This window comes from Oxyura jamaicensis, chromosome 2 (assembly GCF_011077185.1).
Source record: "Oxyura jamaicensis isolate SHBP4307 breed ruddy duck chromosome 2, BPBGC_Ojam_1.0, whole genome shotgun sequence".
Lineage (NCBI taxonomy): Eukaryota > Metazoa > Chordata > Aves > Anseriformes > Anatidae > Oxyura > Oxyura jamaicensis.
In genome coordinates, this window is record NC_048894.1 from 117792671 (window position 1) to 117919377 (window position 126707).

The 126707-nt window shown below is 40.6% G+C and overlaps 4 protein-coding genes and 4 long non-coding RNA genes across 10 annotated transcripts in view; 5 read left to right on the forward strand and 3 right to left on the reverse strand.

Moving 5' to 3' along the window:
- The first annotated feature begins 22791 nt into the window (after positions 1–22791).
- Positions 22792–42882, forward strand: RGS20 (regulator of G protein signaling 20). 2 transcript variants are annotated; one of them, XM_035318163.1, is made up of 5 exons: positions 22792–22943; positions 34148–34296; positions 39424–39510; positions 40308–40542; positions 41840–42882. In XM_035318163.1, the coding sequence occupies exons 1-5, from the start codon at positions 22833–22835 to the stop codon at positions 42026–42028; spliced, it is 771 nt and encodes a 256-aa protein (XP_035174054.1). In that variant the 5' UTR covers positions 22792–22832; the 3' UTR covers positions 42029–42882. The 2 variants fall into 2 exon arrangements, with proteins under 2 accessions (XP_035174054.1, XP_035174055.1); XM_035318164.1 differs by lacking the exon at positions 22792–22943 and adding an exon at positions 24411–24512.
- Positions 42883–48069: 5187 nt separating this feature from the next.
- Positions 48070–76538, reverse strand: TCEA1 (transcription elongation factor A1). The gene is made up of 10 exons (XM_035318162.1): positions 76327–76538; positions 70559–70621; positions 65393–65498; positions 56942–57029; positions 55784–55932; positions 54164–54220; positions 53498–53652; positions 50435–50581; positions 49483–49554; positions 48070–48390 (listed from the first exon to the last, which is right to left on the reverse strand). The coding sequence occupies exons 1-10, from the start codon at positions 76393–76395 to the stop codon at positions 48382–48384; spliced, it is 915 nt and encodes a 304-aa protein (XP_035174053.1). The 5' UTR covers positions 76396–76538; the 3' UTR covers positions 48070–48381.
- Positions 49554–66723, forward strand: LOC118162157. The gene is made up of 3 exons (XR_004748320.1): positions 49554–49777; positions 64887–64892; positions 66713–66723. It is a non-coding gene; the product is annotated as an uncharacterized LOC118162157 (long non-coding RNA).
- On the reverse strand, positions 59845–63849 carry LOC118162156. Its single transcript, XR_004748319.1, has 2 exons — positions 62501–63849; positions 59845–61633 (listed from the first exon to the last, which is right to left on the reverse strand). It is a non-coding gene; the product is annotated as an uncharacterized LOC118162156 (long non-coding RNA).
- A 7503-nt stretch (positions 76539–84041) lies between the features above and the next one.
- LYPLA1 (lysophospholipase 1) lies at positions 84042–95599 on the reverse strand. The gene is made up of 9 exons (XM_035316919.1): positions 95458–95599; positions 95157–95188; positions 91936–92001; positions 90492–90539; positions 88998–89068; positions 88342–88415; positions 87477–87578; positions 86659–86835; positions 84042–85175 (listed from the first exon to the last, which is right to left on the reverse strand). Exons 1-9 carry the CDS (start codon positions 95524–95526, stop codon positions 85122–85124), a joined length of 693 nt encoding a protein of 230 aa, XP_035172810.1. The 5' UTR covers positions 95527–95599; the 3' UTR covers positions 84042–85121.
- A 2664-nt stretch (positions 95600–98263) lies between these two features.
- MRPL15 (mitochondrial ribosomal protein L15) lies at positions 98264–107926 on the forward strand. The gene is made up of 5 exons (XM_035316918.1): positions 98264–98424; positions 101855–102012; positions 105182–105347; positions 105860–105983; positions 107346–107926. Exons 1-5 carry the CDS (start codon positions 98326–98328, stop codon positions 107681–107683), a joined length of 885 nt encoding a protein of 294 aa, XP_035172809.1. The 5' UTR covers positions 98264–98325; the 3' UTR covers positions 107684–107926.
- LOC118161491 lies at positions 102827–104900 on the forward strand. The gene is made up of 2 exons (XR_004748056.1): positions 102827–103701; positions 104246–104900. It is a non-coding gene; the product is annotated as an uncharacterized LOC118161491 (long non-coding RNA).
- A 7171-nt stretch (positions 107927–115097) lies between the features above and the next one.
- LOC118162860 overlaps positions 115098–126707 on the forward strand; it is an 18228-nt gene continuing 6618 nt past the window's right edge. Inside the window, exons 1-2 of one of the 2 annotated variants that reach the window (XR_004748672.1) lie at positions 115098–115408; positions 125112–125327. This is a non-coding gene — a long non-coding RNA (uncharacterized LOC118162860). The remainder of the gene's footprint in view (positions 115409–125111; positions 125328–126707) is intronic. The other variant, XR_004748671.1, reaches the window with a different exon arrangement.

Consider the following 126707-nt stretch of genomic DNA (forward strand, 5'->3'; position numbering starts at 1 on the left):
ATATGCAATCACCGCAGCCTTTTTTTTTAAAAAAAACATCATTTTCTCACTTTCTAACCCTGACACTGCAATAGGGCAAGCTTGCCCTTTCCTCCAGCTAGGAAGTGGGCAGCCGGGCCTAGGTCTCTGCTTCTGGTAGAGAGGGCTAAGAGACAGAATTAGGCCTTACTTTAACCAGTCCCTGTTTTATGAATATTTGTAACTTCTGCCCCATGGCATTCTGCATTTCCTGCTTCTGCTCTTCCTTTTTATACTGTGCTTAACTCTGCTCTTCTTTCTGGTTCTGGCATCAGGCACCTGGAATGAACATAGCTTTTCCACAGTCATTTCAAACCACATTACCAGTGATGATAAATATGGCTCAGCTCATTTTATAAAGAAAGAAGCCAAAGCACAAAGGATTTACAAGACAATCTGAACAAGCCTTGAGGCTCTTAAAATGGGACTTGCAGAATGAAGGCATCAAACACCTATACGGTGACCCTACAGACTACCATTCAGCCTCATCTAACCTGGGGGCACTTCAGGCTTTCCTTCCTTGAAAATTCCTCCATCACCCAGAATGATATTTCTGTTCAAACCCCAGACTTCCCAGCACCTCCTGAGCACACTTCTGGCTTAACACATAACCAAGTACTCTGGCTGAACTGAAGTACAAGTATACATAGGACTGTTCCTTAGCTCTAGTCCCTAATTACAATATTGCTTTAGTACTTTGTAATATACAGTGTTCATGTAAGAAAAATAAAATTATTTCAATTTGGTGCTCAATGTGATCTCTTATTTGGGCAGTACATTAGGTCGTCATATTCAGAGCAGACAATTTTTCTGCTAATTGCCCTATCTACAAGAGTGTAGCACCATCCAATCAGTCTGGCTAAAATAAGAGAAATTGCTATTTGCAGTCAAAGTTTTGATACTACAACAACACGGTCATTTTCCTATAGAAAGGAACTTTGAAAGGATGTGATTTGTCATGTTGACTTTGTCATAAATGGCAGATTCTAGCTTTATTACTCATTTCACAAGCTGTTGAGAGGCTACAGTAAAAAATATTTTACTATAGCTTTTCTCTAACCTTGAAGTGAGGTGTAATGGTTGGATGTAAGCATCTACTGAATTATCAGAAAGAGAAATGCAAAGAGAGGAGAAGTAATTGTAATAGTAATTAATCACATTTTTTTTGTGACAGGTGTTCCAGGGGACATTAACAGAAATAATAAGCAGTAAACAGGACATTTATACCACACAAGTTGAACACACCCTATTAGAGAATGCAAACAACATACGGTTCTTCAATATACCTGTATAAAAATTTACTTAAGTCACATATTGTTCTACACCATGTAAAGGAATAAAAGCAAAACATTAACAAAAAGCCACTCAGCTCTGTAAAAGACAGTCATGTCCCACATCTCTGCTGGAGTTCTTTGTGAGTGTGGAGAAGGTTGGTGCAGTAGACTCCACCTGGCTGATACAATCCACTTGGATTTCCAAGAAGTGTTCAATGAGATGCATTTTCAGATGTTTTAAAAACAAACAACAACAACAACAACAAAACGCTGTTGTGTTAAAAGGAAAGGTCTGTGCATTGATTAATAACTCATGAATGATATGTATACAAATATGTTCAGCTCTGGGGCCCCCAGCATAAGGAGGGCATGGACCTATTAGAACAAGACCAGAGGAGGGCCACGAGGATGTTCAGAGGGCTGGAGCACCTCTCCTATGAAGACAGGATGAGGGAGTTGGGGTTGTTCAGCCTGGAGAAGGGAAGGCTCCAAGGAGACCTTATGGGAGCCTTTCAGTACCTACAGGAAAGCTGGGGAGGGACTCTGTTAGGGACTATAGTGGCAGCACAGCTTCACCTGAAGTTGCTACATTTAGATGACTTCACTGATGTGTGAAACACGGAAAAAAAATACATATCACTGTGCAGGAATAAAAGTCACCAATTGTTTGGATCACAAATAATAATAACAAAAAGTTAAATATTTTGATACTAGGAAAATTAATGCAGATGAGTCATCCTCAGAGGAAGACCAGCTGGATCATGAGAGTATTTTCTTGTTCCTCTTTTATTTCTTGTAATAATAACTATGTATCATTGTCTCTCATATATTCTGCAAATTACAGAAGTGCTTTGCACACTTGCCATTTAACCTTCAGGGCTTCACTACATCTCCTGGCTGTCTGTTGCATGTCTGCACAGCTTTTTAGCACATATAGAAGTGGTTTAGAAAGCTTATCCAACTGAAACATAAGTACAAGATAACGAAGAGTGAATACATTTCTTTAATCCACAAAATACTCTTAACAAATAAAAAATTAAAAATGGCAAAAATTGTAAAGGAGGACATTTTCAAAGTGGTACCTGTACACTAGAAAAGAGAATAGCCTAGAAAAGAGTAGCACAGAGAATAGCCTCACCTTTAAAGAGTTATCATTCCTAAAACAAGCACCTCCTTTGACCTTAGGATGATTCATCCAGGGCTTCAGACCAGGGCTTCTGAGTGCTCAAGCTTCCACTTTTCCAAGGCTTAAAACCATCCTTGCAGGGCAAAGTGCAAAGGAACAGCACACACAGTGCTTTACAGGGAGGGATGAGAGCCATAGGCATGGGCTTCTTGGCATGACTTCTTTCAGCATGATAGGATAAATAGAACTAATTATTTTAAAACTTTAAATAATATCTAGATAATATGCTTTATATTTTCATTTATTTATTTATTTATAATTTTAAATGTGTTATAGGTATAAATTTCAGCTACAGATTAGTCAAAGTCACTTTGTACTTTCAAATGGACTTGGCTTATTCTACAGTTCTGGTTTGTCCCTATTCACATCTCATGGTTTTCCCACTCAATCCATCTCTCCCAGCAGATTTGGTGTTTGCCCCACGTTAAGATGCCATTGTCACAGGCATCAGGGAGGACCTGGGGGAAAGCGGACTCAAGACACTTTTCTCTCCCGTCTAAAACAGGAGGGTTGTCACAGAAAAGGCTAGGTCAGATCAGTAGCTTCTTGGAGGAAGAAGGAAATGCTGAGCTACCCAGTGATGTTGATGGTAAGTCTGGCCAGAGGACAGAAATGAAGGTGGTTACCTAAACCTCAGCAGTAACTCTGCCAAAGTCGGGCTTATTACCAGGGCTTATACAATAGCTTTCTTACTGTGCAATGATTTCTAGTGCAGTTCAGCTTGTTAAGCCAAATGCTGGAAACAGTGCTTTCTCCTTGATGTGTATTTTTCTCCTCAGCACTTACTGGATTCTTCTGAAGAAAGGCAGAGGTGTGACCAAGGCAATTCTCACAGAAGGCACTATAAGGCGCGTGGCATTATACCTACCTTATATCTATAGTGCTGAATTGTCAAAACTTTTGACTCTTGGCAGAAAAAAAAAAAAAAAAAAAAAAAAAAAAAAAAAAAAGTTTAATTAGACATTTTTTCAACTTGAAAAGGATATGGTAAGCTTTCAAAATAGACGGAATATTGGAATATCCCGTCCTACATGTTTGAAATAGAAACTCTTTTGGTTCATCGTTTATCGTAAATTCTCATTTGGAAGTTTCAGCTAATCCTAATAACAATACCAATACAAAATATAAAATTATTGACACTGGAAGTATTTTCAAATGATGAACAAACTAAAAGACTGATGATTTTCAGTGCACACTAGCATGTATGATTTTGACTTTCTTCTCTCTCCAGGCAAAGATATTTTTTTTTAAGGATCCTGAATGCTTTGCCACAGAAGAAACGCTATAACTTGCTTAACTCTCATTAAAGCACATATGTAAGCAGTGTTGCAATTAATATTTGAATGATAACTTCACCATAGCTCTTACTTGTTGTGTGTTTCTCCCATCTGTGTTTTAAAAAGCACAAAAAATAAATCCTGAGCGAATGCTGACAAACAGGAGGCAGTCCTCCACAACAAGGCTAAGATAAATAAACTATTAATAATCTACCTGGAGTCTTAGCCTTTATATTTAGCTTGTCTCTATCCGCAGACGTGTCTGCTGCTAATGTGGTGTTTTCCTCTGGGCTGGAAGGATTACCACTAGACCATCTGTTCGGTCGCTTAGAAAAAACGTGATTGACAAGTGCCACTGACCTACGGCAGACGTCTCCACTTGGTGCTCAGAGTGTAACTATGTGGTGGGTTGCGACTTGCTTTCTGATAGAAAGTGTTTCATGGTTGATACTGCCTATTTCTTTTACATATATTCAACCACTATACACCCTTCTTCCTCCTTTTCAAGTAACTAAAACCTACAAAGCAGTAAATCTAATCTTTAAGCTGGCATGATGCTCAGGGGATGAGGCACCAGAGATATCTGAGGGCAGATAATCCTGTTTGTCTCCAGAACGGTGGAGACCACGGGAGGAACTGGCAAGCTGCAAGAGGCCCTGACATTTGCCCATCGGCATAAGGACGAGCCACCTCTATGTTGTTGTCATTCAGCCCAATGTCTGGGATTTGGTTTTGTTTCATTGTTAAATAAAACCGGTGCTTTTCCAAGGAAGGTCACTGCAAGATTGGATTCAGGAAGGGCCTTTTATTTCCCAATGTGGAGGCAATTTTTGCTGTACTTCAGGACTCACAGCTACCGTGCAGACAACTGTCAAGAAAGGGACACCCTACAAAGTGAAAATGAAGAGGATATTAAAACAGTACAGCAGCTTTTCAAGGTAAGGCCTTTCTCAAGGTTACATCCAGAGCAGGGCAACAAAGGTGGTAGAAGGTCTGGGAGGCATGTCCTATGAGGAGAGGCTGAGGACACTTGGGTTAATTTGGAGAGAAGGAGGCTGAGAGGAGACCTCACGGCTCCCTGAAGCTCCCTGAGGAGGGGAAGCAGAAGGAGGTGCCGGGCTCTGCTCCCTGGGAAGTGGTTATAAGACACATGGGGACGGCACAAAGCTACGGCACGGAAGGGTCAGACTGGGCATGAGGAAAAATGTCTTTATCGTGAGGGTGGCCAAACACTGGACAGGCTTTCTAGTGAGGTGGTTGATGCCCCGTGCCTGTCAGTGTTCAAGAGGCTTTTGGTTAATGCTCGTAATGATACTCTTCAACTTTTGGTTAGGCCTGCAGTGGTCAGGCAGTTCGACTTGATGATCTTCGTAGGTCCCTTCCTGCTGAACTTTTCTAATTCTAAGACAAAATCTGGGGTTACCCAAATGCCCCGAAGGAGGGGGGAAATACTCTATCTGGAAAGAAGCCAAAATAAAGTGTTAATGTGATATATAACAGCCATAGTCTTTTTGTCACCAAGACCTCAGCATTCAGGGAGCTTTCCTCTATTCTCGAACCTCATCCTCCACCCAGTGTTCCTCTGTGTGTTGAAACCAGAAGGACAAAGGAGGTGTTCCACCTTCCCTTTAAGTATCTGCTTTCAAACAACAAATTAAACATCCATCTAGCTCATAAAAATGATTCCTACTTTGTGGAGCTAAACTGTGGTAAAAGGGTGAGGGAAAACATATTGCTTCATGGTGTTTAGATGCTGAAGAGATCTACATTTTTACTGATGCTACCTCAGATGATTTTTATTGGTAGTTAACAAAAGAAGATATCCCAAAGAAATCAAATACAGTCTAATACTAAAACCTACTAGGGCGTTACAGAAAATCTTCTCTAGTTAATCTGTAGAGCTGAAACATTTTCCTTAATTAAAACCAGCTGTCATCTATCCTCTAGATTTTGTCAAAAGCCTGAAAGCTGTCTGAGGGATGAACCAAAATAATTTGTGGTGAGCAGCATGCTCCTATGCAGCTCAGTGGAGCAAGAGAGACAGGCGTAAGATGCTATCTTATTAAAACTTTGATGCAAAAATAGTACACCCTTGTGCATGCAAGGGAAGAAGATGTAATAGCAAACTTGGACACTCTTGGAATAACAAAGCTGGGGGAAGGGGATTCAGAATAACAGCACCAGAGTGGAGAGAAACTAATCAAAGGAGCAGATGTCTTTGGTGAAAGGCAAGAAGGGGGAAGAAGCCATTCCCTATTCCTTAACAGCCCTAGAGCCATTCAAGTTAAAGCAAGAAATGGCTTCTCCATCCCATCTCCTTCACCAGTGCATGTCCGTTTCCTGAAGGCCATTTTGTTTGAATTACACACAGGAATACACTCATCAGAAATCCTAAATGACTTTCAGTTCTTTTACTGAGAGGAAATATTCAGCCTGCTTTGCCCCTCTTAGGAACCTGTTCTTAATAATCAACAAAGTACTTCTCTTCCAAAATTTCATGTCATTCTGCCTAGTTATCTGTCCATTTAGCCCGGTGCCTTCTTGGCCTTCTTGAAAGCAACAGGAGTTCTGTCACAGGCACAACGGTTTCTGAATGTAACCCTTCTTAGTCACAGTTTCTGGAACCCATACACTGAGTTCTCCTCAGCTCGGGTACCAAGTTGTACACCATGTCTCTTGCCTGAAACTGTGTTTTGTTGATGCGTCTCTGAGAACATTGTGGACAGAACTGAGTTAGGGACCTAACAGAGTATGACATATTATTTCACTGCTCTGTAAAGGAGTTTTTCTTCAGAGGGACCTAAATGACACTGCAAGGTTCGGGGTCTTTTACTATCCACAGTTATTTAAACAGCACTGCCAGCTTCTCTTCTTCCACTGTCTGTCTGTCCCATTTACTTTGATTTGTGCTTATATTTCTAAATGCTGCATCTCCACTGGTGTGGCTCTGATATCTGGTACCTTGGACACCCCAGGACCTGCTCTGTAACTGCTTCATGAGCTCGGCTGTGGTAAAATTCCTGTTGTGTGGAAGGTCTTGAATAAGGCTGCATGCTCTGGGGGAACGTCTCCACAACTTCATAAATCATACCAGCAAATTATTAAATCTCCATATGCAACGTGAGCAATGTTACTAGCAGATAACAACTGTTCAAAAGGGCTGTATTAGAAACAGAAATTACAAAACTTACCCATCTAGAAATGTATACAGCCCTAAGGCTGAAGAAGTAAAATAACTGGCAAGCCTTGCTTCATCTAGGAAAGCAATAATTTTCTTTTTTACTGATAGAGAGCCAGAGAACAGAGGGTTGACATCATTTCCCAGGTCTTAGGAAATAAGTTTTAAGTTTGTGAAGTTCAAGACCAGTTTGTCACTTACAGTCCCAGAACAGACAAGATCATATTAGAACTTTTTTTCTTGGTGACACTGAAGCCTCCAGAAAGTTCAGATTCTTTCCGGTACAGTGTTTCTATATGTAACACTGATCACTATGGACAAACTATATCATTAGACCCCTAAATTTGCTTGACCGACAGGGACTTTGATCAGACTGATTGCACAGTCCTCATTAATTTTGGTGTTCCCGTCAGCCTTAGAGGAGGTTTTGAATTTGATGCTTCTGAATCTGAGCAGGGGCTGCTTCTGAGAGCAACTTGCATTGTAATTCAACGTGCCAAACAGTAAAAATCATTGAAATATTAAATAAATTGATCTTAATATATATATATATTAACAGAACACTTGAATTAGACTTTTTTATTCTTGAACATGCTTTCAAAGAGAAACTGAAGATAAATGTTTTTGGAATATGGTAGGCAGAGTTTAAAGGCCTTTTAAATTATCTTCATGACATTTAAATCAACTCAGTGAGTTGTTTATTTCTAAACTCCATTTGCATTGCTGAAAACGCCTTTCCCTCTGACATGTTTACAGCTTGTTTTATAAAAGTGTTAAAAAGCAAAAGTGAATAAACTTTTTTACCAGCATCAATACAACCATGCAGAGACTTATTTAACCCAAAACTAACAGGGACACATTCTTACGTACTCACAATGTACTTTTTGCCAGTTAACAATGCCCAAGAAACATTACACTGAGCAGGAAGATAGTGAGAGGGTACAAATAGGTCACTTAATATTTTCCTAATGACAACATTTGTCTAAAGTCCTGTTACACACAGCTCAGTGCCATCACTTCCTCAGAAGAGAATAAGCCTGTTTGCAGAGATGCCACAGTTTAGTTCATGCCCAGATTACATCTGGATAGCACCCATTTCACTCATGTAATGTAATTATGATGTTTAAGCATACTGGCCACAGATTCAGTTGGTTTTACATGAATAATGCACCTACGGACAATATGTGACTGGGGGAGTGCAGATAGGATGACAGTGTCAGGTCTCTGAGGGCACTAATAAGCCTTAATGGCCCTGACCAGCCTCACCTCGGGCTTCCACCCACATGCATAGGACCAGCACTGCTATTTAAGCTCAACCCTGAGGGCTTATTTATTGTGTAGGAGGAGTGCTGGTCTCCAGCCAAGCTCCAGCCATGTTCTGTGTGGTAATGAAGCCACCTGGTTGAGACCATAAGCCCTGGGTGCCCTTGGCTATCCCTGGTCCATACGTCCTTGCCTGGTGATTGTGGGACCTGATCTTAACCCTGATTTGGAGAATAACTTCTGTTCTGCCATGATATTGGGATATTGCCTTATGGTCTGTACTCGTGGTCAGGCCTGGCCACCATCTCCATGCCTCTCCTGTTTGCCTTGCTCAGGTACTATGGGATGGGCCGTGGCAGGTGAAGCACTTGTCCTGCTGGTTGTGGGATCTCTATGGCTCCTAGGTGAACTTTCCTAGGAAGCAGCTCTATTGTTCTTGCTGCGCACTGACAAGCAACATCTTTTCCAGCTTCTGCTCAAATTGTCTTACCTTTAAGTGCTGTCTTTGGGCTGTTCCCAAGGTGTGGAGCAGAGGAGTGAAGAAAAGCATAGTGTGGAATGAGGTGTGTAGCAGAGAGCAAATTTTAAGCTTCCTTAAATGTCAGCCTGTAGGCTGAGACCATCAACCTCAGGCTGAGGCCTGAGCACCCAGATGAGACCTCAGTTACACCATCACTACCTTTCTGCTTCCCAAGTCCCACCTGTCTGAGTGGTGTGCAATTCCAGGCCGAAACTGAGATGGCACACTGGAGAAGCAACCAGAGGGAAGTACAGTATCCTTTTTCCTTTGTGTAGCTGATCTCAGCTCTGCAGAAATCCTTTGGGTTTGGGGATGTCAAACGTTATTCCACGAACTGCACGTAATGCAGAAATCACTCGTGACCATGCATAGCTCATCTAGATTAGTCAGCAATTGCTATGAATCAATGATTTGTTTGATGAAATATGGATCCATTCACACACAACTCCAGAAAGGTCAAAAATCATAAAAGACATTATTTGTGAAGGACAGCGTGCCAGTTGTGTGATTACACCGTTCTGCAAAGCACTCTAGTGTCTTCAGGTGATAACTGATGTTAATTATTAATTACTGTTAGCAGTCCTGCTGAAGTCAGGTATTGTTGCTATCTTTCATATGAGTAGGAAGATACATGATATTAGTAAATATACTCACCCTCTTCAGTCAATATAATCTCTCCCAAGTAGATTTCCATGGCAGTAGTGTTTATTTGGTGAATTCAATTTTTCACACTTAGTCACAGTAGCATTTGTATGTCTTAAACCTTGTGATTGTGTCACAGGATGTTAGAAGCAAGCCAAACCAATGTATACCAAGAACGCATTCTTGCTGTTCTTTTGAACAGGTGTCATGCCTAGTTAAATAGGCTGAAACACAGTTTAATAGTCACATTTTATTTAATTCTTCTGTTTGAGATGGGCAGGGGATGCTAACTGTATGGCTGTGGATTGAATCACTTGGCAGCTAACGCTCTTCATCTTTGCCAAAACAGTTATTTTTACATAGCAGCTATAACATTTGAGATATGTTTGATGCTCTGTTTTATTCATGGGCGACATTGCTTCAACCAAAGCCAGACTTCTCGGAGAGAAATAGAAGTATTACAGCGTACTGACATCAACAAATTATGAGTGTCTAGTCTTACTGACAACTTCTCTGAGGATACAGTATATTTGTAGGTAGGAAAAAGGGTGCCTATTTTGCTGAATAGTTATAGATTAGAATAAGATAGAGAGGTAAAATAAAATATTATTGGTTTTAAAGGTAAACAAAAAGATTCTCCAGATAGGACAAACTGGAGAACATTATTGCTCTGGAGTTTTCTGTGCTGTTTAATTTTTTTTTTTTTGACATGTATCCTATATAAGAAGGAATTATTTTGTCCCTGATGAGTTTTTAGTGCTACTAAAAAGTACTACTCCTGCACACTTTTAGAGTATCAATCTTTTTGAGACCTGCAGTGTCCAGCTAAATATTGGGATCCATCTCTTAAGCAGATCTATTAGGAGGATTAAGGCCCATCAGACCCCACCCTACACAGGGTCAGGTGGAAACTGGCGATCTCTTGTTTGCATGAGAATTAACCCAAAGGAAAACCTGTTGCATTAATTGCCACCTGCAGAGCTCAGGAAGCACTCCGGCAGTATTTCAGCGTTACTCATACCCCAGCCTATAGCACATATTAGGGTCAGGTCATTCATGTTGTGAAAAAGACTGTAGTAGTGGTTTAGGGGTGAAAATCCTGCCTTTCAAGATATTAATCTGAAGGGGGATATCTTCTAGCTTAACTATAGTATATGTAACTGTGGTAAAGACATTTTGTTTTTGAAGGATTTCCTTTAATCAGGGCAAGAATCTGTGGGTCAGGTAAAGCTCCTACAGTCTTCTGTATTGTGTGAGGGAAGTAAAACAACTTGAAATTAAAAGGTACAGGACTGAGATCCTGCTGCGTGCAGGTGCACTGGTGTCCACTAGAGCCCAAGTTCCAAGTTAGGGACCAGCTACCTGTGTAATGTGTGAACAAAACTGAATACACAGGAAGAGGATTCAAAAAGCCACTCTTCTGGAGAGGTGGCCATCAGCAGAAACACCAAATGACATAGAGATGGGCCTGTCCTTTCATTTGTGAATCACGGACTCAGACACTCACCTGAAATTAGGCCTGACATGGCAGAGGAGTGCTTTCTCATTTGATAGCCCAGCACTTACTGCTGTCACCCGAATTATGGGAAGTCCAGGTTTAAAACCTTCCCCTGAAGTGACTTGAAACCTGTGGAGGTTTTACTTGGGTGGGCAGCCGAGCTCCACCTCAGCTGTTCTCTCACTCCCCCTCCTCAAAGGGAAGGGGGAGAAAATATGATGCAAAAGGATCAAGGGTTGGTATAATTATTGTCACAGGCAAAACAGACTCAGGGTAGATTGATCATAAGATTTATTGCCTATTACTAACAATCTAGAGAAGTGAGAAACAAAGGAAAGAAACCAAAAACGCCTTCCCCCCATCCACCCTCTTCCACCTCCTCCCCCTCAAGTGGCACAGGGGAACCAGGAATGGGGGCTGTGGTCAGTCCCTGACGCTTCATCTCCGCTGCTCCCTCGCGGTCCCTCTCTGCCCCTGCTCTCCGTGGGGTCCCTCCCACGGGATGCCGTCCTTCCCCAACTGAGCCTGCGGGGGCTGCCCACAGGCAGCAGCTTTTCAAGAACTGCTCCCACACGGCTCCGTACCACGGGGTATGTCAGTCAGGAGCAAACTGCTCCAGCACGGGTCCTCCATGGGCTGCAGCTCCAGCCCGGGGCCTGCTCCTGCGGGGGCTCTCCATGGGCCGCAGCCTCCTCCAGGCCACATCCACCTGCTCCACCAGGGGCCTCTCCACGGGCCGCAGGGGAACTGCTGCTGCCTGCCTGGAGCACCTCCTGCCCTCCTGCTGCACTGACCTGGGGGGCTGCAGGGCTGCTTTTCACTCCTTGCTCTCCCAGCTGCTGCTATGCAGCATTGTTTTACCTTTCTTAAATCTGCTCTCACAGAGGTGCAAACAGCATTGCTTATGACTAGGCTCTGGCCAGCGGTGGGACTCTTATCTAACGTGGGGCAGCTTCTGTAAATGCTGTGTAAACCCACTACAAAACCACACACTCTGGAAGAGTAACCTAACTGCTTACTGCAGCGTATCTGTGAGAAGGATAGCAGGTGTCCCTTCCTTTCCTATTGTTGAAGTTATTCTTTGCTGAATCATAATTAAATATTCCTTGTAGGATAGAGTGGGTGGTGATGCTTTATTGTATTTAAAGCATTTAACAAGAAAAGGTCTGAGATTCACTGAGAAATACTTCCATTTTCCTTTTCCTTTTTATCAGGGATTCAGTGAGGCCCAGAACAAAATCCACAGCGAATTCCCCGGCAGGCAGATTGGAAAATCATCCCCCTTGCCCTCCGTCTGTTAGCCAAGTCCAGGCCAGGGAGGGCACTTCTGGAAGCAGAGGCTGGTGCAGAAAGCTTCGAGCAGCCAGGCCACCAGCCTGGGAGATCAGCCCATACAAATTCACAATTAAAGAAGGATCTGGACCTGTATCATCAATAAATACATTAACAACAGCATGGAGGCCTGTGACAGTGACTGGGGAGGTATCTGAAGCAGTGATGCATATACGGTGCCAAATCAGTCCCATTGCTTCCTTTGAAATATGCAGCATAAATGCTTGTTCCTGTGTTTGGGAGTTCCCTCTGCCCCCCTGGGGCAGCTCCCTGTTCAGTGTGTTGGGGCTTTTTGGACAGCATGTTTAGATTCCCAGCTCCGTCCATGTAGGAGGAGGGAGCAGTCCCTGCTGCCAGACTTAGGCCTGCGGGTCCTGCCGGGTGCTGCAAAGGGTGTGCCCTGAAATACCAGCATATAAGACTCATTTCATCACCTGCTTGCTATCCCTCTGCAGCCTTGCAGAGATCTGTCCTGTTTGGCTTGGGGTTTTCTTCTCCCTGTGTTTCCTCTGAATGCCATTGGCATACCAGTATGCTCCAGGCAGCTCAAACCATTACATGTAACGCCTCTGAAAAATAATAATACACTTTAATTTTTAGTATCATATGTGAATGTAAGAACCAGTTAATGTGGCTTATGGATAATTTATTCTATTAGGCAGAAAACGTTGTTTATTAACTACTGGGAGAGTGGTTGAACAGTGGCACAGGTTGCCCAGGGAGGTGCTGGAGCCTCCATCTCAGAGGTATTCAGGCCCTGCTTGGCACTGTCCTGGGAAGCCTGCTCTGGGTGACAGGGGCTGGACCAGACGATCTCCGGAGGCCCCCTTCCAACTTCAGCTATTCTGTGAAACAAAGAGCTCATCACAAGGTCCTTTTTAAACTGTTCTGTAATTGCTAAGTCTAAATGGCATAATAATAGCTTTTTACTTTATAAAAGATTTTTCTTTTGCATCCATAAACAGCATTCTGGGAATAGATATTTGTAATGTTCGGTGTTGTCTATGAGCCAATAATAGCTGTGCAGACAAAAATCAGAGGGCATTCTTTTGTAAAAGTTGTCAAAATAATAATGTACTACACAGTAATGGGAGGAAACCTTGCATATTAACGATGTGTGAATTTTCTAGGCCTCTGAGATAATTTATACTAATTAGCAATCATGTGTTTTTCCAATTTAGTGATTTACATATTTTACCTTTGAAATAACTCTAAAACTTCTTTTTAGCTGTGTATCTTTGAAATGGAAAATGCAGAAGCCTGGGCTGATTAGGATATTACTGTCAGAGAAAGTATTTAATGACTACAAAAAAACAAGGCAAATTGTTTTTGTACCAGTTCCACATTTTTTTTTTTCAGCAAAGCAAACCCAGACCAGCCTGAATGACAAAGTTTGTTTTTATTAATGTAAGATGACTGTCTTTAAGTGGAACGAAATGTCACGCTGGCTAATAAATTACCTGCTCAGCCTAAATCTAAACGAACTAATTCAAGGTATAGGTATGGGTAACGTAGGACTTAAAAATGTACTAATTCAGGATTTCCTTCCACAAGCAAGAATTGATGGTTTAGATAAAGGATCCTGAGGAAAAGCAGCAACCCCTTCTCTCTGGGTTGTTTTGTTTTGTTTTTCAGTTCAAATTTGTCAGAGATTTCTGAGTGGCAGAGGGATCCCTGAGTGCCAGAACAAACTGTGCCTGGGTTACAGGTATCAGCCAGTCCACCTTAATTAGCAAATCCTTCCGGTGACCAGGAGAATCACCTGGGGTGCAGTATTGTCAAAGGCAGTTCTGGGTATGAGCTTGAAAGCACCATCTGACCCTTGCTGCTATGATCAACTACCCCTGAGCCCTTCCTGGCATGGGCTTACTTCACTTGCTTGTTAAAACCTCACTAACACAGACGCCACAGTCTAGGCAGCCTGCTCCTGTGCTTCACACTCCTACCATTAAAAATCCATTTTAAACCTAAATATGCCTGCCTGCAATTTAAATCCATTATTCGTTGTCGTACATGTAGTGAGCATGGAGAGAAATGTATTACTTCCCCTTCCCTGTCTGTATGCAATGCAAACTACCTGGCATGTGTTTCTCGTGAGTGAAGCAAAACCACAAAATTCATGAATCACAAATGTTTTTTCACAGCAGTTTCTTTACACAAAATATATATATATATAAAACATATATATATATTAAAAAAAAAAAAAAATCAGAGGCTCCAGGGGAAGAGAAATGTTCCTTTCAATCCATTTAAAGCTTATGCAGTCCTACATTTAGCTGACGCCTTCCCCGCAATAACAGGAGAGCTTTTTACTCCCATTTAGTTACGTGTCTTTATAAATCATCTTTATCCGGTTAAAAGAAAGATGCAAAAAGAGACGCTAAAATCCTGCTACAGAGACCCTGCTCTCAAAGCCCAGCTCCAGGTTGCTAGGTGAGAGCTGGGTGCATCCTGCTCAGAGAAGGACAAAGTCCCCCGGGTATGCAGGGGGGAGACCTTCACACTTCTCCCAGAGTCCACGCAGGGAACAAAAGCACTCTGTTGATGTACAATACCGGGGACTGTCTGTTTCATCATAAGCATAAAAACAACTCTGAGGCAGGCTGAGTGTTATTTTTCTACCAGTCGCGTCCAAAAGATGTGCTGAATGGTAATGCTTGTGAAATGGAAAGGATCTGTGAACATGCGAAGTGGTGAAGCCTGGCACCCGGGCATCTGCACCTGCCCACAGACCGATTTCAATGTCTGACAAGGCAGTGCCTCTCCCACAGCCCACCTCTGTGCTGGGCACTGCTTCTCGTGAGACTTCGGGGAACTTTGCGTTCTCTGACTTGGAGATCTGCAGGGTTCAGTAAATGAGAAAATGGTTCGTACCGATTCTTTCAGCTTAAGCGTTTTCTTTGGGGGTAATCAGGATAATGAGCAAAAATAGGGGATCAGACTTTGAGATAAAATAAAGAAGGGTCTGGAGGGCAAGACACACGAGGAGAGGCTGAGGTCCCTTGGTTTGCTCAGCCCACACAGAGCAGGCTGAGGGGAGGCCTCATGGCGGCCTGCAGCTCCCTCACGAGGGGAGCAGAGGGGCAGGCGCTGAGCTCTGCTCTCTGGGGACAGCGACAGGATCCGAGGGAACGGCATGGAGCTGGGACAGGGGAGGGTCAGGCTGGGGGTTAGGGAAAGGTTCTGCACCCAGAGGGTGGTCGGGCACTGGGACAGGCTGCCCAGGACAGCGGTCACACCACCGAGCCTGATGGAGTTTAAGAAACATTCGGACAACACTCTCAGACACATGGTCTGAGTTTTGGGTGGTCCTCTGTGGAGTCAGGAGTTGGACTTGATGATTTTTCTAGGTCCCTTCCAACTCAGGTTATTCTATGATTCTATAATTCTAACGTATTTGTTCTTGAATCTTGTTCTGAATAACAAGCAGCATTTATTTTGAATGTTAGAGGGATCATAATATTTTAAAGTATTGTTATTATTATTATTATATTTATTTATTTATTTATTTATTTATTTATTTATTTTTGTATCGCAGTGCTTGATTTTGATAAAAACATGGTCTTCGAATTTTATTGCCAAACGTATTGGTTTAAACACCAGCATTCTCCTGTGGTGGATGTCTCTGGGGAAAGGAATCTCCCCTTAGGGCCTCCTTACCAATCCTGGAGATGAGAATCTCAAATAAGCTTTGGCTCCTTGTAGTTTTTGGTACTTGGAACTTGCATTCAGTCACACAAGGTGCTAAACAAGAGTGCAAAGAGGTGTTTCTCAGTTTACCACATCTTCTGGATGGTTTGGCATGGAACGGCAGGCTAACTCTCTGTCAAAGACCGATGCATTGAGTCACAGCCTTAAATGCCAAGGACTTTTCTTCAAAATAGAATTTCTTAATGTTCTCTGAAATATTTTATTCCAAAAGTTGCTGTAGCCTTCCTCGCTGCACTGTCTATTGTGTGGATACAGGCCCTGTGCAGATGAATGAATGTGCTTCATTTAAGTACAAGAATAGTGTCTGCTTGAATGAGTTACCTGATCAAGAGTAGCATGCTTAGACTACAAAATTGCTTCAGACTCAAAAATCAGTGCTCTCTCGAGTATCTTACTGTGTTGTAAGCAGACATACTTTAACAGAAAGAAAAGCCAGCCTCCAGCCATTCCAAATCACCAGGAGAAATCAGTTAAAGGTGTTACAGATCCGAGAAAAAGTACAGGCTGTTGCAGAAAGGACACTTTGAGGTCCGCTTTGTCTTCTCTGTGTTTGGGCAGGTGGTGGGCTTGAAATGAACTGCAGAAAGGAGGCTGGGAGGGACGTTTTGTCCCACGAGGAGGATGTGGTCTCTAGAAACAGCAGGGTAACAGGGAAACTGCCATGAGTCTGGTCTGCTAATGAGTTGGTTTGAGTGATAGTGCATAAAGGGGGAATATAAAAATGGGTTTGTACCAGTTTCTACCCATCTGGACTTCTGTACTCCCTCTTTAAGACACTTCTGGAATCTGCAGCAAAGTACATTGGGTTTTCAGTCACAAAGAAACGTGGCAGACAACCCTGGTGTGGCCAGGGAAAAAGGACCAGCCTGCAGTGCCGGTTTTTCTCAGCATTAGATGAAAGAAACGTGGTTTCACAGGAAAATAGAAATAAAAATAAAAATAAAAATAAAATACTCTCCCCAAAAGCTCAGAACAGGTTCTCTGCATCTACAGCCTGCAACTCAGTAGCTGTAGTATCAAAGGGGACCTGGGAACTGATAGCATTTGTAAGGCTGTTCCTAAGCCTAAAGCAAGCATGACATTTAGCCAGCAATTTGTGCTGTCTGCAGTCACGGTCTGTGTAATCCAGGCATGCACACCTACTGTGAGATCGCACAGGGCATCTCTGGAAAAGATTAGTAAGAGATTCTACAGGAAAACCCCAGGCCTTTCTTCTCGCTTCCGTAGGAGTATCTACACAACAGGGATAATCTGGCCTCTCCAAATTAGTACTCGTTAACTACCATTGATAGTTTAGTACACTGGGGAAAATATCACCTGGAGCATTCCCATTTCCCAGCTGCTCACAGCTGCTCCTCACCGCCATCCTTACCAGATCTGCTCCTCTTCCTCACATCGTTGTGGAATTACAGTGTAATTACATCACACTGTATTTATAAAAGGAATTGCAGTGTTTTTCAGCCATGGTGTCTTTCCATGTTCTCAGCCACATCCTGTAAGTGGATTATATTTTCTCCCATCAGCCTTTTAACACGGCTGCATAATTCCTCCAGACTTTCTAAGGTCCAAAATCTGATCAAAGGTCAGGGGCACAAGTCCCGGTGGCTTCCTTGGGAATCTCGTCAAGCTGCAACATTACCGTGCAGCCACTTTGGGCAGCCAGGTCCCCAGACTCACTTTGAACTATCCCCAAAACTCAAGCTGTTCAGGAACATTGGTTCCAAATCACTCCATTGATCTTCCTGAATGAGTCATCTCTGGAAAAAGACAAACTACTTTTGTAGATTGATAGACCTTAAAGTTGCAGTCATGTCAGTTTGGGATTTTGCTTTAATTTAACTGTAGTAGTTTACCATCTCCTGTGTAGAAAGGAGTCTGCATACCAATTACATTAATGATTCATACCGATTCTGTATGCCACAGATTATCAGGGGTATTTCTGCATGTCATGGTTAGATATGCATCTCTTGAGTGATGTTGATACTATAAAGATCGTTTTTGCATTGCTAATCCTGAAAAGAGGAAAATATTTTGTCTCCAGATCTAGTTCAGTTGGTTTCCATTACAGGCAAAGAAGGAGACCCCTAACACGAATAGTGCTTTGGCCCATAACGTTGTTAGCCCTCAGCTGATGAGGTTCTCCATTCAAACTGTAGGTGCACAGTGACACCTTCTGGAAGCTCGTAATGAGAGGTACTTGAGCAGCTTCCCTCATTTCAAAACACAAATTTTACATGTAGAAGCTAATCCTTCTCTGGTCAACATTTTGCACAGATTTTTGGCACAGGTTCTGTAATGCCATTGGGACATATAGTAGCAGGACATATTGTCCCGATGGCAGAATTTTCTTCAAAAATCAACCCAAAAGTGTAGGTTTTTTTAATTATTGCAAACAATTCAAATGTTTATGTAAGAAAAAAATAGAGGATAGAATTAGTGATATACATTAACTGTGTGATTAAAAAAATGGTATTACATTCTTAACTATTTATTGACACAGATAAGGAAAGAGGGTCAGACAAAATGTTGTGGGGCATCAATTTGCCAAACAGGAAATGAATGGCACAGATTCTTGCTGCAATCTTGCTTCAGCAAGGATTTCATTTTGATAAGTGTTATACTGTGGTTTCTAATTAGACACTCATTGCCCAGGCTCCTGACTTCCTGGGTAGTCTGCCTGCCAATCTGCCAGGATCTCTGAGTCACGGAGGATTTTAAGCCTGTGAGTTGTGCCACAGACCTCAGTCTGAGGGCTCGCAAACCCCGCGGTGCCTGCATGCATCAGCTGGACGGGGGCCAGAATGGGAAGCAGAGCATTGCTGAGCCGACTGTGATGCCCCAACACCCAGCATTTGGTCCTGTTACTGGAAAACAACTCCTTATTTCTAATATTTAATTCCAGCTCAAAGATTACTTCTCCTTAAGCTTTCTGTTCCTTAGAAGCAACAAAGATGTGATACGTAGGAGTGGAAAAGGAACAGGGCTGTGAGTGGAGACAGCAGAGGCTGATTTCCAGCCTTCCCTAGGTGCTGACTGATTCAGATACTGGGAGACCCACTGAACCCAATAGGTTTGTGATTCACACCGGCTGTGAGTTGACTCTTTGGTTTCCAAAGAGAGTTCCCCTGATGTGTCTGGACAAATCTGTTTCGCCACTATCTAAAATGACAGAGTCACTACAGATTCAGATGTAAACTGCATACAGAGCCACGTCTTCCCATAATGGTCTGTAATTCTGGCAAAAGAGCAGTACTATATAAAAGTAATCATTGTGTAGCAGAAAGAAATAAAAGCTGACAGCTCTGGCAGGACATCCATCTAGGCCCAGCCAACCCTGGCAAAATACATTGCCCTAGAAAAGTACCTTATGGACCTGTAATAATTAGCAAAGTGCTAAGCAGAGCCATAATAGCAAACAGCTCTGGCTGCACCGAGGTCTAAGCCAAGTCCAACCATTACAATGGCTTTTCAAGCATGAGTTAATGCAATTGCCTAACCTAATGCAATCCCAGGTTCTAGCACAAGACCTCGAGGAAAATTAATCCTCCAGCAAAAGCCTAAGAGAAACCCTGTGATTTACATATCTCCTGCTGAATGTTACACTTGGACAGTGTAAATGAAAATAGCCTTGGGAGGAACTTCTCCCCAGTGTGAATTTCACACGTGGGCTTACACAAAATCAGTTCTGCTGGAGAATTAAGGCATTGCTCTTAATGTTTATAAAATATCAAGCACTGACTTGCAGTACCTGCATGTAGGATGGTTCCTCTAAGGACTACTCCGTGCAGCTCTATAGTTTGTTTTACATGTTTGAAGACCATGGTTTATTTTTGCCTCTTGAACCTAAATCTTCTGTTTCAAGTTATCTACTGACAGATCCATTAAGAAAAGCTGCATACACCTGTCAGTAACTGATGTTGAAAGAATGCAAATATTTAAAAGTTGAAGAAAGGATATCACTAGGAATACATTCACTACAAAATATGTTTACTTCAAAGTATCTTTTTAAATTATATATAATTTACATTTTTTGTTCCATTAAGGAACAAAATAAGGCAAATATTAGAATATTGCTGATATTTTTTTAAAAAAAGAAAAAAGAAATAAAAATAAAAAAAGACTACGGAGTTCAACTGAAGTCCCTGGAAAGTCATTTTACTTCTGAAAATGTCTCCTCTCCTCAAAAAGCCTATCTGTTCTCAAAGTGATTTGCAGCAAGAGCACTTTCGTGTTGATGAAAACAGACAAGAATGGCTCCTCGCTTGCTGTTTGAATCGCTCTCTAATTCACTATGAATCGGCTCTATTCAACAGTTCAGAAACTCACTATTTCACAAGCTAAGTGAGCAGGAAACAGTAAAATAGATTAGCACCCATAAAGCCACCAGGATACCTGCTCCCTCACATAAAAATGTGCAAGCCCTCTCCTTGGGCAAGGAGCAGAAGCTGCGGTGCGAGGCCCAGCAATCTGTCCTAACACCTTAAAGCAAAACGAGCCACAAAAAAAAAGTTTTTGACATTATGTCACCCACTGAAGTGTGATTGACAGAATGTTGAAATATAATAATGCTATTAAAGAAGAGATACGCATTCTGTTTTGCCTTTATTATATCATTTTCTTCACATTGTCAATGGAAACAAATTTCTTAAAAAAAATACTGTCTAGGTTTGTGATAACGGAGGTTTCTTCATTCCCACAAATGTTCAGAAAAGTCTAATATATATATATTTAATGCCTTACATGCCAGTAGCTAATACCAGTATTGAAACTGAATTGTGAATTAATATTTACCCGGAAGATTACAAAAAGAGGTGCCACTATGTGGGATTAGGAGGTACTTTTATTAAATCCACAGTTTGTCTGTAAACCAAGAATTGTCCATAGGATATTTTTTGTAACAAACGCAAGGCCCAGGGCCAGTGCTCCCAGCTGGGTTGACAAGGTGTCCGCTTTTCCCTTCCTCTCTGTCCTGGTGAAGGTGAATGAACCTGTACAACGTGGGCAGCAGTGGGGGCTAGAGTACAGCCACAGCCACACACAGGCAGAGCAAGCAACTCGATGGCTGAGGGAATCTTCTTCCCATGAGCATGTGAGAAATACATGCTCAGGTCTGCTGTAAGAAAAGGAAGGGCTGAATCTGTGTATCTCAGCTGTTGAAGTTTCTCATCTTTAAACCTCTTGTCAAAGAAGTCCAAGCACTCACTTATGCTGTCCTGTCTTACGCAGGTGGACATCAGCCTGCAGCCATTAGTCAAGGAGGGGACGATGCCTATTTTTACCAGTTCTGGGAGGAGTTAGGCCTCCAAGCTGCTCAGCAGTTTCAAGATCTAGGTGGCTGTGTACATAGGCACTGATGCACCTGCCCAAAGAGCAGGGTAAGGTTGTCTGCAAACACCAGGTACTGGAACATGCTCAGCTTAGGTGGCTGTGCTTATCTAACACTGTTCATGCTAGGTACAAGAGGCTTTTTACACAATGCAATGTGCCGTCACGATGCACTATTCCTGTTGAAGAAACATCTTTAATACGGTGTTAGGTGACCATGATCCTCCTAAGAGAAACGTGAAGGATGGGGCAAGACCTTGGCTCCCAAAGGGTCGCGCTGTGCCAGCACTTGCTGAAACACTCCTGATAGTTCTCCGAAAGCCAGCTGGGACCAGAGCCTAGAAAGGGCTGCGGTGAGTGCCCTTCGCAGCAGAATGGCTCAGGGCTGGGTTCAGTGGTGTTAGCAGGTGTTTTGATCTGGATCCCAGGACACAGGGAGAACCACCATGGCATACCTACTGGGTCCTTCTTCCCTTTTCCCTGCCAAGGAGCGAGTCAGTATCTTGCAATCCTAACTATCAAGCCTGTCGCGGGCCGCTGGGGACAGTGCCATCACCGTGGGAAGGGCTGTCTTCACACCGGGCAGGCTCCAGCTCCTCTCTGATGCCAGGAGAAGGGCTGTGGGCCAGGAACGGGGAAGATATTCTGGGACGGGCTGAAACGGAGCCCAGCGTCGGAAAAGGCAGAAATCACTGCAAGGGAACAGGGAAAAGCCAGAACCGGAACGGCTCCGCCGAGCTGCGGGGGGAGCGGAGCCTGCAGGACCCTGGAGAGCGGCCGGCCCCGGCTCCAGCTCCCGGGGACGTCCTGGTCTTGTTTTATTTATTTTGTTTATTTTACGTTATTATTTAATTTTATTTTACTTTTTTCCTTTCCTTCCCTTCCCTTTCCTTTCCTTTTCACGGCGGTTGCCGTGATCCCGTCACCCCTCGGATCAGCACCCTGGCGGAGGGGCTCCCCTCGGGGCTGGGCTGCCCAGGACACCCTCCTGCCCCCAGCAACATCAATTTTACGTTATTTTTTCTCTCCCCCCCCCCGCCCCTCCCCGCAGCCCCCGAGCCCACCCATGCCCCCGGCCCCGCTCTCCAGCCCCTTCCCCCGGCCGCAGCCCCCCACCGCCGTGAGCACAGCGCGGGGCCGCCCCTTCCTCCTCCTCCTCCTCCTCCTCCTCCTCCTCCTGCCGCTCCCCCCCCGCAGCGGGGAAGCCGCCCCCCGTCCACGGGTGTCCCCGCGGGGTGTCCCGGGGCGGCGGTCCCCAAACACCGAGGGGGCCGGGCCGGGCCGGGCCGGGCCGTGCCGGGGGGCGAGGCGGGGGAGCGGCCTTACGTGCGCCGGGGGGGCGTGGGGCGGGCGGGGAGCCGCAGCCCTGCGGTGCCTTAAAACGCCGCGGCGGCGCGGGGCCGCTTTTTGGAAACGGCGGCGGGGGGAAGACGGAGCCGCCGCCGCGAGCGCTCCCCGCCGCCCCCCAGCACACGCTGCCCCCGGTGCCGGCCCCATGGCTCCCCCCGCGCCCCTCCCGTCCCCTCCCCGCCGCCGCGGTGCCGGCCTCTCGGCCGCCGCTCCCCACGCAGGGCGCCGCTGAGCCCCACCGGGACCCGCCCCGGCCGCATGCGCGGGGCCGCGGAGCCGCCGGGAGCGGGCGCGGAGCCCCGAGCCGCCTCCGCCGCCGGAGGGGAAGCGGCCAAGGACGCCCCGCGGGGCCCCGCCGCCGCCGACACCGTGAGTAGCGAGCGGGGCGCGGACCCCCCCCTGCAGCCCCGGCCGCCCCCCGCCATGGGGCGCACCGCGCCGCTGCCCCCGGCGGTGCGCAGCGACCCCTGGCGGCCGGGGGCGGCACCGCCTGGCCGGGAGGAGGAGGAGGAGGAGGAGGAAGCAGCGGGGTTTCGGTGTGGGCGCTGCCGGTACCGGGCATCCCTCCCGGGGGTGTTCGAGGAAAGGCTGGACGTGGTGCTCAGGGACGGGGTTCGGTGGGTGGCATGGAGCAGGGGGTGGCTGGACCTGGTGGTCTTGGAGGGCTTTTCCAGCCCCAGTGGTGCTGTGGTGCCATGGAAGGGGGTCAGGGTAGCCCTGTGTCTGCCAGCGGGCATCACGGCCGGTTGGCAGCCTTGCGGTTAACTCACCGCAGCCGCCCCGCTGTGCCTTTCTGCTGCTGTTGGGACAAGGCCACCCCTCGTTGGAGTGCACAAGGCAGGGCCCTGGTTGTGTCCTGGCTAACGGAGAGCATGCCAAGACCAACTGGGTGGTGGCATCGTGGTGACAGACTGCTCTAGGACCATTGGGTGGCTACTTCAGATCTCCAAGAATTTCTTCTCTGCTCACCCCAGTCAGGGCCTGTTTGGATACCTCCCTCTGGGTCTCCAGCAGGTTGACAGGGAAGCACCATCCCTCAGCCTCGCCATTACCACCAGCCTATCCTCCTGAAAGAGCAGCACAGGTTTTTTGGCATGGGTTGAGGTGCTGAACCCAAGCAGCTCAGGGCATTGAGGCTCCTCTCTGCCTCTCCTGGATCCCAGGTGGCAGCTGATGAACCATCAGCGCAGGCCAGTACCAGTACTCAGTCACTTCTGCAAAGTGACCCAGTCTTTTTCTCATGAAGCTGTCCCAAGGAGGCATCAGCCATGGTGAATATTGCAGAGACCTCCTGGTATTCAGAGCAACAGGATATTAGCTAGAGGCTTCTGACCCTTAACTCTCAGTGAGCAGGCATGTTTCAGATGCTTTCATAGCCAGCTGATGCAAAGATGTCCATAGGATGTCGTGGCTGAAGGGTGCTGAGCCTGGTCCTGACCTTACCTCAGCCTTAAATCGGGTTGGTAACGCTTCCCAGGCTCTGTCATCCATCGTGCTGGCGGTGGGCAGGGGCACCCTGAAGGCGCCCGCCCGGCCGGATTCCAGCGTAGTACAACCCGAAGTGCATCGCGACAACCAGGATCAATAGGGACCAGCTTGTGAATCACTATTTAATGCACTCTGGCGTGAGTCATCCTGACTGAAAGCTGCTTTCAGCCCAGGACAATGTCAGTCAGCTCCTACCAGGTTGGGAATGAGTCAGATCTCAGCCCGAGTACAACACGGCGTGAGTCACTGGCTGCTCCATGTGACTCCAGAACCCAGCGCGAGCTGCCGGAGCCGCTGCGTGCTGTGAGTCACTTCGTAGTACAGGGAAATGGGCTTTCTGGAGACCATTCATAATTAAGCACGATGCAACCAAGCGCTCGGTTGGAGATGCTCTGCTCGCTCCCATCAATCTGCTCTGCGCACCGGTTCCACTGTGTGCATAGTAAAGAGGTTTGTAAGATGCTAGGCTGAATGAACTGCTTGGTACGTGTGTGCTTGTTTTAAAGCAAGCTGCATAAAAATAACCAGAAGCAAAGACTTCCTCTGACTTTAAAGGCAGCCCAGGCAGGACTGAAGCAGCGGTACAACTGCCAGCACTGAAGAACTCCCTAGTCCTCTGAGGGTGTTTCCAGCAGCCACAAAAGACGAGGCAAGGGATTCAGAGAGTTGGTGCCCTACAGAGTATATGGGCTTGGTACTGACTTAATTTAATCCCAGTTTACAATGACTTGGGTTGTGAAGGGACAGAGTTGTGTACGTACTTGCTTTTGTGCTGCTCGACAGTCTCAGCACCCACATAAACGGCTAGACCGGAGCGACAGGTTGCTTTTGTTGCTTTTTCTGGCTAAAAGGTCTAAAATTCTCTCATGTCTTTTGCATATCACAGGAGAAGAAAGTGACAACGAATGATCCTGCTAGCTGCATTTCAGAATACTTCTTTCAGTGAAGTCTTACATGTCGAAGTCCAAATGAAAGACATGCTTTACTCTGCAGTAGTACCAGTGGGGAAACAGAAACAGGGCAACACTCTCAAACACACACCCTCCACCCCGTAACTGTCTCTTAACAAGAAAGCCAGGCTTTACTCAGAAAGAGGTTCTAGTGCAGGTGGTGTTTTGCAGAGAGCAGGCTGAGCTTGCAGCCAAACGTGCAGCACCGAAGGAGCAGAGCACATTTAAGCCCTCGGTAGAAAAAGATCTAAGTTACAAGTGGCACGATCTAGGCGCCGTTACCTGTTACTGTGTGGGAGTGACACATTTTCAGCTATTCCTTTTGAAATGTAAAGCAAGGCGTTCATCTGGAGAGATGAACCGAGCTCCTCTGAGCTGCTGCTCCTCTGGAAAAAAAATAAATGAAATAGAACAGGTAAAGGCCCTTGGTTTCTGGACATCTTGTCTAAAACCATCCCAGAGCTGGTGCTTACACTCGGGGAAAGGTACTGCTTTCTCTTGTCTCCCATTCATCCCCTGAAGCCTTTGACAGACTTGGGTGCAACCCATCTGAAGCTGCATTACGTGGCGTGGCTCCTGGGATCCACTCTATGAACGCCCGTCTTGCCTTCTAAATCCTCGGACACCTAAAGCCTCCCATTTCTATTACAAGAGATCAAATCTCCAGTAATATCACATCTCCACAGAGCTCTTACTATTAAGTGGGCAGTCTGAGAACTGCATAAAGCGCGTGCATACGTGTGGGTGAGTTCATTGACATAAATTACAGTTCTCTATTTAAAATAGCACACTGCTCAGTGCAGAAAGCACGTGTCAGATTTGTCAATGAAGAGGAAGAGGCACGAGTGTCAGGCTTCCTGTTCATATTTCAGTTTACAACGCTGCCAGTGAGAGTATGTTGTGGCCCCAGCTATTTCTGAATTAATAAAAAGCAGATTTAGATTTACCTTGAGCTCAACCCCAGCTGCAAGCCTCGATTGACATCAGTGGACAACGACAACTTCTTTCTTCCTACTCTGTCTGCCATTACTGGTCTGAGGAAGGAGCAGCAATTGCAATATTTATGGAACCTCACCTAAAGCTCACTGAAACCCATGAGTGTGCTTCGTTGTTTCAGTGGAGTTTGAATCAGGCCCAGTGTCTACTGAAAAAAAGACTGGACCACAGCCATCCCAACCTGGGCACTCCCACTGGCTGCCAGATATTTTCACAGCATGTGGCTTCACACCCTGTGTACTCGCTGCAAAATCTTCAGGCTGTGGCCGTGCAGATCAGGCCCTGGCACAAGCTAGGGCTTGTGCACCTGCTTAGCTTTAGTGTGTGTAGGGAGGGAACATGATTTATGTTTAACAGAATCCTTGCTCTTCGCTAAGAACACTATTGTGCTTTAGCATAAAATGTGGATAAAAGTATAAAAGTTGTCTACCATCTTTTTTTGGGGGGTGGTATTGTGATTTATTTTTTTACTCTGATCTTTGCAATTTATATTTTAAATATTCCTCCTTTGGGAAGGCTGTCTTCTGGACAGACCACGTTTCTACTGAGAGATGAGCAAATGCTAGAAACGTTAAATACCATTAGAGGTGCTTTTAACCAGAGAAGTAATTTTCATTCCTGACCTTCACGCTCTGCTGTGTTCATAACGTTACATACAGAAATGCCTCCTAACCTGAACAGCAGATAGGCATCCCATGGAGTAGAAAAGGTATGACAGTCATACCCATTTCCAGTACTTCATTAGTGCTCTTAAGGCATACAGGATTGCTTCTCCACTGTTGTCAGAAGTAGGTTTTCAAATACTTGCTTAAGTCTTTGGGAGATTTTGTTGTTGTATTTTTTTTTCTGAATTAATCAGCATTCAGTAATATGCTTTTTTTTCTGTTTTTATGAATCATAGATGCTGTCTAGCTAGATAAGAAGCAAGATTACGGGCCATTATTTTTCTCTATTTTTAGTTCACTGCTTTTTAGGGATATTTTTCTAATGGATGAAGTTTGCTGTTATTAAATAGAGAAGGATCTCTCCCTGGGAGATCTAGAAACTCCACATCTAGTCATCTGTGTGCATGTTACGTTACACTGGCTTACAGCAGTGAACTGACCAGAGACAAGCTGATCTTCTCAACAACTACTGCCCTTCTCAATTAAACACTTGACTAATTGGCACTCCGCCATGGGAGGAATCAGACAGTTCTGTGGATTTCTCCAGGCAGATCCCTGCTGTGCCTAGCCCAGTCTCTGTATGTTTCCCTGTGCTGATTAACATCCTGAATCTGGTCCTTCCAGAGACTCCAAGCCTGCAGAACTGGTCAAACTCCACATCGGTTGCACGTAGTCAGGAGAAACTTGTCCCTCATGTGGAAGCAGTCAGAAGACACTTCCTGCAGATGCACTGATTATGTATGAAACTGTCCTATGTGACTTAGGCAGTTAGGAGATGTGTATGTAGCTTAAGATAATCACTAGGGGTGGATCGTGGATGTGCCAGAGTGGTCCTGAGGAGCAAGGGGCAGCTGGATGCAAGAACTGCACAGTAAAGCACGACCGAGGGAGTCTTACCTGGTCTAGCCAGCAATGCTACAAGGACCTCAGAAGAGTGTTGCCAGCAGGCCAAGGGAGGCAATCCTGCCCCTCCACGCAGCCCTGGTGAGGCCACACCTGGAGCACTGTGTCCAGTTCTGGGCTCCCCAGTACAAGAGGGACATAGAGCTACTGGAGTGAGCCCAGAGGAGGGCTGCGAAGATGATTAGTAGATGGATAGATGATTAGGTGCTCCAGGACTGGAGCACCTGTCATACGAGGACAGGCTGAGAGAGCTGGGCCTGTTTAGCCTGGGGAAGAGAAGGCTGAGGGGAGACCTCATCAATGTGTATAAATATCTGAGGGGAGGGTGGAGAGAGGGTGGAGTCGGTCTCTTTCAGTTGTGCCCAGTGACGGGATGAGAGGCAATGGGCACAAACTGAAGCCCAGGAGGTTCCAGCTCATTATGAGAGGGCACTTCTTTACTGTGAGGGTGACAGAGCACTGGGACAGGTTGCCCAGAGAGGTTGTGGAGTCTCCTTCTCTGGAAATATTCAAAACCCACCTGGATGCCATCCTGCACAATGTGCTCTACGTGTTCCTGCTCAGCAGGGGGGTTGGACTAGATGATCCTCAGAGGCCCCTTCTAACCCTGCTCATTCTACGACCTTTGCAACAGAAACACCGTTTGTTACCTGGACACTGATGAACTGTCCTGTTCCATAGCCTTGATTCCCTGTGCAAGTGTCAGCTCATAAAGATTTTTTAAACTATTATTTTAAATTGCATTTGAAGACTTTTGAACTTGGTACAGGTGGGTCACAGTGCTAAGGTGGGTCACTGCTGCTAAGTTCTGCCAGATGAGACTGGTGACAGAGCTTGAGGATGACACCTCTTACCACAGTGACTTGCTACTAGCAAAATCAGATCCCGCTGACTATCCAAGAGACAGCTATTCCTTCACTATCCCTATGAGCCAGTCTTTTTTTTTTTTCTATGAAATTATGGCTATCCAAGCCTTCACCAAGCAGATACAGGTGTCTTTGACAGTGCCATAGATAAACTAATAGAATTAGACATAGACATACATTTTGTGTTATATCCATCAGTTGGCTAGAACTGTATCCAGATTGGAGTTAAATAATGCGGGAGATAGATGTTAAAGTGCTTTGGTTAAAGGTATCTCATTCCGTAAAGAAATCCAAGTATTTTTAGGTTCCTTTCAAAACGTACGAGATAGCAGCCCACTTCCAGTTTTTAAGCCTTTCTCCCCTGCCTTTATTCTCAAACCCGTTTTCAGCAAGGCACATTTCTGCTCCAGATGGTGGGGGACAGAGAAGGCAGATGCTGATTCTCAAGTGCGAACAGCATCCAGCACAGAGGATTCTCACACAGTTTGCTCTTGTTCATAACACCTTCCCAGAGGCCTGGAAATCTAAGATAAAGGAGGCCCACAGCACAGGGAGTTTAGAGCAGTGAAATTTCCATTATGGTATGAGGACATTACCTACAGGAAGAAAAACAATTCCTGATTGTCTTATTTTTCCCCTTAAACCAGACATCAGAGCATGGATCTGTCATGTAGTACAACAACCTAGTAAGGGCATTTAAGGTAACGGGGAATTAAAAAAGAACAAGAAACTAGTGAGTAGCTGAGGTTTTTGAAATCCAGGCATATTCTGGAATACATCTCTCACAAACTAGGTTGATGAATTTCTCCATAAACTCTCCTCATGGATATTCTCTTCACCTTGAAGAAGTAATATAGCCTTGCCTGAATCTTAAAAAGGCAAAGCACTAGAGCTCTGTGTGACTATCCAAGTGATGTTCAAAATCAACAGGCCAGTAACTTGGACTTGAGCCTATGAGCTGACCATATCTGAGATGAAGATTACAAGATTTCTCTAAGGATAAACCTATCTACTGGTCCTTTCCCATTTCAATGCCATAGTGGCAGCACAACAGTCACCTGTCTGATTTGAGTGGCCTGAAGGCACCAGGTATAGGAGGATGTCCGTACACCTTGTTTTCCTCAGGAATGTACCCTCTTGTTCCACAGCCAAGTAACAGCTCTGGGGAACCCCTCACTCTTGAACACACACATTTATACATGCTTCAGGTCCTGGGCTCCTCAAGCTCCAAAGTCTTCTAGCTGATTGCTACACCTAATGTTTTACTGCCCAACTCTGTAGATGCATTTCTCTGCAAAATCGTGCTGCTGGTTTCAGAAAGCATTGATCATTATTTCAGTTTAAAACAAAATAAGAAAGCAAAGCATTACAATCAGGTTGTGGGGACAAATATAAGCCACCTCTTATGCTACCTATGAAAAGCAGCAGCTGGCAGGGGAGCAATGCACAGGTACCTCTCACCCTGCTTCCTCACTCCACCAGCCTGTGAGTCTGCAAAGCGTGTTCTCTTCCAGGAATGGGAAGGAAAAAGATTTAGCTAAACATAAGTATCAACATATGTCATTCCCTTTAACAACTTGAAAAGTAAGCTATTAGCTCAAAATGCCATTGATGATTGAAACGTCATTAATCACCTACAATGTTGGTCTGGAACATAAGGAAGTCCTCTTGCAGCATGAGTGGTCACACTTCTGTTTTGATTTCAGATAGTTCAGGCCCTTCAGCTGAATACTCTGAGATAAACTTGAGGAGAAAACAAGTCACTGATACTGGCTACTACAGCAGTAGGATCCACAGGTCAATAATTCTTCCAATTAATAATGTTTACTGCAAATCTCTTCACTGATGCAAAGAACACAGACTAGATTTTTTTAAAGTGGTTTTACACCTACTGCATGACCCAGTCAGACCATCTGATATCCCAAATTAACAACTGTAACACTTGATGAACATAAGAACTGTATACTGGGAGGTCTAAAAATAACAACAACAACAACAAAAAAACTCAAAGCCCTCTCCTTTTTGCCATAAATATTTAAAATCTACTGAAGACAAAAACAATGGCCATCATTCCCATAGATACACAAGGCAGTCAAGCAGTTGTTTAAATTGTTGCTAACATGAATTGTAATGTAAAGAAGCAAGTGGTTTTGTAAATTCCTACCAATACTAGTCACTGGAGTTGTTGGGAAAGCTATTGCCCATTCAAGCATACAACACAATTCAAAACAGTGATGCTGGTGACTGTCTGGAGGGGCTCATAGCTGTGGTAGCTGTAGGAAAAAGAAGGAAAGAGTGATAGTGAAATTCTGGATCCAGTAGAGTCAGCAGAAAAAGTACTACAGACATAAGTAAGTCTTTTCTGTCAGTAGCTCACCGCATGACCTCAGAAAAGTTGTAACATCTCTATAACTTTATTCCACTACACCTTCCAAGATCGTTACACTTTTATGCATACAAGTCCATACACAGGTAGTTTCAATGCTTTTTAAAGTGCTTTTATTTGAATGCCTAGATGAATTGCATAATCTCAGCCTTTGCCTCTGTTCCAGCTAAGGAGCAGTTCAATGGGAAATAGGGAGCTCTTGGTAAACTTCCACTTATATCACCACACATGGCTGTAAAATTGCAGCATTTTTGTTCCCCTGGGTTGTTTTTTTTTTTTTTTTTCTTTTTCTTTTTCTTTTTAAAAAAGGCAAAGAAATTCAGAAAACAAGTGCATATCCTGACTATACACATGGAACTGACATAGCTTTGAGCAGGGTCTACATCTTACAGCATGTTCAGGTTCATGTTTGGCAGTACATGGTCTCAGCACAATCACAATTGGAATATATATTTGCAACAAACTGTGCTGCAAGCATTAATTCATTTATTTTTATTTTTAACTTTATTACATGGCCAAAGGGAGGTGGGTCCCAGTGGATTATTATAGATAACAATGTGCTTGACTATATTTTGGCTTAGAACCAAAGCTACATTAAAACAAACAAACAGGAAAGTGGTGCTGGATGGATCACTTACTCACTGCCTGTCCTGTGAACCTGGACCAGCCTGATGTATTTTTTGTCTCACGGGTCTTAACTCTATTTACCAAAGGAGTTTCTTCAGCTTTGTAATAATGTGCTGCACTGCTCAGTTGTCTACCTTGCTACTCAATAAAATCTAGCCTAGATTTTATTTACTCCAAGCTAACCCATTATTTATCCCTGAAAAATTAGAGAGCAATCACAGAATCACAGAATTGCAGGGGTTGGAAGGGACCTCGAAAGACCATCGGGTCCAACCCCCCTGCCAAAGCAGGTTCCTCAGAGCAGGCTGCCCACGCAGGCATCCAGACGGGCCTTGAATATCTCCAGAGAAAGAGACTCCACAACCTCCCTTCTTAGCAATAATAACCTTCTACTGATCAGAAGATCAACATGTTTCTCGATTTGCTTTTCTAGATTAACAACCCTAACTCCTACAATTTCTCCATGTAAGTTGTGCTTTCTGAACACCTTACGTATCCTGCATGCTCTGTCTTTGTTGGCATGTGAAGCCCACAGGTACTCACACAGAGGAGTAGATTACTTTCTGTATCTTAACACAGTATTGCTGCTAATAAATAATACACCAGAGGAAGTCACATCCTATTTAGTTTGTGATCCACCCCAAACCTCTATCATCTGTGCACTACGGCTGTCAACAAGCCTGTACTTCCTGTGGTAGAAAATCATTGAACAGCTCTGTAATAAAAGCTTGGGCTGTCTTTAAGCCAGCAGTCCTCTCTCTTATTTCCTGTTACTCTAACCCAGCTCTGCTATCACGAAAGCATGCTTTATCTGCTAGAAGTATCTTTCAAAACAAGTCTTCATCACGTAAGTGACCAAAAACTACTTGCTTATTCAATGAGAAAGTTGGTCTACATCTGCCAAATAAAAATGAAAGTGCATAACTTGATCAGAAAAAACATGTTGAATTTGTTTTGCTCAGTCCTTCCCTTGCTGTAAGTTGTGTGAGAAGTCATGCAGTGCTGAACGTTCGTAGAAATGTATAGTGCCAGAAAACTTCCCAGTAAGGGGAATGATTCGGAAGTAAACCAAAGAACACAACACTACAGAGCAGCTGCCGGACAGCTACTTCATCAAAGATGTCAAAGGACAGTCAGTTCTGAAGAAGAACCGAGATGGCAACAGTGGATCCAGAAAGATTTGTTTGAATTAAGTCGTAGTGGGACGAGGTGGGAGGAAGAGTGTGTTCCTCCTATTTCCACCATCTATTACCTTTCTGCTTGAAAAAAAGCAAGCAGGAACAAGCTTTTCCACTCAGACCACTGTCAGTTCAGTTGTAAAATGGATTAGAGAGATGACTTCTGAACTATCCACATAAAGCATCTCAAAAGAAAGAGTGGCTGGATTAAGCTATACAGACAGCATATATCTAATTCCAAATTACACTTTTCTAATCATTAATAGCTGTTTACTGTCCAAGGAAGCCTGAAATGCTGTTAGATAAACCCAATACTTTTTATAGTTCATTACTTTCTAACTGAAATACAAAACTGCATTATTTTTAAAAAGAACAGGTATCTGGAAGGAAAGTAATACTTATTATTTTAATATTATAAAACTCCGAAGGAAAGAAATCTGAATTTACAGATGTACTCTGCATTTCACATCTATGTTTCCACATTTTGAAATGAAAAACGTCTTGTTTTTTTTTTTTTGGAAGCTATGTCCTTTTTCTGATTTTCTATTTCTGGTCATTTAGGAATTGCTTGTGAGAACAGGCCTGCGGAGGTACCAAACAGGTTATCATTTCTATCTGCATTGCTCTTATGTTTTATTTGTCCTGCAAAACTGGAGCATCTTCTACTCAGCATGTCATACATTTTTCCCTTGGGAGAGTGGGTGGTTCTCATAAAAAGAAAATAAAAACTATTAAGCTCTATAATAGAAAAACAAATTCAGCAGAAAAAAATACCCAGCATAATTTAGAGCTGCACTCTGCTAAAATAATCCACTTACCTCTGGCACTTCTGAAGCCTGTGACAACGTCTCTGCATCCTCCCTCCAAGTTACAATAGTATTTCCTAAACTTGACTGAACATTTTAGAAAGGAAGGCAACTTTTAACCGTCTGGTGTTCAGCTCATCACATTATCTTTCAAGTGTGGTATTAAATTATCAACACACAAATAACATTTGTAGCAACCAGTTTTAGTTCCCCTATAATCATCACAGCCTCACAAGGTTTAGCAACCTGAAAAAACCTACACGCAAAGGGAGCACTTGATACAGAACGATGGCTAGCTATGTATCCAAGATTCAACCTTGCAAGTCAAAAACCTCAGGAAATCCCTTGCAAGCACTAGGCTTATACGCCAGTGCCCTAAGAGCTGTGGCTCTCCAAGAACAGACACACCCCACTTCCACCAGCATGCTCCTTGGCTTACCATTCTCGTTTATATTCCCATTTACGTGCAGAATTCATTGGCCCCTTGCCTTCCATCACAGCACTTCAATGAAACGTGTGAATTTTCTCAGGGTTCAACACCTAGGAGATTCTATACGGAATAAAAGAAAGCCCAAGCATTTAGCTTCTCGGCTCTTGAAGCTGTGGCTTTCAGTAGTTCTTGGTAAGGCTTTTCTAACAAAAGCAAAATAAATAAATAAATAAATAAATAAACACGTCTTACTCTCCCCTTCTCTTTTTGTCTTGCAGCCCATGGGATCAGAGCGGATGGAGATGCGCAAGCGGCAGATGTCCACGACCCAGGAGACCCCGGGCACTGCACAGGCTCAGCACAGCGCGGGCAATCGAGGGTCCAACGCCTGCTGCTTTTGTTGGTGCTGCTGCTGCAGCTGCTCATGGTACACACTCTTATTCAAGCCTCTGGGGAACAGAGTAGCAGGGGAGGGAGGTAACAACCAGCGTGTAGGACAGCATAAGCCAAACAAACCACCTGAGAAATTCTGCAAGGCTGGGACTGTGAGAGAGATGACTGTGCTCTAGTACTAGACAAAGCCTTCTGCTCTAGTGCAGTTTTTTGCCATTGAAATAATGGATATATATATAAAATCTCTGTAAAGTATCATCAGAAGAGATCAGAGTAAGAAAGCATTTAAAAAGAAAAAGATAATTTAGTCTTTGCCTTAGCCTTTCCTCTAGGCTTTGCAGGTGCACACCGATGCGCATGGAAGCGATGCCCTTTTAATGAAGCTCACTTAACATGTTCAGCTGAAGCTTTAAAAAAGCATCACAACAACAACACAGCAGTAAGAAGAGTATTTTTTCCTGTAGGCATTAAGGGCTCTGTAAAGTACTCTTACATGCCTCCATTTAGAAATCTTTATCATCCTCACTCTGCATACCTTTGTTGGAGAGCATCTAACTCCGATTTGATTTCTACCTATAGAGCCATTCACCCCTACACAAAATTGCCATTCTATTTAACAGGATTTCACACATATACAGATATGTTCCTCTAAAGCATTTCTACACGACTCCAGTTACACCAAAGGGAGTCTCATACACCTTTGACACACAACAAATATATTCTCAGTGTCATTTTATACAGAACCAGAAGCAACACTGATTTTTGAAATCAGTTCTATTTAAAAAATAAATTTAAAAAGGGAGCTAAAAAAAATCGTATATTATGTAAATAGTTATGGTGATGTCTGAAAGTCTGGCTATATCACAGCTCTCCACTCTAAAATGCTTACTCTGCTAATGCTGTGGTACCAAATGGCTTGGATCTCAGCCCTCGGCTCTGAAAAATCCTTGCTTTTTGTTGTCCAAATTAGAACACGAGGTCAGAGCTTGCAACACCTGAACAGTTAAAGGAATAGGACAAGCTTAACCAATCCCTACGTAACTGCATGTGTATCTTGCTATTTTAACTCTTTTGGAAACAGAATGAAAAGCCTATCACACACGCTTTTTCCTTTTTTTTTTTTAATTTCCCAGTAGCTAGTTTTTTCTGATTTTTCTTAGCCTTTTCCTTGAACTGTCAGTTCTTAGCTGGTACATCACATATTAAACAAATACTTCAAAGCTTATACAAGTTCTAAGAATCATCTGACCACGTTTTTGAATAATACTGGTGATGCTCAGACAGTGGCAGTTTTTAAAACATCTTTCACTTGCTTCGCAACACCTTATGCCTTAAAGTTTTACTCTGCCATTACACCTGTTGCCACCACTGTGTAATGGATGGTCTGTTTTATGAAGGACCGGTTCTCCTCAGCCTTGAACTTCACCAGGGCTCCCAGTAAAAACTGAAAGCAATACCAGAATATGTGATAGTTTTGGATTTAGGATTGGGACTTAGGAGCAGCATAGACTGTATTAAAGGGAGTTAGGAGTAGGTGTAAGAATGCATTAGTCAGAAAACTAATAACCAAGTGTCCGATCCTGTTTCTTTGTTTCAGAGACAAGCAGATCTGTTGTCATTAATTAGCGGTGTCAACCCATGGCACCTACAATTCATACAAATTTAACCCTTGGGATTAGAGACTTTAAACACTGCATGCATTATTTAATAAGGATGAGGAATTAGGCAGAACACAATTCCAAAGAATTCCCACTGCGAGCTGCTGAACAGGAAAATTTATCAAGGAAGCAAAGCAAGAGAGGAAAAGGAATCACTTGATTCCTTAAAGTAATGATTTGTTCACTTTCTCATATCAGCTCCTCCAGATCCAGCTGATTCAATTCAAAATTGAAGTAAAGCTTGCCGTACTCAGTTCTGTTTCTGTTTGGGCACATTATTAATCAATGGCTGAGACCATAATTTGCACTGAAATAAATAAAAGTCTTAAACAGCCATAGGAGTTCAGCCAAAACACTGACAGCAAGCTGAGTGCTTCTTATAAACACACTATCCACCACGTAAGCACTTCAGAGCAAGCAAACCTGGCACTGAGGCAAAGGGAAGAAGTCATAAAATAACCTGCCTGGTCAGACAAGGAATCTATTCACCATTACTTCCCCCCTACACATACACCAGCAGTTAGAAGTAAATGCTTTAGAGAAGAGCATGAGCAGTAAGGGAAGAGCAGGCTGATCATTCCTCTGCTATTGGTACTCAGCTTATCAGAAGTTACACAGACCCAGTTCTGCCTTAATGCAAACAGTGAATATCTTGTAGGGCCAAAAAGCTTTGTTTTTTTTGCAAGATGTCAAGTACTCTGGCTCTGATTCTGCAAAGCTTTTCAGCAGGTGCATAGAGGTAAACTAAGGTAATGTTTAGAGAGAGAGAATTAGTGTGCCTGTTCGGGATTGGAGCCTGTTACCTCGCAGAATGGTACCTATGTTAAAGCATCGCTACACAAATACCAGTGTCACCTGAACAACTGTCCAGTGCAATCGCAAGTGGCTCAGGTTGGAGCTGCACATTACACATACAAACATCCTTCCATAAAAGAAAAAAAAAATCTGTCAAGTCAGAGTACATAAAAATTGCATTCCATCTTTTAAATTGTTGCTAAACTGCTTTTTTAATGTCTTACCTGATATTCTTGAGAATGCTCATTATCTGTGCATCTCACTATTCAAACAATTCAGAGAAAGCAATTTACTCAGAGTGTGTTAAATTACCCAAATTTCATGATGCTTAAAATTCCTATTTGCATTTCAGAATCATCTGGGAAACCAATATAAGCTCCAAAACAGAGCAGCTTGTTTTAGCTTTAAAATAATTTGTGATTTCTTTTAGAACAATTGTTTTCTAGTAGCAAGAAATGCAAAACAAACCGTAATTAAGCTATTTTTATTTCCTATTCATAAAGCCTTTCCTCAAAATAGCTCAAGTACTTTGAGCAGAAAAATTATGAATAGGAACAAAAATAACAGTCTGCATGAGTCATGCAGCGGAGTTGCAGAACATCCAATATTCAGCATACTCCTAATAGTAGACTTAGAATGAAGAAATGGTGAAACAAGTCTCTCAGCCAGATTCTCACAGCCTGTGTTCGTACTACAGTTAAAACTCAAGCCTGTAGTCTGTTACTCTTCCAAAACCTGAGAAGATGCAGTATTGCACGTTTAGTCTCTTTGCTATGTTTACCTGTACATTTCTAGGAAGTCAGCCAGCCTGCAAGGGTACTTTGTGAGGCATGGTGTGTTCTTTTAAGGAACCTTAATCTTTTTACCCTTTTGTGCATTATCCTATGAAGACTGTAATCCTTTCCATTGGATCTGATGGCTCCTTCAGTGTAAGAACTCTGACAAGTGCATAAATTCTTGTTTACATGTGTGAGGAATGCATAGTATACCAGTTCTCATAGGGCCAGTAGTGCTGGCCTTTTTAATAAGTACAGTAAAAGTCTGAATCCCATAGACCCAGAGAGCAGAGCACTAACATTCTTTAACTACTTGCTTTCTTTTCTGAAAAAGTGAATTCAAATAGTTCATTGGTTTGAATGTATGGTTCAGATGTTGCAGAGAAATGTTTGCAATAGGTAACAACTTGCTTGCTCTCAAACTTCACAACAGGAAAGTTTTCCTACCTCTTCAGTGCATGCCTTGGCATAGAGAAATAACACCTCTCTCCCCTATTGTCAATCCTCCTTCTTCTCTAACCTTAAAATGTTACAATTCTTCATCCTCCCAAATGGTCCCTGCAGATTATGGACTGCAGATTATGGAGAGAGCAAGAGGAGTAAGCAGTAAATAGTAAGGCTGCAAATCAGACAGAGCCATGAGATAAAAAGGAAGAACGGAAATAAGAATCAGCTGGTTTAACAAAAAGCCTTGCTAGAGATAAATGAGATTCTTAGGGATTAAGACATAAAAACTGTCAGAACATCAACGTTAAAGTAAAATACAAATGAAGAAATTGAGTTTGGTATTTTCTTGTAAGTTGAAACAACTGTATTGCCTTATTTTAACTGAACCATTTGTTTCATATATGTTTTTCCTATAAATTACTGGCTGTAATTTACTGGGACCTTTGCTTCTTGACAAACTCCAAGCAGTTTTACAGATTATACGAATGTGTGTGTGCACACCTGTATTTCTCACTAAACTACGGGAATCTAGAGTACAGTCCCCATGTGCTAAAAGGAAACGTGCATATGCCGAAATTCAGTATCAAAAGAATCATCTGCAACTCTAAAAGGATTTTTTTTTATCAGCTAACTAGTTACTTATATTGACCTTTGAGAAAAGCAGCTGGAGTTGACACCTACCCTTCCATGGGTCATTAAAAATTCTCAGTGATCACTAGTGACTGCAGCACACTTTTGTGTTTTGTTTTTTTTCCTCCTTTAATGCTACAAGCTAATACTCAGTTCCAGTCAAACATAGTCAAAATGGTATTTAGCAGTGATCTATCTGCTGTTTTTCTACAGGCCTTGAATTTGGATGTATATACTAGCATTTACTTAATGCTGCAGTCCATAACCACACAACGTGCCGGTATCTACATGTGATCTCTGAAAGATGCTTACTCTTTCAACAACGCATACAGAAGCATCTACCTTGCTTAGAACTTTAGCTCCAGCTCATAAATTCAGGCTTTCTTGAGTGACATGGTGTCACCACTCTAAACCAGAATCTTGGCATTCATCATGCCTTATGGATATAAAAAATAGCCAGGGTGTAAAAAGAAAAACAAGAAAGTTTGAAGTCTTAACGTGCATAAAACCATTGCACCAAGTGTAACTCATGTAAGAACACTGCATCAAGCACACAGTCAACACAGCATAATAAACCTCAATGGAGTACAGAGATTTTGTAGCTATTAAAGGCTACCTGTGTGTACATATACTTTCTACACAGTGCTATATATGATATGATAATGAACAGTTTTGCTCTAAGTCTACAGATTTACACAACAGAACTAACATTAGAGCATAACTAAGAGTATTGTGGCCACTGTTAGCTTCTGTTCTTAGCTGAATTTTTATTTTTTAAAATATCAGAGGAAAAGCATCTGCTGTATGTTCAATCTTTCCCTTTATAAAACTGACAAATTAATTGCTACCTTACAGTCTTACTGTTAGAAATCAAGAGGAGGAGAGAACAAGGAGGACATCCCATGAACTCCAAGCAGAGGGTATTCCAAACTGTGAAGAAAGGTATGGTCTTTCTAAAGTGTTCTATCAAACTGAAAATGAACCAAACCCAAACCACAGTAAATCAAGTGAATCACCTGACATATGCAACTAACTGCTATTATCCATTTGTCATTTGAGCTGAATTTGCAAGTCATCTGTCTCTTGCCCCCTAAAGAACCAGAGGTCTGATCTGTAATCTTTTACCTTGTTTATATGTGGTGTATAAACAAATCCCAACTTTCACAATACAAGGATAGAAAAAAAAGCATAGTAATCACAGTCTCCTTTTTTTTCTGAAATATTTTTTAATACATCCTTCTCCCGCACTCAGCCTTAAAAAAAAGGAATAAACGCAACGGGGAGTTCAGATCCTCTAAAGAATCAGGCAATTGTCTCTTAAGAGTTAGGCAAACAGGAGCCCCTGTGAAGTTGTAAGACCGTGTCCTTTATAGTATTTGGATTGTTACTTCTCTTTAAATATTTTAATTCGATTTTTAACAATGATTCCACAAGAGCTATTAGGAATTTAAAAAAGCTTAATTGTTGCTGAGGGACTTCTTTACTACAATTACTTAGAGCAGTAAAGTGCAATTTCTGCAAAGTACAGGCAATCATCTGCATCTGGGCTTTTGAGAGGAAAAAGCATCTTATAAATGTATTTACTAGAGTTTACACTTAGGTAGTTGCAGTGCAGAATTCAGAGGCACGTGAGCCTTGCATTTTTGTTCCATCGTGATGGCAGATGCCTCCTGCCAGATGAAAAGCATTTAAGTAACAATCACTCATTTCTCTCTTCTTGCCTTCCTCTCCTCCTTCAGCCCTGCTCCTACTCTTGAAGAAGTAAATGCCTGGGCTCAATCATTTGACAAGTTGATGTTTACGCCAGCCGGCCGAAATGCTTTTCGTGAGTTTCTACGAACAGAATTCAGTGAAGAAAACATGCTTTTCTGGATGGCCTGTGAGGAACTGAAACAAGAGTCCAACAAAAGTGTCATTGAAGAAAAAGCAAGACTAATTTATGAAGATTACATTTCTATCCTTTCTCCAAAAGAGGTATATTACTTTCCCCAATACATTCTTTGATGCTGCTTTGCACAGTTACTGAGCATGTGTTTAAAGCCACAAAAATACCCAGGGATAAATTTTCCTTCCCCCTGCCACCACATTTTGCTGCTAACAAGAAGATCTAGGGCTAAAAGGCAAACCCATCTCACCCAGGTGAGATAGTCAGTACTGCTTTCACTGGCTGTAAGAAAACATTTCCTATGCTACCTTGACATGCTGATGTGAAGGCTTTAGTTTGAGACATAACTAGCATACAGATGAAGATTTTATTCTTGCTTAACTTAAATTTTATTTTTTGGACAAATCAGTGTGGATTTTTTTTTAACTGGGGGGGGGGAGGGGGGGGATTTGGGTCCCCAAAAGCAAAGTTACCACAAAGAAAGTGTTACTTGCACAGCACAAAGTGCTCTTGTGCAAATTGTGCAACTTGCACGATTGCAAAGCACAAAGAGCAGCTGACAAAATAAGGCAGAGAACAAAGCCACTGACTTGAAAATTTTCAAACCTACTTGTATCTTTGCTGCTAACAAGCATGTCAAATTTCAAAGACATCTCGGTTCAGCTTGAATATAATCCTAGAAGTAGGCTGCACTTTTAAACCTTTCTACATCCCTACAAAATTCATACACTTCATTATTTGTGGTGCAAACTGTATGTATAAAAATAATGTTTAAATCCAGACAGTGCTTTCCGGTAATGTTAACATCCTTCTACCTTCTAGTAGTTGCAGGGAAAAAAAATACAGCATAAAAGTGATGCTTGGAATCATTATGTAACTATACTTTGAGTCCACATCAATTCATTCTGCTTTTTAACATAGGAATTTGATTAAGCAACAGCTTCCCAGGTTACAGTTTCCGTCTGCGTCATCCTGCTTACTCCAAATTCAGTCTCTTTCCAACAGCGCTACTTCCCGAGGAAACAAACTGTCACAAAACATTACAGAGCCTCTCTACTACAGAGCAGGATGCTGGGCTGGGAGTAGCCTACCAGTCTCTCAGGTTGTAGTAACAACGGGATTTCAGGCAGTGTTATTCAAAGTAAAGTTGCTCCAGTGAAAAAGTTTCTCCAACCACGTACTCAGAAGGTTACCACTGCCAGATTTCAGCAGTCATTTTTTGTGTAAGCATATTTAACAGTCTTTAGACTCTGGAAGGACACCACCTGAAGCTATTCAAAATACCTGCTTTTTCAAGCCAGTAGAAAAACAACAAACAAACAAAAAAATTAAAATCAGCTATTGTACACAACTATTATTCACATGACTTTTTATTTTAATATGCAGGTCAGTCTGGACTCCAGAGTAAGGGAAGTTATTAACCGAAATATGCTGGAACCCTCACAACACACCTTCGATGACGCACAGCTTCAAATTTATACCTTAATGCACAGAGACTCCTACCCACGGTTTATGAACTCTGCTATTTATAAGGACTTGCTTCGGTCCTTATCTGAAAAATCCATCGAAGCATAGGATTTTTTTCTTAAATGTATTTATTTTAAAACAAATGGGACTCTGGGCTATACCAATCAACAGGGAATTTAGTATTGATCGGATATTTACCTGAAAATAACTCAGGCAAGTTTTACTACAGACTGAATGTTTGAAACCCACACAGGGCTCTGACACAATCAGCTAACTGCAGTTTCTGATCAAATTAAGTATTACTTTGCAAAAGAGAATGAAGAGAAGATGTTAACGTTCAAAAAAAAAGATCCCAGTATTTTTACAATGCAGCATGCAACTCACACACAGATCTCTTGTAATGTACATCTGAAGTACAAATGCCAACTGAGCATGAAGACTAACTTTTAAGTGGAGTGCCAGAATTTTCTTGAAAGCTAAATCAGTTGCCCCCATCCACACTGTGACCAAAGTAAAAACAGTTGTACTGGCAAAATCTGGTTTACACTGAACTGAGTTTCACAACCTATATGAATCGTGCCTGGCACAGGTACACTCCACTTCTCTTGGTATATTTAAGGTGCATACAATGTGATAATGGAAATCAGTATGGCAATCTCAAGTTTATGGAAGCTAACAGTTGAAATAATGATGCCTATAAAACCTTTTGCTGAAAAAATGTTATTTTATTACTAGAGTCTGCTGAAAGCATTTTTAAGTTCATATTGTTCTTGTTTATAAAGTTAAATTATTTAATTAAGAGGAAGAAGAGTCTGGGCATTTAAATTCTCAAATAAAGCACAATTCTCACATATTTATCTTCCTTCTGTAGGGATGTAAAAAGCATTTCACTATTTGTTCCTGAAAGGATGGTGGTATCAGTCATCTTGGTTTTGTACATATTAAATTGTCCTGTTAGCTGACAGAGCTTCTATGGTTTATAAAACAGATACTTGTACATTACATTGAGAAAAGAAGGAAGCTGGCACTATCCTGTTCCACAGCACTATTTCAGGCTGTCCCAAAGAAAAGCAACATCTCCATCTGCTAATAAACTCCATTCATTACAGTATCCCCAAAGCATTGCACTTGATTTCCAATCCTATCTCAAAATTAGTAATCACAGGAAGCACTAGGAAGAAAGTAAGCTGAATCTGCATAATCTGTTTAAAGATCTATTATCCTCGTAAATTCTTTATTTTACATTACTAGATCCACTACAATTCCACTATATTAAATTTTGGAGCTTACAGTGGACTTCCATTAAACTGTAGTTTTACCCGCACATTTATTTAAATGAATCAAATTGGGCAAATTCTAGAATTTGGGCAATTTGGTTCTAGAACCAAATAAGGCAGAATTTAGGAGATCAATTTGTTTCCTTAACACACTAGGCAGGAGACATGGTCTCTCCTTCGTGCATTTGCAGTATCAAACAAATAGGAAGGAGCTTTTTCATTGCGTAGCATCACAGGAGAAGACCTGATACAAGGTAAGTTAACAACAGCTATGAACCGGTTTCTATCATCTTCCAAAACCAAAGCACTATTCAACACACCATTTAAAAATAAAGAGGAAAATAATACACCCCGAGAGCCAACAGCACAAAGTACTTTTGCCCTCTGTAGGGCAACACGGGTTGACTGAGTTGAGAGGAATTCCTTCTGTGTACTACTACTGAAGACACGAATCCTATCACAGAATCATAGAATGCTTGGAAGGGACCCGAAAGGTCATCTTGTTCGAACCCTCCTGCCATGGGCAGGGATGCCACCCACTAGACCAGGTTGCCCTGGGCCTTGTTATTTCCCAGTTAGGGACTGACACTGCTTAATGTATGAACATTGGTCATCTCAACTGACCTTGTAGAAGATACACCCCCAAAGCACTAACAGTACAATCTTGCCTTATGGAAAATATTACATGACAGGCAGTAACTTTAACAAAAGATCAAACAAGACCTGTTGGTAAGGCAGCATTCACGGGAGCCTTCAGTCAAACAGAGGATGCCATAGCTGCTCTTTTAATCAAGTCGGGTGAGACTGCTCTAAACTGACAAAGTAAGTTTAACTAGGTCAAATTCTGCTTGCTGGAAAGATCAGACATACACATCAAAAAAAGTTCAAAGTGTATCATTTCATGAGAAGGATGATATAGTTTCTTTTAACTTATCTCTCTTTCCTGGAAAGATACCTCATTAAGAGCTGGAAGACAGCCTGAACACTCATGCTTTACAGCAGACAATATATTCTATTATCCTGCAAGAAAGAGATACACTGAAATTAAAGGGGAGACAAAACTCTATTGGTTTGGGGAGACAAAACTCTATTGGTTTGGGCAGTTCTATGGCTAACATCAGACCATTAAAAGAAAAAGTAGTGATTTCTAAACTTACTTTCCATGTGCCATAACATCTAAGCAATACTTTTGCATTACAACATCTGATGTTTGCAATGCCCATCCTTCCTTAAAAATCTTCAACATTTTTCCTTTGTTTTAGATTTGAGCTTACACTCAACACCAGTGGCAGAATGCTCGTCCCCAGGTATCCTGAGAGGATCTCTTCAAAAATACAGAACACCTCCACTAAACCACATTATTCTGAGGGTGTTTAATGTCGGATTTAATTGAAGGGGGAAAAAAAAAAGAGCAAAACAAAAACCCACCCACACAGAAGACAGGTTTTTAACTATATTTCATTACTATGTACTTGATAATTATGCGCAAACTTTTCTCAGGGCAAATGTGAATTACATCAAAATGTTACAATGGAGATGCTGTTAGAGGACTTGGAGGAGAAAACAAAGATATTGACACAAGATATTATTTATAATTCATAAAGTAAAAAAGTCCCACAAAGTCAATTTATCCTAGCTTGAAAATAAGCATGGCTGGTTTGCCTTGGCATTTACCTAACCGCAGGATATCATTAAGCTGTAGCAACTTTCCAGTTCACTGGTATTTTCTTCAATGTCTGCTCTTTACAAACCAGTAACTCCCACCGAACACACATACTGTTAAGGACTGCTCTTTCCATGAGCCTGCTAAGTAGTATTAAAATTGTATGGGCTCCTTCAGCCAACGTATTGTGCTTTGCACAGACCTTTGCATTCCGAAGTAATTAGCACAATACAGATAGAAAAAAAAAATGTATAGCCCCAAACAATTCTACTATATAGATTAAAACCGATCACACAAACATCACGCATTCCTCATGATTAAAAAGAATAGCTGAAACAGAAACAGCGATCAGTGATCGTCTATCTCAATGTCATTTTTAAACAAGTTTGTTCTAAACAGTACTTGAGAGCACACACAAGTATTCTGCCTTAAATGGTATCAGTACTATATTAGTAATAAAAAAAATCTATACCAATCCCAAATCTTTTTAAATGTTTTAAAAAAAAAAGTCAAGACTAGCGATGATCTACCAAAAGAGAAGCTAATACATGCATAAAGAGAAGCTAGTACATGCATAAAAATGTACTTAAGGAGGTGGAACTCCTGGGGTTTATTTATATGGATGAATACTAATAATCTGTTTCCAAAGACATGTATTTGAACAGTAATACAACCATTGTACAGAATTTTTTGGAGACGTCATGCTGATGAATTTAAGTTCTACCTCAGCAGGTATAGGTTACAAGTTTCTAAATTGAAACTCATGTATGTCATCACAACACAAGTGGAATCCTGAACTCTGGATTAAAAAAAAAAAAAAAAAAAAGACACTTCCATGGCAATACCTGAGAAGTGCAAAATGGCTTCAAAATGGGATTCACAAAAGCCAAGGTCACTGAGCAACGACTGACCTTCTGTTTAGTGGTAGTCAAAAGAGTCAGGACAAAATAATTTTAAACCCCAACATTGTCCTGTGCGTGTTAACAGAATTACGTATCAGGAGTTGCCTTCCAGCTAAGGATCCAGAAGCTAGAAGTGCTTTCTGAGCAGCAGGAACCTAAAGCCTTTCAAAGAAAAACCTGAAGACGGCACTTCTTAAATGCCTTTTGTCACTCCAATTTTAAGAGGAATAAGCCTGGGAGAAGTGAAGCACCTGTTGCACAGATGTGCATTCAAAGCTCACTGCTGAGCACGTTCATTTTTGGACTCGGGTAAACAAGAAGAGATTTTAGGCACCTATGGTTTCTTTTGGATCTACTTCTTGGACTTCACCCTTCTCCTGCAAGAAAGAAACTGTCCTCTTTACTGCAAAGACCAAGAGTGAAGCTGTGAGGTAACATGAGCTGAAACAAACGTTTTATATGAACTCCTGCTGGATACACCTACAACGAAGAAAGCAGTATTGCAGTTCTAGCTCTTTTAATAAAGTCCAGATGTAATTTGGTAAGTACAGAAAGATAATTACCATATTTTCCTCAAATAGGGATTTTCTTGCATGTCACAGATGTGCATAAAGATTAAAGGACAAGCAGCATGAGGAAGCTTATGCAAACCAATTTGTGCCTGTCCTTTATATATTTTTGAACATATATATTTTGCTTTGAACAGAAACAGAAATTTAGGTCTTGTCACCCAATTGGCAATTCTTTTTAACATAATTTTTTTGGACTTGTTCCTTTAGAAATGCACCCAAACACAGCACTGTCCAAAGCACTGATATTAAACAGCTGTGATTAGTTTGCTGCTCTCTTAAACATTTTTTTTTAAATAATCAATTATGCATCTAAACTTCCGAAGAAGCATTCTTGCCAAAGGACCTTCACATAGGCTGAAAATAAACCCATTCTGCTAATAGAAAAATAAATGTTTTCCAGATTAAGGCTGTGTTATCAAGTAAGTACAATTAAACATGTTTTTATACAAAATTATGGAAGAAACTTTGAAATGCTGAAAAATGTTCTGCCTAAAAGTGTTTAGATCCATAACCAGACTTCGTTTTAAGCATTTTTCCTTTGAACAGAAAAGCCACTTTTTCTTCCTTGAACGAACTGACTGAACAAGTTTGCTCTATGAAGTATTTACCAAACACTTCTTGTCCCGGAAAGATCAGGAGCTGTCACATTATTTCAAACTCGTGTTAAGACTGCCTCCATCATGCAAAAACCACCCCTCAAAATTCGTTTCCTTTACAGTCAAAGGATGTATTCTCCAGGGACTGCATGTACTCTCCCCCCAGCCTTCCCCACATGTTCTGTGTACACTGTCAGGATGGACCTCCTCAGCCCCAGGCTTTGATAAATGAGATAACACAGACCTAGGTATAGCGTGAGATCTCCATCTCTTCTAAAGATGTTGACATGTTTCTGTGGAGAGTGCATTGGAAAGTACTTCTAACCATGCGCACTGTTAAAAAGCAGGCTGTAGCAGAACAGTATTTCTATCATCCCACATATGGAAAAGGTCGTAGCTTTAAAAATTTATTCTTGCCTGCAGGTCTATGATTTACATCAGATATTCAACATCTCAAAATTCAGTTCATGAACAAAATTAATGCCATTCATATGACGTGAATATAATATTAATTTCCCGGCCATTTTATCTTGTCATGAATTGGTCAGCTTGGTGTCAGCAGGACAGGCCAACAAAAATGGCTTTGCTTAAATACAACATCTAAAGCAAAGTTGGTTTTCAAGCACAATAAGGAAAAGTGAACAACCAAATCCGATTTCACTGACTATTTTAAGATATTCCTAGAAATAATACCTACTGATAACATCTAAAATACATGCTTTGGGCAATAAAACAAATTGCATTGATCAAAGCTGGTTGCATAAACAAGCTTAACCAATCATCACAAAAGAGGTTATCACATCCATTAATAAAGCTCCAAAACCCATGACCACAAATTTAGCCCAAGTTAAGAACTAGTATGTACACACCAGAGATTTAGTTAGCAAGCAGGTTCAACGTAATTAAATTTAGTCAGATACCTTGTCTCTTTGCAAAATTAGTGAATACAGCAGCAAGAAGCAAATTCCCGTCTTACAACTGAGCAAATGTGGAGAGGTAAAATACGTATCGGAAGAAGGTGTATGTTTCAGAATATAATATATATATATATAACATATATATATTATATAATATACACACACACACATACAGTAAGTACATCATTCACATAGAAAAAAAAAACAAACTGATTACCAAAATATTTAATTGGTAAAATTTTAATGTCAACTTACTTATAAAAATGAAAAAATATTTTAACATTCACCATTACAATTGAGCAACCTGGCCCTACCGACTATTAGCTATAGGAAGGCATTTAAGGAAATGATGGTTGTGTCAAAACAAAGGCTAACTTCAGGCATGTATGCTGCTTTGAAAAAAAAAAAAAAAAAAGAAAAAAAAAGAAAAGAAAAACAACTCATTTGCAGGAAGCTAGATGCTTAGCCTAGTTTTTAAAGCTAATTACAAAATCCACTTTCATACTGGTCCAGATGTCTTGACAATTTCTTCTTCTAACAGAACTGTCAAAAGAAAAGAAACTTTTTAAATCTTCATACAGCGTATTTCTAAATCCTTGCAAGAAGAAACAGTAATATGACTGTTACATATCCATAGTTAGGATATGGAAATTACTTGTTATAGCATTTGCTTATATAATACAAACATTCCTTCACTCAAGCATTTTATACAGAGACTTCCATAGCTGCCACTTTACAAAGGGTTTTAAGGACAAATGCACTTTTTCTACATGATGCATCAAACAACTTCTAAGCTTCATAAATTATTTAGGTATCTCGGAGCACAGATTTGAACTGTATTCAGTAATAAGATGCATAAAAGAAGATGCATAAAAGATTTATTATGCTGTAATCTTAATGTATGCTGTGCAACATGGTTCTGCAGAGCTGCAGCATTCTTAATATAGAAGACTAACAAAATGAAGATGTCTTGTTTCACATTGCATGCTATCACATCTTAAGTACTGAATTTTAAAGGCTTTCATCCCAATAACATATTTCTCCACTTTATTGGACTACCATTGCTCCTTAGAAGTTTTTTGATTTTTTTTGTTTTATATTCCCATTTCCTGAACTTAAAAAAAATAAAAATTTAAAGCAAATTATCACTGTCCTACACTTAATCTGACACAGGAACAAGGCAAGAGTCATCTCTTTTTTATCCCCGTTCTTTTTAAAGTAAAAAAATAAAAAGGAAAAAAAAGCAACATAAGGTGTAAAAAGGCCTATTCCACCCATCAAACCAGAGATTAAAAATGGTGGGAATATCTTTGGGTGAAGAATGGGAAAACACAGTGACTAACTTGCCACTTTTCTGTATGGCAAAGCATAGTACCTAAATGTCACAAGGTCTAAACCAATATCCTAATTTTTCTAGCCACCCACAGCCAATCACTTCACTTGTGTGTTCTCAACACCTTCAGTCACAGTTTTCCAACCTAACACTATTTCACAATATCAACATATAGCATCATTAATGAATTAAGAAACAACCACAAATCAACAAAAACTCAACTGTCATTTACTGTAAAACAGAAAATTAAGCACAGCCCGGCTGTCTACTATCAGATATGCAGAACAGTCTAATAGTCTTACCTTCCATCTGTTTCCACATTCATTACAGACAACAAATGTTGTCATAGGTTCATCAGCACTGCGTGTTTGAACCTTTGGCAAAGGCAAGAGCCAGAACAGAAAAGGAAAATTAGTATGTTCAACTTTTGTTAGCATGTGTTCAACGCAAAGGTTGAAAATCAAAGTGTAACGTTAAGTAAATACGTTTGGATTAAGAATGTAAGTTAACTTTTTGTACCCACTGAGGACTTTTTGTTTGTTTGTTTGGACTGCAAAGTGATCATAAACCTATGCTTTGACAGATTTAGAAGCACTTGTTCATATAATTCTAGGACAAAAAACTGCAGTAAAGCAGTTCAACTTTACATATATTTACTGATACAAAAACTTAAGAGTCTCCTGATAGAAACACAGCTTTGTTTAAAGCAACTAGCACACAATACTAAATTATAAACATAGCTGATCCTGTGATCAAAATTACACACCCTGCAGCACTGCTAAGCAAATCAAAGCACTTGTTGTGAATGTATTAAAATAGAAAAAGGTTGTAGGAACAACTGAAAATCAGGGCTTAAAATTATTCAAATGGCAGGTTATATACATGTATTCACTCCCTCTGTTAAAAAAAAAAAACATTTATACATTACCACCAGTAAATTAGTTCTCATCCACATAAAATCAGATTATTAAATGTAATCAGAAGAATTAGCAAAAAATCAACATTGCAAAGAAACTGGCATTTCAGGCTATATAAATACTCAGATTTAAATGCAATCTTTAGTAAATTAATACAAAAAACATTCTTAGTGTAAAAACATCTAAGTAGATCCAACTGTCTCCATGTATTCTGTAAATTGTTAGTATTTTGTTAAATCTTCATTTTGTAATTAAAACTTTTTTTCTCTGACAACGTTTAGATGTATAGGACTTTAGCTTTGAAGAAGGAAAATGAACAGTCTCAATAGCCACATACCTGGGTATACGTACAGTTCTTCTTTTTGCACTTGCCACATGTAAACAGATCAGTTTGGGTACCTCCTGTTTTAGCCATCTGGTGCTCTCTGATAGCTTCTTTGGTCAGATTTTTGCGCATTTCTTTCAGCTCGTCACTTGCCATTTCCTGTTACGGACAAATTGCAGAGAGTTTACTAGGAGTTTTTGTTTTAAAGAAATCATTACTAACATGAAAACCATATAATTCTAAATGCACATACCATTTCTTATATAGAATCCATGAATAACTGCTCTATTAAGGGGCAAAGTAATTCTACAAAGCATTGCTTTTACAAAACTTAAGTTGGAACGTTTCAAAGAACACAAGCTACAAAAGGTTTAATATTTTTTTTAATGCAGTTGAAATTCAAACACCTAGAAATAATTATATGCAAACACATTTCTGAAGTTCAGAAGTATAACAGATACAGGGTAGGAGAGGATTTAAAAGGTCTCTTGAGGTAAGGAAAAAGGTCCTCTCCCTAGATTAGATCTTTGCATAACTATCTCATTGACCTACAGATGATAGTGACTGTAGGAAGAATTTACACCATCTTGAATATTTCCATATTTGTACTGAGAAATACAACTCAGCCATAACTTATCACAAGTTACCAGAAGTCCAAAATCTTGGTATTTCTCATTTAACCTTGGAAGTATGCTTCCCAAGCTAAAAATTGTATGCCTCATCAAGTACACACTTCAAAACTGCTAAATTGTACATTCCCTTATTATTGTACACCGCTACAAACCCTCTGTTAGATGTACAATAGGCACATCCCTTGTCGTAATGACAAACCTTGTGTCAAGCCTGGATGCCAGGCAGTAACTCACAGAAAAACAAGAGTCCAAAAATCTGCTACGAAATCAATGCTATCAGGAACACAGGAGGGAAACAGAGAGGAACAGAAGTGTTTTTCCTCATAAAAAACACAATGATCATTTTTCAGACAGACACAGGATCTGGTTTTAGATAAAATGTTTTTCCATCTGAAAAAAGAAAAAAAATCATATTCTAGATTTAATACTTTTCTGTTAGCTTGAGAGCCTGGATTGCCAGAGACCATGTTTCCTTTTCAGAGTGACTTCTACAGAATATGATTCTAAATAAAGGCTCAGACCGGATTTCTAGTTGTGCTGCAGCACTGTCACTGTAGGACAACGTGAACTGTAATCCCTATTACTAATTATCTGTCACCTCATAAGAATTAAATAACACTCAAAGAAACTTGTAACTTATTTTACTCAGACATTTCTTCCTCATTCAAGGCAACGTATCGAAATCATGTAAATATAAATAGACATTAATTTATCATCAGTAACCTATTCCTATTGCAGTCAATAAAGAAACTACAAGTTTAATGGTGATGGTTGATGTATGTCACAGCAAAGCCAGACAATGCTCTTCTACTGCAACATAAATTTGTGGATGCTTTTCCCAAGTTCCTGGCAAAACAGAGATATTAAACCAGCGCCTACACTCAATAGTGGTAGCTCTACTCAAATAGAGGTGTCTCATAACACTGCACAAACAAGCCTCCTTCTTTAATTAATCGCATAACAACTTCTTCTAGTAAGTTTTCCTTGACTTTAAGCATTTTGTTAGGTAAGATTATGTAAAAGTAAACTTTGGTTTGCATAGAACTTCACACATACAGCGAGTTTCAAAATACTAACTGAAGAGCTGACATTCACTGTGTTTGTTGTTGCTGTTGTTGTTTGTTTTTCCCCCTTTTCAAAAAAAGTTCTAATGTGCAGGATCTCAACAATGTATAGTAATCAAAAGTGCACAGCAGAAGTTGTTCCATTTTTCTTCAATTAAGTTTTATTCTACAACCCATCTACATGTGGAATGCAAATCTTGTATCAACACGGCTTCACTTTAGAAATCACCTTTATGATATAATAGGTTATTTTAGCCATTACATTTAAAATCTTAATCCAATAAATTAATTAAAACAAAGAATGGGCACTGCTTAACATGAAATGTATTTTTGTGCATATTTACAAACACAAGCATAGAATAGAAAAACTCAAAATATGCATTTAACTTATGGCTCTTTACACATTCCTTATCAGCCTCCATTTGCCCTGGCCTTGATGTAAAGCTTTATAAAAAGCTATTTTTTTAGATCAAAACTACTCATGATTTTCATTACTTGATTATAAATTTAATTTCTTCTCAGACTCCGTGATATTCCTTTATACCTGATTGTGGCCAGTGTAAGGAGGGTGGGAAGTAACAGAATCCAAGCAGAACTTCAAAACTGAAATCAGATGTTAACCATGCTTTTATTTTCCTTTCCTATAACATCTAATTTTTTACTTCAGACTTCCCAGATTTGTTTTGATTTATAAATATAAAGACAGTGAGCATCTGAACAGGAATTTCTATTGAAGTGTTCAAAATGTTCTTTCAATAACATACATTTAATTTGATTCAAAGGGCAATTCTCCGAGCTTCTCTACCCCATCCTTGATGTTGTCTTTCTATTTACTGCAAAGAGTTTCCTTCAAAATCATTTGAGGTAATCTGTCAAATTTGAGGTAAGCTATAAATCAACACTGAAGATGCCGAAAGGAGAGGGACTGATTTTTACCACAGTGTTATCTCATGCACAGGGGCATAACAGCAGAGATTAGTATTTGAAAAATAAATCGCAAGACAGGCTTACACAGGTGGTGTCACATGACTTGGTTAACAGCTTGAAGTCACTAGCCAGATACATTTATTTAATTCTTCCTGAACTTAAAATATCACTGATACAACATGTAACCTCTCAAGAACTGCCCAATATTCTGTTTCTGATAATTTGCAAAAGACAGCTTACCTGTCTCCTGACTCACAATCAGATGTTTAGGAACCATTTACACGGTTAACATTTTCATTTGCTCTGCACCAGTAAAGCCCTGTATAATTCAAACTGTGAAAGCCACAAACATGCCATAGCCTCTCAAAAGTACAAAGAGCTTGTATTAATTGCTTCTGTGGCCAGGACATAAGTCCAATAGGGAAACAATTCAAGACATATGCTTTACTTACCTCTGCTGTCATTTTGGCAAACTTGTCAGGAGGTATGTTCCCACATAACACATTTTTCCTTAGGTTTGGATTCTTTGCATCCTTGAGATTTGCTATCCTACTTCGTACCCTATTTTTGTATTTCATATCAGTGTTTTTTAATTCCTGAAAAATTGGTGCTTTGGATTTAAGGAACAAAACATTAACAAGTAAAACAGAGCACTATAGAATATTATTTTCTGGGGGCAATCTTTTAAAACCAAGTCCTTCCCCCCACCTCCAAACAACTGTTACTTTCCTGTTCAACAAAGCAAACATTAGTTCATGTCCTGCCAAAGCATAATCGTAATTTAGCACACCATTTGAAAAATGTGAAATTCTCAAAAGTCAGCCATAAACTTAAGTCCAGATCCTCAACCTCATCCTGAGGATGAATTAATTTCTGTATAAAAAGAACAAAAATCATACCAAAAAAAAAAAAAAAAAAACTGCAAGTTTTAAGGTATGTGGTTTAGGCTGTGGTATTTTTTTTAAAATGCTGAATTTCTGAACTGATGTGTTGAACACAGTTTGCTTGGTTTTGTCCTAAGTTAAATAAAATACTCACTATATAGATCAAATAAACTATTCTTTTAAATTATCAATGTTCTCTTATCCTAATGCACCCAGATGCACAACAAAGGATATCTTCTTCAATCTGAGAACCCAGCTCTTCCTCATCAGCACCAATAGCAATGTAATCATCTGAGCAAAACAAAAAATAAAATATTAATTATTAGCACTCTATGATCTCAGCAGTATTTTATATCACTGAGCGCCCATTCGAAACATCAAAATAGAACAAACAATGAAACAACCACAATGAATTTTCTTTATGATACATAAAGTTTAATTTTCTAAAAACTTAATATTTTGACTCTTTATTTTGAAGAAAAATAAGTGAAATGAAGAACAATAAAAGATTAAAAAAGGAGAATAGCCTTATATCTTTCACACACAAAAATTTGTCTAGTTGCAAACACAAGTAGCAATAAAAACCACTTTGCTATACAGAAGAAAAAAAAAAAAAAAGTCTTCTATTAGGCTTGTCATCTACCCATGTCCAAAGTGCATCTGTGCATAAAATAGATTATTATAAAAAGAAAATATTCCTCATCGGGTTTTATCAGTTCTTTCAGTCCACACAACAAAAGCCATCCAATGTTTTGCAAGCATGCAAGAGATGGATTTCATTAGAAATGCTGCCATTAAATAACAAACGATATTATTATTTAAAAATTGCAGAGCTACAAAGGGTCATAAAACATGCAAATTAGAAGAAATAAACCATAGCAATCTTGGTAACATGAAAAGAATTCTTGGAAACCTAGATAAAATTCCAACTTCATATAATTATGAAAACTAAGATGCTATATGCAACTTTCTGGTTACAAATGTTTTTAAAGTCTATGAACTACTGATACAGAGGACTTTGATTACTGATGGAATTTACAAGAATTAAAAGTAAAGAACAGAACAGTGAAAAGAGTAAAAAAGATTACTTCAGAAGTCTGCTCACACTGTGTCAGCTTCCCCTAAGCTAAGAACAGAGAAAGAGGAGGTGGGTCATACGTTCTGGTAGAAGAGAAGGACCCACAAGAAAGAATTCAGGTCATTCTAAGGAGCCCAACTTTTTATTTGCGTATCATTCAATTTGCCAGTTTAAAGACACCCAAGTGTACATGATGGGAAAAGAAAAAAAAAAAACACGACATACACACACAAAAAACCCACAACAGTACAGTCAAGTAATTTATAGATGCCCTTAAGGCATGAAAACTGAACAATGCAGGAATCTTACTGTGATTTTATCAATAAAACTCCAACGTTAAATCAAAACAGAAAGGCAGCCTTCAAAAACTGGAATCTGAAGGTTCACAGGACCTTTGGAGTAAGAAAGGCAGTTGCATATAAAGTGTCACTCTCAGTCGCAGATAAGATGAAAAATAGCAGCTTCCATTAAAAGATTCAAATGAGGCATTACAGAGGAAATAACTTCCTGAAAAGAAGGTCTACTCTAGGTAAGATATCAGTTGAACAGAAGCTACAAAACGTCCCATAGCACCAGCAACCAAAAAGTATTTCAATACATATCCATATTGCCAAGCTTAACCAGTTACTTGCAGCTTGGGTGAACTGGCCTACAGGTATGTACATACAATTGGACATAAAAAATGCAATAAACAAGGGCAGGAGAAGAACAGAGTGGGAAGGACTGAAATGAAAAAGCAAATAGTTAAACTTGGAAATATAGTCTACAAAGCTCACCTCCTGTTCTGAGAGCTGCAGAGAGCATTTCTCTACATTTCACTCGTACAGAATCTGAAGTGCTTGGAGCTCGAGGAAAAGAAGGGATGAAAGAATTTGAGGGAGCACTACCCTCCTCCTTCCTGCTGCTGGAATTGCTACTTGAACTGCTAGAAAAAGACAAAAAGAAAACTAGTATTAAATATTTTTTCCCTTCTTCAGATGACTTTGTTCTAGGGCAAAACACAGATCTTTTGCTACATCCGTTGATGATATTGAAAAAAAAAAGAGAGTAGACAGGTCACTTTCTAAAAGCTATTTATAGCTCTAGAGGCAGTAAAATTTTAAAACGTCTTTAGAATGTTAGCCAGGGTATTTCACACAAGAGAGACAGCAGGTATTCCATTCCATTATGTAGTACGTAAGTTTTAACTCTCAGTTCTCTACATTAACATGAAACCACTTTTTATTCATGCAACTTTGCTTTATAAAACAGTGAAGAAATACCATTCTAATGTTCAGTCTGCAGTGAGTGCACTGCATTCACTCTACTTAGTGTGCTGAAGTGATACTATGGTTTAAGGTCACTTTTGCAAACTGTAAAACAGTTTTCAATTCACATTGGGACAAAAGATTGGAAGTTAAATTCCAATTTGAAAATGGCTCTTGTAAATAGATTCACTATAAACAGGAATACAGAAAAAGTAGACTTGTTGACACTATTTTGCAAATGCTCATTAGCTCCTCAAGTGTCATTTACATGGGCTCATCTTTCTGACAACAGACATTTTGTCTTTATTAAAAAAGGTGTAGAACAAGACTGTTTATTAAACATAAAAGCTAACAGACAAAAGAAGCATTCCAAACCTCTAGTATATGTAATTACCACAAAGTCGTAACTGAAAGTTGTTTAACGGTTCTCAAAGCTCAGTGCTAGGATTGAGAGAAGAAAGTATTTGACAGATAAAACAGATTAAATAAACAAACAATAACTAGTCTGGCCACATCTTGACCTGTGTCTTTTTGTTGTTGTTGTTTTGTTTTTTTAGTATGACAGCAGCTATCTCTAATATGACAAATTTGGGCCAAAGTTTAAATATATATATACAGACTGGTTGATTTTGCAGGTTAAAGCCAATTTATACTGAGTGAAATTATTTGTCTTCAAGAACTAAGTACCTTTCTTCTCTTGCTTCAGGGCTGTTTTGTGAGGAAGATGCAGGCTCCTTTTTCTTTTCTTCAGAATCTTTATCAGTTGAAGGTCCATCTGGGAATACAAAACATGAGAAACTTTTACTCCATAACTGATTTAAAACAGTGGCAGAGTATCTTTGATGGTTTCTTCTGAACCAGTTAGAAATGCTATCAGCTCCCACTCTCTGATTTGACCTTCTTGCTGAAACAGCTTTCTACGCTCAACACCCTCACCAACCCAGCAAATGAAATATATGCTAACACTTAGATACTTCAGGTCAAGACCAGTATGTGCTTAAAATGACAGTGAAGACATGATGAAAATGTAAACTTTTATGATTTATTTTTGCCAATTCTACTGCATGAGATACACAATAACTTCTTAAACAGAGACTTCATTAAGTCTCTGAAGTTCATCTTCCATGTTTTAAATATGAGTTCCTATTAAATGCATGTCATTCTGTTCGATTATGTTCGCAGTTTCACATTCTCTTCAATTAATATTTAAAACACTGAATGAAAGGAACTGTAAGGTAAAAGCTACCTATGGCTGCCAAAAAAATATAAAGATTTTGAAGTTTTACAGATGTGCACACAGTATTTTTGTGATAGCTCTTAGAATATTGTTTAAAAAGATGTAAAGTTACCTTTCCCACACAGGATGCATTTAATGATGATAACATCACAGAAAATAAGAACAGTCTTTTATTAAAAAGGGCAATCACAACATTTATCTTCAGCCTAGTGAACACCTCTTTATTGTAAAGAGCAATTCAGAGTGGCTAAATCAAGCTCCAGCTTTAACTTGCTTTCAGAAAGGTTGACTCTCTCCACTAGTCAGAGAGAAAGATTCATGTCACCCACCTAAAGTTAGATTTTGTTAATTCCTCTCTCTGAGCCCTCATAAATCTGGCATTATATGTCTAACTCTACAGACCGTTAATATTTTGATTACAAACTTCTTTAAAAAGAACTAAAATCAGATCAAAATAGGGAAATCTGATAAGGCTCAGTCATTCCTGCAAAGATACGCCAAACCAGGTATCTACACCTTTGCTTAAGCATCTAAAAGTACCCTCATTTCCAAAGGAACCCCATCCCCATATATCTCGTGGGAACTTAGTGGTATAGATCACAGATTCAGGTCTCTTACTCAAGCACCTTAAGCACACATCTAGTATTCTTCCTCCAGCTGCCTCAAAAAATAGATGCCTACAAAAGAGTAAGGGAACCAGGCAAATACACAAAATACTTCTCCAGAATATTGCCCCAGACTTCAAGACCTTAAAACTTTAAAGATTTCCTCACTAAAAATCACTAAGTAAGCAAATGAGGCTATAAGCTGAATGGACCATAGACGTTTTCTGCTATGACACCCAAGGTGCACAGAGAAAGGAAACAAAACCCATTTTAACATGCATATTGACACGACTACTCTCTATGGCAACAAACACCAAATATACAATTCAAAAAATATTCTATATAGGTATGCTATCTCATTTACCCTCACCTTAAGTACATTATCATTATTGTCAGAGGTTTTAAGATAAACTGACAGATCAGCAGGTATCCTAGGGTAAGCATTCACCCCAAGCCTCAGGACACAGAAGTATTAGAACGAGTCCAGAGGAGGGCCACAAAGGTGACGCTGGAGCACCTCTCCTACAGGGACAGGCTGAGAGAGCTTGGACTGTTCAGCCTGGAGAAAAGAAGGCTCCAGGGAGACCTTATAGCAGCTTTCCACTCCCTGACTATTTGTCAGGGAGTGTAGTGACAGGACAAGGGGGAACAGCTTTAAACTGAAAAAAGGGGAGGTTTAGAGCAGATATAAGGAAGAAATTCTTCACTCAGAGAGTGGTGAGGCACTGGCACAGGCTGCCCAGAGAAGCTGTGGATGCCTCATCCCTGGAGGTTTTCAAGGCCAGGCTGGATGGGGGCTTGGGCAACCTGGTCTGGTGGGAGGTGTCCCTGTCCATGGCAGGGAGGTTGGAACTGGGTGATCTTCAAGGTCCCTTCCAACCCAAACTATGACTATGCTATGGTTCTGTGATTTGTGAACATTTATTGATACACTGATTGCTTCTTTCATTTATGAAGGGCAGAGTATATGTGAGGCACAGTGGTAAAGTAAGAGGGGCTCTTTCTATACCTGCAGACCAGTCTAACCAAGTACGTCTCAAACCAACATCAAACTTCACCAGTCGAGACAACTGGACCATCCTCAACAAATATGCATTCAAAACTGCACTACCTTTAATTACTTAGAGAAGAGTTGACACAGATTTCATAGAAATCTTTTCTTAGAAATCTTTTATTCATTTCTGTTTAGTCCAGCTTCAGTAATCTGAAAATAAAGTTAACAATATTCTCCACTCAGTAGAAATACTCTAAGCCATTCACTCTTATGGCCATATATTGGAAAGTACCAAGGACGGGGGATTCAGTGTCAAGCAGTATTTATTCTTAAATTCACACATGAGCAAGGACACTTTATTTTATTAAATACTGTACTGACAAAAGAATAATATGCAATTAACAGCTTGCTAGACAGCATTTCAACTGTCCTTTGGGGAGAGGACAAAAAAGTTAACCTTGAGAGACTAAAGTCTCTTCTAATTAGCTTATTTTACATTCAATGGTCAGACTCAAGAGCAAAGGGAGAATGACAGCTAGTGGGAACTACGGACAACCACAGAAATTCTAACAAAGAGGGAAAAACAGCCTTTCTGTGTAAGACATTTAAGAATTCAAATGAGAACATGATTCATGTCAGGAAATCTATAGAAGCAGAAAAATATTTAGAGAATTTAAATTATAATTCTATGTTCCTTTAAAGAGGCATGATTATTTTTTTAAACCATTCAGCTATTAAAACTTACCCAAATTTCTTTTTTTCAGAAACAAATTGAAATTGTCATCACTTTTAGGAGTGAAAAGCATAATTTTAGTTTTAGCTGCTGCAGCTTCAAAAGGCCTTAAAAAGTCTTTTCTTTTCCTTGCTTAAGTAACATAAAGTAATTTATAGTAATGCCCAGTTAACAGGAGGTTAGTGAATGGGACTCCAATCTATAAGAATTGAAGGAAGAAGGACCTAGGGAATAACAGGTCTGTCAGTCTGACCTTGGTACCAGGGAAGGTCGTGCAGACCATCTTGTATGCCTTTACACGGCACATATGGGACAACTGTGCCCAGTGATCAGATGCAGCCAGCATGAATTTATGAAAGGCAGGTACTGCTTGACTAACCTGATCTCCTATGACAAAATGACCTTCTTAGTACACGAGGGAAAAGCTGTGGATGTTATTTACCTGAATTTCAGTAAAGTATTTGACAGTATCCCACAGTATTCTGTGAGAAACCAGCTGCTCACGGCTTGGACAGGTATACATATTGCTGGCTGAAGGACTGCCTGGATGGCCAGGCTCAGAGTCATAGTGAAAGGAGTTCAACCCAGACAGCGGCTGGTCACCAGTGGCATCCCCCAGGGCTCAGTATTGGGGCCAGTTTTGTTCAACATTTTTATTGATAATCTGGATGAGTGCACCCTCAGCAAGTCTGCAGACAACAACACGTTAGGCAGGACTGCTTGAGGGTAGGAAGGCTGTGCATCGGGACTGGCCGCATCCAATCACACAATATTCAAAAAGGCTGAATGCCAGGTCCTGCACTTGGGTCATAACAACCCCATGTGGTGGTATAGGCTTGGGGAAGAGTGGCTGGAAAGCTGCCCAGCAGAAAGGGACCTGGGGATGCTGGTCAACAGCCAGCAGTGGTGGCCAAGAAGGCCAATGGCATCCTGGTTCGCATCAGAAATAGTATGGCCAGGAGGTCAAGGGAAGTGATTGTCCCCTTGCACATGGCACCAGTGAGATTGCACCTTGAATACTGTGCTCAGTTCTGGGCCCCTCGCTAAAGGAAGGATATGGAATTGCCTGAGCATGCACAATAAAGTTGGTGAAGGGACTAGAAAACAATAGTTATGAGGAGCTGCTAAGTGAGCTGTAGAAGAAGAGGGTGAGGGGAGATATCATCGCTCTCTACAACTACCTGGAAGGAGGTTGCAGTGAGGCGAGTGTCAGACTCTCTTCTCATGTGACTAGTGATAGGACATGAAGAAATGGCCTCAAGTTATGCCAGGGAGGTTTAGATCGGCTATTAGGGAGAACTTCATGGAGAGGGCGGTCAAGCATTGGAACAGGCTGCTCAGGGAAGCAGTGGAGTCCCCAGTCCTGGAGGTATGTGAGAGATGTTTAAACATGGCGCTGCAGAACGCTGTTTAGTGATGGGACTTGATGACCTTGAAGGTTTTTTCCAACTGAAATGATTCTATAGCTCATACTTGATATGTAAATTAAGAGATGTTCTAAAACTCTTTTTGCACTTGATATCCTATAAAGACACGTACTGTTCTTACCTATAGTAAACACTATTCTTGAACACTCTTAGATTGTAATTTAGGAACTTGTTTTGTCAATAACAATTTTTTTGAACACAATCAGTACGTTTTCAGGTCTCTTGAACAACCTTATCTAATGACAGCATTAACATACCTGTATGATAGTCCTAGACTGTACCAGCTTGTTCCAGCAGAATCAAAACCAGATTTGAAATAACAGAAGATAGTATGCACAAATTCCACTGAGTAATACACTTCTGTGTAGTCTGGCTGGCATTATCTTAAAAACATTAAGCACTTATTAAGTATGACTAAGCAATTTTAGTTTAAGATACATGTATATATATTGAAACCGGCATTTCAAAATGCTCTTGGACCCATTTTTAGTTTGTTTTTGTGTGTTGTTTTTTTTTTTCTTCCCCCTACTGGGAATATACGATCAGACTTGTGCTTACTGAAGAGTATTGTCCAATCATTCTTGATTTTCAGTCCAGATCACAAGCTTACTGAAGTTAAGTTTACTTAGTTAAAGATCTGGACTTTTTTTTTATACTGTATACTCTTAGAATTCAGTAAGTAATTATTTGTGATAGAGGATGTTAAATTCCTTAGAGATTTTTTTAATGAGGATAACTTCATAAATACCCTCATAACCTAAGTGATGATAACCTAAGCCTACACATAGGTATCTGTATAACGTACTCTACTTACTCAACTACTTGGCAAAACAATAACCACTTGCAAATTCCACGTTATGACTTAACAGTATTTCATTCTGAGAACTGAATTTGCTTCTTCATCTAAATTGTGACCAACTAGTCTGTGTGGTTTAACGTTTTTATAACATCTGAAAGCAATCTTTCACTGTAGCTCACACAGTGACTCACTTCAGACAATGCCTGTGAGCCCTCTGCTGGGCAGCTTCTGACCCTGCTGAAAAACCATTTGTAACCTGCCATGGTTCCAGGCGAGCCATAAATATCTGTTAACACTCTGGTGATTCACAACCTTATTTTGATTTCTTCTCTGTTTCCCATGCATCCTTAAAACACAAGTTCCAAAAGCATTCAACTTAGATAGTACATGCACCCTGAGCAGTCAAAGATTCTTTCCTAAATTCAAAATGTCATTTATAAAAATAACTCACAAAGACTTCAGATCTCTGAGTACAATGCTTGGTACGATTAACAGCTGTCCGCTTCTGTTGCCATCTTTGATCCATACCATTTTACATGCACTATAAACAGCACAATCGAAACTGATTTCTCAAGCAGTTCAACATATGGCATTTCGTATTCTTCTGAGAAAGTCAAAACTAATGATAAAACAGAATAAGAGTACTTTGTAAGATTCCCACCCATGCTTCATGCAGCCCAGATACCCTATCTTCCAGAGTTATGACACTAAGTTCTAATGAATACTGAGCAGTGAAATAAGAGGTGAAACATTTAACCTACTATGCTTTATTATATGGTCTACACAGGAGAATTTAACTACATCAGTTTTTAATATAAGCATTGCTGTATTTTCCAAATTTATTTGATTTTATATAATAAATGCACAATCACCACTGTAGCAAACCTAGCACCATAATGTACATAGAGCAGTATCTTCCCCTGTAACAAAAATCAGAGAATGAATAAAGGTCACATTCCCTCTGCCCCAAGAACATACTCAGTTCTGACTGTTGTCAAATATTTGCTATTTACATTCCAGTTCCTCACATTTGACATCACCTGATGAAAGCAGTCTTAAGGCAGATTTCAGAATTATCTTAAAGCAATCTGAATGTAGCAACCATCAAAAGCAGCAGTCCCACCTTTCCCCAGCTGCATGTTACTGCCTCAGTCCCTGTGCAGGAATCAGTAACTGCAAAATGGCTGGATCAAGAATCTGATACAGTTGAGATAAAATCCAGAAGAACAAAATGTTTAGTTTACAACTGGTCAGTTCCCACCTCTGACCCTTCTGTATAGCCACTTGAGCACTAGTCTTAGCATAGGAAAGAACAAGAAGGCACCTCTGCAAAAGGGAGGTCAAGACCACCTCTTTCAGCAGCAGCCTACACTCAGATAGACCTACCATCATCATCAGACATCAGAGTCCTACTCCAGACTTCTAGAGCAAGACCACCCTCAGAGGTTGAGGAATGTGTTTCACATGTGTCCTGTGTTTCACAATGTTTAAACAGCTAAGTATCAGTCAGCTATAGGTAATAATATATTAAAACAAGTTTGACTGACTGACTGAAATTATGTTTAAAATAATGAAACAGAAACCTTTTTCTACTGTCTTAACCAATAAATTGCAATTCCTTTGCTCAAGGAACAATGACACCCAGAACACTTAGCCCCTGCAAAATGCAGTATCTGGGAGAATTCCCAAAAGCTGAGAATTCTGTGGAAAACACTATTTCTTCTGCTTTGTTGCCTAAAATAAGTTGCACTATCAAAAATCTAAAAACCAAAACAACAATACAAAAAAAAAAAAAAAAAAAAAAAAGTGTGACGGGGCTTTTTTTTCTTTTCTTTTTTAAATTGTTTATTACGTATTTCTTACTTAGATGTGTAACTTGAGAGCTAGCTCCCTCAGTCCAGCTGCTGCTTTCAAGTATTTAGAGGAGGTCAAGTTAATATGCAAGTCTGTTGCTACTTTTCCATATCTTACCATTTTTATGCATCACATAGTTGGACTTCAAGATTTAAGTGGAAATTTAATCTGAAGTACATGATTTCTAATTTTTACCAGTGACTTCTGATCAGATCCTTTATAAAGTATGCATTTAATTTATAAAATAAGTCAGTATGATTTTAAAAGTATTTAGGTAATACTCAATATGCTGATAAAATGTAATTACTCCTACTAGCCTAATGAGCGTTATCTAGCATTTTAATGGTAGGTTAAAAAATCTCTGTGGTATAGAAGCTGTTCCTTCTTATTAGGATACCTAAGTTGTAGAAGATTAGTTGAAGATTATGAGAACTGTCACAATTTGTCCGTATTTACATGTATATACTGGCAAATGGATATAAAGTCATTTTTACAACATTTACAAAAGGAATAATAACATATTTGATAAAATACTTCATAATTGCTAAAATGAGGCTGACTGGGATAAAATGAGACTAACAGATTTGACAAAATGAGGCTGACTGAGGCTACCCCTGAAATGGCAGCCAGGTATTTAACATATTTTTCTAGACAGAACATCAAATATTTAGATCAGGAGAAAATAATAAAAAACTGTTCCCTATTTCAAAATTTTAAGCTTCCTAAAGCTTAGTTTATCTAAAATGGGATCCAAATAAATGAAATTGAGTACTACAGTGTTATGAGCAAAAATAACTGAAAGATACAGCTTCAGATTAGTGTGTTTTCAAATACATTAGAATTAAGTGCTACAAGGTATCCTTGAATAACCATCTGTTAACAAAAAAGGTTTTAATAACTGTATTCATTGCTGTGGTGGAAATTAAACAAAAAGTATTAACTCATTAATCAGTAAGTTATTTAAAACTATTAAGGTTTTAGAGAAATATGTACCATCTGTAAGTTATAACAGAATTTTAAAGGTGTTGTTTTTTAAACTGTTTTTTCTCTTCACATGTCACTTTATAACCAAACTTCAAAGTTTCTACATTCACGAGTTTTGCACAAACTCTTCTATCTGTTATATTTGACAAAGGAAATTGTCAAGAAAAGGTTCGTTAGTTTTTAGTACTGCAGCAGAGTCACTCTAGCTCAACAGCAGGCAATGAGACTTCAGAAATGAGTCATGTTGCAGAAGTCGGTTTCCTACTGTTTGTCAGCCCTAATCAAAGTATATTAACTTTGTTTCTGAATACATTTTCACAGTAATGCACTGGTGATAGTCAAAGAGATTTAAAAAAAAAAAATACCTTCACACAAATAGTTTCAATACTTAAGTAGGAACACAAGTATATCTGAAGCAAGGAAGTGGAAGGATTTGCATCAAATCTGCATATAGCTGAAACAGTAAAACAACAACTAAAAAAAATAAAAGTTTGTGTCACCATACCTAACAGTTTCTTCCAAGACTTGATCAGAGATTTTGCTAAAGATGTAACTTCTTCATCTGTGCTTTGCTTGCGTATTGCATTCACTGACATTCCAATTCTGGTAGACTGCAACAGAAATAAAAACATACGCTATGAAGGGTGACATGAAGATAATTAAACAAATTTATATAAAGTTGTATTTGGACATCTTTTTTTTTTTCAAAAAAAAACACAGAACTATTTTTGTTTTTAAGAATATTAGGATGAAATGCTGCAAACCTTTACAGAACTTACTTTAAGAACATCTACATTTTACAATGAAGTACAACAACAGTTACATTTGTATACAAACACGGAAGTTTGGGGGTAAAGAGGAGTCATCAGAAGATTCCTTTTCCCAAATCATTTCCAAAAAAACTCTACAGAACTACTTACCTAAACTAAGTATGGCATTCAAAACATCTAACAAAGTGAAAACCTTATATAAATTTTAATGTTACAAAAATATTTTAGCAAAGGTTCTAACCTCAAAATCTTATTTTTGTTTGAAGCAGTGACTGTATTTATATTTCGGCATGAGCAGAAGTTAGCTAACTGCTTCAGTAACTTCGTATTCTTAGAACTCCCATTTACTGGCTGTGAAAGAAGCTGTAGTATTAGTTGGGAGTGACCATGTTTTAGGTTCCTAGCAATTTTAGCAATATTGAGATTCCTTAAAATCTTAAGCACAGAGGTTTCTGCTTTTAGGTAGAAAAAGTAAGAGCTGCTCACGCTTTCTGAAAATGCCACGCTGGTTACAGGCTTTAAAACTTTGGCACTACTGCCACCTACAGGGTGAAGATGAGATTTATTAACAATCCATTCCTTTTAAGAATTATTTTTTTTCCTTTTAAGAGCTATAATTTATGTCCTCGTGAACATTAGATTTAGATTAACAGCAACAGAAGTTTCACTTCAGAGTATTTCCAGCTAACATGTTAATATAATTATTTCCACACTTTTAGTTTTTGGAAAGGAATAAAGCATTTAACAATACAAATAAGCATTTTACTACGATTTTATATATTTTGATTGATGAGTAAATTTTCTGGATTGTTCTTAAGATGCTCAGCTTTGCTGCATTTACTATTTGGCAGACTCGTTAAATATAATTTATTCTATGTACTTTTGAACTGGTTTGTCATAGATGTCTTATCCTTTAAAGGAAAACAAATCTTTGTGTTACACTAGAAATGGAAATGATTTGTTCCTGTAAATTACTCCTTACAGCCCACACAAAACACCTCTTTGTGCACCACGGATGTGCTAAATGACTGGAAATGTACTGAAATATTCAGCAGCTATTTCAGCAAAGGAAGCATATCAAAATCTCAGGTCTGAGCACCAGTTCTAAACATATTTTAGACTAAAGAAAACAGATGGCTACTCACTTGTATGAAAGATTTTTTCAGGATGGACTCTGCACACTCAGACTAACAGAAAACACCAACTAGATGCAGCAGCTCTTCCTCTCCCTTTCACTTTTCCCCTTCTGTGGTTGAGCACTGAGGACAGGCCAAGGACTTCACTTACAGGTTGACACTTTGCATTTCTTCCTCTACTTTTGACTGTATGCTCTTTTCATGATATGCTTTAGCATCACACATCACACAAAGGCCTAACCAGAGCAGTACTGACCAACTGCCTTGACATGTTAAATATATACTCTGGACATTATGTTCAGACAATAAAAATAACATACATTTGGACATCCATAAAGTACTCGTCATATCTGAATGAGAAAAAAATGTACCTACAAAAAAATAAAAATAATAATAATAAAAAAAAACTTGCCGATAACTGGGTATAACTATGGCCTACTTTTATCACAAGTGGGGAAGACACCAACCTACATATTAAAGTAGCAAAACTCAAGTAAAACTCAAAATTATTTTTTCCTTTGATCACACGAGCAGAACCTATGATAGTAACTGTCTAAACTCTCAGCTTTGTTAAGGTAGTATGGAAACTAACTTCCAAATGACCATACTTCAATTACAAATCAGCTTTAGTCTTCCAGCCTAAGAAACTGTTACTGTGAGAGCCACTTTAAGTGGAAGATTGGTATTTTTGTCTAGTCCAATTTAACCTGTGAAATTGAATTATCTCCGTGCCAGTTTATAAACATGCAGGTATCTTCACGGATCATTCTTCACTTCAAGTTCCCAAATACTTCTCATTTGCTTTTCTTTAAGAGGTTTAGACTCGAGTAAACATCTGTTTTCACCTCCACAGCATTCAACCTGTAGGCCAAACAGCCTTTACATGGTATGAACAACAGTCATCACAAGTAACCTATATGTGAACCCAAAACAAAGCATATAGTGGCAGCTACTCTGCTCTAAAATAGACTAAAGGACCAAGATAAAAGGAACAGAGCTTGGGAAGAAAGGCAACCACTGAAGCAAGCACAGGTGTTACCAACATTAAATTGTATGAAAGTACTAGGACAGAGAATTTGTGAGCACTTGGACCAAAAGAGAGCCAAATTCAGTCCTGGAGAATAACCACCTCCAACCTCCCAGGTCTCCACAACTTGCCAATGTACTGGCAAGTCATTAACAAGGACTATGTATCATGGCTTACTTCTGCACAGGGGTGTGTGCATGTGTGCGCACAATTTCCAGTAAAACCTGTTGGTTAAAATAAAGACTGTCTCTCTTTAGCTGCAGCACTACCCACAATTAGCATCAGAAAAACAACGTCTTTAATACTGTGCAGCTGCTAAACAGATTTGTAATTCTGATCACCACATAAATCACGTGCTACAAAGGCTACTGGCTCCTTGCATAGCTCAGCTCAACAGCTGCTAAGGAAGCACATCGCCTTGTTCACATATAACTTGTTAGATATGACAGATTATTGGATGTAATAACTTCATTTTTCTGTGACAGAAGTCAGGTAAGAAAGACCCATGACACAAGCACAAACCCAAATTACTGACACGTACCTTCCTATTTATTCCTTGCACTTGTAAATTGTCAGAGGATCTCCCCGGCTCAGACTGAACTGCCAGTCATGTCACACGAGGAACTGTCACTCCTTTTATTACAAAGGAATAATGAAACTATCGCATCAGTCAGCAGTGCTTTTCTCAAAGTAGCCCATTTTGAAAACTGCTCAAAAATGGACGTAGAAGTATGATTTTCACTTGTGTCCTGTGCTTCATCAGTCCAAACATATCAATAGATATCTCAGTCTACTCAGAGGAAGTTAGCGCTCCCACTTTCTCACCATCAAGCTCCTTAACGTTAGCACACTAACGACCCTTCATTTCAACTGTTGTTCCAAGTCCTCCACAGTTTAAGCAATTTTGGGAGACCAAAAAAGAAATGTAGAATGGATGTTATGCTTTTATAAAACTCTTTAAAAAAATGTAAATTTCAGTTTAAATAAGATCTTACACAGCCAAAAAGGGATACAGCAATGGATACTTCAGAGAAAAAAAAACTTCTTAACAAAGCTACAGTCAGTCTACTAAGCAAGACTAAAATAGCTCATCCCTTTAGACGTACTACTAGACTTACAGAGAAATCTTCTTTAAAAACTCATATGGTGCCCCTCAATACAGATTAAAAACAACATTTCATTAGAAATATTTTTCCACTTTAAAAGCAGGTACCTGTGATGTGGATGGAAATAAATAAGCTTCTTTCAAATAGAATAAAAAACAGGACAGGATTAGCATGCAATCTATAGAAATTAAGTCAGGGTCACACAAGTGCCCTAGAATAGAGACACTCGAGTTTATACTCACCAAGATTAAGAGTCCCGCTCTATTGATAACACTAGTTAGAAAAGTTTTCATTGAAACTAAAAAAGAATGAGTTATCTACTTGTACATTCTTCAGATCCTTAAGGTTAAAGGGTAAAGATAGCTCTGCTGTTTGTGTACAACCACTCCTAGTCTCATTCATCACACTAAGCAGAAGAGTTTTGCAAAGCAATATTTACACATATATAAAGAATTTATGGAGCACTTACACAGAGATTTTTCATTCAAGGGGGAAATATATATATATATACACACATACACACACATATATATATAACACAAATAGTTTTAATAAGATCTGCACAAATTATCTCAAAAAAAAATAGGGTAGGAGAAGGTGTTTTGTTTCTTTGTCTTAGGAACAAGGTTGGACATAGGGAAAAAAGTTGCAGAGTTGTATCAGCCATGCTCATTCATGCATGAAGGTGAAACTTTCAAATTCCTATTTTTGGTGACAAACGGTATTACTGATAATGTACTGAAATAAATACATTTTACAAAGATATAGGAAAGACTGATGCTGCTACAGATACTTTTATCATTCTAGCTAATTCTTTATCTGTGGCCATTGTCACTTAGCAAAATGATACTTTTCAGTCTTTTGCAATTAAAGTGTCTCCCACAACAAAAATCAGGTCTTCCTCTTTTTTTTTGCTATTGCAAATTTTCATAGAGATAGGTAATATCCAGTTAACTTGAAACAGAAGTTGATCACTGCAGAACTACATGACAAACTCTGAAATTTGACATGTAAATGAAGTCCATTGACTTATTTTTTTGAAAAGCTTACTTGCAAAAGTAATATACTATGTTAGCGATGTAGAGATAAGCAAAATGAGAGCGTATGCATGCAAGTGTGAGACAGCACCAAACCTGCACAGAGGAGCAAAACCGGTACTGTAATTACCTTAAGAACTACACTACTCAGAGCTACACGGATAAAAAAGGAAATGCTCAAATACAACCTACCTGAAGGTATGAACTACTGTTCTCTTCACTTAAAATCCAGCTACAGAACAAACTACATAAAAGGAGGAGCTCTAATCAGGTGCATTCTCCCTTACAGAGAAGGAAATGCATCACATTTCTGTTAATAAGAACCTGAAAGTATAAGTAAGGCAAGTCTATAAGCTTTTCCTTTGGCTGTAACAACATTCACTATTGTCAACTCAAAGATGACCTTTAAGAGTGGAAGTAAAGACTTAAGTGCCCTGAATCAGGCTGATATAAGACTAGTTATCCAAAATAACAGATTCTTTGAGTGGTTTTTTCAAAGGAGTTTATTTTAATTAGTGCAACCTTCCAAATTTGCTGGTTTCACCTTCATTGTTACGGGGTTAATTTTTGCAGCATAACAATAAAAAAATCATACCTGTAATAATTCAAGGGTCATGGGAATATTCTTAAGCTCCTTCAATAAATCAAGAGCTCCAGCCTGAAAAAAGGAAAAAAAAAAAAAAAAAGTCAATTTAGTAGCAATGAGGTATTTTAAAAATAGTATCAACAACATACTCTTATGTGCCTTAAAGGTCCCAGACTGGATTCAAACCATCAGTTCCCAATTTATCCATGGAACAATTCTAGGCCAAGGAATGTTCTGCTTCACAAACTAAAAATTAACTCAGAATTCAAAATATTCACCAAAAGACTAGAGAAGTTTTGCCCCATATAATTCAAATGCAAGTCAGTGCATTCTGTAAACTGCCACTTAAACAACACACATCCTCAACAATAGCAGTCCTCAGGCACATTTCACTTAGCATCAGAAACAAACCATACAGCAATTGTTAGTTTACAACAACCTCACCGGTTTTAGACAAGAATTTGAGTTGGGAAGTTCTGTACACTCCATCAGTAATGCAGCTCATTACAACTAATTTTCTTAATTGTATTTATAGTGGTGTAGAAAAGCTGTAAAATTATGCTGGTTTAAAAATGGTGATCAGATTACACTATTTGACTAAACACAGGTTTAGTGTCCCCCACAGAAAAAGACAACTGTGTTTGCATGCCTACTAACAAATGTCCCAATTAAAAAAAAAAAAAAAAAAAAAAAAAAAGGCAAAGAAAGCAAGTCTTGCTCAACTTTAAGTTTTATTTTCATCTATTGACTTTAAATATTAATTCAATGAAATATACACAGTAGACTGCATAAATTAGTGCAGACAGACAGACAGTAGTCTGGTGTAGTATTTAACCTACACCAGACAGGCCAACATTTTCCAAACTGGAAGCCAGAGCCCATCCTAATATGCCAGAACATCTGAGCTAATGCATTTGTTTATTATACAGCTGCCACGCAGTTTTTTTATTCCTCTTCCACTGCTAAGATAAGGAAAAGTGCAAATTAACACTATAAAAGCAGTAATTTTCCAAATAGATGAGTTTACTTCAGAGATGATAGTGTTAGCTGATCTCCTAAATATTGATGACAATCTACATACACAGCTGCTCTAACAATTTGTTCATTTGTGATGCTGGCTTTACTTAAAAGTTTTCATAAATACAAGCAACAGGCTTGCAAATTTCCTCACTCACTTAAGCAAATCTCTACATCATCCACTCCTTGCTACACATGTTGGCAGAGCACAGCAAACTCAGAGAGGTTAAGAAATGCTTGCTGTTATTCAAGTGCATATGGTTCTGTACCTGTGACCTAAGAACAGCAAGAAGGCAAACAACTTCTCATATCACAGTTCCCTCTGTCCAGACTAACCCCATTACCTTGTTGCCTTTTTTTAATAATAATTAAAAAATCACAGAAGTTTAGAAACCAACTCCACAAAGATTTCCATCTTTCCATTCTTTGGAAATCAATTCCTTTCCTTACCTCTCTCTCAGCTCATCCTATTTTATTTACTTCTCTATGCATTTTACATATTCACAAAGTATGTATTATAACATGCATTTTGCATCTTTTCATTTGTCTTTGATTTTAAATTCTTCCCAACCAACTTCTGACACCTGTTGCAAAGGAACTCATGTAATCTGCTGCTGCACCTGCACGGTCTCCCAACTTAACCACTAAAGATAGCACATAAACCAACCGCCAACAGGCCGAGTAAAACAGAAGTGGCATTTTAGCGTCACATCCAAATAGGCGCACCTTCGGATGCTTTCAAATGTCTACTACAACCTTTGTTTGTTTGTTTGTTTTTAAATGTGTGACAGCAAAGTGTGTGACCATCTAAAACTACAAATTTCAGTATTTCCCACCTCACAGAAACCCATAAACTCATAAAACCAAAGCTTTACTATTTTACTGTCCCAAGGAAAAAGTCTTATTTAACTTTTATTCATGATGTACAAAGCTCCTCCAGTTTTAACTGTGGAATTTTAGCAGCAGTGGTTCAAGACCAGTAAATCTCATGCTGTTTTCAGGTGCTGAACTGAGTTAGTATACTAATCTGTATCTTTCTCTAAACAGTCATAAGCATGTTTTTTTTGTTTGTTTGTTTGTTTTTTTCCTGAGCAAACACAGATTGAAGTGAAACAAGTCAATTAGCTTTACAGTTAAAATAAAAATTAAAAAAAATCAAATTCAAGAAAATTTTCTTAGCCAAACAAATTACCAAAAAAAAAAAAGTCCTTTTGAAAAATATGATCAGGTAACACTTACCTCCAAACCAATTAACTTATTACCAAACTGTACACGGTTTGTGATTGCAAAATAAACTCAGGACATTGTAGTCTGGTACTGCAGTCAGTGTAACAATGATACTGTAATACAAAGTAGGGATTATAGCACTGCTTTTAACTCACCTTGCAGGCAAAATTTCGAATGGAATATATTTCTAGTTGTTTTACCAACTGTAGGTGTCAAAACAACTCTGTTGTTCCCAGCCTAAATATTTTCCAAATCTAACAGCTCGATATATAGGTTAATAGGCCAATCACAAAATGATGCACTCTCCATACAATATCTACCTTTCATGCTATTTTCTGTACTAAATTCTCAAAATCTCCAATGCACTGGTGCTTTTTATGCCTTAACTCTTCTCTAGTCAATTGCATTAGGTGTACTAAGAACCAGATGCCTTATATTTAAATCAAGTCCAAACTGTAGCAGCAACACTATAGACATTTCTATTATTTTATAGAAAGTGAAAGGCAATGCCCCAGCCCCATTCCCGTTGGCTTCCAGTTTACCTGACCTTTCATCTACAGCCTTAATAGATCACTCCTCTCAGCTTCCCCCAGTTGACCAGATCATAGCAGCAGAATGATGTTCTGTATGCATATTTTACAGCTATGCTTCAGGCTACAGAAAACGGAGTACACTTCTGAAGACAACAGACCTATACAGTTACAGGTCTGTTCTACTTAAGGGAGCAAACATTTAATAATGTGGACAATTTTCTTCCCGAAACTTACTCAAGTGTTGCTGTTTTTCTTTAATCCATGGGTGCAACCTTATCTTTCATAACCTTTCATTAAAGTAACTCAGTGAGAGAAGAGTGTACTTACAACAAAAGGTACAGGAAGGCCCAACACCCATTTTAACGAAACCACATTAATTCTGAAGGAGTGGTGACATCTGCTTCCAATACACAATCAATACTTGAAGTAAGAGCGGAAATATGCATCTCATAGTGTGTTAAATACAACGTTGCTTATTTCGTCCTTCAAGAGCCGTATTTATCGCTTCAGTAAATAGTTGTGAAATCTGCACAGCTGCAATTAAAGCTTTAGTCAAGGCAAGTCACCAGGAACCTGACTCAGGAAGGGTGTCTGCACTGACTGCCTTTTCATCTCATCTAAAGAAATGCCAAACAGGGCTCTGTCACAAACCACAGGGACACCTCTTGTATACAATGTTGAGTGTCTCTTGCCAACTGACTCCTGACAACTTCAGAGGGAAAAGGTACCAAAGCTTTTTTTTATTGATGGGTCTCATTAAATCATTCCCAAAGCCATACATCAAATACAGAGAAACACAAATAAGCGTTTCAGATTTTAAAACAGGTGCTTGGCAGCATAAGGAAACTGTCTAAAAATGTCCTGCTCATGTTAAGTAAAAATGGGGAAAGGAACACAAAGTTGTTAGCAACATGACTGTCTAGTGTGTGCTTATGTAAGAACACATTTCTCAACTCAGCTTCGTCTTTGTGAGACAACGAAGTATCTCTATAGAAATTATCTCAGTCACTTTGCTAAAGTTAGCATTTTAACTGCAGAGAAGGATTAAGTGCAATTAGAAGAGAAACACCTTATAACTGACTAAGACCAGCATGAAAAACACAGAGAAAGCCACCGCGTTAAATACCGGTGCACTCCCTCTCCTAACATACAGCTCAGGGTTGCCACCACAGCACTCATGCCTTGGATAAACTGCCAGACCTCAGCTATCTGCCACAGGGGCACCGTGGCACAGCAAGGTTTCCGAGACAAACCCTGCAGGGAGCCGCTGGCGTGCAGCAGCGAGCTCTGTTCATCTGTTCAAAGTCCAAACCACAGCTGGGACCGGCGCCGGAGGTGCTCGGGCACAGAGCTGATACCACTGCCCCGGTGCTGGGTTTCGCTGCATCCGACCTAGGCTGACCCCAGGGAGACTGCGCTGCTCCTACAGCTGTGAGCTGCCTGCACTGGGTTACCCGCACTACAGCACCTGCCTGCGTGACCCCAGCTGCTGCTAAGGATTACAGCCCAGCCCCTAAGCCTCCCACAGCACTGAGAAATGCCCGGTGGTCATTTAGCACCTATGGTATTGCCGCACAGATGCTCCCCAGCACCAGGGGTCGTTCCCGTGTTATCGGGGAGGTGCCATCTTCTTCCTGTTGTCAGAAGTCTTCCAAACAACACTGAATCGGATGTACTTTACCATTCCCAATACTGGGATATTCAAACATTTTGCAGTCTGTCTGTTTTTATCACAAAACCACACAATGCTTGGGATTGGAAGGGACCTTAGAGATCACCCAGCTCCAACCGCCTGCCGTGGACAGGGACACCTCCCACCAGACCAGGTTGCCCAAAGCCCCATCCAGCCTGGCCTTGAACATCTCCAGGGATGTGGCACCCACAGCTTCTCTGGGCAGCCTGTGCCAGTGCCTCACCACCCTCTGCGTGAGGAATTTCCTCCTAATATCTACTCTAAATCTCCCCTCTTTTAGTTTAAAGCCATTCCCCCTTGTCCTATCACTGCACTCCCTGACAGAGTCCCTCCCCAGCTTTCCTGTGGGCTCGCTGGTGGTACTTGAGGTACCTGAGATACATCACAAAAAAGAAGCTCTTCTCCACCTTCAGGGTTGGGAAAGTGAGACAACAAATTCTTTTGTGCTTGCAAGTAGTAGGAAAAAAAGAAAATGAGGAACTGTGAATTGCTACATCCCAGAAAGCCTGTAGACTAGTTTCGTAAGGGCATGAATCGGGACGTGAACACCTTCAGTACGAGAAGGACGAGGACTACAACTCCAACTCCCTGGATCCATTAGCTGCAAGCCACTGTCCCTTCTGTCAGCTGTTATTGAAAGCATTTGGTGCCACTGTTTGCTGTAAGGAAATTGGATCCAGTCAGTGGGAAACAAACAAATTTCAGTGGTTTAATAGAGCTGACATTTCTATTGATAGGTAAGCATTATTAAGAGTATTATTGGTAATTTTTATCATCTTTAAGATGAAAAAAAGTCATTGACATGGCTACTATATGGTACCATAAACAGTTTTACACAGATAAGTTTTGAATTAGAATCAGAGAATCATTAAGGCTGGAAGAGATGTTCAGGATCACCTGGTCCCACCAGCCCCCTGCCACCAATGCCGCCCACAAACCGTGTCCCCAAGCACCACCTCCAGCCTTTCCTTGAACACCCCCAGGGCCGGAGACCCCACCACCTCCCTGGGCAGCCCGTCCCGATGCCTAACTGATGTTTCTGAGAAGAAATAGGCACTGAGTATTTAAGGCACACGTAAAAACTTTATGCATTAAGGCAGTATTTTGTAAGGAAATCAGCGATATGGCAAATCACAGGAGAGCCCCGCGGCCGCGCGATAAGGAGGCGGCAGGCACGCCGTTTCCACGCGTGCCGCCCCGTGTAGCCATAACCGGCCGGTCGCCCCCGGCACGAAGGGGACGAGGCGAGGCCGGGGCCGGGGCCGGGGCCGGGGCCGCCGCCGTGCCCCGCCCGCCCCAAGTCTCACCGCGTTCTTCTTCTGCACCATCTTGTCCATCTTCTTGGCGATGCGGATGATCTCGTCCTCCGTGGTCATGGCGCCCACAGGGCGGGACGCCCGCGGGACGCGGCCGGGCACGGGGTCGGGGTCGGGGTCGGGAGCGGTCCCGGAGCCGGAGCCAAGCCGCGGCGCTGCGTCCCGGCCCGCCCCAGCAGCACCAGCGGCGGGCGCGGCGCCGCCAGGCAGCGCTCGCCGAGCGCCGGCCGCGGGAGCCAGGCAGAGCTGCGGAGCGCCGAGAGAGCCCCTGGCTGTGTGTGGAAAACCTGGGGGGGGACACACAGACAAAAGGCAAAGCGCAGTGAAACGGGCTCCCGGGCTGTGCCGGCCCGGCCCCCGGGTTCACCCCGAGCAGCTCCGCTCAGGGGTAGTTCTCCCTGAACCTTCAGCTCAGCGCCTGCTGGGGAGTTAGCTCAGGCATGAGGCGCCGCACAGCGTGCCCCAGCCGAGTCAGCCATCTTAGGGCTGCCCCGTCCGCGCTGCCTGGCTTCGAAAAGACGGGAAAGTCCTTCCCGGCCACCGAAAAGGCCTCTTAAAAAGGCCGGCTTTTGTTTAACGTGGAGGATTTCAAATTGAAAATTTAGAACAGATTCAGGCTCAAGAATCAGCACAAGCGAGAGGCAGATGGGGAAGAAACTTTTGCATTAACCATCACCCTGCGGCGCATCAGTTCCTTCCGAGTGTTCAAACTAGCCTAAACTTTGTATGTGGTCAAGTGAGATATACAAAGTTTGACAAAGATCTGTAATACGTACTGTCAATTTATATTCATGTCTTTTTTTTTTCTTTTTTTTTTGTAGAAAAAACAGGCAAACAGCATCATTTAACTACTTTCACTGTAAAAATCAAAGTGTTTACTTCAAGAAAGCAGTCAGCATTTCCACACGTTACGTGAAGGTTACAGGCAGATTATCCCCTGCTGAGGTTCAGGAGGGTGCTTGTGCGTGCTTCTGGAACCTATTATTAGTAAACCCTCAGATGCTGTGGGTGCGTTTGTGGGTGAGGGCTGGAGAACACCAGCATTTTGGAGAAAGCGTTAAGATAGGCATTTTCCTTGAACTACCGCTCAGGAGAAGTGTTGCGGCAAAGACTATCACTGCAATTACACGTCATGTACTTTGCAGCAAGACTGCCTTGAATTCCGAAGCCACGTAAAGTTTTAAAGCGCTTCCGCATGGTGCTCAGTGCACCTGCCCGTTGAAGGGTCTAGACATACACAGACATGAAAAGCAGTAATTTGGGAGGTAGATACGATCTTCCTAGACGGTGGATCTAGGCCATGAATTGGACAAGCATACAGAAACCTTGTAACTTTTCCCTTTATTATATGCCCAAGGGAAAAAACAAAGGTGCCATTCCTTTAAAAGATTACCTTTCCTTTCATGTATAGATTTTGGAGAAAAAAATAGCAATGTTCTCAACATTTAAGGGGTTGTGACAGCTCAGGTTTAGCTCATTTTGTCTAGATGCACTGGCCTAGTACTAGTAATAACTAACTCAGGTTAAATTAACTGCTAACTTCAAATGAAAGTTATCATTGTTTTTCTCTCTACCATATCAATGATAAAAGAGCTATCGCTACACTGTATGGTAAACAAGCTTGTTTGTGTTCTACAATACGTGCAAATTAGGTCAGGGATAACACTATCAGAAAACCAAAAATATCAAATATGTCAGTATACTTAGTTCAAATGTATTTAAGTTCTGAAATGAAGTCTTCCCGTATTGATCTATTTTTTAAAAAATACCATTCAATACCTTATTCTTTGGAAATGCAAGGAAAGTTCTAAAATGCAGATTAAATCTTATTAGCATTCAAAATGTATCAGGTAAGGAAATCATAAACGTAAATCAAATGTGATGTAGCACTTACAAGGGGCTGCAGCAGGACTGTAAGGAGAAAGCAAATCATGCATTTAACATCTAAAGTCACGAAAGGAGCATCAGAGAAATATTTCAGTAGGGAAATCAAAGACTAATCAAATGGTAATGCATATCCTTTTCTGCAACCATCTGCATTAAAAAAAATGCAGCTCACATAATTGATTATCATTCTGATTCTGTAGCACATAGTACAAATGAATTGAACCACTGCTAACAAGATTCTGTATATTAGCTGCTCTGTCATCCTTACTGACAGTGATTCTTTATTAAAAAACAGCACTCTCCACGGTTGTTCTTTTAGATGACCCCTAACGAAGCTTTGTACAGCATCAATTTCTTCTACAATTTAATATTTTAACTCCAAAGAACAGGAGAGGGAAAAAGATCAAAAGTTAAAACTATGCAACCTTTCTGTTCAGAGCTTCTTTCTCCTAAATAACCCATTAGAAAGAAGAAATAGCATACCACTTGTTGAACAGCATTTACCTGTTACAGCATGTTTTCACAATTATTTTGTGACATTCTCTAAAAAGTACTGTACATATGCTGCTGCAAAGAGCCAGTCCCTAATTCACTTGCGTTCATCATGTGCTGGACTGCAGGACCTTCCACAACATGAAGATCTAAGAGACAGAGATCATTCTCCTGAGAGGGTGCACCTATGAAACGTTACAGACTTCTGCTAGTCTCTTTTGTTATGAGACAGGCACAGAGGTAAATTAAGGGGGAGGATCACACAGTAGCACACAAAAAGTTTGTAGCGAAGGATCTCTAAACTCCTATTGATGCACTTAAAGCCTTCCATTTTCATGACTAAGATTTCATATGAGAAAAGCTCCTTTAATTTTTAACACATCTATGCAGAATACACAATTCACAGCATTCCAAAAAGTTGTACGTAACCACAGAACATACTGATTGTGCCCCTCCTCTTTCTTTGAACACTTTATGAACAATGACTTCAGTCTATCAAAACAGAATTGCAATCGGTCTGCATCAGCCAACTGACCCTGTTCTTCACAGGGGAAAAAAGATTAGTACAAAATTAACTTCATAACAGGAGCTGTAGCAAGTGGGAGTCCTGATTTTTCGTAACTGTGAGATTTTCCTCCAAACTTTCTGAAACGGCCACATGCACCTTGAGTAGTTATTTCTATTGTTCTTCAACAAGTAGGATTTTTTATTTTCTTGGACTAGCCATAGATTATAATGGCATGACCTGAAGTTAGACCACGTTTCATTTTCAAATTGTGGTGCTTGCAGTAGGTTAACTACATTTCAAAATGCTATTTTCATGTTTTTCCACTTGGAATAAGTATATGAAAATTGAAAATGTTTAAGAAAATGTGTTTTGTTTTTAAATTATTTTATTTTTTAAGGTCACGTTATTAGACTCACAGAGAAAAGTGCTGTTGTCCTCTGTTCTGGAGCAACCTCTACTTACTGTCTGTATAGACTCAAAATACCAAAGTCTTTTTGAGACTCTTCCTCTCCCCCAGCCATTTAAAGTACTATGACAGATAGCAAATTATTTCAAGTATAAACTAATTTAAGGGTTCACTCGTATGCACTACCAGGGAACATTCAAACTCTGACTTTGAGATTCCATCTGTTAACGTAGACAAGCAGCCTTTTAAAAACCTTGATGTGTCCCCAAGGGAAAACTACCTTGTCTACACAAAGAAACTACCTCTCATGTTGATGCCTGAAGTACAGCTGACTACACCTCTGCAAACTGGCTAGGAGTTTTAAGTTTTACAAGTTTTGCAGATTAAAAAGGAGGTTGTTCTTTTCCAGCAACTGGAACTAAAAGAAAATCATTATCTACTGATTTACTTTGTGGATGCCAATTAAATTATGTAAGTACCTCATTTAAATCAGTTTTAATAAGTTTTATCAAAGGCATGTTTCACTCAGGGAGAATAAATAAAACTTGGTATCCCAGAGGCAACTGGTGGTAACATGAGAGACAAGCAAAGAAAAAAAAAAAAGATGTTAGTCTTCAAAGAATCCCATTTACAAGTTAACATGCTGAAAATTTTGTCACTTTCTTCATTTACCACACCAATGGTCTCATACTGTATTGGATGAAGTTTAATACAGTATTACACTGTAATATTACACTGCAACATACTAGTTCTAGGCAACTTTTCTCCTCCCAACTGAATTGCTACTGAAAAGGATGCCATGGCTAAAAGCAAATGGACACTGAAAACTAGTCAGAGTTTTTCAAAAACTTTTTACAAAAACAAATTACTGTGTATTACTGCGTTTTTATTGTTATCAGCTGTATTTATATCCATAAGTTGCCACCGAACATTCACATATAGCACTGCATCTAATATGCATTTCCATACATTAACTTCACTGTACTCCACGCTCACGTGTTGGTATCACTCTATGCAGACAAGCAGACATGTAGTTTCTTTAATCTGCTTGAGGGAGGTCTGCTTTTACCACGTGAAGACCCTATTCCTTCTCATGTTTCTTCAGCTAAACACTTTACAGTATTCCTTCCCAGATCTCCATGTTTTCTCTTGGGAGTGCCTCACACTGCATATACCACTGATCTGCCTCAAATTTCAGTTAGCCTAAGGAGCATGTAACGCCTGACCAGAAAACTGCTTCTTTAACAAGTATATAGAGTATGGTATGTATGCTAAACCTAATGTAACCTACAAGGGTTCCCTGACACTGCAGAATCCCCCGGGAATGGTTTAACAGTACACAGAGAGAAGACTTTGGCTCCTCAGTGTTCTACAACAAGGGTACTGGAAAATATTTTAATTTCTTCTACCTTTCAAAATTACTGCAAATTCCGAGAAATGGAATTTCATTTCCTACATGAAAATTAACCTAGAATATGAAAAAAAAAATAAATTCATGCTTAGCGTTCTTCTCCACAAGATAGATCCCCCCCCCCCCCCAGTAACTATGAACCATCCTTTTGTATTACAGAATCATGCATCCATTACTATGCAATACATTTGCAAGAGGTCTCCAAGTGCCCGTTTCACAGCCCATGAAAGCTCAGCTTCTTTCAGGTATGTACAGAAAAACCCGTTAGTACTTTCCCAAACACTGATTGATATTTATTTCACAATGATAAAAACTGAGAGATTTTGCATCTTCTCTACTACAGAAGTAACTTTCAAAGTTGTGTCCTTATCATAAATAAACTAAGCAAATTACATCTTAAATGTTTATATTAAATATAAATGGCTTATACTTCATAACACAAAGAGCAAGTGTTCAGTATTTCGTTATAAAATTTAAGATATGCAGGCCTTGTATATATGGCTTCATTAACACATACAGATCATTATCAGTCATATCCATTAACATAAACAGTGCCCCTACTTCAAAGATTCATCCTAATATAATGAAGTTCAATATACCCCATTAGAGAGAACGTTTTAATTAACAATTCTAATACCAGTGACAGTGTACAGGTTTTTTTTTTTTTTTTTTTTTTTTTTTACCAATCTACTGTGTTGTAATCGTACACAATAGGAAGAGACCAAATCATACAGCCCTCACCACCGTACACATTTACTTCAGGAATGGCTGGAAGATTTGGCTCACAATACATGATTCAATGTGTTTGCTTCAAAATGGGGAACATCTTCTAACAAGAAGTCAGAATTCTGATGTCACAAAACTGCGGTCAAATTTAAGTTTGAATGTGAAATTAAAATGTATTAGGGAGTTCGATACCCACTGAAACAAACTGATCTGCAAGCAGGACATTTTCACATCAGTGCTTAAACAGGCATTTTTAAGACATCATCCTATTTCAAACAAGTTTAACAATGCAAATAATAATAATTCTTGGAGATTTTCAAGTTGTAGTTTCCGAGAACAAGATCTTCATATTTAGAGCACTGACAGCCCAACTTTTCTATTTTAATAGGTTATTATGAAAATAAACACACTGGGACAAGCTATCATTCAGCCTAAAAACACATGCCAGCAATGACATCATGCACCAATCCCAGCATCAAATCATGTCAGGTAGTAAGTTCAGCTAAGAGATCACACACAGCTTTCCAAGGAGCTGGGAAGTTAAAAAAGACAAGAGCTCAGTATACACACACTGCTATGGGAAGAAACAGGGCAGGCTTCAAATACATCCATGAAGTTTCCTCTAGTTTCTGGGCTCTTTAGAAAACACCATCTACAACATAACATCTCCCCTGCATAAAAAGGACGAGGAAGGACTCTTCTCAGAATAGAAATTCAGAATTAAGTCATGACATTTGCTTACGTTTACTTTGGTAACACAGCTCTTTGTGGATAAAGTAAGCAGCAAAACATCAGTATGAAAAAAAATTTGCTATGCTAGCTGAGTATTTAAACAAAGTTATCATATAAAGCATTTCTAAAAGAACATTTCAAAGCATCATGGAGACAACAGCTGAAGCTGATCTAAGTTTTAAATGCAGAAGTGCTAGAGGTTGACTGCAAGCTGTGAAGACTGTGCATCAAATTGAGGAAAGAGTTAAGCTAACACAGAATAAAGATAAATCCAATCTCATTGGATCTCTTAGAAATATTTATTTTTAAAATAATTGAAACAGAAGAGAAAAAATGTGAAATGAGCAGCCTAAAACAGAAGATGAACAACAGCAGCTGGACATTGTTATCAATTCACAAACAGGACAAGAAAACAAAAAAATCTGAAGGTTACACAGAAGTTTGGAAACAAAACAGTATTTGGGGAATAACTTAGGCAACAGGGGAATAGGGATTGATCTAACAACTAAGTAAGGGGAATAACATACCGCTTGACTATGAAGTTTGCAATTCAGCAGGACTACAAAATTAGCTAATGCAATTTGGGAATGACTCCAAGCTAGGAAATACAGTTTTCTCAACACAACTTTGGCACAACTACAATAAGAATATTATGTTTTTGTTTTGCTTTGTTTTTTTGTTTGTTTTTTCCTGTGAAAGAAATAAACTGAAAGATAAATTGACAAATATATAGAACAGTGACTGAGACTGAAAAAAAAAAAATTCAAAGTTAATAGACTCCTCAGTCACGCAGACAGAATTTCTAGAAGTGTCTCAGTACTGTTCAGAAAAAAAAATCCTTTTCAATTGAGATATTTAATAATTCACAGAAACAGGATTAGAAAAGAAAAACAGCTTCCTAAAAATGAAGTGCAACACATATGAAGAAAAGTAATGAAAACTGAGAACTCAGACCAGGTGAACAAGCCAGATATCTGGCAGCAGCTATGTCAGAGGGATATACATACGTATTTCCTGATTTATACATTTGTACTGGCAGGTTCCTGTGATGTAAATCCAAATATACTGTAATAGGACCACCTGATTAAGCTGGGTGAGTAGAAAGTACCTTATCTACAGGTATGAATCACAATGCTGACAACACAGATGCATCCAAAACAGGAATATTCTTTGCTTGCAAACATATTTCAGTATAGAATATTGTTAAGCAGCTTATTATGTAGTAAAAAGCATAGTGTATTTTTAAAATATCCCTAGGGTGCTGATGGCCTCTAAATGCTACAGAAAAACAACTGTTTCCAGAAAGTGAATTACAGCTCTTAACTACAAAAAGCATGCATTGAATTCTGTAATCCAGTGTGTTCTAGAATTTTATGCTTCTGAAAGAAGAGACATTCTGCATCTTGAAGTTTTTTTTCCCTGTAGTAGGTCTCCATATTCTTAGGCTACATGGATCTAGGGAAATATACACTCACACATTTGAAAATAAAATTCTGTTTTCTTTGTCAGAAAAATCTCAAGTTTCAAAATGAAATAAAAGAAAGTATCAGACAATAACAATTTATACTTATCCCAACTCCACTTGTAGTTCCACAAAAGAGAATCTAAACTAGTCAATGTCTATGTTACAAATGAGATTTCAACAATATACAAAACTAAAAACTACGTGGCTGCATTGTTTTCATTTAGTTACTCCAAAGCAGACAGAAGAATCAGAACTGTATACTGGAATCGCTCATGTAAAATACATCACGTACATTTCTACATAAATGAAAGCTACAATGATTAAAGCATAAGATGCATATTCAATATGAAAATGTGAATTTTTAAATGAAACTCATATTAACCTTATGTACTTCTTCAGAATTCTGTTCCAAGTCAGTATTTGATGTAATTTTATAGTAATCTAAAACAACTGGCAACAAGACAGCAATGAATGATGGTGGAACAAGTACTGAGTCCCTTTGTAATGATATAATTATCAGTATATACTTGTATGTAAAGTTAAAAATTGTGGTGTTTTAAATACAGGATATGCCTCTACTGACTAACAGTCTTTCTAGGAGAACAACCCTTCTATCTGGAGTAAGAATTCATGCTTAACATTTAAAGCTTTGTCCTCAGTAACATTTATTCTACCACCATATGCCCACTGTTACATACTTTCATACAACATTTGTTGTGTACTTTATGCATCCATTACATAAAGAAAATGTTTTAATTTATTTTCAAAGAGTATTAAGAACAAACATGTCTCAAACATACTAAACTGGTCACGTTTATGTTGTTCACTTAAATTTCATCTTTAATTACTTGTACAAACAGTTCAAAATTTTTCAATCGGAAGTCAGACATGTCTTAAAATAGTATGCTCAGTTTACATTCTGTCGTTGTTACCAAGCTGCCTCATTCTTACAATTTCATCAGTGGATGATCAATACTAAAAAGATTATCAATTCTCACACGTGTGAATTATTTAATCCTTGTCCTAAGTATAAATTTGCAACACAGTAGTAACACTGTAGGTACAGAAGTAATGCTTCAAATCAGGCATGTGAAAAGATTAACGCTCTACCACAGTTGATGCTGGTGTATTTTATGTAGAAGGCTTCTCACGTATCATTTCAGTCTACGGGAGGTAGATGTTTGTCTATGAACTGTTTTACATCCATCATCTCCTGTTCAAAGAGAAAGGTATGTATTAGTTGTAGTTCACTACTAATATATGTTCAGCTACACTGAAAAGGTTTCAAAAATTCAGTTATTGTGAGCAGCTGGGCTTGAAATATTGACTATTCAATTAGTTACTTGGTATGTTTTTACTACTTTGCACACAGCAAATCAAAGCAGGTTAACTTCAAGGCACTAGATAAAGCTTTGCTCAGAAGAGGTTAAAGCCAAAGGAAAAGAACAAAGGCCACCTTTTTTCTCTGTGAAGTTGAACAGGCAAGCTATATATTAATCAAGTAATATGAACAGCACCAGACTGAGGATGGACTGGATTTGAATGTAGCTAACTAAGGCTGTAGGTTCATGCATACTTCAAACCTCTGCAAGTTAACAGTGGTGTGAAAACCCAGCAGCATCTCTTCCTAGCCAAACAATTTTACCTTCATATTTCCTTTCTTAAGGAAGGAAAAGCAACACTGTGAAATAGACTGGGAAACCAATCCACATGAGAAATAATTTATTTTTTATTATTATTTTTTATTGAACCAGAGAAGCTCCTTCATAGGAATACACAATATATGACAGTAGCACTTTATGCAAGTTTAGAAAATGCATTAAGTTATGACCCCCCCAAAATTATGAAAAAAACACATCACAAAGTAGTAATTGTCATAAGAAAGAACACATACATTTGCATGACAACTCAATACCGTTACTGCCTAAATGTAATAAAACTGCATGAAAGTCCCAAAGAGATGCAGCAATCCAAATTTACAAAGTTACTGCTGTTGAAAAATTGAAGACCTGTTCGTTGCTGCCTATTCTGTTTTTTGCTCCCACCATTGTGCGGGTTCAGATGCTTCAAGTCACTAAGGCAGCAAAACTTAAGCCAGCAGTTTTTACCATTTTAGCAAATTGAGATGGTTCAAAGAAGTTTCTGATCAGCTCCAGAGCTGGTGTAGGAAGAGAGGGCCACAAGGTCATGAGCAGAGGGAACTAGCCCACCCCTTTCTGGCAGCAGCAAACCATTACATCAGCTCAACTGTTCTCTGAGCCAGAACCATAAACACAGATTTTGAGGCTGCCTCTTTCAAAACTGCAACACCCCCCTCCACGTTCCTCTGATGTCTCCAAAACCATCCACAGAACATGCACTTCTCCCCAGAATGCCAAGTTGTATTGATGCTGTGAGAATTCAATCTGCATTCCAACGTGGTGATTATTTTAGTAAGTGAGCAATAAAAATTAGGGAAAAAAAAGTGTTTTCTAGACCAACCAGCCTAGACCCAAAAATAAAGTCTTCTGATGAAATCCCCACTAGTCATATAAACTTTTCCCTTGGATGTTTTTTTCAGCCAGGCATTAACTTATTCAGTAAGATAAATCAATAGCACCATGCACTTTTAATTAAAAAATAAAAAATTAAACAAAAAATTGTTTGGAGAGAAAAATAAACCACACAACTAAAACATTGTACATTAAGAAAATTACCTCAATACATGAGCTATGCATCATGCCAGAGTAAGTCCTGAAGGTTACATTGGCTGGATTTATCATACTCTTTAGCTTCTCAACAGTAAGAGAACCAAACATTAAAGGAACAAGTGGGTCACAGTCCCCATGGCACTGAAGTACAGGAATCTCCTTGTTGACACCACTGATAGCACCCTGTCCGGTGTGAGATTTAAAGGGAGGAAGAAAAGAAGCAGACAGTAAATGAAGTAAATAAAACTAACTTATTTGAGATAAAACTACCCCAGGGCACTACTCCCTGTGGCATGACACAGTAAGCTGAATTCTCAAGGAAGAACATAATGAATAGTGTGCAAGTTCCCCATGAAATACATTCTATGCCTGACTACCCATTAAATTTAACAACAACAACAACAAAAAAACAAACACAAAAATACACCTGCATATAAAATTTTGGCACTCATTTCAGAACAGTTCTTTAATAAAATGTGATTTCTGGACTAATAAAACAAACTGATACTTTCTTTAAATATCTAGTCTTTAGTAAGACTTGCAGATGGAACTAGTGGCAAATAGAAAATTCATCTTGAGGGAAAATCTTGCCGTATCCTGTACGCTTCCTCTGAATATCATTTTAAGCAGAGGTAGCTACTGAGTTCTTCCTCATTTTCCCAACTTGACAAACTCTAAAACTGCAGTGCCCTATTTTAAAAACTTCTGAGCTATCTAACTGCAGCCAGTACTCAGTAATGATGTCCACTAATTCCCACACAAGACAGTCTTCAGATATACTAATTTCACAAGTGCAGAACACCTTAAGAAAGAAACATAAATACCTGAACAAAGGAAGTTCGTAGAGGAAGCCAACAGCTGAGGGCTACGACACCTGCTAATTTTTGTTGTGTTGTAAGAGCTGTGTACAATGATAAAGCACCTCCCTAAGACAAAAAGATTAGTATTACTATGGTGAAGGTAACACTCCTTTTAATGTTTCTTTCAAGAGCTTCAGTTTCTCCTTTAAAGAACTTTTTCCATTCCAATTTATTCTTCCTTAGAACCAAAACTAAAAGCAATACAAAGTATTATATGAATGTACATATATACAATACACTTATTGTATTTTCCCCCACCTCCAAGTCCACGTGATCAATTCACAAGTAAAACCTAAAATTTACCATAACTAACAGCTGAAAAATAAACTTGAAAGCTAGACACGAAATAAAGCACTACCACTCATGACCACATCATTATTACTTTAGTATTTTAATTCACTTTCACACAGACAGTTGCCATATAGACCCAATTGGTCTACAGGACATTGACCTATGCTGACATTTTACACGTCACAATGGTCGAAATATATTTCTCAAACAAATCCAGACCATGAAATATCTACTAAGCTAAAGTTAAATTAAGAATACTAGCAAGATGTTCAAGAAAAAAGATTTTTAGACAACACCACAGAAGACTTTAAATAGACTATTCATTTTAGTAGCTTTTTCCCACATGTTCACTTTTCAGTGAACAGTAATTATTTGCTTAACATGAACAAATTCATTTTTTCAGGCAAAAAGAAACTGACACCTTAAAATTTCAGAAACACCTAACATCAGCTTTTCAGTTCAAGTTTGGATTTCCCACATTAGGATAGCTAGGTTGTTTCCTTAGAAAAAGACACAGTTCTTTCCAACCATACCTTACCTGAGAAAAGCCTCCCAGAATAATTCGATTAGAAGGAATCCCATTTTTTACTTCTTGATCTATCAGTGCTTTAACTGCAACATAAATAAAGGCCAATAGTTAAAATGCATTCCACTCTGTAGAAAGTCTATGAGAGAGACCATCTCCCTGATGCCAACAGAAAGCTAACGAAAGGAAAATTTCACCTGCTTTGCATTAAAAAATATCAAAAAATCTAGGACACGATAAAAAATTCCAGCCGCTATACAATTTCCAAAGAGGAAAACGTGCAAGAAGTCTTAACAAAAGTTTCCCTGCCAGGGAGATAGTATCCTCTTCTAACTACCCTGCATCACATGTGGAAGACTGTTCTAGCTTGCTATGCTATCTAGAGGCTCTTAAAAATAACAAAAACGCAGCACACTAACTCCCACGTACATTTTATCATCAAGAATTTGAAGTGTATGAAGTGTTTACACTGATGAACTACCTACGCACTCGTGAAGTTAAAAAAAACACGCAGTTACCTAAACTCAAATCAGCAGTAATGCAACACATTTGTGCTACCTTCCCCAATGATTTTGACCTTGTGAATCAGAGGACTGTTTCAGACTAATGATCAGCTTCAGAATACAAAGAAGCACTTTTAAAGACCTAAAAAGCGTTCCTAAACATACCATTCTCTGCTGCCTGCTTGATCCCAGCTTCATCTTCTTGTGAATCTGGAGAAAGTCCAATGATATCAAACCTTATAAAAATATCAACAAGAGCATTACTCAATGGAGCATCCATTCCACTTCCTTAAAACACAAATAGTGAAACTGAGATATTTTCCAAACTCAAATGCTTGTTAGTTGACTTATTTCCTAAGAATCATCCATAGTTCACAATAAATCACTGACAATCTGTGGATGTAGATAAAATGCTAGATCTAGTCAAAGTTGTTCAGTTTTGCTACCTTGTGTAATTTTCTGCAGGTTCAGCAGCTCAATTTTGGTTTTGCTTCAAAAATATCAGCAGTCATTTCAATTTAATAGAATCACTGAATCATCACAGAATGGCTTGGGTTGGAAGGGACCTCAAAGACCAGTTCCAACCCCTCTGCCACCCACTAGATCAGGTTGGTCAGGGCCTCATCTAATCTGGCCTTGAACATCTCCAGGGATGGGGCATCCACAACCTCTCTGGGCAACCTGTGCCAGTGCCTCACCACACTCTGAGTGAAAAAAATCCTCCTAAGCTCTAATCTAAGTCTCCCCTCTTTTAGTTTAAAGCCATTCCCCCTTGTCCTGTCATTATCTGAGTGAGCAAAGACTCGCTCTCCACCATTTTTTTTTTTTTTATAAGTTCCCCTCAGGTACTAAAAGGTCTCAGTGAGGTCATCCAGAGCTTCTCTTCTCCAGGCTGAACATCCCAGCTCTCTCAGCCGTTCTTCAGAGGAGAGGTGCTCCAGCCCCTCGATCATCCTCATAGCCCTCCTCTAGACCTGCTCTAACAGCCCCACATCCTTCTTGTGCTGGGGGCTCCAGACCTGGACACAGCACTCCAGGTGGAGCCTCACAAGGGCAGAGTAGAAGGGGACAATCACCTCCCTTGACCTGTTGGCCACTCCTCTGTTGATGCAGATTTAACAGTTTTGTGTACAATTTTACAGTTTTGTATACAAAATTAGAATACCGATCGGAGAAATATACAAAAACCAAACACAAGTTACTTGAGGAAAAAAAAAAAAAAAAATCAAACAAGGAGTGGTTTAAGACCGTTGAAATCTACCAAAGTTTTTCAGCTTTCTATTGAGAATGAATGTTCTAGATTTTCTCTATGTTCTACTGACACACCAAATATCGCTCACTTAGTAGCAATGGTATTTTCATTCCAAATCTCCTCTACTGTTGACTATTCACACAAAATACAGACTATAGATTATACTTGTAAAATAAAATTGGCTTCGGTTGTTTTCTTAAGACATAAAAGCTAGTCCTGAGGAGTAACCACTACCACACAGGGAATTAAGTGTACTCATGAAAGCCTCTTTATAAAATGGAACTGAACCAAAAAATTTTTGATACTTATATCCAATTAAAACTAGCCATTTAGGTTATTCAAGATTTTTAATTAAGAACAGTGCGTTTAAACCTCAAGAACTGTCTGCTGTTTAACAAAGTACTTACCACGATGGCATAGCCATGTTCATGTTTAAAGAAACTGGCATAACTGGCCTAAAAGTGAGAACGGACAAAAGTGACATAAGGTATACACTGGAATTTGGTAATACAGATGCAGTTAGCTCATTAAACTACGTATCTCTAATTCTTACTTTTAAACCATAATTAACATTAGCTACCCTGTAGGATCTCTTCAAGAAATCTCTCTTGAAATTAGTCACTTCAGGAGTTTATTACTCAGGGTTGACTTATCACCCTCAATGGAGAGGAAGCAAAACGCTGATGTTTTTATATATGCTTTATATATGTATACATACACACGTAAAATCCACACATATATGCCTTTTAGTTATTCCTAAATATTTCTTGCATTTCCACAGACATTCTCAGCGGATTAAGGAACCTTGCACAGCAGCAAATCTACAAAAGCAGCAAAATGCAGCACAACAGGCTGAGTCTGGCCATATTTGCTTCTCTCAACAGCAGAACCTCCTTAAGCAATGCCTGCCTCCACTGCAAGGCTCCTTCCCACCCTTGTGCTGCCGCATGGCATCATCTCAGACAACTTCATGCCAGGGATCAATACCGGCTGTAGTTTTAATCTACGGAAACGGAGGAAAGTAAATTCTGCGGGGTAGACTAAAAGATGACAAAGGGCAAGTGAAGTGAACAGCAGAGACTGCTGGGCCCTTTTGGAACAGCTCAGTAAAGCGTGGTCATGCGGTAAAATAAATAAATAATTCACAGCCCAGTAATCAACTGATACACACCAAAGTATAATTTACCTATCCTCCCTGTCATTCCTGCTCCACATGTCCTAAGACTGTTAGAGCAGAAGACAACCTGAATTTTGTGTTAAAATAAATTCAGTAAATAGACAGATAGATCTTAATGCTTTATTTACTGACTCCTAACCCTGCTCAGAAGTATTTCACTTCTCAAATTGCATTATTTGCTGAAAATATGAATAAGAATATCCTGTTAATCTTTGAAATGTGCTGTACATCACATGCAAATTGCATCTTCTACACACACACTTGAGTTTAAGATTTGCATTTACATAATGCGAAGTATTTCTAAAGGTCAATACAATACAGAAAATTACTCCTTCTTCAGAACAGCTTTTAACAAATGACCGTGGGGGAGGGGTCATTTCACTCAATCCAGTGAAGACAAAGTCAAAAACAATCCTACTTTATACATAAAACTGTCCAAATATTTTTTCAGTCTGAATTAGTAACAGAAGGAAAATGTGAATAAAAATGCAATTTTGTCCTGAAGTAAATAACCCAGCAGTTCCTAAAAATAACAGCGTCAGAATTATTTTAAATATTTTTGTTTAAAAAAGAAAAGTAGAGACATACAAATCCCATTTAACTTCATCATCTGTGCATGCATCTTATGATGTGACTCTACAGAAAAGGTAAAACAATAAAAGTTACAAACTTACGCATGTGGGCAAATGTATTTTACATGGGGGCTTTTGATACCTGCAAGTGCTTCTGACCACCCATGCCTGTTAACAACAAAAAAAACTATGTTAAACATCATTTATGTTTTAGCTTAGCTCTTACTTCTATGTTGCTGCAACAGCACAGAGCAAGTATGAGATACGCTGAAGTAGGTCAGCATTTCTGGAAAAAAATTACACATAGTACAACCTGCTATGGATATATTACTAAATTAAAATGGTTTATTCTGCCTCTGAGTATTTGTTGCTTATATACAACCAGGGACACTATCTAATTTGAATACCAGACCTGTGGCACTGCTGCAGAAATGGCGCTTTGGCACTATGCAGAGCCTGCTCCTCACCTGGCAGGGTTTAACAACTTCGGCACTGCAACATACGAGCACAGGTATGTGCTGCTTCTGGACTCAGTGCTAGCCCGCAGGCTGCTGTGCTGCTGCTGTAGAGCTAGGGCAGCTTTTTTCACAGGCAGCTTTGCCATTTCTGAATCACATCTCTTGGTGTGGGAGAGTAGCAAACTGACATCTAACCTAGCTCCTTATGGAGTCACCTAGCCGAATCAAACATACTAACTTTGGCTTAGCTGGAATGCTCTCAGATTCAGGCAGTCCTGAACAACACTCCAGGTGCCAGGTAGGATTTTCAAATCTCAAGCATGTGCTGCAGGAGGACACAGAGCCTGGGATTTGCACAGGACATGAGCCGTCAAGCTTCTACAAACCAGGAAACTGGAACTCCTAATTTAAATAAAGAGCTCTGCAAGACTCATGCCAGGGCTCATCTAGACTTGAACTATACTGGACCCAAACCTGAATCCACGCAGCTTTCCCAAACATTTAGCAGTACCTGTATTTCCTAATTTCCTGATTTTTCTCATTTTCCAGTATTCCCAACTCACACAGGTAACAGAAAGGTAACAGAAAGTTGAACAGAAAGGTAACAGAAAGTTGATTCTAAGCAGCCCACATCTGTAACAAATTCATCAGTGACATAGCTGAACTAACCTGTCCAACAGCAGACAAGCCATAACATCATCTTTTAGTTTTAGTATCATTCTAAGAAGTCAATGTATGCTACATGAAGGTAAAGAGGTTCCAAACACACAGACAGCGTGGGTATTTGAAGCTCTGGCTGTGCATGTCAACCTTCTTCCTACCAACACTTTTACATATGCTAGTAACAAACAGTGGGTGATTATCTTTCTTGCATGGTATGTTCCAAAAAGCCCAAAATACCAAGTAAGAATCTAAAGGAGATATATGACTGAGAAGAACTAGTTAGATACGAATTTGGGAACTTTTTTCTTTTAGCCAAATAATGAAGATTATTGTGACAAATTTGACAAACTGCATTGTATACACATTTACACCCTTTAGAACAACCCTCCACGTTGCACATTTTCTTCAGATTATAACGAGTATGTACAAATCCTTGTGCCACTTATGTAGAAATGAAAGGACATAACCTCTAACATGTCAGACATCTCAGAGTAAGAAAGTTGGCAAATTTAATTCAGCAATTTAAAAATTCACATGAAAAAATATAGGTCAGTTTAAACTGCAGGAATTTTAAAAATCTTTAACCTGTCTCTTCAAACATTTTTTTTGTCTTTACGTCCTACAGCTTTTTTGAGGGAAAAAAATGTCAGTGTGTTCAAGGCAGCTTTAGCTAATCTAACCTGCAGCGGACTAGAGAAACAACACAGCAAGTCACCCTGTTTTCAGAGAGGTGTTACAACTTCAGGCGTACATTCCGGTACACTCAGAACATCTGCAAGCCTGAGACTGCATGACAGCTTTGCAACTAAAGCAGAAACGTCACATCTGTATGGGGAAAACTACGTTAAGGAGCAAATTTTTCATTTTTCTCCCCTTGCCAGAAACATCAACCCCATTCACAAGGACTCTAATCCAGAAGACCCAGAAGATTCTGCAACCACTTGCCGAACATTTGGTGCCAAGATGCAGGAAGTAACTGCGGCCTTAGCTGCGTCTTCCTACCAGCAGAGAGGAAGAGGGATAATTCAAACACGGTGACGAATTACCAGTCAGCACAATGAGAGCAAACATCTCCGCTTGTAAAATATTGCCAAATGCAAGGACTTAACTCTTTTCAAGTTACTGAGTGTCCAAGTTACATAAGTTTCAGTTCTGACAGTTGACTGCACTTTTTTAATTCTTTAAAAAAAAAGTTTATTTCTTAAATGCAAACACTGTTTCAACCTAGAGGTGACATTGTAATTCTGGGTAATAAAAATGGTATTCTTCAAAAAATACTATGTAGCTTTGTCCATAAAGGAGCACAATAGACACAGCATTTGCAGTAATTATTTCCAGTACCTGGGTGCTTATTCCTTTAAAAACTTATAGAAAAAAAAAAAAAGTTTCAATAGCATGTTAAAAAGTTTCAATAGCATGTTAAGTCAATGGCTTTAATACTAGAGAAGTAGGAATGAATGCATGCTTGTATCCTGCCACACACAAGCTTCAAACAGGAACATTACACCACTCCTAGACTCCTCCCAAGGATTCCCTGCTCTTCTTATTTCCATTCCAACATGGAATTTCCAGGGGCAAGGGAAACAAGGTATTTTATTTCACAGTCTGTTTGTTGCTCAGGGTGGGGGGTTTTATTAGTGGTGGCAGTTTTTGGTATTTTCTTCCAAGAGTGTTAAAACATCAGACAGACAAATCTGTAGGCAGTAGGTGACTATCTAGGAGTTTGCTTAGAGATGTTAAAATTCAGGCTTTCTTGATTTCAGTGTCACATACTGAAGAATTAGTCTGCGAACTAACTGCACCTACTAGCAAACCGGCACTCCACAAGTCTAGAAAAATTTTTTTTAAAAAAATAATAAAAAAAAGAACTTCTAAATTTAGACAAACGCAGGAATGACCAGGAACTACTCTCCGGAAAGAGAAACGTCAGAAACGCACGGGGCTTCTTTTTCCACCAAATTTGAATCCAAAAGCGTCCCATTCAGACCAAACTACGTGTTTGATAAAAGACGGAAGAGAAAGCTTCTGAGGTTCGTTCTGGACATTTACAATAAATGGTTGCCGACGTTGATGTAGCATACGTGAAGTTACAGGTAAAACGATCAAAAAAAAAAAAAAAAAAAAAAAAAAAGTTTAAATCACTTCAAGTCGCACCCAAACGCAACCCCTACCCCGCCCGCGCTACCAGACCGGCATACGCACCCGGTATCCCCCAGTCCGTGAAGAAAAATCACCTGGAAAAGAGAACCAGAGCGGCGTTAGAGCCCTACGGACGAGCGCCCCCCCCTCCCCCATCCGCCATGAGGAAGCCGCCGGGGCCCGGCCCTGCCCGGGCTCCCCGGGCCGCCCGGTCAACCCGGCCGCCCGACCCCGCCGACCTTCCCCGGGGCCGGGAACAAAGCGGGGAAGGACGGAGGGAAAGAGGGAGAGAGGGAGCCAGCCAGCCCAGCCCGCCCGCCCGCCCGCCAGCCCAGCCCGCCCCGCTGCCCCCGCCCGCACTCACGGCGGCCGTCGCCTTCCTGGCGGCCGGGACGATGGCGGGCAGCGGCGCCGACATGTTGTTGCCGCACATGCACGGCGCTGCCGGGCGGCCAGCGGGGCGCCGGCCAGCAGCGGCGAGGCGGGGCGCGGGGCGGGCGCGGTCCGCCCACACCCCCCCACAGCCGGCCGCGGGGACGGCGGGAGGGGGGGGGCGCTGAGGCGCGGCCGTTGGAGGCGCTGAGGGGAAGGGGCGGCCGCTCCCCCCCCCCCAGCCTCCCTCAGCCCTCCCCCAGCCTCAGTTTATGGTTCGATTGCTATAAAAATCGCTTCTCTGATGTTCTAAAGAGCTCGGGGATAAAGGGGAGTCCCGATAATCATCAGTCAGTCAATATAAAATAGGCATGGGAAAGAGCGAAAACACAACTCATTTGTCCCCGTCAGACCAGATGCCTTCATCGCCAAATTAAATCTCCAGGTTTATGGCCAAAGAGTGAGTGGCTCTTACTCATCCTGACACGCATCAGGCTGTTCAGGCACTGCCTGCTGAACTGCGGCATCGTCCCAGTCCATTCCGAACACTTGGACCAACTCTGGATAAGTACGGCGAACACGTTTCTGTCAGAATGAAACACTCGGTTCTTTGTCCTCTACTCCATACATCTTTGTCAGATGCTTCCTCCCAGAAAGTCAATCCGCTCACTGTGTTCTGCAGGCTGGTATCTGGCTAACACAGATGCTATTTTGGCAACTCAGACGGCAGCTGAACGCACGCTATATGCTGTGAAAGTCCCCCCTTCCCATGGGCACACTCCGTAACTGGCAGGGATGGCTTTCTGCTGAGTATATTTTGCTCAACAGTGTTAATATTTTTGTCAGCATGGCTGCATAAAATATATGACAGAAGTCTTTGCACCAACTGTGTAACTTTAAACACATGACCTCTTTTGACATGACTTATATTGCTTTGGTATATAGTACAAATGCCAAGAGGTCCTGTTATTGCCAAAATTGGATTGTTTTAACAGGAGGCTTTTTAGTGTTTTATCTCTGCACTTTATTGTGTGTGTTCCTGCCTCATGCCTTGTGAGCAGTACTATTTAATATCTTTATCAGTGACATAGACAGTGGGATCAAGTGCACCCTCAGGAAGTTTGCCAGTGACACCAAGCTGAGTGGTGCAGCTGATACAACCGAAGGAAGGGACGACATCCAAAGGGACCTGGACAAGCTAGAAAAGCTGGACCATGTGTAATGAGATTCAACAAGTCAAAGTACAGGGTGCTGCACCTGGGTTGAGACGAGCACAGACTGGGAGAAGGATCTCACTGAGAGCAGCCCTGCAGAGAAGGACTTGGGGGTTTTGGTGGACAAAAAGCTCAACATGAGCTCTTGCAGCCCAGAAGGCCAACTGTGTCCTGGGCTGTATCACCAGAGGGGTGGCCAGCAGGGGAGGGAGGTGATTGTGCCCCTCTGCTCTGCCCTTGTGAGGCCCCACCTGGAGTGCTGCGTCCAGGTCTGGAGCCCCCAGCACAAGAAGGATGTGGGGCTGCTGGAGTGGGTCCAGAGGTGGGCCACGAAGATGGTCAGAGGGCTGGAGCACCTCTCCTATGAGAAAAAGGCTGAGAGAGCTGGGGATATTCAGCCTACAGAAGAGAAGGCTCTAGGAAAACCTCATTGCAGCTTTTCAATGCTTAAAGGGGGTTTATAAAAAAGATGGAGAGTGACTTTTTGCTCATCATGTCAGATAATGAATGATAGGATAAGGGGGAATGGTTTTACACTAAAAGAGGTGAGATTTAGATTAGAGCTTAGGAGGAAATTTTTCACTCAGAGTGTGGTGAGGCACTGGCACAGGTTGTCCAGAGAAGCTGTGGATGCCCCATCCCTGGAGATGTTGACCTGATCTAGTGGGTGGCATCCCTGCCCATGGCAGGGTGGTGGAACTAGGTGATCTTTAAGGTCCCTTCCAACCTGAGCCGTTCTATGGTTCTATGGTTCTGTGATGTACCCAGCCCAAATGTATTACAAAAAATGTAGTTCATGCACAAAATATTCTTAAAAGATTAGGAGCTGCACGCTATGTCAGGTGCTTAGCAAGCATGATAAACCTGATGCTTGCTGTAGAGGAGGTGAAAAAAACTGTCTTCCCTTTCCACCTCAGCATGGACTACACTGTCTCTTATTTAGTCAACGTAAATGTCACGAGGCGGCCTGCTGGTGCACCTCCTGCCTAGAAGGTCAGCAGTCAGCTCATAACTGGAGCAAGCTTTCAGCCGGCACAGCTGGAGCGATCTCAGCCTGGTCAGGGCTGCTGCAGACACACAAGCTCCGTGGGGACCCGGCACGCAGGAGCTGCACAACGGCAGGGTGGCCTGCGGGGCACGGGGCAGCCCGCCGGCTGCGGGCAGACGTTCGGGGGACTTCGCTCTTAAAATCCTAAAGGAACCAGTGAAAACATCTGGGTCGTGAATCTTTAGAGCCTTGTGAGTTGGCCGTTTCTTTTAGGGAAAGAGGTGTCTGCACGTGAATGTTTTATACCTAATTTAAGGTCGTGCAAGCTTTATGAGGCACAACACTAGGTATTATAGAAAAAAAATATATGCATTTTTCCCTGCCCTAGTGGCTGACATGCACTGGGACGGTTCCCCATAGCACTGTGTACAGCTGGCTTGCTGACCACCAGGAGAAGCAGCACTCCTCGACCCGACACTTCATAACGCATCCAGCCCCCCCACCCCGCCCTGGGCCGCCATGTCGGGGCCGCGCAGCCCCGGGCGCGCTCCCGCTTCGGGAGGGGAGGAAGTGCGACAGTGCCGCGAGGCGCGCTTTGCGGCTGCTGCCGTAAAGCAGCCCCCCCTCCCGCCAGCGGCGCTGCCGCCCTTGGGCCGGGATGAGCGGCCCCGGCGGGAGCAAGGCCCTGGAGCTGCTGCGGTCGCTGCCCAGGGTCAGCCTGGCCAACCTGAGGCCCAGCCCCGGCTCCAAAAAGAAGGTGGGTGCCTGCGGCGGGCTGGGGGATCCCCTGAGCCTGGGTGCGTGGGGCTGTCCCTGCGGACAACTGGCGGATGGGTGGCCTCAGCTAAACCTGGGGGCAGTTGGAGAGACAGTAGTGGGTGGGAGACGGTAACAAAAGTCACTTGGCAACCGTTCAGTGGGTAAGGAGTTGGCTTGAAGGCTGCACCTAGAGGGTGGTGGTCAATGGCTCTGTGTCCACGTGGAGGCCGGTGGTGAGCGGTGTCCTTCAGGGATCTGTCCTGGGACCAGTGCTGTTTAATATCTTTATCAGTGACACAGACAGCGGGATCGAGTGCACCCTCAGCATGTTTGCAATCACACCAAGCTGAGTGGTGCAGCTGATACAACAGAAGGAGGGGATGCTATCCAAAGGGACCTGGACAGGCTAGAAAAGTGGTCCCACATGAACCTAATGAGGTTGAACAAGTCCAAGTGCAAGGTGCTGCACCTGGGTCAGGGCAATCCCAGAGGTGAGCACAGACTGGGAGAAGACTTTACTGAGAGCAGCCCTGCAGAGAAGGACTTGGGGGTTCTGGTGGACAAAAAGCTCAACATGAGCCAGCAGTGCGTGCTTGCAGCCTAGAAGGCCAACTGCATCCTGGGCTGAATCAGCAGAGGAGTGGCCAGCAGGGTGAGGGAGGTGATTGTGCCCCTCTGCTCTGCCCTTGTGAGGCCCCACCTGGAGTGCTGCGTCCAGGTCTGGGACCCCCAGCACAAGAAGTTTGTGGGGCTGTTAGAGTGGACCCACAGTGCTTTCTAGAAACGTTTGTGGAGCTGATGAGTACTCCTTTGCTTGTAACCCCAAAGAGAGATATGACAAGGCAAGGAAATAGATGTTTTCTCTTGCTGCAGCTGTCAGGGTTCCCTTGTGGAGTTACTTATCTTGACCCAACTTCACCAGGGTCAAGAGGAATGGGAAGAAGAGGTCTTGTACAGAGCTGGCATGGTTATTCCTAAGTATTTTCAGACTGGTTCAGGCCCCAAAACAGTGTTTTCAGGTTTAGCATCCAGAAGTTGTGAGATTTTCTGAATTTGAGGTTTAAAGAAAGTAGAACTAATATTTTCCTTGCAGTATTTTTTCTCAGGATTTTTTGGTTTTCAAGATAGCTGCTGGGGTTAGGAAAACACTTTTTTTTTTTTTTTTTTTAAATCTTCTCTTGGTAGTAGAGATTCTTTGTATACTCATTGGGTCCTTAGCAAGTAACTTGCAACTTCAAATAGGAAATGATTTTTTTTTTTTCCTGTGTTAGCACTAACTATTGGCCTCCAGTTAGAGCTCATACAGGTGACCTCAGCTCTCTTTCTCATGGCACCTGAGAGCTTCAGTCTGTGATTATTCTGCTCCCGTGAGTGGATTTAAGAGCATTTTACTTCACAAACAAGTTGCCAAAACAACCTAAATGTTTGGATTGACTTCACTGACAGTCTGGTCAGTATACCAGTTGCGCTCCAAATATACCAGTTTTGACCCCGAATCATCTGTGTATTTGTGTTAAATGAAGTCACTGCGTACACCGGGGTCTGGGCAGGTTGTGCCCTCCCTTTGCCTCCAAGTGCGGTGAGCCAGATCACAGAACTAAACCTGACAAAAACTAATTAGGCCAAAAGTTGGTTTTCATCCAGTTTAATTCCCTGGTCCGTCCAACGCAGAGACACGCAGCATGAGAGATCCTGCAAGTAAAGCCGCAGCGTGTGGGCGAGGGATGAGACAGCTTCCTCTAGTGGCAGGAGAAGTCTGGTCTAGCGTAAAGTTTCACTTGACCTTTATGCTGCTTAGCATTAACACAGGTGAGCTGTGCATCTTAGATCAGGTGTTTCAAGCATATTCATGCATTTTTTTCTGATGTCTGTCCACATTGGCCTTCTTATTAATATGACGGTGCGCAGTAGGGGATCGGTAACTTTGGAAAACTTGCAGGCACAATAAAAAGCATAAAGCATCAAATTTTGTGTATTTGTGGTGTTAGGCTAATAATAATCAGGTACCGTGATGCACTGAGCAGTTTTCAGACCTTCATTTCACCAAATATTCTGTGCTGCAGCGTAACCCCATAGCAAGACTTGCAGGATACGGGGCGCCTGCAGTTTGGCTGAGTGTTGAACATGAAAACATAAGGTGAAGAAACTGACTGAAGTCACTTTAATTATGACTTGTTTAAATTATTTTTGATCCAGCAGGGACTCAATCAAGGTTATCTTGTAAGCATTACAAATGCTATTTAAAATGTCTTTCTTTATCAATTCAAGTTGAGGAACACATTGGAAAATAGCAAGTGTGTGTATTTTGTTGTGGAGTTATGAGACTTAGTGAGATGGCATTGCTCCTTCCACGTGTGTTCGCAGTCCAGTGAACGTTAGCTTAAATGGGAAAAGCTTTGTGAGGCCAAATGGATCCCTCAAAGTGGTGCACAGGTATGGCCGTGCCTCTTGGAGCTGAGCAGAGATCTCTTATTGTATTCAGCACAGCAGTGAGGAATCTGGAGCTTATGGCTTATCCCCAGCAAAGCATGAAGAAGTCAAAGTGATCCTTAGCGCTGCAAAATCCTCAGTGCATGAAATACAGTCGTCTGACACAGTAGGCTTCTAATAGCTAGGTCAGTGTGCGCTGGCACCGCTTCGTTTAATATCTGGTGCTCCCAGGTGCTCGTTCCCACCATTGTTTACTGCCTGTCTTGTAATGCTACTGATTTTGGCATACCTGTATTGTACTGAGTGGTGCAACTGATCTAAATTCGGGAGGGAGAGGGAAACGGTTTTACCTTTGCCTAGATCTTTGATCCTGTTCACCATTTAGCTATGCAAGTGTTTTTCCTGGCACAAACAGGAGGTGAGTGCAAGAGGATTGCTGGAATGCTGTACTTATGGCTGCAATTCTAATTTAAAGCGCTCAGGAAACTAATTGCTTAGTTTCACAGTCTTAATTTAAGCAGTAATAAAGTTTTGAAATATAATCCTCTCTTCTGATTTGTAGCCAGTGATTGCAGGCTTGCTAAAAAGTCTGAGTCCATGAAAAGAGCTGTATGTATGTGTAGCGTGTGTAGTCTCTTCCCTTGATGTGATTTTTTTTTTCATTGTTAGCATTCAGAAATTTCTGAGCGCTGAGCAACTTTCTTATGAAATAGGAGGAAATATCAAAGGTTAATTCAGAGGAATTATCTAACTTGGAGAGAGCAGGATATTAAGAGGTAGGATTAAGTACTAGTATTTCTTTTGTTGCAATACCTACCTAGAGCTGTGTACAAAAATGACATAAACTGCTTTTCTGAGTATTTTTCCCCTTAGAAAAGAGCTATTTTTTTTTCCCTCCAAGATTCAGCATTTTAAGTTGGTTGTACCTCTGAAATCTTCTGTTTTTATAAATGCTTATCTACAAAGTCGTTGACTACCTGTCATTGTTTGTTTTCAAGGAGAAAAGACGTGGCCGCGGAAAATACGGAGGTAGAAAGTGTGGCAGAGGTCACAAAGGAGAAAGACAAAGAGGAAATCGTCCCCGATTAGGCTTTGAGGGTGGCCAAACTCCATTTTATTTGGCCATACCAAAGTATGGGTTTAATGAGGGACATAGGTAAGTTTCTTCACATTTAAGCAGACTGATTAATTTCTGAATTTCTTAAGCTTTCTCCTGAAGCCGGAATCTATCTAATATGCCAAAACACGGCTAACTGAAGAGGAGATATTCCTCTGTGATCATTAGCTTGCCTGTCAGCACAATCTCTCATTTCTCGTGAGATTTTTTAAAATTTATTTTAACTAATTATTTTTTGTTGTTTTACACCTCTTATTTGCCCTTTTCTTTGCATAATTCTTCGTATGTTGCATGTGCCCATGCCCCTACAGCTGAGCACATTTCTTCTCTGAGCCCACTTCTCCATGCATGTTTTTTTCCCATTCCTCTCATTGGACTGACTGGAAACGGCTCCATTAGTGAACTCCCGTGAAGATGTTAGGCTTGGAAGTGTAATCCAAAGTCTTTCTTTGTTATTTCTCACTTTGCTTTATTCACTTGAAGCTCTGATCTGCTGCCTGCCAAACAAACCTGCTTCTCTTCGTTCCTCTACGTTTTAGCCATGCGAAGCTGCTGTCTTTGTCTGGGCTCCATCTGTTCCACCTAGTATCTTAGCAAACTCTTTAATACCAAATCTGGTGGATGAGCCCGTTAAGTCATCTTTTGCCATTGTTCTCAGGCATCCTGCCTTGGCTGTCACTTCTGTTCCCTTTTCACATTGTGCTTGCTTGTGCCATTGTCCATCTTCCAGCTTTTTAAAATGATTGGCCTAACACGTCTTTTCTCTAGTTGCTATTCTTAGCTGTGGATCTGTGTCAGTGTTTTTATTCATTTTCTTTGCTATACTGACAGATACAATATTCTGTGGTTTTATTTTTTTTAATTGCTTGTTTTTGTTTAAATCTGTTTTTTGTTTTCGAAGATAGCATGCGTGTTGCCTGGGTCACTAACCATCTTGTTGCCTTTACCTATGTTCTCAGCAACTTCTATATCTGTACAATGCTGCTACAGATGCTAGTAACAAAAACATGCCGCACCTAGCAGGCAGTTCGAGAATGAAAGTACTAATGTGTTTTTATTCATAATTTGATAAACTTGCAGTTTAATTTCATGTTTTGTTTGCTGATTTACCTTCAGCAAATACCTGCACATTTTTATATTTTCAATTTATACATGAAGTGTAACTTACAGACCTGTCCTCATTATTAAAGGTTTTCTCTGCAAGTCTTGTTAGTTTTGAAGTGTTTTACACTATATTTCCAAGTACTCTCCCTCTTTACTTAATTTATTATAAGAGTAACCAAGAGGCACTTTTAATACACAGAGGATGTGCTGCAGAATGCAGATGCTGATCTTACGTTAACAGCAGTCACAAGTTTATTCATAAACCACACAATTCCAAGCCTCTGCAGTGAAAAAAAATACGTTTTGCTGCTTTTTAACCAAATCTGGCACACGTGGAAACAACAAATAAAATATTCATAATTTTTTAGTGTTTTCAAAATTCCAATGCAAGCCTACTGTAAATGTTTTTCTAGTGAACATTGTAAGTGCAATCAAGAGACTGTTGTCAGGATAGGAACATAGGAACATGCTGAACAGTGTCTCTACCTGTTTATCTTCACAATATTATTTTCTTCGCATTATTCTTTTTTCTGTCTGCAGTGGTTTTTCTCTACTTTCTGAACTCTTGTTCTGTTAGGAGCTGTCTGACGGGTAGTTTTACTGCTTGGTTGTTTTCTGTTTCGTGTTTGTTGTGGTTTAACCCGGCTGGCAGCTAAACACCACACAGCCGTTCGCTCACCCTCCCCCCTCCCTCTCTGGGATGGGGGAGAGAAATGGGAAAGTGAAGCCTGTGAGTTGAGATAAAGACAGTTTATTAAGATAGAAAATAATAATGATAATAATAATATGTACAAACAAGTGATGCACAATGCAATTGCTCACCACCCGCTGACCGATGCCCAGCCCAACCCCGAGCAGCCGGCCCCCCACCCCGGCTAGCCACCCCTATATATTGTTCAGCATGACATCAGATGGTATGGAATACCCCTTTGGCCAGTTTGGGTCAGCTGTCCTGGGTCTGTCCCCTCCCAGCTTTTGCTGCACCCCCAGCCTGCCCACTGGCAGGACAGAGTGAGGAGCTGAAAAGTCCTTGGCATAGTGTAAGCATTGCTCTGCAGCAATTAAAACATCAGCATGTTATCAGCACTTTTCTCATCCTAATCCAAAACATAGCACCCTACCAGCTACTAGGAGGGAAAAATAACTGTCCTAACTGAAACCAGGACAGTGTTGCTTAGCGTACTATTAACAGAGACAAGCTTTTCACTTTTGCTACTAACCCTCACAGATTTCCAATAGTGGTGGTGAAACTGGTCATTTGAGAAAGTTCTGAGCAGCAGCATAACTGGTATGCAGGAGGCATAGGACCAGGAAGACTACCCAGAGAACTGGTTTGCGCAGTAAAATTAGAACTTCATAAAATGCAACAGCAGCTTCTGCTGAAGGTGATAGCTGCTGACACAATATTCCATTTTCCTTTGGGGATATGGATTAATGTAGATGTTCTTAATATTTCTCTCCCTTGTTGAGAAAGATTCCATTTACTACTTGTTAGATGTCAGGTGCAATGGTAATGAACTAAAAAAAACTTGTTGGATAGAGGCAAGCTGTGCAGGAGCATGTACTGGGCTTGGCTGCTACTCTGACTAAATTTCTATGGAAAGGCAGAGGTACTTTTTGTTTTCATCATGGGTGTTTTTTGTTTGTTTGTTTTTATTCATTTGTTGTCTTTTGGTTGGTTGGATTTGTTTGGTCAGATTTTCCAAATGCATCACTGAGGCTGCCAAGATGGATTCACTTTGAAAGTGATAGTTATTTAGAATCTTGTTGACTTACCAAGAAACGCTGATGCTTCAATTTCTTCATGTCTTGCTGCTTTCTTAGAACAGTCAGCAGGTAGACAGGTATTCTGGAGTAAACAGAGCTCAGCAAAAGGATTAATGCCATATTAAGGGTGAGAACTGAATGCATAATGCAGTCTTGAGCTCTAACTGGGGCTTGTAAGTTTAATGCAAATATGATTTTGGCTTATGGATGACTGTTTCAAGCATTTTCTTGATAGTTTTAGGACTAGGTAGAAAATTGAGTATGTGTTGTATATCATTGACCAGTTCTATTAAAGTTTCATAAATATCTTTGTCCCTTTTTTTTTTTCTCTCCCCAGACTCAGACGTCAATATCAACCACTGAGTCTTCAGAAGCTGCAGTACCTGATTGATCTGGGTAGAGTTGACCCCACACAACCAATTGACTTAACACAGCTTACCAATGCCAGAGGTGTAACAGTACAACCTCTCAAACGAGATTATGGCATCCAGCTGGTGGAGGAGGTATGCATACAAAACAGATCTATTATTGTTTTAGGCAGTGTAAAGCCTTGAGTTTTCATTTTTTCCACGCCAGGCTATCCAAATGTCTTTCTCCTTCCTCTGTTTTTGGAAGCATCTTTGTTTTTCTAAGTTAGTTTTCTGTGGAAATTTTTGTGATATTAAATCCACTAGAGGGCACTGTGTGTTAGCAAAATAATAGGATGGCGTTTCAAGACCAGGGAGACTATACAAAGGTAATAGTTAAGGAAGGTATAATGAGAGGTCAAGAAAGTATTTTAGAACAGAAAGCTAGAATGTACCAAAAGAAATGTCTGAAAATTTTGGACAAGCAAGCGTCTTTACTTGAACCCAAGTGACTGAATGAGAACAATTTGGTTACCGTTCTTGGTGCAGCAAACAGACAAATAATATTTTGCAGGACTTAATGTTTCTTGTAACTTTGCAGAGAGGATTGAATGTATGCCTTAAAATAGTCATTTTAATATTACTCTAATATGTTTTGAAACTTACAGGGTGCTGATATTTTTTCAGCAAAAGTAAATATTGAAGTACAAAGGGCATCTGAATTAGCAATTGCAACCATAGAAAAAAATGGAGGTGTTATTACAACATCGTTCTACGATCCAAGGAGCTTGGGTAAGGATTTCCACTCTTTTCTGTCTGTGAGAAGATGAAGTCATCCAAATCTCTCCGAACAGTACATACTGGACGATCCTCTACTTTCTCTGTTCTGAGGCATTGAGCAACATATATAAATGTTATATATATAACACTGTGCTTTTTTAACTGTTCACCTGTTAATAGTTATTTACCAATCACCCAGTTAAAGAAATGTAAGCAGCTCTGTAGAAAGAGGAACTAATAAAGAGTTGTTTCTTTGAATTTTTGTACTTCAACTTTTCCATGCATTTAATAACCCTAGGAAAATTCAGGGCAAAAAAATGACTTAAATAACAATTGGTTGTTGATATTTTTTATTTAAAATACTTTTCCACTTAAAGTGAGGAAGTAACTAAGCTAGAGAAGGTCAGAATCGTTCCAGTCAAAATGGCTATTGTTTTGAGAACACTTTCACTGAAGAACGTGGCTTTGCTTTGCTTGAGGCTGCATCCTGCCTAATACTCATTCATGCAATTTTTATTGGCCATAATGGAGATTTCATGTGTGAATGAAGCTGAGGACAAGAGGAGTAGACATTTTCCAGTGTGCAAAATACGTTACCCTGGACTGATACAAGTTTTGTTTGTTTGTTTTTTTTCTGATCCAGAAAATGATCTAAATATTGAATTCAAAGGGACTGGAAAGTAACTTGCCAACTGTAGCAAAATTTGAGGAGAGGATACTTTCACAAATGTCTACATAGAATCACAGAATTGGAAGGGACCTTAAAGATCCCTTAGTTCCAAGCCCCCTGCCATGGGCAGGGACACCTCCCACCAGACCAGGGACACCTCCCATCCAGCCTGGCCTTGAACACCTCCAGGGACGGGGCATCCACAGCTTCTCTGGGCAGCCTGTGCCAGTGCCTCACTGCCTTTTGAGTGAATAATTCATTTCCTATATCTAGTCTAAATAGGTGCACATACTATGGATTCTTTATTTAAAATACTTACAGAAACACAAAATTCTATACTTGATGACTGTGTAAATAGCCACTTCTAACCTGGAAGTCCATCTTTGGAATAAGATGCCATCTTCTGGCTTAGTTATTGTATCTTTCCAATGTAGGCATTCTAAATGCATTAGAAATAATGATTCATCTGGATTGTTTCAATTGATCTTTATCAGTTGTCACTAGAGTTGTTTGGTTGGTTAAGTGAAACTTGTAAATAAGTATTTAATTCTGAACAAGAATATTAAGATTTGTTTTTTTGCTTGATATTCTTTAATAAATGAGTTTTATAACTTTTTAGCACAAAATACCCAATAAAAAGTGTAGTGTTTCTAAATGTTGATTGTAAAGCATCATATCTAATTTTGTCTCTTCTCTGCACACAGAAATTTTAATTAAGCCAGTAGTGTTTTTTCTGCGTGGCCAGCCTATTCCAAAGCGGATGCTTCCACCTGAAGATCTAGTTCGTTACTACACGGATGCCAGTAATCGGGGGTATCTGGCAGATCCATCTAAGGTTGCGGAAGCCCGGCTTGAACTTGCCAAGAAATACGGTTATTCTCTACCAGACATAACTAAGGATGAGCTCTTCAAAATGTTAAGCACACGCAAGGATCCCAGGCAGATATTTTTTGGTCTTGCTCCAGGATGGATCGTAAACATGGCAGACAAGAAAATTCTGAAACCAACCGATGAGAGGCTGCTAAAATACTATAGCTCGTGAATTCAGGACTAGAGACAACTGCAGGTGTACAGGAAACATCTGGGTATGAAATAATGGATACAAAATGGTGTTTGTTTTTTTTAAGACTCCTGCTACACCAGACAAAACAAAAATTATTGTTTATGTAATCTACTGATGTAGCTCTCATTTTTTTTATTGTCATAATACTGTCCATAAAAAAATCTTAACGTTTGGAAGCAGTGTAGAGTCTGACATAAATAAAGCATGTGTTCGGGCACTTTCTCTTGCTATGATTTGCCATTTACTTTTTCAGGAAAAAAAATATTCCCGTACTGCATCTGTTTCAGGGGATGATTCCAAAGAGTAGCCTGACTTCATAATTAATTTGTATTCTTCTCCCCTCAAAATCCAAAACATGATTGTACAAAACAATATTAAGTTTTACAAGTGGTGCATAAAATTTTCTACAACATTAATTGGAATGCTGTCTTGAATACCTCTGAGAAGTAATCCATCCCTTTTTTTTTGGATGGGGAAAATTAAGAGAAATTGAAAATATCAAAGTACAGAAGAATTCATTAACCTCTTCAAGTCCACAGCAATGTTTTGCATTTTGCCACTGCCATCAATAGTGAAAGTGTTTGAGAGATCCTTATGTACTTATTGTCTTATACTCATCCTTTCACATGGAATTGAGAAAGACGTGGTGTGCAGTTTAAAATAATTTTATCTAAACTTAGGAGAGCTATCCTTTGTTTTTTAAATCAATGGTTATTTTTATTCAAACAGCACTTAAAACTTATCCAGACACAAAGGTAATGTTGTTAATTAAAATGCATAGCAGAATCCACTGTGAATGAATATCCATGCATCTGATGACTTTAGATCATGATGCACAAAACACACAGTAAGCGTTCAGTTTTCAGCTTGATCTCAGACTGTTTGTGGCAGCAGACAAATGAATTTTGGAGATGTAAAAAATTATCAACAAATTACTTTTATGGGGTATAGTATCAATTTATCAATAGTGTCAATGATCAGTCTGGGTAAATACATTTTCCAACAAGTGTTTGTTTCATCAAGCTGTCTATAGTACTGTATTATTTCTATCCTAGGTTTTATCTGCATGATTAGGATTAGGCATTTGGGATGACAAACCAAGCAGTAAATTGAAAGATGAGTCTACATTCATGTGTCAGAACTTGATCTGACTCCTCACAGGTTAATAAGATGCTTCATGATTACTTGAACTTTTAATGGAAGCTGAATTTGGCTTTAAAATGGGGATAATTTGGATATCAGGATGCAGGAAATGGTCCGGAAGACCAGAACACAAGAATAAGCCTTGCTTTCCAATTTTTTATGTGCCTTTGGAAATGCTGCTTATAGTTTCCTGTAGCTGCCAAACCATCCCATCTCCTCGGGAAAGCTGTCCAAGTGCCAGAATCTGCTTCTCCTGTGTAACACCTGCAATTCACTTGCGTGCCCCAAGAAAAAATAGTGTTTTCTTTCAGAGAGTAACACGAAGCAGATTATTTTTTTCTTGGTGTTAGTCGAACCAACCCAGATAGTTGCTTCAGTCAACAAATGGCATTTACAATTAGTATGAGCATCTGTAACCTAAAGCAATGTAAAATGTCTTCCATCCTCATGCTGATAAAATAAGATGATGGAATCCAGAGATTAGCAATGAAATATAACTAGTTTTTTGACAATTTACTCTTCAACTTCTATTGTCAGTTGTTAAGTGTGCTATGAATAATGGAACCTGACTTGCAGTTTTAAGCATAGGTGAAGCATAGCAAAACAACACCAATACAAAATTGGGTTGTGAATAGCAGGATTTTGGTCTTAGTGGTGTGAATATTTTTTAAGGTGCACAACGCTTTTTTGGCACGTTAAGACCAATGCCCTGTGCCAAAACAAGTATAGGTAGTGTTAACTTGAATGTGAAGTAAATAACTTTCTCACTTTAGATGTATCCTGTTCTGCATCCTGATGATTGTTGGTTTGGAAACTTAAATGACAAGCAATACTCTTTTTTTTTTTTTTGGCCTTTATTTTTTTTCTGTTATTACAATACTACTGCCTCCATTTGGAAGGAGTTGGAGGGGGGGAAGAGTATTTATTGCCTTCCCTTATTTGTGCCATAATGTTTCTGTTTTTATGAATCAATTCACAATTGTGTTATGTGGAGGTGGTGGTACTCAACAGGAAAGCTACTTAACTGGAAGCAAAGAAGGAAGTTAGTCATATTAGTGAAGACCAGAAGACAAAAGTGTTTATGTATCATTGTGTATTTTTGGGAGGAGAAGAGGGGGGAAGGCAACTGTGCTTCCACTCCTGCTCTTTGTATTAAAATGCACAAATTGCTGAAAGCAATTTTTTTTTTTTCTAAATCAACTTCTTTGATACACACACGCGTGCACATGCTGGTTACTGTAGGTTTCTAAATGGTTTTCAGGTGAAAGGGTAGCTTGGATAAAATGATAACAGTGAAAGAAAGAATGAAAACAGGAAACAGATGTCTGGTGACGTCGAGTGATTGGATAGCACTTATTCAGTGAACGACGTCTTAGTCACAAGGCAGCTGTATCCTGGCTCTGATACTATAATGCTCCGAGTACCTTGGAGCCAAAACAGCCACGTTCCACAAAATCCGGTCATTCTGCTTTATAAAGGTGATCTTTTATCATCATATAATTGGAGAGGGCAAAAAGGGCTGTATGTTGCTTTATTTAAAATATGCAATGCTTGTCTTTTTTTTTTTTTTTTTTTTTTTTTTCCTTTCTGTTTACAGTAGCTAGCATTTTATAACAGTTGTTCTGATTTTATTTACTAGTGAAAAAAGTGACAAGGCTATAGAGGATTTCCTGTTCATTTTATCTCGTCAGGAACACAAGTCTCCCAGCAACCAAATACAGAATTAACAAAAGCACGAGTAAGTTATTGACAAGGTTTTTAATAAATCCACAATAAACAACCTCCCAATGGACTGCCGCTTACATGATGGTCAGGCTCTTTGATGCAGGACTGTAAGCCAGCACTGGCATCTAAGGCCAATCTCTTACCTAGGAATTTGTACCATGTTCTCACGTTCATAAGATAAATGATGGGTTTGGCTATCCTGTTCTGATAGTGTTTGTTTGTTTGTTTGTTTTGTGTGTGTGTGTGTGTGTTTTTTTTCATATGCAAGAATATGTTATACAGCAAGAAGCACCGAGTCTGCCGTAACTGGAAAAGCATTATCAAATACCTGAGGAAAAGAAAAATATTTGTGCTGTAAAATACTGAAAGTCATGTTAATTTTAGCAATAGCATCATACTCTTGAATTGTTCCTTGATAAAACTGATCATATATGTGAGACTGAAATCAAAAGAAAGGCCTCTAAACAAGTACAAGTACATGGCTACATAATTAGAAACTGCCTGTTTGTTACGAGGTAGACTCTACAGATAGTAGCTAGTCAGTATTGTATTTGCAGGTGGTTGACTGCAGACTTGAAGGCCAAATAAATGTATTTTCCATTCCATTTATATGTACAACAAAATACATCAAAGAGCTACTGACTTCATTCACTATACTGCATGCTATAGCATTGGTGTTGAACAGCCAAAAGTTGACCAAACCATTCACTGATTTCCAAAAAGTAACAAATAAATAAGTTGGTGGCCCTGATCTGAATCTTCGCTGGCAGAGCGCCAACATTGTTTTGACATACAAGTGTAATTGATGTCAGCGCTCCAGGAAGTCATATAAAAGTGATCAATTATGAAGATAGCTTCCCATTGCTATTTCATTGTTTTCTATTTCATTGCTAAAGTCTAAAGTTTTAAAATGCTGATTCAAAGCTAATTTTGTACTGTTGAGCACTCACAGGTTCTGTAAAAAATGTGTCTCTGTATCTGAGATCAGATGGAAATAGTTTTGTGGAACTCCCCATCTGTATTTCAGTTTATTGTGTTGTGGCTTAAATATGTGAAAAGTTGTACTTGGAAGTCCTGGTGTGCCAGAGTTCTTACCCATCAGAGGAAAGTTACGAACGTTAAGCTCCTTCAGCTCCTAGCCCAAGTGGCCACCTTGGTCTTTTGTAGCAGAAATGTTTGGCATTGTCTAAAGAACTGCCAGTTTCTTGGTGGAAGCCAACTGTCCTCTGATCTATTCTGCCTCCTTCGGCTACGCTCCCTCTGTTGCATCTGCGCCTTTCAGCCGCCTCTTCCCACTTCTCCTGTTGTAGTTGTGGGAACTACAGGGCTCAATCATTCTCACAGTGTCATCCTGTCTGGCCCACTCCAAGTTTGAAAATCTGGTTGTTTTATGTGCCTCTGGAGCAGGAAAAGTGTTGATCATTCCTGCATCTGTTTATACGAGGGGGTTTTTCGTGGCTTGAGTTTCCTGGACTGGTGTTGCTTTTGTTGTTAAAAATGTCAACAGCAAAGTTGTTTACTTGTTAACCTTGTAGATTCCAAGACACATGCTGACCGGTGTGTGGGGCCCTTTCAGCAGTGGATTTGGAGCTTTTTGAGAGTCAGAGAGCACTCCTGGAAGGGTATCTGTGCGCTTAACTCAAAATTACACACACTAGGTGTAAGTCTTCATGGAGAGGCACTTCTGCATTTCAATGCATGAATGCTCAAATCAGTCTTTCCTTGCGGTTTTGGTAACCCAGCCTCTGTAAGGTTCATACTAGTCTCCTGTTAGGATTGCCCTGTCTGGTATCTAATCTTTTAACATGGGCAGATTTGCCGGAAAGTCTGCCGTTTCTTGGTGTTTATATTTTTATTGTTCTCCCCTGGGTGGGTAATGACAACCAGAACAGTTATAAAAATATGTTGGTAAGTTAATTTACAATAAATAGTTCTGTGGGGATTTATTTTTATTTTTATTTTTTTTGTGATGCTAGTATAGTTTGTCTTGCTCCCAGTGTGGAGTACCTAAAATTAGGAAAATAAATTCAATCAGTATCTAAAAAGGAAGATGCTTTTGTTAATTGTTTGAATGTAGCTGTGGTTCAAAGCTTCAAATGTTAGCATCTAAGTCCCCTTTAAAGTTAATATTATGAGATACTTTTTTTTTTTTTTTTTTTTTAATTTTGAAATTAATGCAAGTCTAATTTTATATTGCTCACAAGTGGACGATTGTTTAATTTTGTAGTCAGTAGAAATCTGTCTTGAAATCTTGCTACAGTCAATGGAGCCTGGAGAATCACTACTGTCTGCCTGAAGCAGCCACCTGAGCTGCCAAACTGCTCTCTAGGCTCCACTGTCTGCAACAGCAGTTCTGACATACTGCTCACTTGTATACAGCCAAACCTCAGGTATCTGGAGCTGAATCCCACTCTCTGTGTCTTCAGTGACTCACGATGCTTGAAGTGCGAGCTTGGAAGGTGTCCTTAAGGATCCACATACCACCCGTGTGAGTTGCCTAGCTCAGCATTGGGAACTTCTGAAGCCTGATGATGTATTTTGTCTTTGAAAATAAGCATGCTGATTTAAAAAACAAGTCAGAGGACATTGTAATGCCACAAGAGGTGAAATGCTGGCAGTCATATGATGTGTGTTACCTTGCAGCTATGGGAGACAGCAGCTTTTACGAATTACAGAAACCATTGGCATCCCCTCCTAGAAGTCTCTGACTCTTTCAGGGCTTCCAGTTCCCAGATCTGCAGTGGCATTGCCATTCAAAATTTCCTTATCTTCCTGGCCCCTGCTGCGTAATAGGTTGCTGATGTTTGTGCTACCTCTAATGGATGTGTTTCCTCTGTAAGCAAAGCATGGAAATTAAAGCCTCCTGAACACGTGAATCAGAAAAACTGGGAGAGGAGGATGGTGCCCTTCCGAGGAGTCTGCTTCAGCAAGTGGTGCTTGTAGCTGTCAGAAGTGACAGCCAGTTAGCCACAGGTGGAGTCTCACTGCTCTCTGAGAAGGTGCAGTCCAGTGTGTCTCTTAGGGCCCCCCTATAACTGCTGTGATGAGTTGTGAACTTTGTATAAAACACGTATTTGGGACTGACCCTTGTACAGATTTTGACTTGCCATTTCTTTCTTCTGTTTTCAATGATTTCTGGGTCTCTGGCACCCCAAAGACATTTTTGTTTCTCAGTGTATAGGCAATCATTTATCCCTTCTTTCTCCTTTTTTTTCCCCAGTGTAAATAGCACTAATCACCACAGCAAGCAGTCTGGGTATGGGCCATGCAGTAGACTTGAGACTGCTCCAGTCAAAATATTATTCTACTTGCTTTATGTTGGGCTTGGCTGGCATGACTTTGCTGCTCCCCTGACTTCTAGGACTTCTGAAATGCCTGGTGATACTGTGATTTTTTTTATTATTATTATTTTTATTTATTTTTGTCATTGTTGGCAGGCTCCAGCAACCACAGGTTCATCATTAAGGACAGGTATTTACTAAGGAATGATCATGAAATTAATTACCATAGTGAGGATGGGAACATGCTGCAAAATTCTACAAAATTCAGTTTTTCTGCAATCATTTGTGTGCATCTGAGGGAATCAAAGCACAGGGATGCTATAATTTTGTCTATTAATTGTGGAGAAGCTGCTCTGTCCTAAGAAGAAAACGGAAGACAATGATCTGTCAAGTAATTTTTGCTGCACCTTGTGAAATTGCATGTTTTCCCACTTTAAACTATTGCTCTCGATGAGGTTGGATGACTTTGCTTGCAACATATTAGGAAGCCATGCACAGAACCTGCAATGGTCCCAGATCACTGTGGGCATTGACATGCAGCTATGGCACTCTGGTTGGCCCTGGTAGAAGAAAAGGTCATGTTCACAGGCTTGGAACCATGAGAAACAAGGTATGAAATTCTCCATCTGAAGAGACTGCAAAATCAGAAAATATCCTACAATTCTGCAAGCCCTGCTCAAACTCTGCTGCCTGCTTAATTACCCTTTATTTTTGCTGACTATACTGCTATGGACTGTGAGTGTTCAAGAAATCATTTAAAGAATACATTTGAGGTTTTCTTTGTTGTTCTTACAGTTTTCAGCCCCACAGGAATCTTGTTTCCAAGCATTGTTCCTGTATCCAACAAGGCTAGAAACAAATTTAAGAAGTGGGAGCCAGCATTTTTATGTGATGGCATTATTCCAGGAACTGGTGCTTTAGGATAAACAGTAAATATTGTAGGGCTTGCAAAACAGTTACTGATTCATTGCTTATACCCTGCTGATTTTATTAATTGCCTGAGAGCATAACTCCACTGCTGTATACGCTGTTGACCTCTGGTCACATCTCAGCATGGAAGTAAAATTCAACTCTTGCCTTTTGTTTCCAGCATCCAAATCTCAGGGTAGAAAATAGTGTATGACCTGGTGCATAACCATCCCACACAAACAGCATCCCTTCCCCAAATTACAAGACTGCTACGATGATTTGCAGTACCGAGAGTTGCATCTGCTCACTGGGACAGGGAGAAGGTCCCGTGTCCTTCTGGACAGACAAGGCTGACACCTAGTGACGGGATGGATTTATTCCTAAGGGGATTCACCGAGTCCTGGTTCAGTGACTGTTCAGTCATTTCTAAATCCGGAAGGTTTAAACTTCAAATTGGGTAGTCCATTTGTTTCATCATCACTTTTGGACTTTATTTTCAGTGTTTCTAGTGTACTCTTCTAAAGGTCACGTTAAGGTGGCTTGAAAGCTTGTTAAGTATTGGAGCCATGAAGGTTTTGCATGTGTTCTGAGAGCGGTACCCTGCAGCTGCCCAAAGCAACCGGGAGATGGCTGATAGCAGTCAGTAGTAAGTTCAGAATGGTCCTTCATATGGTCCTCATATGTTTTTTCCTCAGTGAAATCATGGCTGATCTTGGGGTTTGGATTCTTTTTGCTCTTCCTGTTGTAATGAATCCAAAATCAAACGTGATGGGATGTTCCCTGGGTTGCAAAACTTTCTGTCCGCTGATGTCTGCTGACCAAGGATAGCATCTTACAGGGACACCACCACCTGAAAATCACTACCTGTCTCATCTTCACTGCAGGTTCTGCTGGAAATAACTTGAGATCTGTGCCTTAGCAAACTGCATGTTGAAGACAAAGAGTAAAAGCTGCTAAAAGGCACTTCCAGAATGTTCTGAGTTTTTTTTCTTACCTAGATTAAAATTTCAGAAGCATAGCATACTTCTAAGAATTGTGTGCAACCTTTATTAAAAGAAGTAGCCATATTAATTTGGGAAAACAGTCTCCCCCCCCAGTGTGAACCCAGTGTGAAAAGACTTTGGTCTTTTCCTTGTAAGAAAAAGAATTGACTCCAAAAGGAGACTGCAGAAGTTCTCAGTGGTTCCCCACATTAATGGGTTTCACATGAAACCATAAACTGTAGCCCTGAAGAAGCCTTCTTGGAGAAATCCTCGGGACGGGAAGAATTTTTATTTTCTAAATGCCTTTTAAGTGTTTCTTCAAATGTTGGAAATAAATATTTTGGTTGATTCAGCATGACTCTTTGCTTGTAGCACTGTATTTGGCTATGCAGGGAGTTGGAGCTCAATGTTTTTCTGTGGCTGAAAGGAAACTTTGATTCTTCCTGAATGAAATAACTAGGAACTTGCACAAGCCCTGTGTTGTTGAACGGAAAAAGCAGGCTTCTTTTCCTTCAGATAATCTCTTGTATCTGACTCAGAACTTTACAGGCAGCTCAGATTCTGTATCTGTGGTGTGTTTCTAATTATCCCATGAAAAATATAAAGGTTCTGTATGTTAAAATCCACTGAGTTTTCATCCGCTAACTGTTTCTGATAGGATGTATCTCTGGAGAGCGTGCTAACAAATTCCTGAGGCAGAAGTCTCTGCCAAAGGCAGCAGAGTCCGGTCCCTGAGCAATACGAACCTCCAAGCAGTCCAAATGGCATTTGCATTTTTTTTCAGAGGGGAAAGAACAGTGTTATACATGTTTGTTTGGGCAGGTTTGCTGTTTATACTCCTAGTGTCAGGGCACTGTTCATACAATTTGGTGGGCGTCCTAAAACTTTCACCCAGCAGTATGTGCCTGAGCAAAAATTTGGAGTGCTTTTTACTGCTCTTTGCAACTGCCCTTGGTTTCTCTCCAGAAGGAGCTCAAAAACAAAGGAGGCTGAAAGGTAACTCATTTGCACCATCAGCATGAATAATTATTTTTAAAAAATCATGAAAATTGACTCTTAACATAACTTCATTCACACTGAAGACCTCATGAGTTGTGATGAGCTGTGACTCATAGAACAGGTAAAATGTAACTTCAACCCATTATAAGAGTACTAATTCTTGTTTTGGAAGCTAAATATTGGTAACCTTGAATGTTGTCCTTGAGTTTAGAGGAAATGCAGTATTCAGTGAATCCCCCCACCCCCTTTTTTTTTTTTTTGGGGGGGGGGGGGGGGGAGTCTGTTAGCTGATTAGACTAAGCCAGTTGTTTTCTTTATTTCAGGCTGTGAGCACAGGATTCCTGACCCTGTTCAGAGCAGCTTCATGGAGAAGAATAAAGTTCTTCTGTAGCAAAGTAACGTTTTGTGGAGTAAAGGAGGACATCTACCACAGCTGCATCTCCATGGGCAGGTGCAGGTCGTCACACCCTGGCAGTACTCCCCTCAGAGCAGTAGCAAATAGCTAGATCCATACATCTGCTCTGAAATACCATGCAGCATGAAGCTCCAGCAGCATGGGCACAGGAACACATGTCGGTATAGACACAGGAAATCACCCCCTGCGCTCCAAACTATCCCCCAAGCATCCTCTGTGCAGTTACATTCCTCCAGCAGTGCCAGAGCCTGGAGGGGAGGCTGCACAGAGAGCCCTGCAACCCGGGCATGTGATACCATTTCTTCTTCCTGCTGTTGTAACCTGGATGGGGAGAAGCTTGGGTGCCCCCCAGCTAGTTCACTGGGTTAAACCCAATTGCTTCTTGCTGGGCTGGGAGCCGAAGGGGTGGCCTTCCCTGGGTTAAAGCAGCAGCAGGCAGATCTCATGCATGTTTGACATGGAAATCCCCATCCTATTATCTTTCCCGAACTTCAACAAGCTCAGCAGTGGAGGCACTGCTCCCTTTCTGGAGGAAAACTGTATGGTTAAAACTGGGGCAGATTCTGGGAAGGGATAGCTTTTAAAGAGTCAGCTCCCTCTTTTAATATTTTCCAACCAACTGCTGAGATAATATTGTCCTGTGGGGACAGAGACAGTGACTTGCCTGTGCACTGTTTTCCCACCTGTCTAAAGTCTGGAACTGCTGCAAACAGAGGACATTTTGCTCATGCATTATCCTGAGGCCACGCTCACATTTCTCCTCCAACAAAGCTCACCTGCAAGGGCCCCAGTATCAGCTCCACCCTGCAATGGGCAAGACTTACATGTCCTTTTGTCAAATAATGGCAAACCCACCTGAACAATCACAGGCCTACCTCTGCCTGCTAATATGATGAACTAACATCATACCAAAGAAGAGCTCCATGAGTGTCTTTTTGTGTAGTTGAGCAATTTGTTCAAATTATTATCAACAGAAACACACTTACTAAAAGACAGAGGGGTCAAAAAGAGAAAATAAAGATCTCATATGGATGAAAAAAGTTGTTATGACATGGAAAGAAGTTTAGAGGCTTTTTATTATTCCTGGAAAATGTCTTCTAACTTCACACATTTCCACCTCTTCAGTGCCATCCTTTCTAGGAAGCTAAAGCCTCTGACCATGTGAGAGATATGTCTGTGGGTCCTGTGGGGCATAAGTTTTCTGTCTCACAACACAGTTCAGTTCTGACTAGCCCTCGCATGCTAATTTGTTTGAATCAATTAGATTACACATCTTTGTTGTTTTTCATTTATTTATTTATTTTTCTACATCCAACCTGAAAACAAATCCACAACAGGGTCCCTTATTTACTATGACAATATCATTGTTTGTTACACCTTGACTGATGATTAAAATTTTGTTTTGGTAAAACCACAGCGCACATAAACCACTGATTTTGTCAAGGTTTGGCCTGGAGAACGTAAATACACCACCCTTGTATATAAACTTTACGGAGTTTCAAGGTAAAACTTTGACCTGGGTAGCCTACAATAGTTCTGGAAGACAGGCAGAGGTCCATTGGTCACAATGCTTGGGAGGCACAGATAAAGCAAGAGCTGGCAGTGTCTACAGAGCCACTTGTTCGATGGGCAGCAATGCTCTCAGCTGCAGATCCACCCACAAAAGAAAGGAAATAGCTTCGGTAGCTAATACCAGATGCCCCATCCCTGGAGGTGTTCAAGGCTAGGCTGGATGGGGCTTTGGCCAACCTCTTGAGCAGTTCTGGTTCTGCCTGACAGAGGAGTGGAGGTGTCAAAGAGAGGGAGCTCCGCCAAGCTCTGTGAAGACAAACAGCCAGATAGGAGCAGAGGCCATCATGCCCCTACTGATATTCAGGCTGAAATGTGAATTCTTCTCATCAGACACCAGCAAACATAGCCCCAGGCTTAAGCTAGAGAAGCTGGTCTGCAGCAAGGCTGCTGCCCGGAAGCCAGGTATCTCCCATCCCCAGTGCTGTTTGAAAGATGCACACAAACATAATGAATGGAGAGGGGGATGATGAAATCAAATCCACCAAAAAAATCTGTCAAAAGTAAAATTGATTTTTTTTCCCAAATATCTTTCAATCTTAATATTGCTTGTAACAGTAGCCAAAACAGTTCTTTTGGTTGCAGTATGACTTATACAAAGTTGACAGCCCTTTAAGGCTAAAAAAATGGTAGTTGGAAACTTTTGTTTTCACATCATTGAGTCCACACCTTTCAAAGCTGTTCAAAGTGTATTTAATACAAACTCAGTTCAGCACACTGAATTATTACATGCTGCTTTGTTCTGGTTTTGTGCCTGCCTCCACTGATGGCATTTTTGTTAATTGCCACTTCAGCAAGAGAGATCGTGTTGATTAATATCGGAAACATCTGTAGAGCGCAAACTTGACAGAGTAAGATTCTGGGGGAAGATTTTGATAACAAGAGAATGCCCTAATTTTCTGAGAGGAACATTCACTTTTTAGTAACATGCTGTGTTTGACTCGCTGGTGACTTTTACTGGTTACCCAGGCAAACATAAACAATGCTTTGTGTAAGCGCATTCTGCAGATGCGAACTGTTTCCAGATCACCTAAACACATCTCTCTCACTTTGCTACTAATTTTCCCTGGGAGAGGAACCAGCTCCTTTCCTGCCCTGGCCGGGGCAGGGAGCATGCACCTGCCTTCCTCGCCCAGCTGGCTGCGAGGAGGTGAAGCAGCTCTGCAGGGACCAGAGTGTTTCAAGGAAGGGGCTGGCCGCAGTGTTGGTGACTTCCCAGCATGTCCCTTGGGGATGTAGCCACCGATATATGTTTATTCCTAAAACACTAGCACAGCAGAACTGGGGCCCTGGGGGGCCTGGGGAGCAGAGGTAAGGGGTGAGGAGGAAGCAGGGGGTGGGCAGCAGCTTCCAGCCATGCTTCTCAGCCTGGTGGGGTTTGTGCCACTAGGTGGTCACTCTGAAATCCTGCCCCAGAGCCTGCGCCAGGCTTCTGCAGGGCTGTGCAAATACAGTGGCAGCAGTCCCTGTTTACAGGATGATCCACAGAGTTATGCAGCAGGAGATATACCCACAAACTTTACTGTTTCACACGAAATGAGAGCTAAGGTTGAAGTGCGGATGGTTGGTTGGGGTGTTTTTTTGGTTTGTTTGTTTGTTTGTTTTTCCCCATAAATCAACATGGAAAAATTAAGTTGGAAAAAAACAAATGCCAGCACCACTGGGGGGAGGTGTTATCCCGGTGATCCTGGGCCGGCTGCACCTCCTGCAGCTCCCGGCTGCAAGCGCTTAGTGCAGTTTGGGGCAAGGCACTGAGAGGAAAATTTGCTTGCTTTAGGTGTTCCCAAGCTTTAATACTTCAAAATGTGCTCTGCACCCAAGCAGAGAGTGCTGCTTAAAAAAGTCAGAAAGTGCCCCGAAGTGTCTTTTTGTAATTAATTGATCATAAAAGCTTTTAACGCTTTCAGTCATGCATGGAGATCAATGAGGCAACAACTTTTAGGGAAGGCAAGGAGAGTTTTAAAAGATAATGGTTAGTAAATGGGGAAGCTGCATTTCCTGGTGTTAAAAACTGCAATCTTTGAGGATATCTGTGAGTCAAAAGTGGAAAGATGAATACTCTCCTTACAATGAAATAACTGAGCTGTGGTAAACTTCTTCAGCTTGTCGGGGAAAGAAGCAGGAACACGGCAATATGCAAAGCCCCTTGTAAAGATATTTTTTCTTTCTTCTGCAACATTTAAATGGCAATGGAAAGTATTTATTAAGCACGATATGTCTGGATCAGTTCTTGAGGTGTTTAGAAGTATATTATGCTGCATTTCTTGTCACACAGTCCCACTGAATTTCTTCTATAATTACTGTTTTGTGGGAATAAATTTATTCCCCTGGAGCTCTGCTTACAAATTGAAGAACTAAAGGTATGCTGTGGTTTAGTCTTCCAGGTGGGAAAGCAGTGCCAATCAGTCAAATAATGGAATGAGCAGCCTCGAGGAATCAGATGCAACACAAATGAACAGCATTTATTTTCATGTGCATTTCTACAACTACTATGGGAAACCAGTTCTGTGATGTGTGTTCTGTGTCTGAAATATGGTAAGAGGCACTCTAAGTAGCCCACTGATAGGGGAAAAGGTGTCTATTCTCCCTTTCATCTTAAAGCCAAGTAATATATCCCTCTGTGGACCCAGGCACCAAGTGGCTGCTCCTGAGATCTCCAGTATCACAAAAAGTGAGAGCAGCTTGTTTCTGGAACACAGCTGTGTCACCTCCTGGTTGTCAATAGGCACTGTTAAGCTAGGACGGAAAGCTATGTATTTTGCCTTTACCACCAGTAAAGTATCATCTATTTCTTTTTCATATCGTGTTCAGCAAAGATCTGAATGGATAATGAAGTTATATCTTGAAATTTCCCCAAACTTAGGATATTTTTTATCATTTGTAATTCAAGTGTGTTGGAGGACTGTTTTGTTCTTAGCTCTGCTGAGGACAAGATTTTGTCTTCTGGGTTTTGGCAACCTGATATTTCCATGAGCTCTGTTGCTTTCTTGAAGTCCACTATAGTCAGATATATTGTCAGAGGGGAACTACAATGTCAATTCCATGCTTTCCATTTTCTTCCATAAGGCACAGCAAGGGCTGCAGCTCCTTCAGTTAGAGCCATGAGGAAATGATACAACACAGGCCGCTAAGATCTGACAACAGTCACTGTTGTCTTCCCCACGCTCCCCCACAGGATGAAGCATCTTCTGTGATGTTTCAGAGACCTCTCACAAAAGAGAAGTTCCACATACAGCAAAACCAGATTGAGTCTCCTAACTTTAAAAATGTTCCAAACTAGGAGCCATCTTCTTTGGTTTTGGTATTCCTCCCTGTTCACACAGAGCATAGTAGGAGCAGCAATCAAAACAACAAATACAGTTTATTAGTTTATTCTATTTTTTTTTTTTTTCCCAGAAATAGTTATTTGCAAAGTAAATTGATTTATTTTCTCCAATAACATACCCAGGGAGTGACTATCCCAGCTCCAACACAAGATCTCTTTTCTATACATTCACCGGAAAGCTTTGTCCTTAAGTTTATCTTGGGATTTCAGTGGAAGGTTTGTGGCTGAATTCTGTTAGTACAAGCAGGGAATCAGCATCTAAGGGATTCCTCTTCTGCATGGCATAAATAACAGACTCCTTATATTTTTTGTCATTTTCAAAGGCTACCATCACTGCAAAGTTTGTTGACTGCTTGTGCCCTACCAATTGCAATGAGCTTCAGGATACAAGAAGCCATCCTGGAGCATTCTGGAATAAGGTGAACCAAGTTGCCCAGGAAGTCCCTTTGACATGTATGAATCTTAAATGTGAATCTCAAGTGCATAACCAAGGTTGGATGATTTTATTTCTTATGGATGATAGCTCTGATTTACACAACATAAACATGAGCAATATCAGCTAGAAACTGATGTCATTCTGCATGCTCAGAGCAGATTCTGCCCTGCTTAAATCCAGCTTTACAAGCTTAAAATCAAAGTTCAAGGAGAGACTTGTAGAGACTTTTCAATTTCTGTTTATCTTAAATGACTGTGGAAGAAAAGAAGAGAAAGAGTTATCGACGTGTGGAAATACATAAGCCCTATCTTCAGCACAGTGGAAATGGATAGCCATAGGAAATATGATGCACTATGCCTTTATGTGATGGGTGATGCAGGAGATTTTTGTGTTTGAGTACAATGAATGCAATTTATTGCTTTGGAAGAGATTCTTCTAGTTTCTATCAAAGAAGTCATCATCTCTTTAAAAAGATCAATTGGCATAAAATCTGAACAGAGTAATAAGGGAATTCACAAGCTTTAAATTTGATATAGTTTTGATGTAGAACTATGAATCATCAAGTGAGATGTGGCCCAAATTAAAAGAGGAGTTCCCACGTATCAGGGAGCCTGGTCCAGGGACTTAGCTGAGATCTTACTGTTTAATTGCTCTGTTTAAGAAAATAAGATTATGTTTATTTCAAAGGTAACCTCAGCACTTCCACGGATTTTGCAATATTGCACAACGGATGGGGACTTAGAACAAAAGCACAAGTGCAGATCCAGTCGTTCTGAATTCAAACCTGCATCTATGCAGAGTCTCTTGTAACATAAAGAAAATCCCTGCTGAGACAATCTTCTACTTATTTATTTCAGGATCATATGAGCAAGCAGAGAATGTCCTATGCTTTGTTCCTAGCACCCAGGTTGACAAGCTGTCCAGAGTCAGAATAACCCTGGCCTCATACTTCTTGCTACCGTCTCCTGCTGAGTGTAAAATATGGCTGTCTTGCAGTTTGAATAAGGCTTTTAATATGCCATGGGATGTCACGGTCCACAGAAATGGAATACAGTGTTCTGCTTGCTGTGAAATAGAAAAAAAGCTAACCAAACTGGTTCCTTCCTCCTGAGTACATAGTGACTGATTTGAAGTTCAGTCACTGAGACTAAAAGTATCAGCCTTGATCACAAAAAGAAAAAAGCACTTGACAGATGGATTTAGTCTTCCCTCAGCACGAACATCTATTTGCTGCTAAAAGTTTGGTTAGTATATTGAAGCCGAATAATGGGATCTCTTCTCTTAATCCGTCATTAACAGACTGCAGCATGAGGCGGATATTATTTCTTTGAACTGAGCTCTCTGGGGGGAATGTTCAGCACTCTGGTAGAAATCGTGCTGTTTGGGAGGGTGTACATGGCTGGGGGAAAAGAAAAGTTTATTTGAGAACATAAAGAGAAAAAACTCTTAACAGCAGGGATTTTTTCCACTGCATGGCTATGCTTATTGGAGTGCTGACTCCCTGTCCTCACACCCACAAATTCACACCCACAATTAGAAGCACAGATTGCTCTGATGAGACCAATCAGTGCTTTGTGTGATGGTGCAAATAAAAACTAGTGAATATAGGAGCCCTACAGGAGCAGCAACGTGGAGTGTGACATCAAACATCGCCAGTGTCATTGGGTATTCCTACAGGTATCTCACCTCCTTCCTCCCTCCCCTTCTTCCTGATGCAGTGCTATTAATGGCAGAGCAAGATGGGATGTGCGACAGGTAAGTGCCCTGTTATGTCCAGGTTGACAATGAGAATTCAGAAGCAAAATCAAGGCACATTGCCTTGTCTAAAATTCTGATCAGTTGACACAAAACTGGCTTGGAAAATCCATCGTGAAGCTGGAGACCATACGTGCGAGTGTCGCAGTATGCTGCGGAACTGGCGAGACAGCTTAAAGATATTTTCTGGAAACCTTTGCCCTCTCTCACTGCCTGTACCAAGAAAGCCCTTGCTGTGGCCCTGATTTTGAGGATGATAGTGCTTTTCACTATTTTCTGACTTCGAAGCCAACACAGAGCTGTGTTCTCTTTGAAGCTCTACAGCGTGCTGTTTTACCATGTTGGACTCAACTAAGGCGACTGTCCAATCTTAATAGATGTATTTTCCACAGGAAATTAATGTATTGTTTCCCCAAAGCTATTTCAGTCAGTAAACTTCACTGCAGCCTGCCCAAGTCGCACGTTACTTCAGCCAGCCAGATGAATTGGGTGCCGTCGTTTGGTCCTCTGACTAGTTTTGGCCAAGAGAGTTGTGACAGCCTGAGGCTGTCAGCTACCAGAGGACAGCTCACAGCAAGGTCTGGTAGCTTTACATCCCTGTGTGTTTTTTTTGTTTGTTTCTCAAGGAAAACTGTGTATAGAGAGGGTCTTAATTGTTGTGTTACTTCTCTGACTATCTACATTATATATAACTATATAGTATGTAGATATTACATATATACTAGTATGTATATCATAGTACCAGGGTATGGGATGCAGAGTATATGGGATACAGACTCTGCCTTTGTGGATTTCTATTTTTTATGGCCTTCTCAGTATTTTATTTTGTATTTTTTACAGACAGTTTGAATTCTTTCTCCTCTCCAGGGGGTACTGCTAAAATGAGAGTGGAGACTTAGCTTTGCCTCTCCAGAGATAAAGCCTTGCAAGCAGCCACGATCCCTTCCCTGAGCCTTTCTCTGTCACGATGACAAGTATCTCACTGCTGTCAGGCCCGCGTAGGAAATCCACACAGCGACGCGGAGAATGTTTATTGTGGAGGGAGAACTTTTGCCCTGTGAAGTCACCTCCTACCAGTCACCAGTAGGTTTCTGATATTCTATCACAGGAAATTCCTGGTGGACCACAAAAGCAGTCCCCTGAGTGCAGCTGCTGGGGGGGAGAAGCGGTGCGCTGCGCCGTGGGGCCGAGCCGCGGCGGCCAGGGTGCAACCGAGCACCTGTGCCCTGCAAAACGCAGACTGTGTGCTCTTCAAACAATGTTCCAGTGAGCTATACAGGGGGGCAAAGGTCACGCGAACCATTATTGTGCTGCATTTTATGCAAACAAAAAAAAATGTATTAGAGGATGTGCTTTGTATTGTAACAAGGTACTGTAAGATTATATTTAGGCTTCATGGCTTTGAAGCCCTTGGTAACACAACTGTATAATCACAGCTCTTGATGTTAATGAGGAAGTTATATCATAAGGTACTCCAACTTACTGGGAACAGTGTAGGAAGAATTAATAACCTTTAGGAGAGCCTATAAATCCAGCTATTGAAGCTTCGAATGCTGGTTGTATGAGATGGATACATATACATCTCTGCAAAGCAGAAGGAACCATAGAATCACAGAATGGTTTGGGTTGGAAGGGACCTCAAAGATCCCCTAGTTCCAACCCCCCTGCCATGGGCAGGGACACCTCCCACTAGATGGGGTTGCCCAAAGCCCCATCCAACCTGGTCTTGAACACCTCCAGGGATGGGGCATCCACAGCTTCTCTGGGCAACCTGTGCCAGTGCCACCCTCATAGTAAAGAATTTCTTCCTTATATCTAAACTAAATCCACCCTCTTTTATTTTAAAACTATTCCCCCTTGTCCTGTCATCTGCCCAAATAAAAAGAAGGAAGATACCAATTGTCAATTGCTGTTCTCACCTTGCTTGTCAGGCACCAGTTCTCCTTATACATCTCAGGGTGCAGAGCCCTTGTTGGCACATCGCTTTCTTCTGCTCTTCTGCTGGGATTTCAATAGGGGATCACAGTAGCTACCTCAGCAAGCGAGCAAGACTAGATGAACCTTTATCTGAGTGAGTTTCTGCATGATGGAGAAGCAGTCTTGGAACGGGTGAGCACCATGTGGATGAATGCTGCAAGACTGCCTCTCCCTTGACTAAAAAGCATCAGACTCCACCTTTCTTTTAAAGATAGGGATGCTTTAGAAAGAAAACGCTAACTGACACCTGCTAAAAGCAGATTGCATGCTTCCAGAGAGCTGCTGTTAACTTTTTACCAATGTCTGATTTCTGGCTCTAAATCAGCAGTACCTTTATTATAAGGCAGAATTTGAATAAAACAAGAATTGACCCAAATATAAGCTGTTCTACTCATACTCATACAACCCTTCTACAACAAGTTAAACTGTTCTCTTAAAACTTCTCTTCTCTTCTCTTCTCTTCTCTTCTCTTCTCTTCTCTTCTCT

Excerpts from the sequence above, each read along its gene's own strand:
- RGS20 (XM_035318163.1), top strand. The coding sequence starts at position 22,833 with ATGCGCGGGGCCGCGGAGCCGCCGGGAGCGGGCGCGGAGCCCCGAGCC. Across the intron at positions 39,511-40,307 it reads ATTCCAAACTGTGAAGAAAG|CCCTGCTCCTACTCTTGAAG; the intron begins GTATGGTCTTTC and ends CTCCTCCTTCAG. Across the intron at positions 40,543-41,839 it reads CTATCCTTTCTCCAAAAGAG|GTCAGTCTGGACTCCAGAGT; the intron begins GTATATTACTTT and ends TTTAATATGCAG.
- TCEA1 (XM_035318162.1), bottom strand. The coding sequence starts at position 76,395 with ATGACCACGGAGGACGAGATCATCCGCATCGCCAAGAAGATGGACAAG. Across the intron at positions 65,499-70,558 it reads TGACCCTTGAATTATTACAG|TCTACCAGAATTGGAATGTC; the intron begins GTATGATTTTTT and ends TTTCTGTTGCAG. Across the intron at positions 50,582-53,497 it reads TTGCCAAAATGACAGCAGAG|GAAATGGCAAGTGACGAGCT; the intron begins GTAAGTAAAGCA and ends TGTCCGTAACAG.
- LYPLA1 (XM_035316919.1), bottom strand. The coding sequence starts at position 95,526 with ATGTGCGGCAACAACATGTCGGCGCCGCTGCCCGCCATCGTCCCGGCC. Across the intron at positions 90,540-91,935 it reads AAATACATTTGCCCACATGC|GCCAGTTATGCCAGTTTCTT; the intron begins GTAAGTTTGTAA and ends TCTCACTTTTAG. Across the intron at positions 88,416-88,997 it reads CAAGCAGGCAGCAGAGAATG|TTAAAGCACTGATAGATCAA; the intron begins GTATGTTTAGGA and ends TTTATGTTGCAG.
- MRPL15 (XM_035316918.1), top strand. The coding sequence starts at position 98,326 with ATGAGCGGCCCCGGCGGGAGCAAGGCCCTGGAGCTGCTGCGGTCGCTG. Across the intron at positions 102,013-105,181 it reads GGGTTTAATGAGGGACATAG|ACTCAGACGTCAATATCAAC; the intron begins GTAAGTTTCTTC and ends TTCTCTCCCCAG. Across the intron at positions 105,984-107,345 it reads CTACGATCCAAGGAGCTTGG|AAATTTTAATTAAGCCAGTA; the intron begins GTAAGGATTTCC and ends CTCTGCACACAG.